General features: G+C 36.8%; 2 protein-coding genes across 2 annotated transcripts in view; both read left to right on the top strand.

Moving 5' to 3' along the window:
• The first annotated feature begins 25,309 nt into the window (after nt 1-25,309).
• On the top strand, nt 25,310-90,990 carry tgfbi (transforming growth factor, beta-induced). The gene is made up of 17 exons (XM_028812651.2): nt 25,310-25,501; nt 26,993-27,091; nt 50,952-51,016; nt 57,408-57,565; nt 58,736-58,900; nt 59,586-59,732; nt 59,997-60,138; nt 60,290-60,502; nt 60,840-60,977; nt 61,372-61,517; nt 64,557-64,693; nt 72,400-72,530; nt 83,789-83,913; nt 84,519-84,621; nt 87,131-87,186; nt 88,292-88,313; nt 90,193-90,990. The coding sequence occupies exons 1-17, from the start codon at nt 25,386-25,388 to the stop codon at nt 90,252-90,254; spliced, it is 2,025 nt and encodes a 674-aa protein (XP_028668484.1). The 5' UTR covers nt 25,310-25,385; the 3' UTR covers nt 90,255-90,990.
• Nucleotides 90,991-140,603: 49,613 nt separating this feature from the next.
• Nucleotides 140,604-144,179, top strand: part of smad5 (SMAD family member 5) — a 14,911-nt gene continuing 11,335 nt past the window's right edge. Inside the window, exon 1 of the mRNA XM_028812653.2 lies at nt 140,604-141,536. Within this exon, the coding sequence (XP_028668486.1) occupies nt 141,134-141,536 (403 nt within the window). The 5' untranslated portion in view covers nt 140,604-141,133. The remainder of the gene's footprint in view (nt 141,537-144,179) is intronic.

Consider the following 144,179-nt stretch of genomic DNA (forward strand, 5'->3'; position numbering starts at 1 on the left):
AGAGAGCGCAATACACACACGAGAGAGACACACACAGGCACGCGAGAGAGAGAGAGAGACACACACACACACACACACAGGCAGCGTGAGAGTGATACACGCACACACACACAGGCAGCGCGAGTGAGAGAGACGCACACACAGGCAGCGCGAGAGAGAGAGCTGGACACATAAGGTAGGAAGGCAGTTAAAGAATGCACTGGGCTTAATTTTGTTTTCACTTCTGTTTACAGCGATGCATTGTTGTAATGTTACTTTTCTTGGTGGTTTATTAAATTACGGATTTTTTCAAGTGTTCATTTTTTTCCCTGTGCTTAAAACTAATTTAAAAAGTGTTTTTAGCAAGTGGTTGGTAGCGATATAGCGTGAACTATTGCAGTGTTAGTTTTCTCTGTTGTTCAAGGTTTTCTCAGTGTTATTCAATGTTTTTACATTTAGTTTACTATTACGCTGTGCATTCTATGGTTTAGTTAACTATATTTGTGCTTAAAAACTTAAAAAAAATTATATTTACATACAGTTCGTATGGTCTGGAACGGATTAATTGTATTTACATGCAATCCTATGGGGAAAATTGCTTCGGTTCACAACCAAATCGGTTTACGACCAGAGTTTTGGAACGAATTATGGTCGTGAACCGAGGTTCCACTGTATATATAAAATTCTTTTCGTGTTTGAAACGGAAATTACATATGATCACGCGATATGGAAATTACGTATGAAACGAAAATTACGTATGACCACGCAATATGGAAATTACGTATGACCACAGAACATATTATAATACAGGAACTAATCACTTCATTTGTGGACTCCATTTTTATATCATCTTTACGAATTGTTATTATTTGTGTAAGAGTTATTTTACTAATATTGAAAAGAAGTAAACACAAACACGCCAATCTATCTCATAGAAGTGCACCCCGCGGCTCCCTCTCCCAGGCCTCCTGTCTGGACTACAGCGCTGAGCCATCCGCCACCAGGCGCGTTCTGACAGAGAAGTTTTATTTATTTGTCCACATGACTGTCGCGGAAACTGCCACATTGTAACTTTTTTTAAGTTGGCAGTACTTGATAGTAGAAGAGATAAGGAAAACAGCTTTGCATCTAACTTTTTAACTGCGCCGAGCTGTAAACAATGTGAAGATGAGACCGCCTTCAGTGGCGTGGGGCCGTGAGAACAAAGTGGGCGCTGGGAGGCGCGGAATGTCGGCCTGCTCCGCCGGGTCGAGAGCTTCACAGTTTCGGGCAGCGTTCTCTCTTCTCGCGCTGTTTGTGACACTTCAAGTGCCCCATTGGCTCCTGGGAGAGTGGAAATCTTTGCGAATGAGTGTAATCGGTGCCATCGAAGCAGAACTCTGTTTGTAAACTGCCCTGCACGACTACTTACTGTCCCTTAAGGTGAGTTCGGGTCACAAAAAACCCAGCAACATTCAAGGTTGCTTTTGTAATGAATTATTTTAAGAAGTAAATCACAGGCACATAGTGCAAGGTTGTCAGGCAGAAATTTGGACAATCACATACAAAATGTAATTTCTATACCACAGCGGTCATGTAGCGCCTTTCACAAGGGATCTACTACCGAGAAATGATCCAAATACATGTTAGCTGCTGTTAGTACTACTTACCTGTTGTGTTATAGCGCCTTTAAAATGTAGTTTACCCAAAACCACTCCAGTAGTGCTCAATGTATCTTTACTTCTTAAATGTTAATGTTTTACTGTTTAATAACTTACAGACTACATTTTATTTTTTCCCTTGCACTCAGTGAGCGAAGCCACTGGGTAATCAGCTAGTGAAATATAAAATTATTTATCTCGTAAGTATTCTGCCCCTATAGTATGAAACAACTAAATCGTCACTGGTGTAGACAGTGCATTTTAAAATTCACATAATTAGTTAAGTGGAGATCACGTGTCTGTAGTCAAGTGGTTTCGGTTGATTGTAGCATAAATGCACTTTATCTGGAAGGTCCAATTTGTGGTGAGTCAGTATTGTAGCCTAACTTACACAGTGAAGTCAAAAAGAACACAAGCATCTCTGTGAAGAGACAAGCGCAAGTCAGTGGATGGAGATAAGAAAACATGTCTAATTTCATGGATTCCACTCAATATCCCTTGGAATCCAGTTAAATCAATCATTCAGATGTGGAAAGAGGACGCCCCAGTTGTAAATCTGCCTAGAGCAAGCCAACCACAAAAAAACAAGTGGTAGTGCAAAAAGAAGATGAGTAAGGTAGGCCTCCAAGAGATCTATGATGACTCTGACGGATTTACAAAGCTAAAATCACTATGATAGGAGAGATTCTGCAGAACACAACTATTGCCTGGGTTCTTCACCACTCATTGCTTTATGGGACAGCAGCAAAGAGAAAGACACTGCTAAAAATACACTTAACATCATGGCTACAGTTAGCCAGAAGGCACATGAGGGCCTCGAAAGTCAGCTGAAATAAAATTAATATTGTCTGATGAGGCCAAAATTGAGTATTTTGAGCATCAGGCTAAAGTCGACGTTTGGTGTAAGCTAAACACTGCCCATTATCAAAAGTCCAAAATCCCTACTGTGAAGCACGGTGATGGCAGCATCATGCACTGGGGATGCTTCTCTGCAGCAGGCCCTAGAAAGTCTGTGATAGAAAAGGGTAAAATGAATGCAGCAAAATACATGGGACTCCTGGAGGAAAACCTGATTCAGTCTGAAAAAATCTACATCTTGGGAGAAAATTTGTTTTTTAGCAAGACAATGATCCCAAACATAAAGCCAAAACTACATGAAAGGCTTAAAAACAACAATGTTAATGTTCTGGAATGACCTAGTCAAAGTCCAGACCTCAATCCAATTGAGAAATTTTGGCCGGAATTGAAAAAGGCTGTTTATTCACAATTCCTAGGCAACCTGACAGAGCTTGAGTAGTTTTGTAAAGACGAATGGGGAAAACTTGCAGTGTTTAGACATGCAAGGCTGATAGAGACCTGGCCGCCGAGACTCAAGGCTCCCATGGTTGTCAAAGGTACATATCCTAAATGCTGACTTAAAGGAGCCGAATACTGACACAATCAATTTTTTTGTGTTTTATATTGGTAATTAATTTAAACTACTTTGCAGATATCTGTTTTCACTTTCACATTAAAGAGGCTTTTTCTTTTAATCGGTGTCAAAAAAAGCCAAATTAAATCCACTGTGATTCAATGTTGAATAATAATAAAATTTGAAAAGATTCAGGCCATGATGTCATGTTGGGAATACTTTTTTAAGCATTATAGATGAGCATTTGCTGCCAGCCACTGTTGGAAACAAAATTTAAGAAGCTGTGAGTTTCTATATTCACACTTTAGTCATTGTCAACACTAACTAAAACACAGGTTAAGTCTTTACATTGTTGTGAGGCTTGACCTTTGACATGTTCAGAAAGGCCTGAATGTCTTTTCTCAGCATGGGGTTGTCAGAACATTGGCTATTACTTTTGGAATGTTACAGGACCTGCTGCAGCAACCACTGGCATGCCCAGAGCAGCTGTTGATTTGATGGTTTCATTTCACAAACAAAAATTGCTACTGCTTTAGTTTAATTCATTTATTTGTGGCTATACATTTTGTATTTATGTATTTCATAACTTTGAGAAGTGACAACAAACTGTGGATATTGTTTCTCTGAAGGTCTTTTTAGTATATGGTTTAGGCTGCAAAGCACAGATTTGAGATTTACTACAGAACTTGTAGTCTCACAAGCATAGCTCATACACATAAGCATTTCTAACAAACAAAAAAGGAGACAAAACAAAATGTGATTAAAAATATCTTAATTCAAATCAAATCAATTTTCATAGGTTTCATCCTGGAGTTTCAATTAAACTCACAGATGTTTAGTGAGTTTCAAGTGCTTACTTACTTGCAGTTTTCAATATGGATCTGAATATGGGCACACTTTTCCCTTCTGCTCTTATTGTAGGACAAATCCATATACTAATAATGAATATGTGCAGCACTCCCATGCGCAGGTAATCTTCCTGTCATGGATTTGTAGGAGAATGCCGTCATGACCAGTGTTTTTTCTAACCCTAATGAAAAATTCGTCAGTGGATGCAGCCTGTAGGTAGGCTGATGCAGTTGAGTTTCATAGTTTTCAATGCATCCACAAAATATGTGTTTTTTATGTTTTACAACCACTACTCCATGTGCAGTCTGAAGGAATGAGACAGTTGTGTGCTCTTTGTCAAGGAAGATATCACAGTATAATAAAAATATGCCATGTCATTGTGGTTTGTCTTATTTTAAATATCCATTCAGCTTCCTCAAGAGATGCGATACCTTCATTGCTAAACATTTTGAGGTGTTTGTATATAATGAAAAAGAAACCAACTGTGATCCCCATGTCTCTCTGTAGTGGACCAATTTTCTTTTTTAATTTGGCACACTTATTCCTCAAGGAAATTTGTTAAGAAAGTTACATTTTTGTTGAGATATCTTAAATAGAATACTAGCATTGGTGAAGTTTCAAACTCATCTATTTTAAAATGCACCTACCCGTATGGGCCGCCTCAAATTGGGACCAGAGTGCTGCCGTGCAGCGGGCGACGCCTCAGTACCACACCAGTTCCGATCCCCAACAGACTGTGGCCCCTTTGGCTCTCCAACGGTTTCGACTCTTCCGAGGATGGGAATCCCGAGGGCTTTCCCCCATCCCCTTCATGATGTGAGCAGCCTTCCTATGGGCGGCTGCAGCAGAGTTACTCCTGCGGAAAGCAAAAAGGAGTCTTTTCTGTCGTCTCGGAGCTGTGTGAGGTTTTTTTACGGTGGCTGGAGTGCCAATCCTGCCACCAACCCCCATGATTTCCCTGCAAGTTGGGGGACTGCTTGCAGGGCTGGATGCAGTTTAATGTCATCATCAGGACCAATGGAGGCTCTGATCAGGGTGCTTGAGAGACTGATCGAGGAGTCTGAGTGTCTGGGCTTATGAGTGTCCTGGATAAAAACCAAGATCTAGGCCTTTAATGACCTCTTGGGCACAGCCATCAGCAGTATGTCTGTATGCAGAGTGTAAGAGCCATTTTCCTTGTTCTATAAGATTCATGAATGTTTATTAGATGACAATGCATAAACTATGGAAGGTTCCTATAACCCCCGTGAATAGAATCGTTTTGGTATGTTCTTGCCATTTCTAATAGCTTGGAGTAAACATTATTCTTCAGTTAATTAGTGTCAGCCTTGCCTTGTATAAGGTGTAGAGGCATACGGTTTTTAATCGTGACCACACGTTATTGTGCCTGGGCACTTGCCTATGTGCCAACCGGCTTACGAGCCTTTAAGTAGAAAAGAACAAATTAAGAACCTTTAAGTAGGAAAGAAGAAATTAAGAACCTTTAAGTACAGAAGAAGAAATTAAGAACCTTTAAGTAGGAAAGAAGAAATTAAGAACCTTTAAGTATAAAAATACTAAAGTCTTTCAAGAAAAGCTAAGTTTATAGAAGATTCATTTTTCCCTTTTTTTTGCCTTTTATTCTACATGTGTAACTATTTTTTCTTTTATTCTTGTTTGTATTATTCGCCTTTAACTTTCACTAAAAACCTTTAAAACAAACTCTTGGACTCTGTGAATTCTTTTGACACGCGTCTTACCCGTGCCTGATGACACCTTATATTTTTGCAGCTACACAGAGGGAGTGTTGACCTTGTCGAGAGGTTTACTTACCTTGGCAGTGACATTCATGTCTCTGGTGACTCTTCCTATGAAGTCAGTAGATGGATTGGGAGAGCATAGGGGGTCATGAGGTCGCTGGAAAGGGGTGTGTGGCGCTCCTGGTATCTATGCAAAAGGACGAAGGTCCAAGTCTTTAGGGTCCTGATGCTTCCTGTCTTGTTATATGGTTGTGAGACATGGACGCTATCCAGTGACCTGAGATGAAGACTGGACTCCTTTGGCACTGTGTCTCTCCGGAAAATCCTTGGATACTGTTGGTTTGACTTTGTGTCGAATGAGTGGTTGCTCATGGAGTCCCAAATGAGGCACATTACCTGCATTGTGAGTGAGTGTCATTTACGGCACTACAGCCATGTGGCACGTTTCCCAGAGGGTGATCCGGCTCATAAGATCTTCATTATTGGGGACCCAAGTGGCTAGACCAGGCCAAGGGGTCGCCCACATAATACCTGGCTGCGGCAGATAGAGGGTCATTTCCAAAGGGTGGAACTGGACTGCATGTCTGCTTGGGGGGTTGCCAATCGGGATCCTGAGCTGTTTGGTCATGTAGTGGGTGCAGCAACGCACTGTACCAGTGCATAACCCCCAACTTGACTTGACTTAAAATACAGAAATACTCTGTGCAATTCAACTTTGGATTAGTTCTCTGTTTCAGATTTACATTGAGAGAGGACCCTTAAGCTTGTACAGTATACAGTATATTGAATATTTTCACTCATTTACTAATCCATCAGTAAATGGATCCTCAATACAAGTTAGTCAAATATGATCACTAGTCACCTACCTAGAAATTATTGCAAGTGGACAGGAATTTAGTAAGCGTCAGTCAACAAATATGTACTCAGTATACTATTTACTTTACACTAAAACAACCTCACAGCTGCATTTTCTGAATATCACAATTGCTCAATATTTCTCTAACACTATAATTTATAAACAAACCCCCAGACCTATCATAGTCTGAAACAACCAACAATTTTATCTTGAGAAATTTAGCTCTTTATTCCAGTACTTCATTCGAAAATGTTATGTTTATAAAATGTGAGTTACAGTTAGTGACAGACCCTCCACTACCAACAGCCAACAATAGGACATCAGTTGATATCATTTTTATAGCACTTAAATTGGAATCTACTGTCTATGGAAGCTTTTGATCCACAACAAACCTATTTTTAACTACATGGCATTGTACATTTCTGATAAAAAGAATGCATTTAATGTAATTTACTAATGCATGTAATTACATTATTTTACCATTGTTATTCTTGTATAAGCCTCTCATTTTAGTATATTTAATAACAAAATGATGTAACTTCTTTGATAAAGTAACTAAAAAAATTAAAACACTGCAACTTTCAAATCAGTTAACTAAATCCTAGAATGTATCTGAATGTTATGCCACGCATACATTTTGTAACTTGTTAGTTTTATTTCAGAGACGATTTCATTGAGGCTTGTGCTGTCGGCATTACACATACTGCTCCCAAGAGATGATGTAGTGTCTTGGTTCTCATCCAGTCAATCTTGATAAATTCTAGTCTTGTTGTAAATTAAGGAAACCACAGCCTCAAACAGGATAAAGCTGAAAGAGTTACATTTGTCCACAGTAATGCTTGTTTTGGTCAGAAGCAAATCACTAGAGTAGCAGTAGAGACTTATTTGGAGTTAAACTGTGTCAGTAGGATAGAGTAGTTTTTGACTGATTTTTGCAATGCATGTGGAGGTGATGCATTGTTTTCTGGAGACTGGTCTTGATCTTTCTAATAGTTGGTGAATCTCAGAGATTATTGGATGTCTTTGTTTGTAAAGAATTTTTTATTCATTATAAAAAAAAAGAAATGTAAACCAAACGAGAAAGCTGTAACATCAAAAAGATAATAAAATCCCTAACCCACTGGTTCCCACCCTAACTAATTTGGCGATGGCTAAGAAAAAAAGAAAAAATGCTGTGCTAGCGGCAGGCCCTATGCTACTTGATTAGAGTGAAATAAGTATTTTTTAATAACTGCAATTATATTTTTGAAAGATGATATAGTGGATGGCGAAGCTGAAAATTCTAAAAGAATTGAGTTATAAAATACATTCCTCTAGGCATTTATTAAACATTGATTTTGTTTTTTTCAACGAGCTGTCAGGAACATTTAGCATCTAAAGAACTGAAATCAATTTATTATTCATAACTGAAAAAGAGTGCAATGAAAAAATCAAGAACTAAACAAACTATGGAGAACAACATAGATGTTAAACAGCAGATGTTAAAGACATATGGAATTGGAGGACCACAAAGATGTCGCTGGAGGGAAGGACCAAAACATGTGAAAAAATGTAATAGGCACTCCCAACTCAACGTTTACAGGATGGAGCTGGCTTAAAACCACCTCCATACGGTACTCCTTGTGTAAAGTCTTGAGACAACCCACCTATAGTGCCCACCAGTGGTGTTTGAAACCTCTACATTCCCAAGGCTTTCTTAGCCAGGACTAGTTGGTGCCATCTAACAGGATAGAGGAGAACAAACAGCTTCCTGACATTTCAAGTTTTTTGAAAGGGCACAACAGTTCCACTTTTCATGTGGGACAAATATTTTTTTCTCCTGTCAACACTCCATTGGTTCAACAATAACAATGGGATCATTATTACACCATTGTGTTCATATTTTATGTCTGCATGCAAATTGTTTATAATGACAACACTCATTGCTATCTACATGTGTTGTGACACGTGATACCTTTGCATGATTGCTATAAAAGATGGCGGCATAACATCATGGAGATCCAAACTTTGGATAAGCTTAGGATATATATAAAATTTCTCTTGATTCCTTCCTTCAATCAATGTATTTAAGACTAAGAATTAAAGTTATGGCTATAACCGTTTTGCCATGTTTTTCTTTCAGGTTTCTGGCTCTTGACACAATTTTGATGATCGTTACTTTGCCTGTTCTAGTTTACTAAATTCCTGCCTGTTCCCTGACCTTAAGTTTGTCAGATTCATCTTATTACTGTTTTCATCTATCTATCAAATTCTCTTATCTATTCCCTTGAATGCCTTTCATTCTTTGACAGTGTTCTATAATATCAACACACTTTCCTACTTGGCCCCCCCTTTTCCATTAGGAAACTTGTCACACTATTAGTAAACTGTTTCTTCAAATTATTTTTCACAGTAGTACTGTAACAATGTTTTAGCATACATTTTTTTAGCTGTTAAATACTGCAAATGTATGATGCCTCAGGTAACTCCTATTCAAAAAAATGTTATACTGTTTATTTATTACCACTAACCGCACACTGCACAGTAACATGCAGTGAGTACACTTGACTTGAGCATTCATAGTTTTCATACTCTTTCTCTGTATGTGCTTGCTGCTTCCTGAGCAGCTCTTCTTTTCTCCACCCTAGCAGCCCGCTTCTTCTCTTCTTTCATCAGCGTCTTTTCACATTAAAACTGATTCAGGCAGTGTTTGTTTTGCAATTACCTAGTACATTTCCTTAATTTTTCACTTAAGCTGGCACTTAAGTCTTCAATCTGCCTCAAGAATGATTTAAGATATGAAGAAGTAGGGGAAGTGACAGCAAAGGTGGTAGGGATGAGAATGGCGCCCGTATGCATGTGCCGCATGACCGCCCTACTTCCCGCTGCTGAGAGTTGATTCTACAATAAAGTAAAATAAAAATAAAAAGAGGAATAACCTTGGAGGTCAATTATCACCCTGAAACCAGGTAGTAGGTGTCACGTAGTATATGTGTACCAAATTTCAGGTCAATAGATCAAACGGTTTGCAAGCTACAGGTGATTTCAAAATCCTGGACAGACAAACGAACAGCTACAGTAGCATATTATATAAGAAGATACACTATGTTTTTCTTCATTTTTCCACAAAACACACTCCACAACTTAGTAATGCATTCTGTAAAATATACATGTTTGCCAGAATGGGAAAACATTAAGTTACAATTCACCTTATATGGACATTCAGCTTTCACTTATAAACAAACGGTACATAGCTAAATACACTGGGATTATCTCTGAAAAATATCCGTTGCTCATAGTTATATTTCAAATCAAACTAAGATTTATTGAACTTGGTCATGTATTTCTCTGTATATAAGGTGGAGAATTTATATAGACCGCAACTACACCTTTATCTCAGTAAATAAATGATAGTGTTCAAGTATTGATTCACTCTTGACTTGATTTCTTTCATCCACACACTATGACTCACATATTAGATGGGTTTAGAGATTATAATCTAATTAGAAAACATACATGTTGTTGAGAGGTCAGAGGAAAACCAGCATACCCCATTAGAAGCCCAAGCAGAAATGGAGAGAAGATGGAAATGCCACAGAGACTGTAACTGTCTTCTCGCACTTAATCATTCAATGACCAGTTGATGTTAAATAACTAGCTTAATGAGAATGCTAACAGAAGTTTTTAATTTGTCATAATGGTACCTACTAACTAGTGATGAGTGAAAATAATGGAGTTCACTTTGCTTTGAATTTGATGGATTTTAATAGTGCAATGGTCTTTAAAGTGTCCCAGAAGGTCAGGGAAGCATCTGCTAGCTATGATGGATTGATCCTTATAGCCAAAAATGTGATCTGAGCTGTGAGGCAGCAGTCCTAACCACTGTGCCACTGTGCCTCAAACAACAAAAAAGCAGACAAAATGAAAATCACAAACAAAATACAACAAATGGCCACAAACTAGCAATAAATTATTAAAATATAGATCATTGTTCTAACAGAGTTCCAATCCTGGGGTATACATTGGCCATGCCACGAACCCATAGCAGGGGACTGGCAAGTTCCATTGTTTGAAGTCGTGGCTCCCGGAGCAGCTGGAATGTCCTTTTTGTTTCCCATGTATCTGTGCAGATGCTCTGCAATTTTTTCTACCATCAAGAAGACAGAAACACCTTGTAAAAAGTAATAAATCTTTTGTTATTATTATTTCACAGGGTCTCATTCTGATTTAAGGAGGAGGAGGTGAGGGCTCATTTAAGGTTTTTTTGAGATTGTAGCTGGGCACATGGCTAATTATGCATGCAAATTTGCAATGCAGTGCTGCCAGTGCACATTTATTAGCGCTTTATATCTAATGTACCCCTTATTGCAATTTGTCTTTTTTTTTATATCCGCATGGAAAGTACTGATTACTTTCCAGTGCATGAAGGTAAAAAAATAGGGAAGGGGAAAAAAATAATATTGCTTCATATGTTGAATTTCCAGATAAATATTCGGTGAACAAGGTCGTGGCAAATAGGGCATATATAAGTACACATAAAGTTTACTTTTGCAAAGTGTTCATTTAATAAATGAGTGTTTTATGTTATTTTTATGTTATTACATGTGATGGGGACTTCAACACTTCCATGTGCAATTCTAAACTTGAATACAGTTTTTTAATAAAAAACACATGTAAATGAAGGGTGATTAAGAGAGACAAGAATAAAACGAGTGAAAAGCAAAGTGTAGGTGGCCAACTATGCACAATGTGGTCTCTGAATTTCAGGTGGGATGATCAACCATTTTCCTACTATTTTTCAACTGTGCTCTGTCACCCACCTCCCAATCCCTCTCAGTATCTTGGTCCATACTACATCACTACAAGTTGAACCTTTGCCCCAACTTTCCTTCTGACTCTGAGGTTAAAGAAATATTTTTATATGCTAGTTACCCAATGTACTTTGTATTATTGGCCAACAAAATAATACAAATAATACAACAAAACAATTTTAATCTCATGTTTTCATGCAGAATGGAGAGAAAGAAGTATATAACATAACACAGCTCAATGGTGGTCAGTGCTGTACAATAGTAAACCATAAAAAAGAAATCTCACATTACTAACCCTAAGCCTAACCCTAACCCTGCCTAGTATCCAGTCGCTTGCTGAAAAAGTGAGAAAATAATGTTTTTCATTTTTTTTTTGCTAGAATATTGTTAAATAGAATTATTATCATATACATAAACTGGGAACCTAAAGACTCCCAGGAATCACTTTTTGAATTGAAGACCAGGCTCTTGACCAACAAATGATGGGGAGAGGTGCATCTTCAAGTCAAATGTCACTCCTGTAAATCCTTAGGTTTATCTCCCCCTATCTATGTAAGTCACATTGGGAGAAGCTCAAGTTTGTGGTATGTTGTAATTCATAGGAGTACTTGTGAGGTGTTGTGTTTTTTTTGGTGTTGAGATTCTCTCTGTTGTTGGAATATTCTTCTGGATTGCATTTTGGGACTGGTTTATTAGAGATTGTCCTTCAGTCAATCCCTATTTGCTTTCTTTCAAATCTTTTCTTTATTTTCCCAAATAAATACTGTATTATTAATTATAAAGATTTTCTTGATGAACTATTTCTTTGACAAAAGTTTTTTTTTTTGTTTGCTTTTCCTTGAAAGACATTTTCATAATTTTGGACATTTAAGTTTATCTTTTGAGGCGTAAAATCTGTGAGGGCTGAGGCAGGCCAGAGGAACTGGGACTGAGTTCGTTGGGGTGAGGCCTTTTTCCGGGCAGGCAAAGAAGGCCTACTCTGTATAGTGAAGCCTTTTGGAAACCTAACGGCACTTTTTTTTTATGGTCCTGACTTCAATGCAGAACAACCTGAGCTCAAGTGCCAAGATATTACACAGGAATCCAGGAATCTAAGTTAGAAAAGCACACTTAGAAATCCAAGAACCAGAAAAGCTAGAGAAACACACTAGAGTTTGTTTTTCTTTTTAGATCACATCTGAGAACTCAAATTACCAGGAAGTGCCTGACACTGACCTTTAAAATGTTGCTTATGTGACATCATGTATCACACACCCCTGACCGTTCTACTCTAGTAACGCAGTAGTAAATGCTAACAAAAACATCTGCAAAATGGCAGTGCCCATCAAAAGATAGCATCACAAGAAAATTTTCTCTAATAAACAATCTATCCATCCATCCATCCATCCATCCATTGTCTCCCGCTTATCCGAGGTCGGGTCGCGGGGGCAGCAGCTTGAGCAGAGATGCCCAGACTTCCCTCTCCCCGGCCACTTCTTCTAGCTCTTCCGGGAGAATCCCAAGGCGTTCCCAGGCCAGTCGAGAGACATAGTCCCTCCAGCGTGTCCTGGGTCTTCCCTGGGGCCTCCTCCCGGTTGGACGTGCCCGGAACACCTCACCAGGGAGGCGTCCAGGAGGCATCCTGATCAGATGCCCAAGCCACCTCATCTGACTCCTCTCGATGCGGAGGAGCAACGGCTCTACTCTGAGCCCCTCTCGGATGACTGAGCTTCTCACCCTATCTTTAAGGGAAAGCCCAGACACCCTGCGGAGGAAACTCATTTCAGCCGCTTGTATTCGCGATCTCGTTCTTTCGGTCACTACCCATAGCTCATGACCATAGGTGAGGGTAGGAACATAGATCAACTGGTAAATTGAGAGCTTTGCCTTGTTGCTCAGCTCCTTTTTCACCACGACAGACCGATGCAGCGCCCGCAGTACTGCGGATGCCGCACCGATCCGCCTGTCGATCTCACGCTCCATTCTTCCCTCACTCGTGAACAAGACCCCGAGATACTTGAACTCCTCTACTTGGGGCAGGATCTCGCTACCAACCCTGAGAGGGCACTCCACCCTTTTCCGGCTGAGGACCATGGTCTCGGATTTGGAGGTGCTGATTCTCATCCCAGCCGCTTCACACTCGGCTGCGAACCGATCCAGAGAGAGCTGAAGATCACAGCCTGATGAAGCAAACAGGACAACATCATCTGCAAAAAGCAGTGACCCAATCCTGAGCCCACCAAACCAGACCCCCTCAACGCCCTGGCTGAGCCTAGAAATTCTGTCCATAAAAGTTATGAACAGAATCGGTGACAAAGGGCAGCCCTGGCGGAGTCCAACTCTCACTGGAAACGGGTTCGACTTACTGCCGGCAATGCGGACCAAGCTCTGGCACTGATCATACAGGGACTGAACAGCCCTTATCGGGGGGCCGGTACCCCATACTCTCGGAGTACCCCCCACAGGATTCCCCGAGGGACACGGTCGAATGGCTTTTCCAAGTCCACAAAACAAATGTAGACTGGTTGGGCAAACTCCCATGCCACCCTGTTTATTTACTCCCATGTTTATTCATTATTATTTTTATCTAATTTTAATTTGTTTTTCTTTGTAACAATTTTTTTGACATCTTGTAAAGCACTTTGAGTCACATCCTGTGTATGAAAATGTGCTGTTGAAATAAAAATGTTGCTGCTACTCATCTGACTATTTATAAAGCACCATTTGAACACTGTTCACCATTTTTCATATATCTGGAAGGACTCTCAAATCTCAAACCAAACACAAGGCACCTGAGAAAAACAGGGGTTCCAAAAAACTAAAAGAAGAAGTAAATAGTTCAGTACTTTAAACACAGTATTAACTTAGATAGAACTTTATTTGTCCCCAGTGGGAATTTGGCTTTATACATAAGCTCTTTTAAAAAAATAAACACATAAATAGGTAGATAAATAAGTACATTAATAAATAAATAGTACACATACACTTTGATCTAAACACATACTACAATGACTATAAAGCTAGAAAATTAAAAAAGAAATACAGTTCTGCCTTGGCTGTCCCAGTCAGAGTGAGATGAGACATTATGCAGACGTATTGCTGTTACTATAAAGTTTCATGACACACTTCTGCGGAATCATTCATTGGCTGAATGTACTCAGTGTTAGTATGTCAGAGATAGGATATCCAACATTATTTTAATGGCACTAAGTTTTGTTTCAATTCTCTCCTTCACTACTACTTCCAGGGGTTCAGGGTGCATCCTGTAAGTGAACTTGCCCTTTTAATTACCTTGTTGATTTGGTGGGCCTCTCTTAAAGTTGTGTTACCAACCCAACAAACTACAGTGTAGAAAATTGCACTGGCCATCTCAGAGTTATACATGATGCAAAGAATGACACTTCCCAAATTAAAGGAAACAGTCTCCTAAGGAAAAAGAGCCTACTCTGCCCTTTCTTACATTGTTCCTCTGTGTTTCAAGACCAGTCCAACCTGTTATTAAAGCGGACCCCCCCAAGTACTTATTTGAGTGGGTCACCTCTACATTTACTCCTTTAACAGTGACTGGACATATAGGCTCTTTGGTGCAGTGAAAACCAATAACCATTTCCTTGGTTTTGCTGATGTTAAGATGCAGACAATTGTCTTTGCACCAAGAAACAATCTTTTCCACCTGACTCATAAACTCTGTTTCATCCTCCTTATCAATATACCCCATAAGTGCAGAATCATCTGAAAATTTCAGCAATTGACATGACCTGGTGTTACGTTTGTAGTCATAGGTATACAGAGTGAAGGGAAAAGGAGACAGGACTGTTCCTTGTGGTGCTCCAGTGTTGCACACGTCCATATAAGGAACACAGTCCTTGAGTGTCACAAACTGTGGTCTGCCCGACAGATAGTCCATCATCCAGGACATCATAGGCTCTTTCACCAGCATATTTCTGAGTTTACCCCTTTACAAGGATGGCTGGATGGTACTGAAGGCACTGGAGAAATTAAAAAACATAATCCTCACAGTAATACCAGCTTTGTCCAGGTGGAAATATGTCTTGGGCAGCAGATAGATAATTGCTTACTCCACTCTACTCATCACTATCCGATAGGCAAACTGCAGCAGGTCCAGGTGGTCTACCACAAGAGAACAAATATAGTCCAGGACCAGTCTCCCAAAGGTCAGCATGATATGCGACGTGCCATTGGTCTACTGTATAATCATTAGGTGAAGAAGAGCCTGTCTTCTTTGGAACACAAACAATGCAGGATGCTTTCCACAGCAGTAGCACTTTCTGAAGCCTTAGGGACAGACTGAACAGGTGACAGAAGACACCATAATGTTGGTCAGCACAGGCCTTAAGAACTCAAGGATTGACTCCATCTGGTCCTGCAGCTTTTCATATGTGTAACTTTCTCAGTTGTCTCCTTACTTGGTTTTCAGTTATTATTAAACTTAATACATTATATTTGACAAATAATCTTTTGAGTTTATTTAGCGATTTACAATTTTAGACTTACTGACTCAAATCAGTGAACGAGGCTGATAATAAGTTTTATGCAATTTCCTTAACTTTTAATTCCCTTTGCTTGTTTAATGTGGTATTGTTAGACTACATTGCTTCAGACCTCAAAGACAGGATCAAATCTACTGTCAGGGCATTCTGGATGTGCACCCAGGGGCCCATGACCAGAAGGGGCCTTTTCCACCATAACCTCCCCTTCATAAAATGATCGAGAGTGATTGAGTTGAAATAATCAAGGGAGACTAAAACGATCAAATATCCGCAAGTAGAAATGAAATGAAGCAATCAAAACACCAAAATCAAGAGTGACAAATACCATGCCACATTAAAGAACCTGGTATCCACGCAATGCATTGTTAAAAATATGATCAACTCTCTATTAAGGAGCTAAGCTACCCAGGGGCCTGTTGGGGTCTTAATCTGGCACATCAACACATAAGCAGTTTACAAAAATGAATACTCGATTCTGTCCATCGAGCTTGTTTTGTTAGCTCACGGTCAAGTCATTCCAATAACTTTACTAGATTCATCTTAAAACCTAGCTGTTACATTTCAGCCAGGGTTCCTTCCTTGGCTGGAGCTCAAATTCTTGTTTTTGTCTTTTTATTAATTTTTGACTCTTTTATTTATGTTAATGTTACTTTTGTGAATTATTTAAATTATACTTAATTTTTCTCTCTAAGCCTTTACTATGTGCCTTGTGTGTTGTGAGTGGTTTCCCAACAGGCGGGACCACTTGTCTGTCACCACCAGGGACTGTTCTAAGACCTATAAATGCGGAGGGGTTCCCACAGTTAGGGAGCTAGGGAGTTGGTGAGTGTGCTATATAAATGTAATGAATTATTATTATTATTATTATTATTATTATTATTATTACATTGTGTCTTTGGCTTGTGATTATTGTGATTTCTGGATTTTTGACATTCTGCTCTGTTTTATTATGCTTCATCATTGGATTACTGTATTGGGACTCTGTTTACTGTCAAATTGCCTTTGCTATAGGCAAATACTTTGCATTTTGTGATCTACAGAGCTTTCTTTTGCTACAGAGCATTTTTATCTTAATAACTATTTTTCTTTATAAAGATTCTATGTGTCAGATTCTCTGTGTTATTGTCCAGGGTTTGTTTCCCTCTCTAGTGGACAGACCTACAGTATTTGGGATGTACATGCTCTGGGACACACAACACTAGCTAGGTATCTTGATTTGAATTCTGTAGCCTCATACCAGATTTCTTTTGGCATGTCCCCATGCGGCTTTATCAGAAGAGAACTGTCTCCACCATGTTGTAGCCACTCACAGATATTTTGTATAATTTACATTGGTGATAGGGTTTTTTGGGTTCCCCACTGGAAAATTGCTTGTCAAGAAGAAAAGAATAGCATGGGACAAAGATGGGTGCCGAGAAGGTCCAGAGAAAGAGACACAGAGAGAGAAAGAGATGAACTCTTAGAATCAATTCATTACCAGTGTGTCATTGCAAACGGAAAAATTGTGACAATTGTGAAAATTGGATAAGCTTGTTGGTCTGAAACACATCCTATGAACCTAGACTGTCCTAAATAACATTTGATAGTCCCTAAAGTCCTAATTATTCCATTACTCTGAAGTTCTCTGTGTGAAGTAAAATGCTCTAACCTTTGTAACAGCTGGGTCCACTGTACTGATTCCCTTTATAATTTTAAAAACTTCAATCATGTCACCTCTTAATCTCTGTTTGCTTCAACCGAAAAGATTCAGCACCTTTAATATCTCTTTATAGCTCTTACTCCCAGAATCAGCCTAGTTGCTCTTCTCTGGACATTTTTTTAGCACTGCTATATTCGTGTTTTGCACTCCAATTAAGCATAACCCCCATTGACTTTTACTCCACACATTGTGATATAAAATCTCATCTGTACACTTTCTGGATATAGAAAAGTGATGAGTCCACTATGTCTCCTAGGTCCTTTTCACAAGGGGTTCTTCAAGTTGCAGACTTCCCATTGTCTATTCAACTCTAACATTTTGACTTCCTGCATGTCATACTTTACATTTGCTTGCATTAAATTTCGTCTGCCACAAGTCTGTATGCTGTTTATATCCCTCTGTAGCAATTCAGCTGATTCTGGGTATCATCTGAAAACTTAACCAGCTTATTGATTATATTCTTGTTCAGGGTATCACATAGACTGACAAACTGCATGCATTTGTGATGATTTACCAGCTCAGTTTCACATTTCTAAAGTATTGCAAGCTAACCCTGTTTCCTAATAGCTAATAATGTGTTGCGCTGGTGCTTTCCAGGTCTTGTTTTTGTTTTTCCATTCTGTTATGGCATGTAAAGCACAAGACAGCATACAGATGATTCCCTATTATGTTTTGTGAGGTTGTGAGTTTGCTTCTCCTTTTTCTTTGAGGCTACATTGCATGCGTTTTACTTCTAGGTGGACACTTATTGGTTGTCAGATCTCGTGCACACAGAGCCCACTCCTATGACTTAAAGACAAGGTCAAGCCTATTTCATTCTGTTGGGGCAAGTGGCAGACTAGTTGGACTGAGTTGCCTGGTATGTCAGACTACAAAAGTGGTGTTCACAAGGCCTGCTGCGTACTAAGATTATGTAAATGAAGTTTACGACAGAAAATCACTGAAGAAATTGTGAAAGGGCATTAATTATATGCATTTGCTCATTTATGAACATGTGTGGTTAAAGTATTGTTGGTGTCCATTGCCTCTGCTACAAAAGGTGTACTGTTATGGAAACAAGAATGATGCTTCATGCTTTAGCTTAATTATATACATTATCGGTTCATAGGATCATTATTGTCACATGTACAGAGTACAATGAAATTCTGACTTGCATGTGCAAATCAACATGCAACACATCACCACTCTCTGGAGTTATGATTAATGAGTGTAACAGCCTTGCTCCCTGAAACTTTTATTTTCCTTTCATGGAAAATCTCAGAACACAGTTTATAACACTATATTCCATTATAACAACAAAAAAAGTCTGAACTTAAAAATGATTTTATACTTAACTACATTAACTTGTTTTGTCTGAGGCATATTCAATCAGTTTATTAAGTTGTTTTATGAGGTTAATATTTCAATAGCCGTTCTGTTTTTCATATGTATTTTATTAAAAGTGCAAAAAATTTTGATTAAATTATAGAAATGCATTCATCAGCAAATTTCACAAATCAATTTTAAATTAATATGAATTAGCAAATACACAATTAATCAAGTCCCTTTATATAAATGGAGTCAGTCCTACAAAGTCTGATAAAAATTAGTGTGACCAGCTGTTGAAATAAAAAAAAGGTATAGACTTTGTATTTAAAATTATTTTGGGCCCAAACAATTTTAGGATTTTGTAACAATTGTAAACTAGAACAGTTTAACATGTGTGTCTGCTTATTCTAAGATCTTACTGTAATTTTAAGATCTTACTGTAAAAAATGATCTAAATGAACCAAAAAAAATTTTTTTTTTTAGTATTTAAGACATGTTAGAAGTTGAAAAAGATAATAATTACAAATGAATAAAGGCAATAGCTTCCAAAAACAAGTTCACAGCAACATGTTTTAACAGGATTATTGGACCGTGGTATGTATTCTTTCACAAAATATTTTATCTCCGGAAAATACTTAACTGGATTGTTCTTTTAAAATAAAGTAGGATTACTTTAAATCCTTACCCCTGCTATAAAGAGTTCAACTTTGAAAGAAAAAAAACTGTCATTGATTAGAGTGAGTTACAGCTTTGTGCAAAATCCTTTGGAATCGGTATTTATACACACAAGTACAAATAATAAGTCAAAAGCTGCCACAATACAATTTTACATTTATTTTATTTAAATTCACTTTATAGGATGGAATGTAAATAATTCAAAATAATATACAAAGAAAATTCAACAAAAATTGGGTACGCCATATGACTTCTGATTATTAGCCGGACATTCCTTATTTTTACAAATTTACATACTCTTCTTGTATTATGTAAAGATCAGTACATATATAAAATGGAATTGAAATTTGCTTAACTTTTCAATCTCTTCTTTAATTTAAAAAAAATAGAAACCTATCAGAGTAAGGTTTTTGCTCAGTTACAAACATAGATAATTATAGGATATATTTTTGCTTTTCCATTGAGAGCCAAAGCTTTGTATCTTTGCATCTTTATAACTTGACTCCTATTAGTCTGCCTTTTGGAACGTCTCTAACAAAGTCATTTTCTAACATACTATTTCTGAGAAAAATCAAAGGATTTTGAATGTTTTAATAGTGACATGAGCACAACTGTATGTAACGAGGGAGAGACAGCAAGATGCAAATTTATCGACACAGCAGCTATAAATTGAACCAAAAAAAGAACATTCTCCTTAGCTAAATCAATTTATTTCAACACAGAGCATCCCCTCCCATTGACTCTCGTATCTATTTACGAGTTCATTTGGGTGGCATTTTTCTGCGTTGGAAACCCTTCTGAAGATGGACCAAAGGTGTGGTCTAAAAGTTAGGATCCTTTTCTTTTTGAAGGGAGAAATGAAGAAGCATGTCAGGATTCTTTGTTCTGTTCTTTCAACATCTTGCCTGAAGAAGGGGCCTTAGTTGCCTCGAAAGCTTGCATATTGTAATCGTTTTAGTTAGCCAATAAAAGGTGTAATTTTTCTTGACTTCTAACTGCATCCATATATGGATGCCATTATAGCCATTATAATGGCTAACACAGTACAACACCCTATATATAATTCTGTTCTTTCAGAAACACAGAAAAAGAGTTGATCACTAAATTTTTAACTCTCTTTCTCTCTCTTTCAGTCAGTCAGTCATCATCCAACCCGCTATATCCTAACACAGGGTCACGGGCGTCTGCTGGAGCCAATCCCAGCTAACACAGGGCACAAGGCAGGAACAAATCCCGGGCAGGGCGCAAACCCACCGCAGGACACACACACACACACACACACCCCAAGCACACACTAGGGACAATTTAAGATCGCCAATGCACCTAACCTGCATGTCTTTGGACTGTGGGAGGAAACCGGAGCGCCCGGAGGAATCCCACGCAGACACAGAGAGAACATGCAAACTCCACACATGGAGGACCCAGGAAGCGAACCCGGGTCTCCTTACTGCGAGGCAGCAGCGCTACCACCGTGCCGACCCCTCTCTTTCATATATAGAAAAATAACATAACATTCTGTAACCCACCTAATTCTGTATACTATATACTCTTGGCTGTTTTTACATGTTATAGTTATACAACATTAAACCACAATGGATTTAATGTGACTTTTTTACACTGATCAACATGAAAAGATTCTTTAATGTTAAAGTGAAAACAGATCTCAGCAAATTGGTCTAAATTAATCGCAACTATACAACACAATATATAATAACTTGTTGTGCTGATCAACATTGAAAAAGCCAAATTAAATCCATTGTCATTTATTTGTGTATAATAATAAAAACTTTCAAAGGGTGAATACTTAAGTAGGCACAGTGTATATGGCTTAAAAAATTATGCTCCCAAATAACAAATTGTAACTAGTGAGGAGGTGGATCAGGAAGAAGAAGATGTTCAAAAGTGCATTAACTGCACCAGAACCTTCCACTAAACACTTTCCTGTGGAATCTTGATGTTGATTCTGGTCGATAAGACACTGGTTCCGGGAGATTCTTCATATGATCCACCTTCCAAATCAAGGCAAAGATCATTAACATCTAAATAATAATTCCCCAGTAAATGTGCCATTACATGATGTCTAACTCCCATCTATCTTAAGCAAGTCCTCTTATCTTACTTGACTCAAGCCCACAATACCCATGGTGGCCAGGTAATTTTGCTCAAGACTCTGTTGTGGGTTATTTATCAATTTGCTAGACTGACCGAGTCTCAGAAAAAGGACAACAATGGTAGAAGTGAAAGGAGAACTCACTAGTCACTTCCAAATTGGACTAACCTGCCCTGGTGTTCTTATGACCTGAGAATCAAGGACTGGAATATCCTGGCCTGCAACACCCAAGTAAACTTGACCTATATAATGACTCATTAGCTGTTGCTGCTGATTTTCTCATTAATGAAAAAATAATTGGCACAATTTGAAATGAATTTCAAAATTAAATGAGACACCTTAGATATCTTGGTAGGCGCACTACTTGTAACTCAACAAGCAGTAGTACAAACAGAAACACGTGCCTCATCTGTTTTGGGAATCTGTGGTGGGAAGGGACCTTTAAAGAATGCATCACAGTTTACTCTTCCTTGTCTGCTTATTTGTGTAAGAAGGAGATAATTCAGCTGTGGGACAACCTTGCGGAGGTCACATAGAAATCATTTGTCATCGGCATGTCCAGGAGGTCAGCAGAAGAAGCCTGATTAAATAAAGGGGACTGGAAGAGGCCACAGACGCACCCTGAGGGGGTCATTCATAAAGCAGGAGGGTAATAAAAGATGGCATTTTCATCCTGGGAGAGAAAGAAGTGGAGCTGAAGACGAGAAAGAATGAACTTTTGGGAATAGCTTGGAAATCTGCATTTAAAATACTGTAGTGAAGCAGGAAAGATTGCAAACATTCTGTGAATTGAGAGAGACGGAGTTAGTATTTCTCATAGGTTGATGTATTTTTATTATTGGTAGGTTAAATGGTGACTATAAATTAGTTCAGTGAGTGAGTGAGTGTGAGTGACATGCCATTAATGGCTTCTGCAATGAGCCAAATACTTTGCAGGATAGGCTTTGGTCCCTTCAGTCTTGAATGTAATGAAGACAGGTGTTGATATATATTGTTGGAGAGCTCACAGTAAAAGATACTAAGGGAAGACTGGGAGATTTTGTGCACACCACTGGCAAGTTTGAATTGTGTTTAATGAGTGCTATAAATTACTCAGGACAGATGGATCTTAGATCAAAAACAGTTCAGTTGTTCATTATGGGCACTAGTGAGCACAATGAAACTGTCTCACTTTAGACACTTCAGGAGCTGGATTCCCTGCAGAAGAATTATGATGCTTAAGAAGACTGAAGAATCGAGAAGAGAACCAGTAGTTAGATGGGTGCTTGCACAATATTAGCTGAAATACCACTGGCATTTTTAAATACATGCTCAAGTGAGCATGTTTGAATTTGAATGCAGTCAATGAGAATTGATGTAGACCCGATGGCATTTTTTCAACAGCAATAAAGTATTCATCTTTCTATCCATTTTCTGAACTTGCTTAATTGAACGGTGATGCATACTGTTGATTGCTGAACTTCACTAAAGAGCTTCTTGCATTGAATTTGCTTGGTTCGCCAGTGACCTTGACCACTGAATTTTTCCCATAAAATCTGGCTTGCAACCAGCTTAGGTGAACATTTTTTCTTAGCACCTCATGATGCTTTGGAGAGTCAAAGTTACATCACAGAGCTGTAGCCACTAGTGTTGGATGGAGATGTCACTACCTGATCTGTGCTACTTGTTCAATTTATGTCACGCAAGCACAGAACTTTCACCCATATGTACTGTACTCATACTCCACCTCACACTTTATGGCCCTGCCTGACCTGCTTCACGAATTCATGAATAATTTACTCCGTAAAAACGCTAATGTAATGTCACTACCAGATCAGTACACCTGCTGGATTTGCACCCTGCCTGCATTAAAAAAAAAAAACTTCACTTAACATTACATTTTATGGTACAGTCTGATCTAAATTGCACATGTGGATACACAACTTGCAGTATTTTCTTTTGAGAGCTACAATAGCTGACCATAATTAGAAAATTATGAAAATACTTGATTGTTTTGTATATATTCATTTATGCTGTGTCCTTCCTGCTGGATTAAGTGTGTTATGCTTTTCACTATGCAGCACACAACAGGTGGTGACAGGGACATCCAACCTAAGTATATAACACTGATTCCTTGCATCACTGGCTGTGTAGGTATAGATAGATAGATAGATAGATAGATAGATAGATAGATAGATAGATAGATAGATAGATAGATAGATAGATAGATAGATAGATAGATAGATAGATAGATAGATAGATAGATAGATAGATACTTTATTAATCCCCAAGGGGAAATTTAATAATAGTTATTGAAGCTCTGGAGAGGGAGAGAGAGTGAGAATCACTCATCACTAGTGGATCAGAATAGACATCAGTATGTGCAAGAAGAGATCTAAACCAGAACAGGACCACGGGACACTGCATTACACACTCACAACCTATGGGGCACCAAATGAGTTGCCTCTTTTAATATTTAGCCAGGTCCAAAACACCTTAAACAAGCATTTAGGATAATAACAAAATGTAAAATAATAAAGCAAAGTAATTAGCCAGGTTCATGCTGGCTCTCTCCAAAATGAGACGACCCATGCCAGGAGCATCTTGGCTTTTTTGTAAAGTTTAGTAGTCAGTAGGGGTGGATTCAGTTGTCCTCAGTGGGTGGTTTCTCAGGGCTGTTGATACCATCATTGTTGTATCATGTTCCGGAGTGGTAGTGCTTATCTCCAATGAGCCCAGAAGTCAGACCTCAGATGTGCATGCATGACTATATATAATGACACACAGATCTGCTCCTCTACCAGTCACTATGTACTTTACACATATATGTGATACAGTATCTGCCAAATAATACAAAGAGTACACAATTTGTGTTTTGCACTTATTGGGGCTTATCAGGTGTGCACACTTTGGCATCCCCTAATGGGGATTGAAACTCAGACATCAGCCCCTGGGTCAAAGCCTATGATGCTGCGCCGTGGAGGCTGGTTCGCTTATTTGACAGGGTGAAGATCGAAGGATTACATTCATAGGTCTGAATCGCAATCTGATTATTTGAGAAAATGTGTTTTGTGACTGGCCGATCAACCACGGGAGTTACCTGGTAGGTAACCACCTAAATAATCAGATTTCAATTTAGAAGTAAGAATGAATGAATATTCGTATATACAGTATATAATTATAGTGACTGGTAAGAGAGTAAATCTAAGTGTCAACATGACTTTGAATAAAACCGTGCCAAAAAATACTAGATATTAATATAATGGATTATTAATCTGAACATACAAGGCAAGAAGGTGACCAGGGAGAATGCAAAGTATGAAACTGCATGAGTGTATACACTAAAAACAACAGTGCGTTAAGTAGCAAACACAAAACACTCCCACTCACCCCCCACTCCCTTCTCTCTTCAAACTTTAGGCACACAACTTCTTTGTCAGTTAACCTTTTTGCCAACTCATTTGAGAATTCTGTACTTTATGAAAAGGGAAGTTGAAAATTATTTGAAGTTTTTGACGCTATCTTATTAGCGCTGATAGATAGATAGATAGATAGATAGATAGATAGATAGATAGATAGATAGATAGATAGATAGATAGATAGATAGATAGATAGATAGATCCACATAACCACTGCTTTCCCCACATGTCGGCTTTTTCAACCTACCGGACAGCTGCGACAGCGCTGCCCACAGTCTGACACGGACTGACTCTTCTCGGATTGCTCACCCCAAGCCCCACCCCGCGCTATATGCCTTCTTGTCGCCCTATATTAGAGCCCCCCCCACAAATCAATCCTCTTCATTCCAGCGAGTGCCGAGTGCGAACGGTTCTGCGCACAGACACCACGAGGCAGGGAATATGAAGCTTTTAGCACTTGCGACGTTCGCCTTGGCGCTGTACACCACCGTGCTGAGCGCTCGTTCTCCCTACCAGCAAGTCCTGCAGCACAGCCGGATCCGAGGACGTCAACACGGGTACGGCTTCTAGGGGAACCTCTTCAACCTACTGATTGTTGTACATGCGTGATTGGATATTTCATTTAGTGAAAACTCTGAAAGATAGCATATAGCAAAAGAAGATGGTCTTTCTAATACACCTTCCAGGGGAAACGTAGTGCGTGATTTGGGTTAAAAGTTTCCCGGAAAGTTCAGAAGTGTGTACTATCACCTTTTCTGTTCGGGATATTTTCTTCTTTTTAATTAAGACACAAATTCTAAAGTTATTTTCAGCAGGAAATTATTTTATGTTATTATTCTCTTGTGCTTATCCTTACTATAGCGTAATGGAGTGCACCTTAATAATAAAAAATGAATTCTGCATCTTGTATGAAATTAAGTTGCGGCGAAAGTTAACTGGCAGCAAGTGGAAGGTCATTTACGGTCTTGCACCAAAACGGGACGGGATAGGCTGCCTAGTACAAGAAAAGCAACATTGTAACTTTAATGGAAAAACTATAGATTGTCAGTCTTTGTTAAATTAAAAGCTTGTTTGTTGTATTAATACAGAAATCGTTCAGGAATGCTGGGATCATTTCCTATATTCCCAGCGGGGACCTGGTAAAACAGTTGTTATTTCAGGGATAATGGATTGACACACTAAACAGAAATACGGGAAACCAAGCACAGTCCTTATTCACTATATATTTAAGTACAAATGCATGCATCCATGGAGTTGACTGGTTACCCGTGCAGTCACACCGTTGCAGGGACTTTGGGTACATTCACGGCCGATCGCTGTTAACGTTTTCTCCTTTTCTATATGGATTTTCTCCTGCAACTTTTGTTTCTTCCAAGACGACTCATTTTAAGTTTAACTGGCGAGTATAATGTCCAGCTGGATGAATGCATCAGTAGCCTCTGTAGTGTACTAGTGTCCCGTACAGCACATGAAGCTGTCCCCACTACAAAGTTCTGAAAAAAGCCGGCTCAAGAAATGGATGAATATTTATGTATTTGTTTGTTTATTTAAAGAGAGGCAGTGATACAATGGTTAGAGCCTCTACCTCACTTCTAGAGAGCATAGTGAGAAACTCGTTCCTGTGCAGATCTCGCCCGCTTTTTAACGGAGAGATTTTTCCTGATACTTTGGTGAGAAAGGCTTGCAGGTTATTTTGACTGATGAGTCTGAAATTCGGTGAGCGAGTCCGGATACACGTGTCGGTATTGCTTTGAGATGGACTGGCCCTGCGCGCAGGGTGTATTCTTAACTTGGGTAACACGTTACCCTGTAATTAATTAATCTGACCCAGGGGGCATTTGAGTAGTAATATACCCATATAGGCGAATACGGCAGAATTAATAAATATAAACTAATCTCAAGTAATTTTTGTACTCTTAAAATGCCCAAAAATTGTACTATTAATATATTCCTAATAAATTAACTTTTTAAAAAAGTACGTCTTGGAGTATTGTTTGCTGCTGTTTATTGAAAATGTGAGTAAAATACGTGTATGTCTTTAATCTCAGGCCCAATGTTTGCGCTGTTCAACAAATTGATGGCACCGACAAGAAGTACTTCACTAACTGCAAGCAATGGTATCACAGGAAAATCTGCGGGAAGCCCACGTAAGTAGCTGATTGTAAGAGCAGGACGGGCCGGAGGGTTTGATTCTTTATTGTTAACTCTGCTGCTTGCTTAGTGTTAAGGTACACCTATCATTAAAACATTTTTGAACAAGATCTGGTTATTTTTTTCTGTCTTGATCATTTATTTTTCATGGAAATGTCATATTGGGGAGGTCTCGGCAATCCCTTAAATACGTTAAATGGGTGCAGTAAATGTGTGCTTGTTTAGGCATTAAATGTTTAGGTATAAAATGTATTAATATGTTTTTGGAGTTGTAACTTAGACAGATAGATAGATAGATAGATAGATAGATAGATAGATAGATAGATAGATAGATAGATAGATAGATAGATAGATAGATAGATAGATAGATTTATTATCTTAAAATCTATCTATCTATCTATCTATCTATCTATCTATCTATCTATCTATCTATCTATCTATCTATCTATCTATCTATCTATCTATCTAAAAGGGAATCCTTAAAGTACATTTTTTGAATAATGCTATATCCTGTACTATTTTATAATAAACATCACAATTAACATTCACAAACCCATATGATATTTATGTCTATAATTTATCTGTTGTGCATTCATCACAAAAGTGATGACATCTTAATCTTGAGCATCATACTGTGGAGCATAAGACAATAAAGAATTTTCTATTTACAGAGGGATTGATTTAATCAGCCAAGAGTGTTCCTTTAAACAAGTAATTGGAAGTCATTGTGTTCGTTTTTTACTCATTTAACACAATGATTTGCATATGCAAGCAAGACATTTACTGTACTCTGTGTACATGACAATGAAGACCCATTGATGACCATGTATTATTTGTTTGCTGTTACTTTCAGATGAAGTTCAAATCACATTTGTTGCCTGTTGTTTAACAAAAATGGTCAGATGTATTTATTTTGTGTGATCTAATTATTAATGACATTAGTTTTGAATGTTATAGGGTCACACTGTGATTTTATGAAAGGTTTCGGAAAATATTTTAACTACATTTCTTGAAAAAATATAAATCAAAATGTACTCATCTTAACTGCAATTATTTCGATCTACAAAAGTGTGTGACTCTGAAATTAAAACATATACACTAGAATTAATAATCTATAAAGAAGATTTCTTTTGACTCATTGAATTATGAAATGAATGATCCATTGTATCAGTTATGGTAATATTGATTTTTTTTCATTAGCTTTTATTGGTTTTCTAAGTATTGTGATTTGCTTGAGCTTAAAAGATTCCAAGAGTATTTTTCCATAACTGCTTGTAATAATGTGGCCATTGTTCCCTGATGAGATCAACAAGAACCGCCTTCCTCATTATCATTCACTTGTACATTATAGTTTCAGCACCCTGCCAGTGTTTTACATTACTGCTTCACTAGATGTTTCCCCACAAAGGAGTTTCAGTGTATATCAACGATCATCCATGCTTAAGGTGATATACAGCCCTTTCTTAATGGAGAATGGTCATAAATCCATTGTGTTGAACTCTGTTTAGCAATGGGTGACCTTCTGTTAGTTCTTTTGCCAATGCTTTCTTCTCATTTTTGGATACTGAACTCATAAACATTTGTTCTCCTCCTCCTGAAAGTATTACTTGTCGCTTCTTTTTTGGATGGCTAAATCAGAAATTATTTAACTGAAATATCAAATGCTGTGAAAACCTGCTGTTATTTACCCGTAAATGAAGAAATAACATTTGGAACAAAAAATCATACCCTTTCAGTTGAAGATGCTCAGTCTGGTCAGCACAAGGGGTTTTATTTTATTAAATTAGAAGCAATGTCCTTATGAAATGTATATGGGACCAAACAGTAACTAGCAATAAATGTTGGAATATTAGTTTATTTGTTTTTAAAAAAATACATATTGAGTGTTTTCAGTGCTAGTTATGACACATTGTTAGCTGAACTTGTTAAAGTAATGTGAATATGTTCTGTTAGAGCCTACCACAGCATAATTGAAGTAGTTATATTAACCTAAAGTAAAACAGTATGTGTAATTGAAAACAGTGATCCAGAATCCCACATTATACACACTAAAGGGTGGTCGTGGTTGCACAGATCAAATCATTTTCATTCTTTCCTAAATCCGTCATTCTGTTTAATTTAAAGACTAATCTTAATGCATCTCCATAAAGTATATGACATTTTCATTTTTTAATTATCAAGCATTTAAAGTTTATGTAGATTCAAAATGAGAAGCAATAAATTAAATTAAAGTTTGAAGTCAAAATTCATGTCAGCAGAAATCTGGTAGCCTAAACAGAGCTGCAATATCAAAATATTTACCAAGCAACATGTCTGGTGGTTTTGGCAAATATCTGATGAAAGCTGAAATAAGTGTAGCATTTAATTGCAGGATATATAAACTTTGTTCTTTTATATTCTACTGAGCCCTAAATATGAATTACATTTGAAGGTTTAACTATTGTGAGTGAATGATATTGCACCCGACATACCATCTGTGGTTGATTCCAGCCTTCATTAAAGTGTGTCTGAGATATACAGTATATCTGCTCTGTTATGGAAGAACAGCGAAAATAATGAATTAAGTATATAATGCGTTACACTTAGGACAGGCATCAGCCTTGTACCTGTTGATGTTGACTTTGCACACCAAATTTTCATCAGGATTTGAAAGGTTTGATTTAGCACTTAGCACGAAAGACAATCATTATGCTTTGAACATTTCTCCAATCCATCCATTATATAAATTCAGTTTTTCCATTACATGTTTGCAGGGAGCAGAAGAATACATTGGTAGCACTGGGTATGAGAAAGGAACCAAGTGAGAAAAGGATTCTATATCTTTGCACACATCCACACTCGCTCAAACTGATTCAGTTTAAAGTTCGCCATTAATTACATCTGCATGTCTTTTAGATGTGGGATAAAAACCATACTAATATAGGCAGCTGGGCTGGGAATTAATCCCAGGTTTTCTTAAAAAAAGCTCATATGCAGCAAAATTGTCAGTGTGAATGATCTCTTACAGTGTTCAATCTTGCCTGAAGAAGGGGCCTGAGTTGCCTCAAAAAGCTTGCATATTGTAATCTCTTTAGTTAGCCAATAAAAGGTGTCATTTTGCTTGGCTTTTCTCTACATTCATAATGGCTAACACGGTACAACACCTTAGTACTACAAGTGTGTATATGGAAAGAGTGTTTCCACATATACACTTCAAGTGAATATACTATATACACACCCTGCTGATTTTGTTGTATGTACTAAGAAGCCATTGTACCTTCAGAATGCTTCATTTAAATATATGAAGTTCTTCATCAAACTTCGTACCATGAAGTTATTTTTCTTATTCACATCTAATTTGGTTAATTAGCATTTCTTAGAATAGTATACAAAACAACTAACCATACAGATGGAAAAAAATTATTACAAACATATAGTTGGCAAGTAGATTCCACAGTATTTTGTGTCTTATGTTTTTAGCTCCCTGCGGTGGGCTGGTGCCCTGCCCGGGGTTTGTTTCCTGCCTTGCGCCCTGTGTTGGCTGGGATTGGCTCCAGCAGACCCCCATGACCCTGTAGTTAGTATATAGCGGGTTGGTTGGACAATGGATGGATGGATGGATGTTTTTAGCTCCATAAATTAACACTCCTGTACACATTCAGTTTATATGTTGTCATAATATAAGTGGTAAGAAAAGGGCTGCTATCACTGTGCATTTATGTAAGGAAGGAGAGGTACAGGTTATATTTACTCCCTGGAGAAAAACTCAGTGGTTACAATTGTATGTCTCTTACCTTCGTTTTTGAGCTTGGAAATCACTTTATTATTTCCAAAAGCTGCCTAACAGCTCCAAGATGTTAGGTTCAGGATCAGGTCCTGATCTTAGTCACTGCCCATGTGAAGATTATATAGTCTCCTGAGGTCTGCTGGGATATTCCTCAGGTACAACAGTTTTCCGCCCATATCCCAAAGACCTGAATGTGTGGTTAATTTGTGGGTCTAACATTAGCTCCATATTAAAGTGTGTGTGTGTGTGTGTGTGTGTGCACTGTGATGGACTGCCACTCCAGTGAGGTTGGTGTCTATCCTATCCCTAAAGCTGCTGAGATTCAACTGCCCCTCCTCACCATCACTCTGTATTGGATCGAATAAAGTTTAGAAATGGTTAATGGATATACACATTTTCTAACAGTACAGTTTTACTGATTATGTCATTATAAATATATTGGTCTGTGTTTTGTTTTGTCCCTAGTGATGATGGAGCTGTGTGGATTACATAAACAAGTAAACCATTTACATAAAATGGCAGTGTAAAGCGCAACAGGTAAACATTTCTTCCAGAAGCTACCAAGTAGTAGTCCATTTAGAGGTCAAAATTTGGTCTGGTACTCTTCCACCTAATACTCTCTGGAGCCAGGAGACCTAAAACCACCCTACAACCCAACAGATCTCCCACACAAAGAGGATGATTGTTAGCAGTTTCACACATGAGGTTTTCTTGTGTCGTGCAGGGGTGAAATTTTGGAATGTTCCTGAAGAGTCTTAAAACTCAAGTTTAACAGATGAAAACTGGCTCTGAGTCCAAGACAAACAAACAGAAGCTTGCTGCGATCTGAAATATGTATCTTTTAAAAGTTTTCTTAGTAACCAGACATATAGAACATTGCAATTAAAATATAATAAACGATAGCCTCTACAATTCAGTTTTCAATGTTTTGAAAAGGACGTAAAGGAAAAAAGAAATCTATGAAGCAGTGCACATTTTTTTCATTACTTTTACTTTTATTGTTCAGGTCAAAATTGCTGATACCTTTTCCTTTATTTCATTAAGAGGGTGAGCTTTTAGATGGCACCATTTATGTGAATGAAAGAAAAACCTGATTTAACTGCATTTCACATAGAGAACTTAAAAATAATTTGAAAAGTATATATTTAAAATATAGGTTGTTACAGTGCACTGCTGCCCTTTCCAGGGGTGGTTCCATTTATGTGGTTGATGTTGCTACTGTATTATAATTATTGCTGGCCTTTTTCGAGCCTAAACTAAATTAAGATGACATGTAAATTGGTGGATAGATTGTTAAATTCCCCTTACTTTTGTGGTATACTATTAATTTAATATACTTATTGATTGTACTTACTTATAACCTCCTTTATATAAGTGCTTACACTAATTCCTCCTTTCAACTAATTGCTTAATGTTAGCCATGTTAGAAGTTCTCTTCTTTTTTGTAATTTTTTTGTTGTTGTTTATAATATTTCTTGAACTTGCATAAAAGGCTAAATTTCCTCAGTGGATCTGTATGTCTGTCTATTTATTGTAAAAGGAAAGAAGGATACACATAAAGGGGCAGCGCACCCTTAGGCAACAAATTAACAAACACAATTAACGTTAACATGAAGAATGTCTTTACAGATGTGAGTATCTAGTGGTGAGGCAGAATGGGCAGGTCAAGGAGCCCCGGAACCAAAAATGATGTCATATGCCCTCATTTTGTTGGTTTCCATATCTGCAGGGGGAAGGAGAGGGGAAACATTATTACGCAGCACCACATCATGGTTCGGGGTGAAATTACAAATTGATAAGCTTTAAACTTGTCTCACAGGCACACGTGTGTGACACCATCTATTTTATTTCAGGCATCTTTTTCATTTTTGTTAGCGTTACTATTTCTCAGATGCCATGAAGAACCTTTTTGTCCTGACTTTTTTGTATATTCAGATGTGACATGTGGCACAGCAGAGAGAGTAACATGTCTGATGCATTCTGATGGTTACAAACTTGCACATAGTGTAGCTCATTATGATTAATGTGTATTGATGATCTGGGTCACAGGTCAGGAATTAGTATGAAAGACCTCAGGGTCAAGTGAGCTTACACTTATTCATTTGGATGTGATTAAAACTGAGGGGTTCAGCTCATGCTGTATATGATGTGTCATTTGACATTAGATTGATCACAGTATATTTAAGAAAGTACCTTTCTATTGATCTTTGTTTTTAAATAAGACCTCATGATTGCTCACACTTTTTTACTGGTTGATTAACGTTCTAATGTACTATAAAATATCCCAATTTACTCATTCTAAATATTAAAAAGGTTATACTAGAGTCCTAGCTGAAGTCCTGTCTGGACAACCTCTGGATACTATTGGTTTACTTCTATATCTAAATGACTTCTGTAGTAGGCTAACTGTGCAGCTCTACTTTGGTCCTTTATCAGTGAGTAAGCTCTGCAGTGGACTGGCACCTCATCCAGGGTTGGTTCTTGCTTTCCACACCGTACTATCAGGATTCAGCTATGGCTTCCAGGAACATGAACTGGATTAAGTAGCATCTGCAATACATGGATGGCTGAAATCAATCTGCACATATGTGATCCAAAAATTCCTCCATCTTTGATATCTTTACCCAGTATCAATACTTCATTTGCCTTATACTTGCATTAGTTTAAAGTTTTGATTTTAGCAAAACACATGGATAACAGCATTATTTGACAGCACTGACATCATTTTCAAAACAGTTGCATGCACTTTGCATGTGGTAATTCCAATGTTCTTTGCTCTTAGTATAATGGAAGGCTGTATGCATCAATTATGGATATTTTCGATTTCCTCTAGCTCATTTTTATATTTTTATTAACACAGTCTGATAGTGTAAGCTAGGTTTAGTGTTTTTATGTTTTAAAATGAAGTTTGAAATTATATACAACATTGAGAGGTTATCGGGGCAATGATACCATTAAAGGATGTGATTAAAAACCATAGAATATCTTAAGGCAAAAATTAGAGAGAGAGAGAAAGCAATGACACAAAAGGAAAGTTCCTGCATATTCCAGTGTGGGAAAATGGGGGCTTATTGGGTGACAATACACATCAAATGCAATCTGTGTGCCTCAGAATGGCAACCAACAGGGACATGAGGGTGTAATAAATGGAGTACTTTGGAGTTCTGGTGAGTAAGGGAGCAAGCTATTCTATTAGATACACAAGGATGAAAAGCTTACTTCAGCAGACTCAGAAAGCCAAGAAGGTTTTGTTCAAGTTATGCAATTTGCACTTGTTTTTCTATTTGGTATAGTTTTTTTTTTTTGTGTGTGTGTTTGCATGCGTGTGTGTGTGTGTATGTGTTGAACAATACAAAATATTTTTGTATCCTTTGTTCTCCTGGATATTGTTTTGGATAGAAAAAGCTGCCATGTATTCAGTGCAGATTTTGTTGCTGGTAAACCTTTGCCCAGAATGTTTACTCTTGGTCTTTATCTGAGTGATTTAAAACACATAACAGTTATTGTTTAAACAAATCTGGCCATTTATATTGTTAAACGTAGACAGTGGTATATGCTTCAAAACAACTTATTCAATCTAGTAGCGTCTTCCTGTTTTTGACAAATACTTAGATTACTAGTCAAACCTACTATTGTAGATCAGAATTTAAAAGGTCTGCTTCACACAAGATATGAAGTTTAAATTTCCTGGTAACTCTAAAGTGGACCTCTGTAAACCCAATTTAGGCTTAGTTCTTATCTTGCACCTGGTGCTGTCAGGATAGGCCATGTCCCCTACAAATCTAAAATAGATTAATCAGGTTCATAAAATGGATGAGCATTCTGTGAGCCACCATCTTAGTGAATGACTCAGTCCAAATAAAATTTGGCATTGTGCTAACAACTGTGAAGCAAGGGTGCATTACTCAGCCTTTAGCCTACTTTTGTGGGTCTTGAATCCTTGTCTAACAATTAGGTGGCTTGTCCACTTACCACCCCAGAACTGTCACCAAAGTCATTCCCCTTTCAATTTTCCAACTATTTACCAGTCATCAGCTCTTTCCTCCTACTGCTAGTTGTGTTCATTTTTCTCCTAACTCTCAACTCCACATTTCTCTCCCCTTTTTCAGAGAGGTGCCTATAAACTCCCTCCCATAATTTCATACATTCTTGTTTATGATGGCGCCAGAGAGTGGTGACGTGTTGCGTATTGGTCAGACAAGCAAGTAAGAGTTTCACTGTACTCTGTAGACATGACAACAGTACTTCATCTACTATTACGACTACTACTACTACTACTACTTACAAACCATGTTTGAGGCTTTAATGTATATCCACATTAATTCAGAGCACTATAAATAAACATAGCAAATCGGAAAATGAAGCTGGCCATGATGAAAAGAATTACTTCAGAGTAGACAGTTCCAGTGACTCAGACTTTTTAAATCAATTGGTGCAGTTTCTGACAGCTTTCGCCCTGACAAAAAACACTTTTAAGATTTTATTCTTTAATTTATTCATTAGTTAGAGAATTCATTACTGCATTTTAACTAATACGGTATTTACCTGAGTCCAGTGATAAGTCTTTCTGTCATATGCAGATATGTCCTACTGCTTCAGATACATTTTGAATAATTTGTTTAATTTGCGTGATGTTCAATTCCTCTAATATCAAACTAAATTTCTCTCGTACATATTTTTTCTATTAGGTATTTCAAATGTACCCATTTTTAAAAGGTGTATGTGTGTGGCTGGGTTGCCAGCTACCAAGAGTGCCAATTTTTCTTTTCAGACCTGTTTTATATTTATAGACAATTTTCATATCTTTTTCATTTAGTGAATTGGAGCTGTCACATAAAATTACAGCCAGTAAAAATGCTTAGCAAAGAGGAAAGCGGTGAAAATACTGCGGCATTGGCAAAGCCTCTAAACAGGATTGGCCATTTTGAAGTCTGCGTACAGTAGCTTCAAAGACTAACCTTACCGCAAATGCCAACAATGTAGCAGATATTGAAATGGAATTAATCCTGGATATGATGTCTTTGCAAGATAATCTAAAGAGTACAATTAGTGATAGAAAAAGAGGGAGAGGTAAGGCAGTTATTTCATACTTATAAAAATATATTAAGAAAGGCCAATTTAATAATGAGGTCTCAAGAATATTTTGTTTTTAAGTATTATTATTATTATTGGAAATTAATTTACGATGTTTTGCATAATTTTTCTAAATACATCAGTTTTTATTACACTTAAATGTCTAAAAATAATGCTGCCATTGGTTCAGGAGTAGAACTTACCACACCTTTTTAAATGGACAGGGCCAGATTTAGTTGCCTGATTTGTCACATAGTATAGAAATGAATGGAATATATAGCAGTTGCTCGAAAACTGAGTTGGATGTACCTGTTGGGCAAATCCAGGAATGAAGCACAGCTTTACATGTGCCAGTTGCAACATCTGTTCTCAATGTTCATTCAACCAGGGAGTCTGAAGCAGCAGACCATCAGATTGATATGCAATTCAAAGGGATCTGAGAGAAAACACACACCAGTTTTTAAGGCAGCTGCCAAGTGACATAGATGTTAAAGTAATGAAGGCAAAATCATGTGCTTAAATTGTAGTGGGGTAATTTTCATGGTGGGTGGCATGTTTCCAATGAAGCCTTCTTCTCAGGTTAGGAGAAGAATAATTGACAACTGAAAGGTCACAGCAAATCTGTTTGATCAAACCAGACGTATCCATCAATGCTGGGGTGTAACTCTGAGGAATCTGACGAAACAAATGTGTTTTCCAATTTTAGAACATAGTGCTTCTCTTTCACACTATGGTTCTCAGGAACAACACTGCGTTTCCATAATATTTAGGGCTAGGCAGGGTGAATAAAGATCATTCGTAGATAGTGTGCCCTTTACATCAAAGAACATCAAAGCGGACGTTCTTCATAAACATAAATGACATTAGGTAGTCATAGGCATTGCCTTAAAGACTGCAGTTATGTACGTACATACAGTATCTGTCATTAAGAATTAGATAATAGGAATAAAGGAAATAAGACTTAAGGTGCTGTCATCGTAAACTGACACCATTTTGAAATGAACAGCCATGAATTGATATTCTTGGTGAACAGCTTACAGAAGGAGAGTACTGGGACGTATACCACACAAAGGCAGAAAAAATAAAAAAATAAAAGTGAGTTTTCTGGCCTGATGTTACTTTTATAAGTAATGAGTTCCTTTTCTTTAGCAAATCTGCTTAATTTTCAAAAACACCTTTTCCTTTCACTTACAAATGGTTAACTCCTCCTCCAGTGAACAGACTCAATTAGCCATCTGACTCAAGACTCATTAGCCTGTTCTTTAATGGGTCCTCACACAATTATTTTTATTATTAATATTATTTATTTAGTTACTTCCCAAAACTAGGGTATGTAAAATACATTCTTGTGCTTACTTAACATTCAGTCCAAAGTTAACAATCAATTTATAATCTTTGTTCAAGTAAATCACATACTGCCCATTTGACTGCTTTTCACTTTCCTTTGTACATTGCCACCAGCTGCCCCCATATATTAAGAATTGTTCCAGTTTGTTAAAATCTGTCTAAATATTTCTTGAAAAACAAGAAATGTGGTAGTGTGTATACCTTTAATGGAAGGTATATAAATTAATTTTCCATTAAAATCTAAAGGCAGATTCTGAAATATTTTGATCTTCTGAGAAAGTAAATAAATATGCTACAGTTGCTTGGTTTGATAAATTGTGGCATAATGGACTGGTCAGCAGATAAAGCTTTAAAATCAGAAGTTATTTTGAATCCAAGTCTTGCTTGTAATTTTCAGCCTTGGGTGAAACAGCGTCCCCAAGCCACAGGAGGTGCTGCTGGGAAAAAGAGGGGAGTGGCCAAAAAGGTAAACAGATGCAATACATGGCATAACAACTATTACCTAACTTGAACTTTTTATATTACTGTTCTCTGATTCTGGGTTTGCTGAATTTCGATCTTTGATACAGACCTACTAGATTTTCTGCGGTGGGCTGGCGCCCTGCCCGGGAATTTGTTCCTGCCTTACGCCCTGTGTTGCCTGGGATTGGCTCCAACAGACCCCCGTGACCCTGTGTTAGGATATACTGTAGCGGTTAGATAATGACTGACTGGCTACTAGATTTTCCTGGAAACCAATACATCTCTGAAGTCTCTGCTTTAATGCTGATATCAGAACCTCAAACCATATGAATTAGGTAAATACTGCTTTCACATATAACAGTTACACAGAAGTAGAAGGAAGCTCCATGCAGCCTCTTAAATCACACAGAATACATTATTAGTGTGCTGTTGGCAGAGCATTGCACATAAAAACTAATCATGACAACAAAAAATGGAAGCCAACCACCTCATAGAACACAAACCATTATGTTCAAACTCTAAAATATATCAATACCAGTGAATAATGTTACTAACAGCTGCCTGTAATTTACAAAAGCAGAATATCCAAGAGTTATTTATTATCTGAAAGTATTCTGAAAGTGTTCTTTGTCTGATAGCTGAATCTTTCACAGACAACATACATGACTAGAGCAAGATATATTCATACTGAAAATGTAGACTTACAGTAATATGAAAAAGTTTGGGAACCCCTCTTAATTCTTTGGATTTTTGTTTATCATTGGCTGAGCTTTCAAAGTAGCAACTTCCTTTTAATATATGACATGCCTTATGGAAACAGTAGTATTTCAGCAGTGACATTAAGTATATTGGATTAACAGAAAATATGTAATATGCATCATAACAAAATTGGACAGGTGCATAAATTTGGGCACAGAGATATTACATCAATACTTAGTTGAGCCTCCTTTTGCTAATATAACAGCATCTAGACGCCTTCTATAGCCTTTGATGAGTGTCTGGGTTCTGGATGGAGGTATTTTTGACCATTCTTCCATACAAAATCTCTCCAGTTCAGTTAAATTTGATGACTACTGAGAATGGACAGCCTGCTTCAAATCATCCCATAGATTTTCGATGATATTCAACTCAGGGGACTGTGACGGCCATTCCAGAACATTGTACTTCTCCCTTTGCATGAATGCCTTTGTAGATTTCAAACTGTGTTTTGGGTCATTGTCTTGTTCGAATTTCCAACCCCTGCATAACTTCAACTTTGTGACTGATGCTTGAACATTATCCTGAAGAATTTGTTGATATTGGGTTGAATTCATCTGACCCTCGACTTTAACAAGGGCCCCAGTCCCTGAACTAGCGACACGGCTCCACAGCATGATGGAAACTCCAACTAAATTTGACAGTAGGTAGCAGGTGTTTTACTTGGAATGTGGTGTTCTTCTTCCGCCATGCAAAGTGCTTTTTGTTATGACCAAATAACTCAATTTTTGTCTCATCAGTCCAAAGCACTTTGTTCCAAAATTAACCTGGCTTGTCTAAATGAGCATTTGCATGCAACAAGCGACTCTGTTTGTGGTGTGAGTGCAGAAAGGGCTTCTTTCTCATCACCCTGCTATACAGATGTTCTTTGTGCAAATTGTGCTGAATTGTAGAACGATGTACAGATACACCACCTGCAGCAAGATGTTCTTGCAGGTCTTTGGAGCTGATCTGTGGGTTGTCTGTAACCATTCTCACAATCCTGCGCATATCCTGTATTTTTCTTGGCCAGTTTTCAGCCAGTTTTTCACATTTGATTTAATTTCATGCAACTAAATACTGCTTCACTAAAAATCTTTGTTCGGAAAACACCCCAGCACTCAGATGTTCCTAGGAAATGAAAGACATACCACTGTTATCTTTTTTGTTGAAAGTAGAGTAAATTATTATACAGGCTGAGAGGGGTACCCCGAACTTTTACATATGGCTGTATCCTGCTCAACTGGAAGAATCCTAACTCTCCTATTCTAAGTCAGTGGGTAACTGATGTTATATACTATTTGAAACTGGAAAAAATCAAATTTGCACTTAGAGGATCTGTACAAAACTTTTTCAAAACCTGTCAGGATCTAATCAATAACATTTTAGAATAAGCATTTAAATTAAGGAAGCAGGTTCTTTCCCCTCTTTTACTCCATTTATCTTTATTCATTTATTAATTTATCTATTTACTAGCTGTAAGTTTTACTCTGCTGGCCTAGTTCTCTTTCTCAGGGGTGGGGGTTGATTTGTTTCTAACCTTTTTTTGTTAAAGTTTTTGTTCTTTATTTTGTCTTATACGATTTCTCGTATTAGAAATTTGTTAGTTTTCGCATACCCCTTGGGGTCAGAGCACAGGGTCAGCCATTGTACAGCACCCCTGGAGCAATTACAGGTTAAGGGTCTTGCTCAAGGGCCCAGCAGAGTAGGATCTCTTTTGGCAGTGATGGTGATTCGAACCGGCAACCTTCAGGATACCAGTGCAGATCCTTAGCCTCAGAGCCACCACTCCACCCATAAAGTTGACTTATTTTATGGAATGCTATTTGTTTTTAATAAAATTTTTTAAAAAAAAGAAAAGAAAATGTTGACTTAGAGTAGGACAAGTGCTGTTTCCAACCAGCAAACATCACAATCACAAGGGATATGATTAGTGAGACCTTGTCTGTTTTGAACAGAATTGATGTGACTCATGATTAAAGATTGTGCAACGATGTACAAACAATATGTGCAGTGTACAGCTGAATAAGTTACTGCACGGAGAAATTTAAAATACGGGACAAAAATTGTTTAACCGAAATTGGGGCTGAAATATGGGAAAGGATTAGTCACCCTAACTTAGTAACACTGGAGTCTGTGTGCACTGACTATATGATGTTTAAAGATGATTTTCTTTTCTATAAAGAAAATTAAATTAATTTGATACAGCTCTAATTACCTGATCAGCAGACTGACTGATGCTAAGCTAATACTCTTAACTTAAGATTACATGACATAATATTGTCAAACCTGGTCAGTTCAGTTCAGGGCTAATGATTATCCTTCTGCATTATGTGCAAGGCAGGAGCCAACTCGGGATAAGGTGCTAGGTAGTCACAGGGTCACTGAACAAACAAGTGCACTCCAAACAAGTAGAACACAAACATGATGTACCGTAATTATAAGGAAACAGCACACTGGGCTCTAATGCAGTAGGCGACATTAAGTCAGGATGGCACTGGGACACATTGGTTTGTGTTCCCTTGACAGACTCATTGTCTTCCATTCAGACCCGGGCCTAATCATTATTTGTGTGGTATTTAAATGTGTCTGCTTGGGTTATTGACCAAGATTCACAATTTCCTTTTTATCTCCTAAAATGTGTCTATGGGCTGGTTAATTGGTAACTTGAAATTGACTGCTTAAAGGTGAATGTGGGTATATTCAAAGTTGCTAGGATAGATTACAGCCCCAGTGACTCCAAACTAAAATATGTGGGTTTGATAATGGATAGATTGACAGTTAAGCCATATACCTGTAGCTATCAATTGTGTAAGCATTTTCTATAATGAAGCAGAACTCAAATCTCTCATTTGTTAATGCTGATAGCTGAAAGAAATGTTTGAAAGGTCAAAAACGGAATGCAAAGTGGTGTTTAGTTTGAAAAATCCATTCTGTTACTGAAAAACCCAGACTGGGGCAATCTTCCTGTTTAAATTTTTGATATATTGTGAAATAGCCAGTTGAAAAGTAGTGAGTAGTATTATTGCAGTCGAGTAAAAGCAGCTGTTTTTTTGTTTTTTCTAACAAGTGCTCTTCTCTTTAGTTTATGTCACTTGTTCAGAAGCTTTAAATATATATGCACTGCAAGTAATTTTGAAATATCATATTTCTTTAAGATTCTTTAAGAGTCATAGGTTTACAGCAACTAATATACGACCTTGTACAGTGTACTTCCTCTTTAATAGTTTTTAAAAATAGAACAATCCCACTAGTGAATGAGCTGAAACAAGCATTTTATTGAATTAAATGTGTAATAAAAATTTAATCAAGTGTTTTTTAGATATCTTTTGACAGCTTTTCATATTTTTTTTCCTGGGAAGTATTCTGGTCTGAAAAATGCAGCACTCATCCATAGATTTACTTTATAACAGAAGCCGTGTTATGAATTTAGCTATGACACCAATATTCTGTTAACATCGGAAAGTTTCCACCACCCATATTAACTTGCATACTGAAACAAAAACCATATAGCAGCCGCAGAAACTTTAGAAATAAGTATTGCCTTTTAAAGTCATATTTATAAAATATTATACTACTTAGATGTTATAGTATGACTCTGTAATTTAGCCATATTACATTACATGGCATATATGCATCATACTACACAGTAAACCCTTTTATAATGCTGACATCCCTAACTTTTCCATTTGTTATTTGTTGCCCTTTCCCTTAGTGGCTTCATTTTAAAGTATTGTGTTTCAAACTTACATTTTTTTTTACCAATTTATGAAAATATTCAGCACAAAATCTTGCATTTAGGAGTGTTTTGCTCTGTAGGACATTTTAATTCAATCCATATTTCACTTTACTTTAGAAAAATATTTTCATAATCAAGTCTGGTATGTTGCAGGTAACCTATATAAATTAAAAGAGCAAGTCCATGGGAGAGTCTTTGTGTCTGGAAGATCATGAGCCTTCATGTCATAAAAGACCCACTTTCACCTGTGCCTGCTCAAAACTAAAATAAAATGCTTTGATGTTGATGTAATTGATGTAAACTTTGGATACTTTTGGATAATGTGTTAATTACAGAAAATGAATAATAAGTGTACATTTCTCAGCCATGTAGTAGAAAAAATTAATTTCATGCTTTTATATCATAGTAGTCTGGACTGACTATAAAACAAAATGTAAATTAAGAGTAAGAGAAGGCATTACAATTCAATTCAGATTTTCATGTATTAATATAATTATCTGGTGGTGAGTCTGTTTCTTAATATAATGAAGGATATGAAAGATACAACAAGACACTAAACAGCACAAAGTCATTGTAGGCCCCACCATGAATGCAAAGTTCTTTGTGTAAGGGAGATTTTCTCCTTCCTCTGTTGTGCCATATGCCCTTAACATCGTATGATGAACACCACACTGCACTGGATGGGCTAATAAATGGAGTGTAGAACATACATCCTAAACCTAAATCTGTTAATAGTGAGATAACTTTACCAAACCAAATTTAGAGTTATGAGGGCCTGGAAGTTTTGGGCACACATTAAGAACCACGCCTGGACAAGGAGTCATTCCAGTTCAAGGTCCACTCAACTAAACACCCACACAGTTAATTAGCCTAACATAGTATATCTTTTGATGTGCTTGGGTGGGACTAAATTAGCCAAAGAAAGGCATACTGTACAAAAACGGAAGGAGAACGTACAAACTCCACACAGATGTGACCAGGCATATGATTCAGGCTCTGGCATATGATTCAGGCCCATGTTAATATTAGTCAGTCAGTCATTCTCCAACCTGCTATATCCTAACACAGGGTCACGGGGGTCTGCTGGATCCAATCCCAGCCAACACAGGGCACAAGGCAGGAACAAATCCTGGGCAGGGTGCCAGCCCACTGCAGCACACACACCCACACACCAAGCACACACCAGGGACAATTTAAGATCACCAATCCACCTAACCTGCATGTCTTTGGACTGTGGGAGGAAACCGGAGCACACGGAGGAAACCCACGCAGACTCCACGCAGGGAGGACCCAGGAAGAGAACCCAGGCCTCCTTACTGTGAGGCAGCAGAGCTACCACTGCGCCATCATGCCACCCATGTTAATATTATTACTGACAATTTATGGAACCACACTGGTGTCTGAACTGCAGTTCATTTCTTAACAATAATGTACTCATTACAATTTTGCAATAATATGAGTTGCAATTTGATGAGCTAGCAATTACAGTGAGCAGGGTAGTTTCACTTCAGTTTAAGGCAAAAATGTTACCACACCTTAAAACTTGGCTAGTACTTTCCTTGTTTTTGTCAGATTATATTATGGTTAATGCCTGAAGCTGGTTGCTTAATCATGCAGATGTGTTCCTCATTTTTAATATCAGATTAAAACTGAAAACAATGACATTGATGAATTAACTCTGACTATAAAATGTTCTGTGTTTTGAGGCTATAGTTTAACACTTTGCTGGAGTGATGCATGTAATCTAGATGGTACAGTGGTTAGTGCTGCAGCCTCACTGTCCCAGCAGACTGGGTTTAAATCCCAGTCAGGTTACTTCTTGTGTGAAGTTCACATATTCCTCCCCCTGACAGTGTGGAGTTTTTCAGTAGAGACTCATGTGCTGGTCGCACTGCACAAAGACATGTGAGTTAGGGTGAGGACTCTAAACTCACTGGTATGAGTGTGTGCTGTTGTGTGTGTGCCTAGTAATGGACTGAACTGCATCCTATCTTGTGCTGAGTGTTGCTGACATAGGCTCTAGTTACCTAAACCATGACATTTATTTAGCAGAGAGAGGTAATCAATGGAAAGTTAAATGATTCAGGAGACAGCAAACAACTAAAAAGCTTCAAAGAACGTGGCACAAGCGTAATTGGTGACACGAGGTGGTAATTGGGTGCTGGGACTAAACTTGGGGGGCTAAGTGTACTGTAGTGCCAGAACTGAACATACTGAATTCTAGACAGATTAAATACATGGTTGTTATGCAGTGTTTTGTATATTTCCCTCATTACAGTAGTTGTGAACTTTTAAATAAGAAAGAAAGTTAATATACAACAGCAGCAGATAGGCTCTTCATTAGCACATATATTTTCATCTTATCTGTAGAGTTTTTCTGAATCTGCAAAAGAATGACAAAATTAATTTTGGTGCAGAGTGTGGAATGGGAATGAGAGAATACTTACAAAGAAGCACTTTAAAGGCACTTAATTCTCCTGTGTATTTGGCTGCCAGTAAGGATCTTAGCTTGGATCAGCTTATGGAACTGGAGAAAGTGAGTTCAGATGATGTTAACTTTGAACCAAAATGACTGATGTGAGGGAGAACCAGAAGCGTGAATGCACTGGCAGGCAGAGAACAAGGCAGAGTTGCAGAACAGAAGGATTGGAAGAAGGGGATGGCGATGGAGGGCAACCAAGAAAAGAGACCGAGGTTTTGGCTGTGGATTATGAATTAGGGAGCAGTATTTCTTTCCACCTGAAAAATCTTTAAGAGCACCTAAAAACACAGTTTTATCGATTTTCGCATTTTGCAAACTGAAAACTTTGAAATTGCATGCCAGATAGATTTTAGAGGTAATTTTACAAAGCTACAGGTGAAATGACTTTCACTATTTATAGATTTATAGGTTTGTTATTGTCAAGTGTAGGCAGTGCTAATCAGCAGGCAACACATCGCCATTCTGTTTAATCTAATTATAAAGAAGATATTGCTCAGTTGGCAGGCTTCACAATCATACACTGCTGAGTCAGGAAGTTGAACCCACTGCACATGTCTGGTTAGAGGCAAGGAGACATAAGGAGTCTTTCATAATAACCCGTTTATTTTGTATGCCATCTTGTCAACTGTAAATCAGAACTGGCAAAGGAATCCCTTTCTCTTTTATACGAATTTAAAGTTACATCAGGGATTTATGTGTGTGAGTGTTTCTGAAAGACAGGAAATGAACTTTTATAAATCATCATACATTTAAATGAAATACAGTAGTACACTTTAATAGCATTACATATGCAGTAAGTGGCAGCAATAATGTGTACATTACTGTAATTAGTTTGAGGAAATGGCACTTCGTATATTTAGAATGTTAACATGTAGATCTTGAACTTAACAACTGACTTTCCCCATTAATATGGATAAATGTAACAAGACTCGAGTTCAAATGAGATAATATTATTAAAAAATGTCATATGTTGCAAATAAATAATATTCACTAGTTGTTCTTAAACAGTAGCCAGAATGTCTCTTCTTAACATTAACACACAAGCCGTCTTCAGCATAATGGATCTTCATACAATAAAATGAAGCCTAAATATACATTGCAACACCGATACAATCACAGAACTGGTAACTTGAAGTGAAATCACTTTCTTGATATTTATGTGAACTTCAAAAGAAACAAACTATAAACGTTTCCTGCTCACTGTATTGTCGCCTCATAAGTGGGAGGAACTACACAGCGTCGACTTCCGAGAAAGGTAGAGGGATGCTGTGTACTCTTTTTTTATGACTTGGAAAACTAGCCAACATTTGTCATTCTAGTTTACAACATTTTATGAAAAGTAATCAATGCAGTGCTTAGCTTGGCCATAGATGATATTTTCTAATAATAAAACAAGCATATCTGAACAGAAACATACCATGACCTTTTATGAAAAATTACATTTGTATTCAAGGTTGTTGTTGCTTTGAAAAACATTAGTTTTACTACAGAATTCACTGTATGGTTTAGTCATCATCAGTAATTTTCTAACCTATGGGGGATTCTGGAGCCTAAGACAGAAACAAACCCTGGGCAGGGCACCAGTCGATCGTAGGGCAAACACACACACAAACACACCCCAACCCCAGACTAGGGCCAATTTAGTATCACCAGTTCACCTAACCTGCATGTCTTTGGACCGTGGGAGGAAACGGGAGTACCCAGAAGAAAACCATGTAGGCATGGGGAGATCATGCAAACTCCATTCGGGGATGACCTGGGACACAAACCCTGCTTTCCTTACTGCAAGGCAGCAGCACTACCACTGAGCCAGCATGCATGGTTTGTTTTTGCATACTGTAATTCCTCATAGTGATCTTTAGGTATTGTCAGTTCAACTATAAATGGATTTTTGCAAGCAACTTTTTGCAGGTCAAATAACATGGCAGTCATTTTAATCTGTAAAGTAGATGCAGTTGTTCTCTTTATCTTAAGAATTCAGATTTGCATTGTGCTATAATTATTGCCTGTACAGTATAGGAAATATAGCACTCCTCCAGCTTCAGAGTTAACCATTATGCAGTGTACAACAGAAAAATGATAAGCCAAGATAACAAATTATGTGTAGTTTTATTATTGTTTCTCATAGATTGTGGAACGAGCCCCGGACACAGGCAGACATGTTGTAATCACCACCACACGTTTATTTACACCTAATATTTACAAGTCTTTAAGTGCCACACAAACCCCCAATCTTCCCCAAAGTCCAGGCCAAACCACACTGCCTCTTCTTCGAACCGCCTCCTTCTCTCTCTCTTCTCTGACCTCGTCCTTCTTCCACCCGACTCCAGCTTCGAATGAAGGGAGGCGGCCCCTTTTATCTCCACCCGGATGTGCTCCAGGTGTGCACCGGCAATCTCCCACGGACACGCCCCAGTGTGGCGGAAGTGCCAGCTGTCTCCCCGGAAGCACTCTGGGTGTCCCCTGTCTTCTTCCCCTCAGCACTTCCTGGTGTGGCGGAAGTGCTGGGGACCAGGGTCCTCCAGGCATGGGGACGTCCCCTGGCGGTGACCACGGGCCCCTACAGGGTTTAGCTTCCAATCCCTGTACCCGTGGCCCCCAATACAACCAGGGCAGTCGCCCCCTCGTGGTCTGGAGGAGGCATGAGCCCTCCTCCTGTCTTCCTGGGTGTCCCGGCCGAGTATGAACCCCAGCTGGGTGCCACAAGATGTATAGCATACCTTAAATCTGATGCATTGTATTGGGTAGTTCCAGTTTAGGTGGCACCAAAGACCTGTGGAACATCTCTCATAAGTATGTACCAAAGTGTGTGAGGTTATGAGTAACACGACCACTCACTTAGATTAAAAAAAAAAAACTAATTTGGTTTCTGGCTTTCATATTCAAGAGTTCTTGCTGTTAGTTGAAGAACTTGGAGCAGGACTACCATACAGTATGTGTAAGTGTAACCACAGTGAATGGTTAGCCCCCATTTTTACATACCTATATCTTTCCCATAACATTGAAATTCTAGTTGCATCTTAGTCTATCCAATACATTAATTGTATATATACTTTATTAGATGAACATTGTCATCTTCGTTTTTGTGATTATTTGCATGTTGAGGCAATTTCAGTTTTTATTTAGTCTTCATACTGATCATATCATGTGTGAGGAGCTGCCAGAAAAGTTCTCTTTGGCCTTTCCAGGTCAGATGATAAACTAAGATGCCAGTCTACTTTTAAAAAAATACAGTGTATTTCAGCGATGCAAACAAAGAACTCTTAGTCACAAAGTTACCTGGGAAAGCTGCAAATGACCCATAGCCACAGATAACTATTGTGTTAGGATTTGCATATGTTGCAGAGTAAATACCAAAGGAAAGGGAAAAATCATTTTTAGAAATTAAAACTTCACTCTACAGCTCACATTTATGTTTGTTAAAAGAATACTCCACCAAAAATGGATTACTTACTCAAATTATTTCCTATAGTCCCTATGACTTTGAATTCACAATTGGTGCTTGCTCAACATAAAATCAGGCCCATCTTGAGTATTATTTTGAAAAGGCCTCTTCACCAACATTCATCATGTAATGAATGGCGTGTAATGCACTTGAAGAAATTTTAAATGTTTTGTTTGAGACCATTTGCTTACTAGATTGGTGACATCTGGAAAATGGCAGAATTTGGCTAGCATTTCCTTTCTAATAACTAAGATGTGCATTTCTTGATATCTCACTTGTTTTCTCAAATAATTATCATTTTTAGCTGAAGTGCCTTATGTCACTTGTAGAGCTGCACTGGCAAGGTAGACTCAAGTGCCTAATTTGGATTATCTGTGCATCCAGCAAAGTTCAGAAAAAACATTCAGACCTCTGCCACTCAAGATAAATGCACATTCAGAAGTCATTATTTACAGTATGTGTTAGCCTTCATTTTCATTAAGAATTCATTTAAAAGATTAGTGTGCACTTTAAACAAGTAATTAAATGTAATTTTGTTATAATGGTTTCTGTATGGAATCCTTAAAAAACTAGTGATGATTTTGATGGAATATGATAAAGGTCAGACATTTGGTCAGTCATTAGTGATGATACATCCTTTCTTCAGTCATTGTCCAAGGTCAGGAGGGATAATTTCATCAAGATGGTAGTAATGACCTGCAGAACACCAAAATGAGAAACACAATGGAAAATAATCAACCTTAGTCACAAATATTTAACTGCAATATTAATAGCCTAAACAACAGGCCTAAAATTACATAATATGATGTGCTAAAATACTGGGTTTTTTTGCCTTGATTTAATTGGTGTGACAAAAGGGATATCTCTAAAATTCACAAATATACCGTTTCAGGATTTGAGTACCCTACAGCTGTACTCTTAGTTTTTTACAGTACTATAATGAAATTTTAGAAGGTCTGTATCTTATAATTTCAATATATATGTCTTGCAGTATACACATTGATAAGTCCTCTAAAGTAAAGTAGGGGCAAAGTCAATTACAATTTGTAGATAACATAAGGTTTCGGTAGTCTTGTTCTTCAATTGGTTTAATGGTTGCTTATCTATAAGGTCCTGAGCACTTCCACTTGTTTTTTCTCAATTGTTATAACCTAGTCTTGTAACATTTGTTGCAAACAGACCACTAACTAATTTTTAATGGATTTAATAGATTGACATCACCAGTATCTTTGGATAAAAGTATCTGCTAAATAAATAAATGTAAACGTGCACTTATGAAAATCATCTCTAAAATGTAATTGGTTGCCACCGTAGGAATCTGAAAATTATATACAGTCACAATTAGTGTCTCTAGTTATATTCCCAACTACAATATAGTGCAGTGACTGAATGATTTCAAAACCCTGACATTTTAATAATACAGTATGAAAAAAATGCTGTACCTGGCATTTTTCATAAATTCGTGAAATATTTTGCAATGTTTCTTAACTTGAAAAAAGTCTTAGTGTGAATACTAAAGTTTGTCTCATTTTGTCAGAAAACTTTGTCATAGTTAACACATCTTAAATGGTGCTAGATCAAAGGGTGATAAGCTTGAATAAAAATGAGAAATATCATAAGTAAGGTATGTCAGTAGATGACACAGCTGTACTAGCTTTGATTTTATCATATAAAATAAAGATTTCAAGTAATATAACCTGTGAGATCCTTAAAGTTGACCATTTAAAAGCATGCTTCCAAGGCCTATAGAACATGTACAGATCCAATGTCCTCGGTTTGAATCATGCACTGATGAAGTTTTCATGTTCTCCTCTTGTCTGTGCTGGTTTTCCTCCATGTACTCAAGTCATCAAAGATACGCTGGTTAGGTTGATGAACATTTCCAAACTGGCCTCTTTGTGAATGCGGGGGTGTGTTTGTGAGTGGGCCCGCTGATGGACTGGTTCTGCCCTTCCTGGGCTGTTTCTTGCTTTGATCCGAGTGCTACTGAGCTAGGCTGTGGCCCCCTGTGATCCTGAATTGAATTATGTGGTTATGAGAATGTTATATAATATTATGGAAATATATTAGCCTGGGAAACCATCTTTCTTAAAAACTCCAGGCCACTGCCAAAAACCCTCACATTTGTTCACAAAGTATGTGCTTTTTTATTGCAGTCCATGCCTTTAACCAGCAGTTTAAAGAATGCAAGATATTGTAGTCTACTCCTCCTTATATACTATGATGTTGGTAGGAGACTAGACACATTTATATTCTATAGATTCATTTTTTCTACTGTTTGCAATAATATGATGCTAATTTTTAACACCTTTACTTACTGAAAATGAATGTCATTAGTACTGAGGTGCAAAATTGGTATTTAATAATATGAATTGATTAACTTTGGCTTGATCTTTAAATGCATTTACTTAAAATAATCTAATCAGTATTGATTTATTCAGTCAGTCATTATTCAACCCACTATATCCTAACACAGGGTCACGGGGGTCTGCTGGAGCCAATCCCAGCCAGCACAGGGCAGGAACAAACCCCGGGCAGGGCGCCAGCCCACCGCCAGGCACGCACACACACTAGGGACAATTTAGGATCGTCAATGCACCTAACCTGCATGTCTTTGGACTGTGGGAGGTAACCGGACACCTGGAGAAAACCCACATAGACACGGGGAGAACATGCAAACTCCATTCAGAGAGGACCTGGGAAGCAAACCCAGGTCTCCTAACTGCGAGGCAGCAGCACTACCACTGCGACACCGTGCCACCAGTATTGACTTAATTTTAAATTTGCATTTGGATCATTTTTTGCAGGATGATTACCTATGAATGTTGTCCTGGATATGAAAAGATTCCTGGGGAAAAGGGCTGCCCTGCAGGTAAGAAAAAAAAATTCCTTTTCTTGATTAATGATGCATGCAGTGCAGGTCTGGAGTAGAATTGTGTATTTCCCTTATTGCTACTGAGCTGGGTGCTTCCTTTTTGTAAAATCACAACGTGATAAAGTGTGTTTGATTAAAAATGGAAGGATGAAGCAATGTATATTATGTTTAATAATGAAGCTTGCTAGTGAGACCTTGTTTTGTCTACCTATTTAATATGATCATAAGTTAATATGACATGTGTTTTCCCATCACATCTTGTTCTCAAGGACTGCGGTACTTACAATAAATGCAAGCTTTCTTTTCCTCAACCACACTCTCTCAATTGGGTGCAGGCTAGATACAGTGTAATTCTTCCAGCATGTGTTTGGTCTGGACTTGGATTTGTCTCAGTTGGCCATTCATTGTCCGACCAGAACAGGTCCAGGTGGACAGACCTCTTGAGGGTAAATGAGTAAATAATTTTACTTTAAATTCCTTTGTTCTTGCCCTGATTATCACCTTTCAACAGTGTGAGAGTTGTAAAACTCTACAGAAGAAATGCTCTATTTTTGTATCTGACTCTTCAAGTCATTTTCTAGAACTCATGTGGAATGTGGCATGAATTGACTAGTTTATTTACAGATCTACCATCTAAGATTAAGCCAGGAAAGAGCTAAGACCCATATTTGATAGTGCTGATTTCTCATTCCACCCACATCAATACGGACTATGTACTATGTACAGGAAAGTAAAGTCATATAAGGCTAAGAGAATAATGTCATGGACAGGAAGAAAAGCAAAACACAACCTTGGTAGACTCCATGATAAAGAAAAAAATATACAAATAAAAGTCACAATAAAAATAAGGAACTATAGTATAATTGTATATATTTTCATAATTTCATAATAATTTCATATATTTTCATGTGCCCAATATCTTCCTCCGGGATAAACAGTAAGGCTGGTATAAGGACTGAACTGGCAATTTTATGGTTTAAAGTTAATGGTTTAGCTGCTAGGTGGTACTGCCTTAATCTAACTTAAAGAGATTTAACTTAACATACAGAACACAGACATAACTCTTACTCTAAACTCTCACAACTCCCTGCAAATACAATGATGGAGGGCATAAAACAGCAGATACATAACTCCATAACTTTGCAGAAAATCCCATAACATACTGGTCTGAATGTTGTTATCAGCCTTCTGCAGGTCCCTAAACCATATTTGGACAGAATTGATAAAATCTCACTAGCTATGAAATGTCTGAGAAAAGATGACCAGTTAAGTCCACTGTTCCATTGTCAGGATGGATTCCATATTATTCATCTTTAATCTTGCATTAAACTGATGATTGAAGTTTGAATTTTAGTATCATGATATACTTTATTATAGACTTTCATGTGGAGTAGTAGTAATATGATCCCACTTTTCTGTCTTATATTTTTAAAATAGGGTCAACCACTACATTGGATCAATCCACAGATAGTGTCACACTACAATACATAGTAATGCAGCTTAGTAGTTACACAGCCAGCATTATACAGTGCTTTTTGCATTTTTATCCAGTTGTCATTTATTGTTGACATTTACATTGTGACACTTCTCAACAATAGAAATGGACTCTTCAGAGGACAGTGAGTACAGTACACATATTTGTTGTTATACAGGGACTTGGACAGCATACAGACTTTGGCATTTTTGTAGCAGATGGAATTTAATGTAAGTAAATGTAAGGTATTACAAGTAGGGAGTAGAAATGTTAGGTTTCAATACACAATAGAAAGTCTGAAACTTAAAAGTGCACCTTATGAGAAGGACTTAGGAGTCATAGTGGACTCATCACTATTTACATCAAGACAGTGTACAAAAGTAATCAAGAAGGGTAATGGGATGGTATGTTATATTTCTCAATGTGCTGAGTATAAGACAAGGAAGATTATGCCTAAGAGAAACAAAACAACCTAGTGAGTCCCCAACTGGAGTCTTGTGTGCAGTTTTTGTCTCCATATTATAAAAAAATGTAGCAGTGTAAGACAAAGTCTGGAGAAGAGTTGACTAGGCTGATTCCAGGACTGGGAGGTATGAGTGTTAGGAGAGACTGAGGGAGCAGAACCATTTGAGCTTAAGCAAAGAGAAATTAAGAAGTGACATAATGGTTGTGTAAAAGTATAAATGGAATTAGTACAGTGGATCCCAGCTTTTACTTTTAAATGAGTTCACCAAGAACATGTGAACACAGTTGAGAACTTGGGCAGATTTTGTAGAAATGGTAGAATGTTTTTCTTCATGCAAACAACCATAGAGACTTGGAATAAATTGCCAAGAAGTGTGGAGGATATTATTAATTTAGAGACCTTCAAGTTACCCCAAAATGTTATTTTAGACTGTCCAGGTACATAGGATGGACAGGCTTGTTGGACGGAATGGCATATTGTCCTCACAGTTGTTCTAATGCTCTTAAAGTTTTTTTTATAGTGCTTCTCCCACCAATAATTTGCCAAAACTAGGTCAAAACCTCATTGCTTTTGCTGAAAACAGTTTGGATGTCGTACTGTCTGTATTTTCTAGGTCTTTTTAATTTTGGGAATGTGCATTTGCTGCTTCTACAGACGCTCTCCTGCATATGCTCTTTAAAAAAAAAACATATTCTTTAAATTGATGGGTTCCCTCACCATTTGTGTTACCTGTAGGAAAGTACAATATGTTTCATTTGACACACCAGACACATTTCCATCTATTTGTCGATCGCCACTAATGTAGAGATAATCATGATACACTCAGACACCGCCCTAACTGTTTGGATCTCTTGGTTTGTCCGGCCTAAGCTGTGTTCATCTCACCCAACCTACCCTTAAATGGTGATCAGCTGAAAGGACATTACTTTTGTTTGGTTGAGTATTCAGAACATATAGCCTCAGATTAAATGACTTGACTACATAGTAATTAACTTTTGTCCCGAGGTATTCTTATATCAAAAATGTACATCTATGAGTTGCCTCCTATTTAAGCATGGGGTTTATAATACACATCTATGATCAGCTCATTAACTCAAGAAAAATGTGAAACTCAGATTCATATCATACTTGCTGCTTTCTATCTGCTTGTTCCAGTTATTCCCTACACGAACACTGAAGCCTCTCTGAAGGGTGACAAAGTCAGTAGGCCATATCACTTTGGGCAATAAAGCTCTAAGATGGCTGAATTGCCAGACTAGCTGTGGGCACTTACACACAAATAATAGAAAATGTTTTCCTGTATGCAGCTCGAAGTTACTTTAAAGTGATTGTCTCTCATGATGATATAGGCACCAAATTTGTAACTCCCATCAAAAGGATGGTAAGCACTCCCTTTGCATCCAGTGGCTATTTTAAAGAGCAGCTGCAGAGCGGAAAATGGAACGTCCACAGTCAAGGTGCCTGGTTCTAGAGCCAGTCGTGTACGTGATGGTAAATCTAACCCTGGATCTGTTTGCACAGTTGCTGCCTTTAGCATCCAGCGCCCAGTCATTTTTTATTTGAAATTTACATCCCTGGGTGCTCATTGTTCTCCAGTGTCTCATATATATTCATGTCAACTTAATTGGTGACCCAACATTAGCCTGGTGTGGTTTTATGCATGAGTGGACCCTACATTTGCCCACATAGTTCCCCCCATTATACAGTGTTGGCAGAATAGATCTATAAATGGGATTAAACAAGTTTGAAAATGTTGCATTTTGAAACTTAATAATGCAGAACTCAACACTGTGATTTGATAAACTAGCCAGATAAGTAAGTGTTTCGCTGTCTTGAATTGAATTTCACACTATTATGTCAGTTTTTATTTTATGTGTAGCTTTGAAAACTAAATGACAGTTTTAAGACAGTGATCAAAATGGATTGCATATTTTAGTCAATCTATGACTGTTGTTTTTGGCTTTAGGGTAGAAGATAATCAATTCCAGTTGCTCAGTAGCAGTCCTATAACTGTTATTGAGTATCGCAGATGGACAGATAATATTGGATCTGTTTCCCACAAGAAACCTCTGAAATGTCTAAAGGATTTCTATCCTTCACTGATGTTGGCAACTTGAGAGAATGTATTTACAGAGTAATTCTTTAATTAGACTGTGGCCTTTCTCAATTATTTTCAGATTTCATATCCTTACAAAATACTGAACAAACTTAAACTGAAATGGTTTCCTCATTTGGGAAAAAAACAAACTTTCATGTGTGATATGAAACATTTCCAGTCTAACAGAGGCATTACACTTTTCAATATACTGGTCTGTTTTTGATATGCTCTGGCTACTTGCCTTACCTATATCTTGCCAGAGCCATTGTTCACTGTGTTCACAGACTCTTTCTGTGTTCTATCAGAACCAAAGAACATTTTAATTTATTTTATATGTGTAATACACATACCATAGTTTTCATAAGGGATCTGTATTAGTGTTAATACAATGTGTGTTTAGAAGCTATATAATTATGGCACTACTAAGCTCATAACATCCAAAATGTACCACAAACATCCAAAATATTATTAATAAAGTCAAAACTAATTATTTTGGATCTCACATTTTGTGAAAATAAAGTGTAAAAAATAAACTCACTATAGCATCAGATTAGCTAATTGGGTCTTTATACAATGTGAACCACTTTTGTAGTGGTATCTATGTTATATTTAAGTCAGAATTCTTATAACTGATTTGTTTTAATCATGTTTGCATTCATTTATTATAGACTATGAACTTACGAAACTCAGGTTGTATTATTAAATACAGTAGTTATGTTATATTTGTTAAAGGATCACTGCTTATGTTCTGGAGGAATATTTTGGACAAAATTAAATAAATAAGGGGTGTACAGTGGTAGTACTGTTGCCTCACAGCAAGGAGCCCAAGGTTCAAGTTCCAGGTGCTCCCTTCTTACAGGATGCATATTCTCCATATGCAAAGACATGCAGGTTATGTGGATGAGTGATGCTAAATTGGTGTAAATATGTGTGTTTGCTCTGTGATGGGCTGGTGCACCGTCAGGGGTCTTTCGCTGCCTACTCCGAATGCTTGCTGGGATAGTCTCCAGCATCACTGGGACCCTACTCTGGATAAGTGAGTTTAGAAACTGGATGGGATAGATAGATAGATAGATAGATAGATAGATAGATAGATAGATAGATAGATAGATAGATAGATAGATAGATAGATAGATAGATAGATAGATAGATAGATAGATAGATAGATAGATAGATAGATAGATAGATAAAAAATAAATAAACAGATTTCAAATTTTGACAATAAATAAATAATAACAAAATGAGACATGAACATAATTAAATGTATCACAAAATATGTTTCTGTTGCTTATTTCTTTATGTATTTATTTAAATATTCTTTAGTGTATTTTTTTTAGTGACACTGCACGTGACATGTAATACACCTTGAAATGAAAACTGTCATTTTTACCCATCAAAGCTGAGAGGACAGGTTGTGTACTGTGTTTTGATTGGTAAATTGTCCATTGAGTTGATGCAAATCGTCAGCCAAGTTCCATATTTACAGTAGACACTTCCGAAGAAGACACTTCATCAAGACTCCTTTGCTTCTTGATTTAAAGTGTCACTATGTGCAATAATTCCGGGCAGCTTATTCTTGCACACATATATGCCATAGACACGCACAGTCACAACTTTGAGTGTCTGCTTCACTGACAATTAAGCAATCAAAACACATGAACCTCTAGAGCTCCCAACTTTGATGGATGCAAATGGCAGTTTTCATTTCAAGATGTATTTCCTCTTGCATGTTGAGTCACTGAAATAAATAAAGAAATAATTAATTAAACACATTAAGAAATATGGCACAAAATTATTCTCATGAAACATTTAATAGTTATGTTCACATATCATAGTTTTTTAATTTATGCATTTTCACACTTCATTGTAACCTAATGAGAAGTGATTATTTGAAATAAATAACAAATTCTCTGTTTCCTGCAGACTATAAAACTGTACAGTCAAAATTACTGATTATATAATTTAATTGATATTGTATGTTTGGGGATTCTGAAAATCACAACAGGAAATACTAAACATCTGTCAACTACAAAATATGAATGGCTTTTAAGTTGAAGTATATAAATTAGTTTTGGAAAGCTGTTTTTGCGAATAAGTCTTTTAATAAGATTTTTAACATCTTTCACTGCAGAATCAGAGGAAATAATACTGGAAGTGGTTGAACTGAAAAATGTATTTTTTAATTATGAGCATTTATCAAGCATTAGAGTTTTAAATACTGTACATTGAACCTATTTCAGTCAATTTAAGAAGTTGCATATGCTGACAAACTAGAGTCTCTTCCATGTATTCATATGAGACATGATTGTCTTTTTCGCAATGAACCATGTTTTTTCTTTGTTTGTGACAGCTCTTCCTCTCACCAACATATTCAACACCCTGGGGACTGTAGGTTCCACCACCACCAAGATGTACTCTGAGAGGTCTGGTTTGCAGGTAGAAATTGAAGGACCAGGCAGTTACACCATTTTTTCTCCTAGCAACGATGCTTGGGCTGCACTACCTGCGGTAAGACATATTTGAACTTCTTGTACACAAGGAAAACTGGTGTTGATATATTAGGTATATTATGCCTTACTTTTTTTGAAAACTGTATTAGAGTGAAAAATTTACTAGGAGTAAAATTGTGTTAGTTGCTCACAAACGTAGAGTTGTTACTTGTTTCTTAGCAGCTTGTAGCAGACATTTTGTTTTCTCCATCTGCAGATATTTGGAAACCTGACTTGTTTAGATCACCAAATCTGAAACTGAAATATTTCAGTGCTGACATTTTTTCAGCCTCAAGTAGTTATGGAAAACCAGCCATGGGTGAGAAGCTGAACAATTCAGGAGAGCCTCAAAGCAAAGTTGCTGATACTCCGCATCAAGAGGAGTCAGTTGAGGTGGTTTGGGCATATTTTGAGAATGACCCCCTGGTTGGCTTCCACTATCATCATGACCATACGACTTTGTGTAAAGCCAAAACAAGATCCAAACATGGAGTGACCGCATGCATGTCAAAATGATTTTACTTATTTTGTGGCTGTTTTGGAGTCGTTTAGGGCAGGATAATGCCCTATCCTCTTACAGATTTATTGAGAATGTTTTGCTGTTAATTTTGCTGCCCGTACGAGAAGATTTTTACAGTAACAAATGATGTTAAGGGAGGAATTTGCAGTTTTTCTTGCCAACTACAATTCACATTCATGTGTATGGTGAGAATAAAAACCCATGTTTAACTCAAAAGATATTGAATGAAATGAGAATTGCTCTATCATTGACATAACGTCTGTTTTCCGTGCTCAGACACTTTTAGCAATCACACTGTTCCCAAATGCTACTGAACCGTGCTTGGGCCCACGTCTTCCAAGTGGGCCAGGGCAAGGTACAGTTGGCCTAGCACAGAGCAATCACACTAGTCAAAACGAACTAGACTTTGTGGGGTTACATGTGGACAAATATGCTTGGGTACGGAACAAATTGCCAGTGTGAGTACACCGTAAAGCTCGGGACAGGGAAGTCTGGGCTGACCTGCTTGGCCTTGTGTCACTGTGACCCTCACCAGAAGAATTGTTTTTCAAAAAATGAGATGGCATAAAACAAAATCAAGTAAACCAATTGTTAAATTATGTGCAAATATCTTTGTTAAATATTCACATTTCATCCTTTGTAATATAATGATTAACTTGGATCTTACAGGAAATTCTAGATGCTCTGGTTAGCAATGTTAACATTGAGCTGCTGAATGCTCTGCATTACCATATGGTCAACAGAAGACTCACAACTGATGATCTTAAACATGGAATTGCCATTCCCTCCATGTATCAAGACCTGAATGTTTATATCCATCACTACCCCAATGGAGTGAGTATCTTAAGGTTTTGTTTGTGCCATTTTTTGTTCACATTTTAGTTCGGTAATATAAACAGTTAAAGTAATTTGTAAAAGTTAATGTATTGTGTAGAAGTGGGATTACTTTATACTTTTTCGGGAAATGTTTTAGATACTACTGTAGAACAAAAAGTACTGGTAATGCATTAAACCTCTCAATTGATTGGTTTCCAACTTTCTTAATCATCCATATACTGTTTTCAAAAGTAGGAGAAGAATTTATGTTCCTGTTTAAAGTAATGTTAAAGAAAAGTTGTTGTTTTTTTCCAGTAATGCATGTCAGCATTTCATTAGTGATTATAAGTCTCCTCTTTGTGTTTAGCTGTAATCACTGCTGAAATTTGTAATTTATCTATTTTATTTTCTTCTGCTCAGTTCATACTTCCACTGTTACCTTTAGTTTACATTTTGGAAATATCACTTGATGGTAGTAGCAAAATATATTGTGTGAGCACCTTCTGTAATAGCATTTAGGGTTCAGCAACATGTGCACATGGATACAATCAATTTTCACTCAATGTGTAATTTCTTGTGAGTTTAACACCGGGTGTTCATATTCTGTTTTTTTTTTAAATAAAGTACTACGAATATTACACTTACTTGTCAACATTTGATGAACAATACCCACAGAAATAATAGGTTATTTGTTGTTTTTCAGATTGTGACAGTAAACTGTGCCCGTCTGATGAAAGCTGACCAGCATGCAACTAATGGAGTGGTGCACGTCATCGATCGTGTCATTACTTCTATTACTAGTACAATTCAGGATACAATTGAGCTGGAGGACAGCCTAGAAACACTGCGAGTGAGTACCCTTTGACTTACTCTGTAGGACTGCTTTTTGTTATTGTAGATATCTCAGAGGAAAAGCTGAAGTCAGTCAAATATCACTAGAACATTTGTTTTGATATATCATATACACAGCAAAATATTGAGTGTTAAAGGAACTTATATTATATTAAAGTAACCTTGGTTAATTTTAATTTATCACTATTGATTTTGCTGAGTAATTTGTGATTTAGTATTCAAGACATAATTTCTATTAAATTATTTGCTCTTTATTCTGTAGGCTGCTGTGGCTGCAGCAGGTCTAAGCACAGTACTGAGTGGTGAAGGTCAATATACTTTCTTTGCTCCAACTAATGATGCCTTTGAGAAAATACCTTCTGAGACACTCAACAGAATTCTTGGTGATCCAGTGGCTCTGAAGGGTGAGATAATAGTTTACAGGTCAACTGTTCTCGATAGTCCCAGAGATTTCACAATAGACACATTTCTAAATACTAAAAATAAAAATTGAAAGCCAGCTTGCTTTTTTTCACAAATGCACTGTACAATACCGTATTGTGAAAATTTTTTTAGATTTGTTGAACTACCACATTCTGAAGTCAATCCAATGCTCTGAAGCCATCGTGGCAGGAACCCCCATGGAGACCTTGCAGGGAACTGTGTTGGAAGTGGGATGTGATGGAAGTGGTCTGACCCTTAATGGAAAAGCAATTATTACCAAGAAAGATCAACTGGGAACCAATGGCATCATTCACTATATCAGTGAACTTCTCATACCAGATTCTGGTGAGCATATCACAGTAGTTTGTCAAATTATTTGGTCCACGAGCATATTAGATATACATCTGTCAGCATTTTAAACATGGAAAAAATTGTCTTGTTTTTGGATATCTTATTATGAGTTCCTCAACACAAGAATATAATGTTATTGTTATATATTAGTGGATATATATCAACATGCACTGTATATCATTCATTGTGAAGAAAAAATATTATTAGAGGCCAAAGGCATTTTAACAATAAGAAAATCATACACATTTTTATCAAAGTTACTCATTTTTTAAGCAAGCAATTCTTTATTATCTTTCATTTTTATTTATTAACATACCATTTTCAATTCAAGCTAAAACTCTTTTTGAGTTGGGACAAGGATCATCTGTGACAAAAGCTATGGACCTCTTTGGTCAAGCTGGACTGAATTCCTTCTTGACTGGTAGTGAGGCACTCACTCTCCTTGCGCCCATTGATGATGCTTTCCAAGGTAAACTTAATAACAGTTCATAATTGTTATCATTTATTAGGACAAATATTATAAATGTAAGGGTGTATTATTGTTTTAACCATTTCTATTTCTACTAAAGCAAGATGACTGACCTAGATATCGCTGTGTTTTCTGTTGTAATTCATATTACAATTAGCTAATCTAAAATATACAATGAGTTATTGTCTATTACATTTGTGTCATTAATAAAAATGTAGCATTACGCACATATGTATGAAAAGTGTATAAAGTAATAGTAACACAGGAACTCTAATTCTTCTTTTCAGACAAGTGAAATCTTTCTAATAGTGAATAGCTGAGATTAAATCAAATGCACACATATTTTTACTCCAGCAGTAGAATCTAACAACAGCACAACTCTTTTCTTTTTCAGGTGCAAGTCTAAGAATTACCCCAGAAGTTAAAACAATTTTAAGAAACCACATTGTTAAAGAACAGCTTTCCTCTAAGCATCTATATCATGCCCAAAATCTGGAGACCCTGGAGGGAGTGAAGCTTAGAGTTTTTGTCTACCGTAATGTGAGCGTCCTGTTTAAATCATGACATTTACTTAAGTGTGTAGAGTGCTGGGTTATTTCAGCAGCAGTTTATTTTCTGCAAACTCTTGGCACAAGTCCACAGCATTTTCAGAATTAAAATTTATAAACATATAAGAGTTCTCATTTTACAGTACAGGGCAATGGAGTGACACAGTGGTTAATAATCCAGTCTGACAACTCTATGGATCTGGTTTTTATTCAGGCACATTTCTTGTCTGTGCAGTGTTCATATGTTCTCTCCACATCTGTGGTGGGATAAAGTGACTTCCTCTGAACATTTAATGGAAGATTCATTCTGAAAGTAGAAGAATAGATAAGCAATTTAAGTAACACAGACAAAAACCTTCAGTTACTTAGTGAGGTTTCTAATATTCAATAATAAACGTACATCATTCCTTTTAAACCCTAGGCCACACAAATGCATATTTTTCAATTGCATAGGTACAACACCAATAACATTAACATTTCTTTATGAAAAACTTATATCGATGTTTCCACCTGCAGTATATTAAAATAATGTTAGATAAATTGGCATTTTTCCCAAGAAGAAGCAAATCCTGCCAAACTGAAAATCAGCTTCTCTAGAAGGAGAATGTTTTGTTGATGAGGCAGACACTTTTAAGAAATGACCTGAAGAAATGCCAAAAAAGAAGGAAGTATTGTTTACTAAAGAATGAGCTCAGAAGAGTGACAGAGAAGAGTTATGATACCTAGTGCAAAAGAGAGTAATTTCATTTAAGGGGGAAATGCACAGTCAATGTTCCTATAAAGGAACCCTAAGCAACATTATTGCATGAAAATATAAATATATTGCGTCCCCAAAGGACAAAGAAAAGGATATCAATAGATGATGGAAGCAGTGAGTATCTATGCAACAAAAGTCATAAACCTAGAATGACTAGTTTTAGTTTAAAGATAGGAAAATGTTGAACAAGAAAGGGTTGCAGCTTCGGGATAGCATTAACTGTCATTTCCCAACAGCACACAAACAATAAATTTTGCAGATATCTGGACATGTGCATGAGATTAGGGTGGACGACTGCTAAAGTCAAGCTGTTAAAGAAGCACAATAGTGGAGGTGTAAAAGGCACTTTAACATGGGCATAAAGCAATATGTATGTAAACATGCTGCAAGACATGAAGGTGAGCAAATACTTCTTAAAAAGCATATTATGATGAAGTTCTGATACAGAATTATCCGATCTCTGACAATCAGGACAGTCTCTGGTACCTTTCGAGGTAAACTGCCTTTACAAGATTTTATGTATAACAAATGTGATAATTGTCATAGCATTTTTTTGTTTATTTGACATCCAGACTATAAGGGCCTATTCACATATAAGCATTTTTCAGCCGTTTTAGCGCTATACCAGAATGCTCCTAAACCACTTGAAAAAATATTTGCCAATATTTTCAAAGACACTACACACACCAAAGTGTTTTAGCAGTGAGTGATTTCGAAAACTCCAGCATGCAGCATTTTTGAAGCGTTATCAACTAAATACTTGTTTCATCAAAAGCAAAGGTAACACTAAATAAATGCTGATTAATAGAAAACAAAAGAGGATTTGGGGAGCATTTTTCAGGAAGCCAATGCCTCTTCCTGGATGAAGCAGAACATTGAAACTATTAAAAAAATACCGTCATCGTCCCGTGCATGCATTGGACTTCAATTGCCAACTATTGAGGGACAGATAAAGGTACGTAGCTTGCAACCAAGTGACAAGAGTTCATCAAAAGTTACAGATTATACATTTAGTTTGAATCAGGTTAAAGTTTAGTACGGGTGTCTGGACAAATAGGTAGAGTGGTAGCATAGAGCTTTTCCTCACAATGCATTATGGGATTTCCATGTACCCCTCAATATCTGGATTGATCTTGATTATTGAGTGTGTTGAACTGAGTATTATTACCTGTTTTAACACTGAATAATTAAAATGTGCCAGTGATACTTCTCAGTTAAGAAAATACGTTTAGTCCTTCATGATGTAAATAACATCCAATCCTAATCCAAGCCCCCGGCTGAAAGCTGGCCAATATGTTACCAGATCACACTGTTTCAAAATCAGTTTAGCAAATAACTGGATTAAAACTAAACAAACACTTTATTAATACATTCCATATACTGGATTATTTAAAGCACACTTTTTGCCTGACAGTGTGACTGAGCCCTGAAAATGATCAATGCACTGTCCGCTGCGTGGGCTTCTAGCATTACATCCAGTGCTGCTATGATGGTCACTGCCTAAACTGGGCAGATTAAATGCACTCTAAATCCACGCAAGATTAAATGTGTATCAATACAATGTCTATTCAGTTTTTCTGAACTGATTACCGCTGTACACGATAACCTGTTCCTCACTAGCTGTTACTACATGACTGAAGTTAACGCATTTGCATGATGTTGCACCAACAGCAGCAGACAATTTTTGAGTGAAATAACACAATGATTGTATGTGCTTATCAACAACCATTTGTAATCCTGGAATTTTTTAGGATGCTGTCTACTCCAGATTTGTCCTCTTGGCTCCCATTGCTACAGAAGAGGGCGCACCCAATATTTGCGCTAACAACCCTGATGAACCCTGCCCTTCAGTACTGTAATCACCAGGAATACAAGCGTTAAAATCATAGAAGGCATTCTGGAAACATAACAATCACTTCATAACATGACAACACCTCAAAACCTACAAAATGGAAGTGATGTTAATCATATTTTCCCTACAAAACTCTAGAAAATTCTGGAAAAGTGTTTGAAAAGCACCTGAAAAAAACGCAACAAAAAAGTCCAAAAGTACTTGAAAAAAATGACATTAAAACGTTTGAAACATGGCAGACAAATGCTGGAAATTTGTAGTGCTCAAGAGGCTGACTGTTTTGTAATTACGTATGTACAGTATAATAGTAGTTTCATGTAACAAAAAATATACCACGCTACAATCTTCAGAAATATCAAACTGTTCTGCAATGGTGTGTCAAAATGTTAAACACTACATTCATATTTGTTTTGTTTTCTCAGTCTATATGCATTGAAAATGCATGCATTGCAGCCCATGACAAGAAGGGCAGATTTGGCACACTCTTCACTGTTGACAAGGTCATTACTCCACCAGTAGGAACAGTCATGGACATCTTGAAAGGGGATAATCGCTTCAGGTAAAGCATGCTAAAATGGAGATTCATTTGGAAATATTTAAGAACTTCAGATAGTCATTATTTTGTGTGTGATTCTGTGGAACAGTTCTTGTCAGAGTCAATACAGAATCTTTTTTTTTCAAATGAACAGCTGTAATAAACAGAATGACAGGCAGCCGGAGCAAAAAAATGTAATTATATGTGCATCAGGAAAGATAAAGTTTACTTTCTTATCAAAGAGAAAAGGCTTTGTCTATGTTAAAATTCAGGAAAAGACTCAGTAATTATTAATCTAACAGAATTGTGAATAAAAAAGAAAATGAAAGCATGCAAAGTTTTTGTTGAAAACCAAAAGCTGGGATACTACAACTCATGATGTCAGCCGTGAAGTCTTGCAAGAACTGAAAATTTTACATTATCCGAAAGAATTGCAATGAAAATGGTCCTGTAATGGCATTTTAACCATTATGATACAAATAAAGAAATAAAAACAAGTTATAATTCAAATGTGATCTGTGGAAATTGAAATGAATGCCCAGAAATGAAGATTTATAACAACAGCCTGATGTGGCACCTTGGTCTAATGCATTCTTTTCTATATTTTTATAAGAAGCTACCAGTTAGGTTTCACACCTGGTGGTGTTTGCTGAATGCTTTTTTTTACTTTTATTAATTTAATGATGAATTTATTGCTTGCATCTCTGAAGTGGTTGTCAGAATTGGCTTATAGTGTAGGTGCTCTGTGGTGTTTGCCATCAATGATGTGCGAGACATGACAGCGGCAGATACTTTAAAGAGGTGATTTGCAGCAGATTACTTGGCAGCCTTTTCTTCATTGTATCTTCCAGTTCTATAACACAATGTTCATAAAGTTTGTGGTTGTTCTTTCTGGAGGTTATATTTGTTCCTGCTTTCTCCTCCCTGTTTGTGTTAAGTAAATCATTTAATTTTCCATTGATTTTTTTGTATATGGTGTTTATGTGCTCTTTAGGGGAAGATAGTATTAGGATTTTAGTTTTGCAGGGCTTAAGGGCAGACAAAGACCCTTGCAGGTTATTTTGTAGTGTTCATGTTTTGTAGCATTCATTTTGTTAATCAAATATACTGTTTGGTGCTCTCTGTCACTAAAAATAGGGTGCAGCAGCACTTTTTTATAGGAAGCAATGTAGGATTATTGTCACTGAAAAAATAGTTTTATTATACTAAATAAATGTTATCTTTCTGAAACATTTCAAGGTAACAGAGCTAAAATTAAAAGATGGAGTCTAATTATATCATACATAATCAGGCACTTGATGTTTCTTAGTTAACAAAATTACTGTCAACTAGAATTACAGTAGCCACAAGTACCTCGACAAATTAACGGTACCACAGTCTTCAGAGCAGCACGACTAGGTACAGTAACAGTTTTTTCCTCAAGCTTTTAGAACTGCTTAACAGTTATTGATTGCTGCTATACCTGTCATTATCCATAAAGAGTGTAAATTGTTAATTCTTAAGATTGTTAAAGTGCCTGTTTATCCTTTAGTTTATTTGTGTAACTATTTACTGTCTTGTTTCTAATGTGACAGGTGTATGCTGTGTCTTCTGTGTCATAGTATAGCATTAGGTTGATTTATGTTGCACTTGACCCAATGAGAAAGCATGTTTTCCTTCTCCTGTACGCTAGCACATTGCAAAATTCAAATAAACCTAACTTGACTTTACTTGAAAAGAAACTGGGAATAAACACAAAACACATTATTTTCTACTAAATTAGAAAATAGATCCCTAAAATTAACAAAAATGAATTGTAAATAAATGAAGTTACTAATTAAAAATTAACAAAGTAGGTAAGTAAAAAGAGAAACAGAAAAATGCTTAAGAAGGAGAAGAACAGCACAGCATTTATCCATGTGTACTGCTGCTCCCATTAGGGGTTGCCGCAGTGGATCATCTTCTTCCATAACACCTCCAAAAATATACCAAATCTGTCAATTCTGATTGGTTTATTTAGTTGGCTTTTAGGCTTATTTTGGTTAAAGGTCAGAAATTAGATAGAGAGAGAGAGAGAGAGAGAGAGAGAGGTTGGGAGCATGCACTGATAGCGTGTTGCCACAGCCACCACATGACAAACCGCCTGGATTGAGACCCGAGTGCAGTGGGTGACACCTCAGCACCACACTGAAACAGTTTGATTTTTTCACGGTGGCTGCAGTGCCAATCCTGCCACCAACCCCCAGTTGGAGAACCTGATAATTTACCAAATATTGGACATCATTGGATATTTTGTTTCCTAGCCCTGTATTGTTAATTTGAATTTGTTCTAATTTCTGCACACACCATTTCATATACATTAACTGAAAAATTGCTACCAACAGCTTTGAAAATGGAAGTTTTATGTGTTTACTGAAAGGGCTGTCCAGGCTGAGAAAAATCCATAACACTTCATTTTATGGGTGGCCTTGTACTTTTAGTCAACTTAAAAACAAATTGCCTCAAATCAGTGAAAATGAGTATAGGAGTGTTGGTCTTGAAAAAGAAAAACAATATAGTTTACTTATATAGTATATTTGGAATCCACTCAGATTTTGTTAAACTGTCAACAGCAACAAAGATCTGTTTCTGGCTGCAGATATTTTAAATTATTGGAGCTTTTTTACGGTACCATATCTGGACATGTGGAGCAACAAAGCTACTAAAAAATTGTATCAAATGTTTTCAAACTACTCAGGATGGAATTTTTTTTATAGTCAAATAATACCCTTAAAATATTTATTGTGCCCTAAAAACTGTTTGAAAAACTAAAAAGATAAATCTAAACAATGAAATAGATGCTTTTTACTAGCAAAATGAATATATAAAGCTTCCCATCAGGAGAACTGTGTTGAAATAATGATGACAATGTATAATAGTGGACAGAGCGATCCACCCATTATGTGAATACTACAGACAGAAGCATCCTCTTCTTAATCTGCTCTGATATTCTGCACTGTACAACATGCTTCTTTAAAACCTCTGAAAAAATGACATAACTATTTCTGCTTTTGTCTTTAAAATCATATTAATAAATTTGTTGACAAATACATACTATTCCTCCTCTTCTTCTTCTTCTTCTTCTTTATCTTCTTCTTCTTATTATTAGTATACTGTATTAACATAGGGTCTAGCCCAAATAACCCTTCATTATAAATAGATGGGGGAACTATTAATATTGCTATTAAATGTCTGAAGTAAGATCTTAAACTTTTTAACCTGGGGCTAAAGTAACATTGAAAACCTTGTTTTCAGATTTGACATGTAGCAGATCTTCTTAAAGTAATAATCTGTTTAGTCCAGAGTGACTTAAAATCATGTATTTTTAACAAATCTGATGATCACCAAACACACTCTATCTATTCAATTTAGAGTGTTGGATGTCGGATCGTATCCAGCCACACTGCACTCTCTCTCTGTATATATATTTCAACATGGCCACCCATACTAAATACTTTTGTATGTTTATCAGAAGTACATACCACTCTGTCATTAAGCCATTAGATCTTTAACAAAGGAGTGATGTTTTTCTAATGTATGACATGAAATATGTTAACAGGTTTGCACAACGAAGCCATAATTTGAGGTAACTCTCTCTGTTTTTTCTTTTTTTAACTGGCTACTGTCATGATTCTTATCAGAATTATTGCCACTACAGCCCACATTGACAGCAGTTTCAAAATATAGAGTATCAAGTTCAAATGCTTTCTGTGATAAATTACTGCACAGTCTATGAATGTGTCTGATGGTTTCCTGATTAAATCACTAGGCTGACGTGTCCTTCTGGCCTCTATTATATTCTCTGAGTCATTTTACACTACAATTTTATGCATTATTTGCTTAATACCATAAAACAAGAAAACACATTACACGTAACAGTTTTGTTTTACGGAAAATTTCGGAAAAAGTAGACCTATTTAGCTTTCACCTGTAGAAGGGCACACATGTTTCAATATATTTTATGTGGTATATAATATATGAATCTATATATTTTACTTAATTTTGAAGTTTTTTTCTAGTGGGTATCCAATTTAAGTATTACTCACTTTAAATTGTTAAAATGTACTATAAATTGCTGTTTCTCAGGTTACTTCAGGGTTACCACAGCAGCTGCTGATTTTTCACTATTTTAGATTTTATGGTAAATGCGAATACCAGAAGAGCAGAGGAACAAATGTGATTGTACCCATTTATAAGGAGAAGGGCAATATTCAGGATCGAGGAAACTACCTGAATAGCTGATGTCACATACAATAAAAATTTGGGAAAGGGTTATAGAGAGAAGGCTTAGGGATCAGACCACCATAGGGGAGAAGCAGTTTGGTTTTATGCCAGGGAGAGGAAGAACTGATGCAGTCTTTGTATTAAGACCGCTCATACAGAAGCATTGTGAAAAACAGAAAGGATTGCATATGGTGTTTATTGATTTGGAGAAGGCTTGTGATAGAGTGCCATGTCAAGAAGTCTGCAGGTGCATGAGAGAAAAAGAAGTACCAGAGAAGTTTGTGAGAATTGTCCAGGATATGTATGAGGGAATTAAAAGTAGTGTTACAGTAACAGACAGGATCCCAATTAGAGTAGGTCTTGCATTAGGAATCTTCTTTATGTCCTTAACTCTTTGATCTGGTTATGAATGTGCTGAGTCATGGGATAAAAGACCAATCTCCCTGGTGCATTTTTTGCTGATGTCGTTGTGTTGTGTAACACCAGAAAAGAGAAAGTGGAGAGGAAGTTGGGAGAATGAAGAAATGGTTTGAAAGATTAAGAACTGAAGATAAATAGGAAGAAGAAAGAATATATGAGGTATAATGATGATCAGGACTCAGAAGTTAGCGAGAGCTACTGAAAAGAGTGAATACTTATTAATATCTACGATCAGTGGTAGCCCAAGATGGAAAATTAAATGCAGAGATAATCCATTGAGTGCAGTGTTATTGGAGCAATTGGAAGAAGATATCAAGAGAATTGTGTGATCAAAGAATTAATGTAAAGGTTAAAAATAAGGTTTTAAGACAGTGGTAAGACCATTAATGATGTATACAGCTGAGATATGAATAGCAATGGGAGGGCAGGAAAAGAAGTTATATGTGCCAGAAATGAGAATGTGGAGTTACAAAAAAGGACAGAATAAGAAATGAAACAATTGGAGCTACAACTGAAGTGGGAGAAATATTTAAGAAAGTACAGAAACGTAGGTTGAAGTGGTATGGACATGTGATGAGGAGAAACAATGAAAATATGATCGAAATAGTGATGGTAATGAAAGAACAGGCGAGGCTAAACAGTGGAAGATGGATAGAGTAAAAAGAAGATTTTGAAGGAAAAGGGTCTGACTGGAAAGAGGTGCAGGACTAAACTGTTTGAGAAGGTTGGTAAAGCACATTGACCCCACATAGAAATGGGAAATGATGAAAAGGAAGAAGGAAGACATTGGCAAGCCAAACTGTATGATTTCATTTCTAAAAAAAAGCCTAGCAGAGATGCTGCATATATAGCATTAGGTCTTATATGTACTGTGTGAATAGATTGGATTGAGCTGATCCACTTTCATTTGCATCAGTGTGCTCTTTATTTTTGGGAATATATAGCAGAAGAGATATTATAAACACATCGTAACAGAAATATAAAATTTTAACTTAAAGGAGTACATCACCCTAAAATGATATTTTTATATGTGATTTACCCCATGTAGTTTGTAGTTATGGCCAAGAAAAAAAAATTTAATACATAACAAAGATTCTAATAGAATGAGACCCAATAGTGACCAATGTTGGACAATGGTAACCAATGTGAAAAAGGTTCATCTAAAAAGAGAAAAAAAATTGTCACGTAACTCGAATAATCCACATGTCCTTTATCCATTAGTATGCTGAAATTGTGGCAATAAATGCATTTTTTTTACTAAAATATTATTAATACTTACTTCCAGAAAACGTCCAGAAAACTCAGCATACAATAAAAATGGGAAAAATGCATTACTATAATAGAGTGGTTTTGAAGAGAAGATCTGTCTCCCCCTTATTCATTGGTCAAGACCACTGTATTCAATAACATAAAAAATACATTTTTGTTGGAAGTTTTCCATTAAAGGTATATAAATGAATAAGTAAATACTGTATATAGGTCTCTGTTAAATGTCTTAAAAACAAATGACAGAGTGCACCACAACAGAGCGTTGCCAAGCATTGTCTGCTCAGATTTCATTGCATTTTTATTTCTGGTATGGGCTGCCCCCTTTTTTAGAGCCTGCTGTTCTTTCCCTGATACCTTTTGATTTCTGCCCATAGCCCAACACATGTTGTCAGAATGTATAAATAATCTAATTTAAATGTGTGTGTGTGTGTGAATCTGTTTCTTATTTAGATTGTTGTAGCATGAATTGAAGGGTTCCTGTTTAGCTCTTTGAGTTGTTCCAGCATTTCATTAAACTTTAGAAGATATATACTGTAGGTATAGAAAATGGATGAATAAAACCAAATCAACCACTGTAATCTATTTAAGATTCTATAGATGATCAGTAGAGATAAGACCTCTAATTAAACAAGGACCACAACTAATGGCAGGAATGGGTTAACATAAAAAACAGTAGCCACAGGATCTCTCATCAATGCTTTTCAGACACTTTTCTAAATTAATGCTGGATAGGTTCCACGGAGGCAAATTCCAATTGTTTTTCACTTTACCATTGTAATTAAATGCTGTCATTGTTCAGTGACACCAGTTCACACCGTCAACCACTAATGACAAAAGGCTAATTGTGTTAAGAAACACACTTTCACTAACTTAATAATTCTTTTGAAAGTATTTGTTTTATTAGAAGATTGTTGAAGATCACTTTAATATGTTATTTTATAATTAAAAAGAACGGTAAGTGCAAATGTGGCTTGGTATAAAGGAAGCAGGGCTAAGTGTTCAGTTTTTCCACTTTGCATCTCTGCATACTTTCTCAATACTAAAATAGCATGTTTCTATGCTGTGTACTCATTTATTTTATGATATTTCAAACTGAGCAGTTGTCTGCCTATTAAGCTTTTTTTATGACAGAAACCCAAGCATCCCGAAAGGCAGACAGTATAGTTACAGCTTTGTCGTTGGCAAACAAGTATCTACTATATAAAAAAACGCCAAGATCTGTGTGTCCAGTCCCTCAGAGCAATCTGATTGGTCAGTTTGACTTTGGTGATGTAATGAAAGTGGAAGCGCTAGTGTGAGACACACAAGGAGAAGCAAATGCACAAGCTGGGAGAGTCGTCCTCAAACAAGGAAAGTATAAAAAGAGGCTAAAAAGGTTTCACTGAAAATTATGATAGAGTCTGTGAAGCAGGCTTTTATGGGAACACACTTGAGAGTAGGAGTGCCGGTGAAGAGATGTTCAAACACACACAAATACAGAGGAAAGCAGCAGAAAGTACACATAGGGCAAGCAATAGCAAATATTTATTTTATTAGCTATCTTCGACAGGTACCAAGGCTAGTATCTTTATAATTTAAATTCAGTGCTTGTAAGTATAAAATCAGAATCACAGATAAACATTTTTAAACAACTCACTGATAAAAATTATTTTAACCTTTCATAGATGAAGAAATTACAATAAAACACTGGTGATGCTTATCTGACTCCACTAACACAAGTCCCAGACTTAGCCTGCTAATTATTTTAGTAATTTATGTATAAGTGCCTAATTTGTATTTATTTATTTTTTATATTTTAGCACTCTGGTTGGTGCCATCCAGAAGGCAGGCTTGACAGAAACACTAAATCGCCCTGGTACTTACACAGTGTTTGCACCAACTAATGAAGCCTTCCGTGCTATGCCTTCGGCAGATCTAAATAAACTCATGGGTAAGGAACTTGTTTTTGCTGTCTGATTTGATATCCTTTATATAATAAAATACATTAAAGATCTCTTGGTTGAGTGTTTGCCACTGCTGTCACATATTCCTTGTCAAGTTAAGCTTCTGCCATCTTCCTGAAGTCCAGCATTCATTTGAGATTTTTCTGGGCACTGCTCTTTTTTGCACCTGTTCACATAAATTCAGTGTTGACAGCTTATCATTTGTAATTGTTTCTACCAGCTAGTAGTTCAGTGTGTGTAGAGTAACAATACAGTGAAGGTTTTGTGGCATCATATGCCTAATATTTGCTAGAAAAGTATTTTTTTTCCTTTTACACCTTTACACCTTTTTACAAAATTTATGATTTTTTATTATCCTTTTTAATCCTTCTGCTAATTTGTTAAAATAATACATCAGTATTTCACTGTTTTCTACACAGGAACCACTGAAATTCAAAAGAATTTAGTTTACAATAACTATGAACAATGGTCTGTGTTGGCTACCCATTTAAGAGCAACAGCACTTGGAATCCTTCTGTACTCTATCTTGGCTTGTCATAGGAAATTTTTATAGGTATAATAGATAAACAATATGTAAAGAGGAAATACTTCAGCAATTATTTTTCAGAGTGAAGAATAACAGATGTCAGAAGTACCATAGCCATTTATTCAAATAGAAATATTTTAACGATGTGCCGACCAATATAATGTCACGGGGGAAACCATGAGTTCCCAGCCTTTTTAATGAAAAGGCTCCCCTAAGAGACTTTACCTTAGGCTGAGGACTTTCTACCTTTCGCCTTCCAAAAAATGACATATCCCACGTGTCAATAATAAACTGCTATACAGACCTACTACCTGTTAAGTGCATGTAACAAAACAATTTTTTTAAAAAAGAAGACTGCTCATAATAAATATATAAATTAAACTCAGCCTAGGCCTAGTGAGACTTTTGGACTTGGATTGTCCGGCACACTCAGTTTGTCCACTCTGGGTTGCAGCTGGGTTAGGGAGAATTTCAAATCATTTTCCACACTTAGACATACTCTGTTTTTGGTTTTCAGTACTTTCAATGCAGAAAAACCTGACTTACACATTGTTGTTGTTGCTAATGGTGAGAAGCATCAGATGGGTTTTTAGGTCAACACTGGGTATTCGTTTCTGCGGTTGCTTCAAAATTCTGACAGGGTTAATGGAGGAGAACTGCATTTTCAATCTTCCATCATGGGTTATTTCAATTCATTCCTCTTGTGATCTCAAAAGCAAGACAATCCTCTGGACTCAAATGGATTTCTGATCCAGTTTAAATGACGATTTTCCAGGTCTGGGAAATAGTTGTTTAAAGAATTCTTTTAGGTGCATCAGATGTGACAAAATTATAGGCAGAACTATGTCTGCAGGCTCATTGGAGATTCCAAGCTCCTGGTGAAGGAGCGGGAATATTATAGCATTTCCTTCATTAAGCTTTTTCTCCCAAAGTCCAATTTTTGTATAAATACACAAACATTATCTTGCAAATTAAATATGCTGAGATTGGAGCCCTGCATGCTGTGATTCAAGCTATTTAAAGGTTGAAATATGTTGGCCAAATACGCAAGTTTCAGGACCCACGACTAGTTCTCAAAACAGCCAGCAAACTGGGAGTTCTCAGAAGAGAGAAATTCATGCAGCTCTTCACAGAACTTATTGTCAAACTGCACCACGAGACAGCCAACGGACCTCAGAATGCAGCAAAAGACTTTCAAATCTGGCACCCATTTCGCTACACAGTTTGGCAAACAGCCTGTGTTTAAGGGGATGTGCTTTGGTACTATTTACAGCTTTAACAATGTCTTTAAGCACTTGTTGCAATTCATCCTTCAACCTTTCTGAGACAAGTGATTCTCTGTGAAGCATGCAGTGTGTATCCATGGCATCTGGAGCTCTGGCCTTTATTAATGTGACGACTCCACTACACTTGCCTGTCATTGCAGCAGAGTTGCCCATATATACGGCCATGCAATAAGACAAGTCAATTAAATTTGCCTACATGAATGCGTCCAAATATTTGAAAAATGTCCTGACCTGACGTCTTCCCCTGAATATTTTGCAGAATAAAAACTCCTCAACAAACTTTTCATCTCCCAATAATTCTGACATAAACAAAAAACTGTGCTGCATTAGCTACATCTGTGCTTTTATTGAACTACAGCACAAACCAAAGGCAGTTTTTCATCAGTTTCAGGAGCTGGTCTGTTACATCCTCACCCATGTCTGATATCCGTCTACACTCAGTGCTGTCTGACAAAGGATCAGTGTCAATTTTACGGGCAGCTACCTCACTAAGCAATTCCAGAGCTATGTCTTTGATGCTATCAGATGTTTTCCAAGTGTGTGAGCTTTCTTCACGCGGGCAATGCGATATGACACCAAAAAGGAGGCCTTCGGTGCCCTCTTTGGAACAATTGCTTGCTGTGTGAAAGTGCTCACTTATTTCACAAGCAGTGCTGCTTTCCTGTGGAAAAAGTCAGCATGTTTCCTAACATCAGCTGGATGCTTTGTTCTAGATGTCTTCAATTTAGATGGCTTTAGACATTCGTTTCACAGAATTTCCTTACAAAGAACATATTTGGGGTCTTGGAATACTTTTTCTTAGCCAGCCCTATTCCAAACTCTATGTATGAAGCGTCATACTTTCTAGATTTAGATTGCACTTCAGAATATGATTCATTTGATAAATTTAAAGCAGAACTACAAGATGGGTTTTCTCCGGAATGTTTCCTTTTTTAAAAAGATCCATCATTACATATGTTTTAGCATTCATCACACTATGTCTAGCTTTCTGTGAATTACTTTAACGCCACCATGCAACGGTTTTTACATCTGTGGTAACCTTTGAGTAGCTTTTCAAAAATGTGTTTATTAATAGGTGTAATTGGCAAGCCACACTAACAAAGTGACGATGATATTATTAAAATACAAGGTGAATTAGAAAAATGCTTTATTATTTACAACTTATTAAATATGATTTTATTTTCCCATTCTGCTGTGGAGCCCCGACATATTCCTTCGGAACCCAGGTTAGGAACCACTGCACTAGGTAATTCAACTAAAGTACCATTTATTGCTTAAACTATCCATGTTTTCTTCATTTTTTAAAATAATACAGAATTCACAAGGTGTTCAAGGTTTCAAATAGCTGTAATTATTTTAACAAAATAAGGAATACAAAGATACACAATTGCTGCCTCTCTGGATCTGCCTTTACATTATTTGACTTTGCCACATAGAAGGTGTAGATAGGTCACTTATCTATCTGAAATACACAGGAAACAACTGCCTCTCACTTCCCATCTCTCTCTCTCAACCACCTTTTCTCAGTTCCACTTTCATCCCTTTCCTCTCTTCCCCCCACCAGTAAGCCTACATCTCAACACTCCTTCCAGCTGTTGACTATTAGGCTAAAGTTAAGAAGAGAACTTTAAACTTCACACTTGTAGTACTTGTAGTAATTCTGAGCCATGTCTCAAAATCAGTTACAGAATCAGGGCCATCATAACATGGCTACAGGGGACAACTTGTTAGGATTCTTTTTATCAGTCTGTATTATCCCAGCAGCTCTAAGCTGTCTTACATTTATCTCATGGGCTGCTTGTCCTCTTGAAATTTCAATATTGTTACCACTGGAGACTATAAGCCTCAGTGTCCAGACACTTCCCTAGGACCTCTCCCCACCCTCGGCACCCTCACTTTTGGAGTACCTGAGAACATACAGTATTTAGCTTTAACCACTTCTTGGCAATTTCTGCTTTCACATTCATGTATGACAATATCTACTGTTACAAGCAATGTGAGTTCCAGTTTCTCACCCTAGACAATAATGGGCCTTTCATGTGACATTTACCACTTCTGTACATTGCTGTCATTTGCCCATAGGTTGGTCCCCCACAATGACTTATAATAAACATTTTCATTGTAGCTGAAATTGGCAAAAATGGTAACATTCCACAAAAACATAACAGATATGAATATGAGGAAGTTAATTGTCTCATACAGGCTCATTTGATGTTTACCCATTAAGTTCCAGTCTTCTGGATGTACTGTAAGTAACCTCCTCAAATATTTCAGCCATCATCTTGTTGAACACCTCAATCGTTTGCATTCTGCCTACTGCATAGCAATAGAACAGTACATTTTTAATGGAGTTTACTTTCTACATTAGTTATAATCATTGCCTTTTTGTTATTTTTATGATTAGTAGTAGTGTTAGTCAGGAAAGATAGATAAAGTAAACAAAGAAGGGACCATTTGTGAAGCACTATGGGTTAAGGTAGTAAGATGAAGTTTAGACATATATTTATGGAATTTAACTATGGGCCACAGCATTTTGATAATTTACATCATCCCAGATTGTTTAATGAAATTAGACATATATGCCACAAAGAAGTTACTTTACTTACGTTATACTTTATTTGTCCCTTAAGGGGAATTTATAGTTTTACAGAAGCGCCCAAAAAATACAATAAATAAATAAAATAAATATGATAAAAACAAACAACAACCTCTCCCAAACATGCATAAAAATCTTCTGGCTTGGATAAGAAAGAGCTGCTGCTGTCAATACAGGCTTGTAGGTGGCATTAATGAGGTCAGACCTGCTTGGATTTTTTGTCCAGGTTTCTATTTAAAGGCATTACCATTTGGATAGATCAGTGTCCATAAAAGGAACAGGCCTAATAGGCCTTGATTCCTTCTTTGAAGTCACCAGAGGTAAGAATGATTCATCAAAAAGATATTGGTACAGAGAGAATCTATTCTGCTGCTGAGTCAGCCAGGATGGAGTAAATTACTTTCTCAGGCAGTGACACAAATGAAGTCAGTCCGCAATTTAATACCTGGATCACACTTATTGTTTTAATTATACTGTGATCCCTTTTTCATTACAGCAAATTCGTAAAATTCTCCAGTCCTCCTCCTGCTTTTTCCATTCAGTCTGATGAAACCCATCCAGTATTAAAATAGCAACTGATACAAGAGAAATAAGAAAAAATTGCAATAAGAGAAATAAGAAACAAGATGTGCTGATCATAGGTGATTAAAACTTTCCAAAACTCCTTTGAAATTACAAAGAGGAAAATAAAATGTTCATGGCAAAAGATTGCTTCCATATGGTGCTAATCTCAAGCCAACCGTGCGGTAACTTTTATCTAGCAACAGAGACGGAGTAAGACACACCTTTAGACAGCAACCATGGCATTATAATGAAGTATGAAATAGTCTTCAAAATACAGAAATGCACAACAAAACAAAGATGTTGCTACTGTAAACAGTACAGAGTGTCACTTCAGAAGCAGACTGATTTATGAAAAAATTAGTGCATGTCAAAATCATTTTAAATTAAAGCCCAAAAGAGAGGACATAAATGGATGAATAAACACATTGTACCAAACTATCGACAACAGGAAAACTGACAAAGACAAAAACAAAATGATCTAGAGAAATAATAAAAGTACTGCTAAGGATAAAAAACATCCAAATGATTAAGAAAGAGACTGTCAGAGAAAATGCAATGGTAACCAAGACAGCAGAAAAAAATCAAATACTGATCCAGTAAAAGACAACATAAAATCTCAGGGTTGCCCAAAGAAAAATCAGCAGGAAATATTAAATAAACTAAATATTTAATCTAACTGGTTATGGAAGATGAGATAAATGGAATGCCTCAGGAAAAAGAAAACACATATTTGGTATATAAATATTTGTAATAGAGGGGTCAGATGTGGTACAGCCATTAGGAATTGAAGACAAACCTGCACCTCATGAGACTGTAGCAGACAGACAGACAGACAGACAGACAGACAGACAGACAGACAGACAGACAGACAGACAGACAGACAGACAGACAGACAGACAGACAGACAGACAGATAGATAGATAGATAGATAGATAGATAGATAGATAGATAGATAGATAGATAGATAGATAGATAGATAGTATACTTAATTGTCCCTAAGGGAAGAAATACCTCATGACTGCAGGGTTGCAAATGTGATTCTATTTCACACAAAGAGAGACAAAATAGATCCCAGTTAATAAAATGTACCTCTGTCCCATGTAAGATTTTGGAAGTTACAATCAAAGTTAATAAACAGACTTAATGATAGAATGCATTAATAAGAAGAAGATTCTACCCAACCAATCTGTTGTTTGGTCAAAAACTGGGAAATTAGACAAATGAAAAACTTTTATTTTGGTTTTAAAAAATATTTTGTTCAGTTCCCTACAAAATATGAATTTAAAAGTTTGTAGTCAAGAACATCAAAGTTAAATTAGGAAATTGGATCACAATCAAGTAATATGTCAGAGACACCAATGGAGACCATTGAAGATTCTTTACGTAAAAAGCAAACTTGTGAAAGTAATGAATGGCATGAAAATTTAACTAACAGAAAATGCCAGCAAGGCAGTAAAAGAAAAAGACTTGGCAAGAGAGACCTTAAAATTAGGTAAACAAACCAAAAGTATGTTTAGGGAGAAAGATCATTAATTGTACTGTACTTGCAAGAAGGGCAACATTGACTCAAAAGTTTAGTGCTCAAGAAATGAACTATTCTTAGCTTTCAAGCAATCCGTACATGCAGTACAATGTTAAATAAAAAGTAATGAACTTAAATAAAAATAGATTATGCTCAGAGTCTCTAGTGAGACTGCAGTTCAACGTACAGTTTTAGTCCCTAAACCACAAAAAAGTAATAGCACACTTGGTTAAGAAGCCATCCAATGTAAATAAGCAAATGTAATGCTCAGTTTAAGTTCACATCTTATTCTAATTGGCAAAAGATGTTAAATTTCTCTTGTCCTAAAAGGATACCTAATGTAGGTCTTCAAAATTCTCAGACATCAGTAAAACAGAACAAGCAGAATTTCTTTCAAGGAATCATACAAGTAGTGGAAATTAACAGGACACACACTCAACATAGAAACCAGTAAGCACTTCTCTATAATCACTTCTTCTTGGAGGTCAAGAACAAACTACTGCATTATGTGCTTGAAACTGAAACCTTGACAACTTTTAAAAAGTATCCGGAGACATCTGGACAAATTAATGACTGGTTAACCCAATGCACTTGATAGACTGAACGGTTGCCTTATAGTTTATAGAAATCCTTATGCTTCTGTTTGTTTTTCTTACACGGGCAGCATATGCATGCATGCTATGCAGCAAAATGGACAATGGCTTTTACAGCATAACTAAGGATTTCTTAGTATTTGTGGCTTTTACACCCTTAAACTGCTATGGTGATGGTGCCATTCTGAGTTTGTGCAAAATGAGTTACTGTTAACTGTCTTACCAGACACATTTTAGTATTTTTGGTTTTAAAACTGCTTAGGGTAAAATCCAGTTGCTGAAACAGCAGTCATGATTATATTCTTTTTACAAGCAACAATAATTTTTTATATGGTCCTGTCCACGTGTGAGTTTTACGAGTGGGATGGAATGATGGCTATCAGGCAGACAGCACCAGGTGCAGTCCTAGTTTATAGCTTTATCATTCCTCACACTTTAAAGAGAAAAGAGATAAATAGAAAAATAAATGAATACCAAGCATTTCTACTGTCCATGTCACATAGTGTATATTTATAGTAGTCATTCCTGAGTTAGCGCAAGCTTTTAGGTCAGTTCTTTCCCTAAAGATATAAGGTGGATCTCTACGGACAAAAAAAATAAACAGGACATTAAATAATTTTGTTTTATGATATAGAATAAACTAGCATAATATCTGGCAACAAAGTTTTTTTGTAACAGGATAGAGAATTTAAAATGTCTTATGTTTAGCCTGATCCTTTAACTAAGACAGGTTATAATGAAAAATAAATGAACAAGGTGAGGAAGGTGTGAGTAAGAAAGTCCCCTAAGTCCTAAATTCACAAATGTTATATTCACTTTAGATTAAAATCCAGACCAGAACAAACCTTGAATACATGTTTATTGTTCATTTCTAATTCCATTATTAAACAGAAAATACACACTTTCAAATAAAGTGCTTTGTTCACAAACTTTAAATTAAATCAGTTGCAAGGTGAATTATTTGGAGTTATCAGTAAAGTTACAGAAAAATGTATCTGGGTGCCACAAACAAAGAAAAGTCAAAAGGCCACTGAAGTAAAAAGTAAATAAAGCTTTTGTGCTTAACTTCCTATCAAACTATTATGTACAATACGATTTAAAAATCTACATTGGACTGATGCTACATCCACAGTAGGTTCCTGTCTTGCATCTGATGTCACGTGGAAGGGCTATTGCCTGCTGTGACCCTTAAGTAGGTTTCTTAATGTTGTAAGACATAAATAGTACCTGAAAACTAAAGAAAAAAAGGATATTTATTTAAAAGTTAACTCATTGATGTATTACCTAACATATATAATACACTTGTGTTCTGTTCTGTATATTATCTTGTATTTACCCCCTTCTTTTTGACACCCACTGCACACCCAACCTACCTGGAAAGTTGTCTCTCTTTGTACTGCCTTTCCCAAGGTTTCTTCCATTGTTTTACCCTACAAGGGTTTATTTTTGGGAGTTTTTCCTTGTCTTCTTAGAGAGTCAAGGTTGGTGGGCTGTCAAGAGGCAGTGCCTGTTAAAGCGCTACTTCTTGTGTGATTTTGGGCTATACAAAGATAAATTGTATTGTATTATATTCTAAGGCAGGGGTAGGCAACGTCAGTCCTGGAGTGCCACAGTATGTGCAGGTTTTTGTTCCAACCCAGTTCCTTAACAAGAACTCAATTATTGCTGATGAAGCACATATTGCTTAAGTGACATTTTAATGCTTCATTTTAGTGGTCTCGCTTGTTAAGGTTCTCCAACCTTAATTGCTTATTTCAATCTTAAACTGCTGCATTCAGTGTTTTAATTGCTCCTTATTAGCAATAAGATGTAAAACAGGGGTAGGCAATGTCGGTCCTGGTGAGCCGCAGTGGCTACAGGTTTTCATTCCAAACCAATTGCTTAATTAGAAACCAATCATTGCCAATCTCAGACCTTATTTAATTTTATGGCTTGTTAGTCTGTGCAATGTAAGGCTCTTATATCGTAGATTTTTTTCCTTTCCAAGGATATCATCCAAATGATTTGAAGCCTAAAACAGATAATTTTCAGTCTGTCACATTTTTCTATCAAGTGTTTTATTAAATCAAACCGTGCATGATGAACACACACAGATGTAATTGGAAAAAAGCTAGCTGGAGAACTGCTGGCTGCTTTGTCTTTTACATCTTATTGCTAATAAGGAGCAATTAAAACACTGAATGCAGCAGTTTAAGATTGAAATAAGCAATTAAGGTTGGAGAACCTTAACAAGCGAGACCACTAAAATGAAGCATTAAAATGTCACTTAAGCAATATGTGCTTCATCAGCAGTAATTGAGTTCTCGTTAAGGAACTGGGTTGGAACAAAAACCTGCACATACTGTGGCACTCCAGGACCGACGTTGCCTACCCCTGTTCTAAGGTTTAGTAAAATGCACTTTTTAACAATGATTTGTTCAATATATGCCCTTTTGTATATGTTAATGCTTTATGTTTGATCCCTCATGAATTCAATGTTGTACATGTGCTTGTTGTCTGTGTGGAGTTTGCAAATTCCTTCTGTATCCGTGTGGGTTTTCCTCTCACATCCTTAGCAGTTAGAAACTGTCTCTTTGTATGTATATCAGAGTGTTATGATAGTGGGCCCCGTAATGACTTGGTGCCCATTCCAGGGAAGGCTTCTGTCTTGTGCTCAGTGATCTTCATTAGGTGCACTGTAACCAAAATCAGAATAAGTGGACTTTAAAAATATTTTGTTATGTTACCTACCATAGTCTCTTTGGATTCATTACATTTAATCATTTAGTTGTCTGCTATAAACTTCACCTAATCCATAAATTATTGTACATTTGTCCATTCACTGAAGTTCCATTATCCAGTTGGACATGGGGCCAGAACTAGCTTTGGACAGGGCACCAATCCACTACAGAACACACCTATATGTTTATACATATTCAACCAATTAACAGAAGACAGATAATCTAGCATGTGCAAACTACAGATATGGGAAGAAAACAAGAATACCTTCGCAGGCACAGAAATCACATAACAATCTCCATAAAGTACAGTGACTGAACCATGGTTAGGACCTAGTTTCCAAGAGCTGTGAGTCAGTAGTGCTAACCACTGCAATAACATGCCACCCATAAACTAAGCAGAATTCATGACATTATTTAAATATGAAGTCACTTCTCTGCCATTTGCGACCGTAGGTTGTTTATTTTGGCTACTATGTCTAATTAACAACATTTTACAGTAATTCTGTCTGATATTTTTACTTTCTCGCATAAGAAGTATAGGGAAAGAATTGACCTCGAGATTTTGATGAATTTCAATCTCCCTGATTCTGATTTACTTTCTCGTAGGGAAAGTATTGTAATCGTCCAAAAATTCGATTTTGAGATTTTGATGAATCTCGACATATTAGACCTCCCTAAGTCTGAAAATACAATTTTGAATTATATCTGAGTGTCTGTCTGTGTGTGCGTGTATGTAAACATGATAACTTGAGTATGCTTTCAGTTAGGTCAACCAAATTTATTTCTTCAATATATCCATCCATCCATCCATTTTCCAACCCTCTGAATCCGAACACAGGGTCACGGGGGTCTGCTGGAGCCAATCCCAGCCAACACAGGGCACAAGGCAGGAACCAATCCCGTGCAGGGTGCCAACCCACCACAGGACACACACAAACACACCCACACACACACCAAGCACACACTAGGGCCAATTTAGAATCGCCAATCCACCTAACCTGCATGTCTTTGGACTGTGGGAGGAAACCGGAGCGCCCGGAGGAAACCCACACAGACACGGGGAGAACATGCAAACTCCACGCAGGGAGGACCCGGGAACCGAACCCAGATCCCCAGGTCTCCCAACTGCAAGGCAGCAGCGCTACCCACTGCGCCACCATGCTGCCCTTATTCAATATATAGTATTATTAATTTGATTTGATTTCTTGTTGATGGTTCTTTAATGTACATAATATAAAAATAAAATCATTGTCTTGCGGTTTACTTCTCAAATATCCATCCCCATATCTGAGTATATGAGAAAATCTAGGGGAGACCACTCACGATTTTTAAATTTGTCTTTGAACTTTAACCAACTTTATCAACAATGCTGTAGTGCTACTGTTATTTTGATACCTACTGTTACGTGTCAGCTTTTAAAGACTGTGTTCTCTTGCAGGCAATCCTCGTCAGCTGGCCAATATCTTGAAATATCACATTGGGGAGGAGCTAGTGGTCAGTGGAGGAGTGGGATCTCATTTCAGGCTCAAATCACTTCAAGGAGAAAGACTTGATCTAAACATGGTAGGATTCCACTTAAAATTCCTCCTTATAGCTTTCATTTTGTTTAAGATATTATTTTGAGTTTGACCTAACTTTCCATATTAGCAGATAAAATCCTTTTGAATCATCAGTTTTACCTAATTATTTATATTAATTATCATTTTAAACAATGTTTACTTGTTAGAAACATCAGCAGAAATTAAAAACATTGAAATTATTATTATTCTTTCACCTGGCCTGTGAGTAACTGTAATTTCTCTATAATTAGAAGATGTTTTGATAAAAAAATGGCTTGATGGTTTGCTTCTATGTTGTTCTGCCAGAGGTATCGGCTGCTCTAATAGAAAGATAAACCTGTGCAATACATGATTTGGTTTGTACTCTTAAATCTTTTATGTACAAAATTTTGTGTGCATATTTTTTGGAAAATTATTACATGAACACAGCATGTAGGTACATACCACTTAAAATTAATATTTCTTCAATTCCTCTTAAATGTTTTTTCTTTCTCTGCTTAGTGTTGTGTGATACAACTGGAGTTTAAAAAAATGGCTAAATTCACCGTCTTCTGTCAAAAATTCTCATAAGTCAGTCATTTCTTGTAATTTTTAAAAATGTATTCTTAGAAAAACTACACTGTCAACGTGAACAAGATGCCAGTGTCTGAATCAGATATGATGGCCACCAATGGAGTTGTCTATGCCATTGATTCAGTTTTACAGATTCCAGGTAAGCTCCACTTCTTACACAGTACTTTATATTAATTAGTAAAAAACATTTGCATTCGGAGTTATTTTTTAAGTATTTTGCTAAATGTAGATAAAAGTAAAAATAAAATCAGTACAGCACTAAACATTCCAGTGAAGGTCATGGTCACCTCAGAATACTTAGGTTCAGACAATGCATACATATTTCAATGATTAAATTATTAATAATATTGATTTTTGTGTTATACACTCTTTTAATATGAAATGGACAGGCACAACATATCCAAAGTACAACCATACCCATGAGCTAAATCATTTTTGACACTTTGACACATACTACACTGCAAAATTCTGAAATGCACATTTTTATTGACTGAATAAAAAAATGCAACAATTTTTGTAATACCGTATTTGGTAGTAATTTTTTATGTATTCCAAGTGTCATCTACAAAATTGCTTGTATATCTGAAAATTGTTATAGAGACCCAATTTCCACAATTACAACTCAAAATTACCTGTTTATCACCTTTCTATTTCTTTTTATGGGTGTTTGGCTAGAGTATCTGTATGCAAACAAACTTGCTTATTAGGTACTGTATAATGTTTATAATATTTGATTATAAGTTATGACTCTAGGCATGGGAAATTCATCACTGCAACTGCTTTAAAAAACCTGGCATGGATGCCATTTGGGGTATACCATTTTTCCCTTTTTCCAGTGACCTTCTTGATATGTGTTAAATTCCTTGAATCTATAAAAAAAAACTGATCACAAAAAAAATCATCTGGCACCAACTCCTGCTATCATCAATCTCAACATAATTAATACATTCAACGGATCAAGAAAATTCCATGTGTTGCTTATCATAACCACACAGAATGAGCTGGTCCACCATGTTAGCTAAGTGAGAAACAAAAAATCCAAGCCGTTCTACTTACTGTTGCACATTCTGACCCAATTACGCTGCCATCTGACAGTACATCTGCATATAGTAGGTTCCCATACTTCGAAACCTACTACGGTTATTCATGGCTTTTGCTATCTTTCCCTATGTTCAGGAACCCCATGACACCACTTCAAGAGCTCAGCAATCGCTAATAGTCCAAAGAGTGTCTATAGCACCCTTCTGTTCTGGAAATGATCAATTCAGCTAAAATAATAAAAAAGCAATTGTAAGCATGTCAACATGTTAGTGTTTTGGGTTAAGGTCATCAGGAAAATGACTAGTTTTCCATTACACTGAGTAAAAAAAAAACAGTTGCTGCCTTTTATTCTTTTACTTAATTACCTAGCCCATCCACCTTAATAAAAGGATAAGTGTTTGTGTGCCAGTCGTGTTGCTATGTCTCTGACATTACAAAAGATGTCACATCACAACCATTTTTAGTAATCAAATGCATTGTATTTGTCATTCCAAAAGATGGCACATCACAAACATTAACACTGCTTTTGCGAATCCCATACCAAATGGCTAATATGTGTAGCACAGCTAGTCTTCTAGAAATGTACCTGTTTAACTTTCTCATTTTTAATTTTTTCTCTTATACAATTTCTGCACCCACTTATTCCAAGCATTGGATTGGAAAGAGCTGTAGCATGCAGCACATTGGTAGGATTGGCAAAAGTAGGAACTAACCATGGAAGGGACACTGCTCCATCGTGGCCTCACTATAATATTTCATATTATTTATTTAGTTGAATTAGATTTTTTTTCATTAATACATCATAGTATGGCATTTAGAACTGCAACCACATCCTTTTTAAGGTTTTCAATTAATTCTATGGTATTCTCTACAGTATTTTCTTTGCTTTACAAGTAAAACTGCTATACTTCTATAATCCGAAACTGCTCAGAACCAGAATGAGGCCAACAATTTATTACAGTAAACATAGAGACTAATACTGTGTTCTTTTTTTGCATTCTATCTGCGTTCTCAGAACACCAGATTCATTGATCTCTTTTGACATTTTGTATGTGGTGCTTTGTTCAGTTGTGTTGAACGTTGTAAGAAATTCCTTGCACTTTATCTGCTGCCCAGTTCACCTGTGATTCCAGTCTGCAGAAAAATCAAATACTAAACAATTCAAGCAGATTTATCAAACATTTGTCAAAGCAATAATAATTCTACTACAGAATTCTCATATGGCTTCTATGAATAAAAAGTTATGGAGACATCCAGCCCTGCTAAGGTTTTTTCAGGATGGCATATATTGAGCCACATGCTGAGTGGGAACCAAATATGCTAAAAATTTCATAGCTGAATTCAGAAACCATAGTTATCCTGGTTTAGCTAATTCCCGGGTTCTTAGTGTAAAACCAGAATTAATGTATATCCTGTTTAGGGTGAAATTTTGATTTAAACTCAGCTTATTCTTGACTTAAGTTTATTTTCATTATGGCATTCTCTGCAAGAATGGATAATTTGATAGTGCAGAGTACATGAGAAGACACCATGTTTTTTTATATATTTACTGGTTATTACTATGATCTGTCACCTATTTATTTATTTATTTATTTTTTGTAATATAGTTTTCCGGCCTATGGCAGATGAAGTTTCATTTTCTCGTAAAGCTTCTGCAATGAAAGTAAGTAAATGATGATACCCTTCTTTCAATAAATGAGAACACCTTTGTCTGTAGAAACTAAGAAACTATACTAGGGACAATGGAACAAAAAAAAAAGATTGAAAGTATAAAAAGTGGTGACTGTCTGAGCTGGTATTTTCTACCTTGGTAGATAATGTCCAAAAATAGCCAGCATTGCTTTTCTGGACATTAAGCTTCCATTGACAGTCATCTTTTCCAGGTAGGTTGGCGTATCCACAAACAGAGTTCGATCCAGTAACCAGCTGTGAAAAGGATAGGCAGTCTATCATAGAGCACACACACGCATATCTTTCAGTCACAACTGAACACTTAAGAGGTGTGTAGTCATTGTCTAAGCACATTTTTGGGATGTGCAACAAAACTGGAGTGGCCGAAGAAAGCTGAAACTGAAAAAGAGAGAAAATGTAACAATGGAAGATTAATAAATGAAATAAAAACTGAAGCTGCTTTTTAACTTTGGGTTGAAGTGTACTTCTTTCTGCTTAAAGGAAGAAAGAAATAAAAATTGCATGAGGAAAAACGCTTAAAAATGTATACATTTTCAGTGTTTTATAACAGTCATCATCAGTCAGTCAGTCAGTCATTGTCCAACCTGCTATATCCTAACACAGGGTCACAGGGGTCTGCTGGAGCCAATCCCAGCCAAAACAGGGCGCAAGGCAGGAAGCAAACCCCAGGGCAGGGCGCCAGCCCACCGCAGGGCACACACACACACACCAAGCACTAGTGACAATTTAGGATCACCAATGCACCTAACCTGCATGTCTTTGGACTGTGGGAGGAAACCAGAGCGCCTGAAAGAAACCCACGCAGACATGGGGAGAACATGCAAACTCCACGCAGGGAGGACCCAGGATGTGAACCCAGGTGTTTTATAACATCAATTATCAATTCTTCATAATTCTTCCTAAAAGTAAATGCAGTTAACGATTTATTTTACCCTATAAAAGTACAAATACTGTATCTTAGAAAGACATTGATGGTTTGAAAGTCAATAAAAGAAAATATTTCAGGAAAAATTGTTCTTTGGACAAAATTATCTCTCACAAGCTTCACGTTGTTTTCTTTCCTTTCTGACTTTTAGGTTGGAACCATCTTGAAAGAAGGTATTTATACTATGGTTTTATAATCATTTTGTTTATTTGCTACATAGAACAAAGTGAGGCATATGAAAATTCTTTTTTAGCTTACTATTTTGTAAAAAAGCTTAGAAACTTTAAAATAAATCAACATGATTCCAAAAAATCAACCTGTGCTGCGAAAAGGATATTAATGCTTCATTCTGCACCTTTACTTAGGAACTGATACCTGTGTAGCTGTTTTCAAACTACAAACGAGCCAATTTGTAATTAACGTTAATATAACATGTTTGGTAATTTTAATAGATTAATACTCAAAGTCAAAATTAAATGAGAACAAAAGTTTATTTTATTGTTTATTGTATTGATTTTTCTATTTTGCATTTTTTGTGAATTATTATTATTTTAATCATGTAAGACACCATGAAAGCTCCACGAGGGTTTAGTGGCTTTCTGTTATTGTTAGAGAAAAAGACATTCTAACATATGCCAGTGGTTGCTGACCTTCTAACAGACCATAAAATGATAGTGGGAAACCTCCAGTGAAACCCTTGTAAGCTGCCAGATCACAACAAATTAGACCCACATGAGACAGATGGGACCCTGCCACCATTAAAAACAACAGACTGCCTAAAAGCTACCTGGAGTATCTCAAAGTTTAAAAGCTTAGCCAGTTGGTTCAGATACTCCGACTCTAGGGTATATAGAGGGAAGGGGGCAGAGAGATCCAGTTTTCAGGAGTATAGACTTCCTTAATATTTAAACTTGTGTTGTGACCAATTAAATCTTTCCATAAAATGTAACAAACAACACTAGTATTAAAATGAAGCAGGACATCTTTTGTAGGTAAAACATAGGTCACAAAAAGCAGGGGTCTAGAAAACAGCAATTAGGACCACATATAGATTCTGTGGTGATGGCTGCTTAAAGCTCACTCTCCTTCACCCTGCTTCTACTGGCGGAGTGGTGGCTCTGAGGCTAGAGATCTGCACTGACAATCGGAAGGTTGCCGGTTTGAATCCCATAAATGCCAAAAAGGGACTCTGCTCTGTTGGGCCCTTCAGCAAGGCCCTTAACCTACAATTGCTGAGCGCTTTGAGTAGTGAGAAAAGCGCTATATAAATGCAAATAATTATTACTAGAACATTTCTTTTGGCGGCACGGTGGTGCAGTGGGTAGCGCTGCTGCCTCGCAGTTGGGAGATCTGGGGACCTGGGTTCGATTCCCGGGTCCGCCCTGCGTGGAGTTTGCATGTTCTCCCTGTGTCTGCGTGGGTTTCCTCCGGGCGCTCCGGTTTCCTCCCACAGTCCAAAGACATGCAGGTTAGGTGGATTGGCGATTCTAAATTGGCCCTAGTGTGTGCTTGGTGTGTGGGTGTGTTTGTGTGTGTCCTGCGGTGGGTTGGCACCCTGCCCAGGATTGTTTCCTGCCTTGTGCCCTGTGTTGGCTGGGATTGGCTCCAGCAGACCCCCGTGACCCTGTTCGGATTCAGCGGGTTGGAAAATGGATGGATGGACATTTCTTTTGACTATTAATTCCCACATCTGCTTCCAATGTACTGTAGCTGCCAGAACATTCTTCCTTTCTTGGAGACTAAGGCAATGTCATCTTCAGAACCAATTCAGACAACTTTAATTCTTCAATTCTTATATGGTGGTTGCTGATGGTGATGACCCCTACTGAGACATCAAACCATTAGACAGATCATGTTAAGTGCAACCATACAAACACATTTCACCTTAGAACTGAAACTGGTTCTTACTTTGTTCCCAGTACTGCTGGTATAGGCTCAGCTACTATGACCATGAACTGAATTAAGTGAATTTGAGAATGTAATGTAATGCTATATCATGATGCACTTTTTATTATTGTTTTTAAACACAATTTACTACATGTTCTTTTTTAGGTGACTATGCTGAGAAGCTGATCAAAGCACACTCTCGCAGGCATGCTACTCGTACTCAGTAAAATGCATACTTAGAAGTTTCATGGACAACAAAACAGTCAGCTGTTCTTCTGGAAGCTGTTTCTGATTATTATGGAACATGCTCTTACACTTGAATTTATTGTTTTTTTTTAAAGTTACACCCATCAACATCTTTTTTATGAAAAATACACACACATATATATATATATATATATATATATATATATATATATATATATATATATATATATGTATGTGTGAGACATTGTAACTTTTTCTCACATGTCAGGGTCACGAATATATTGGAGATCTTGGGTCTGCCTTATTGAAAATTTCTCAGTGAAATAAAGCATTTTTTTTACAAAAGTGAGAATTAGTGCTCAGCACTTTTACTTGCAAAGTTAGGTAATACACATTTTTTTTTTGGTCTTTGTACCATTTCCACCTAGCAGCATTTTGGAGTGTGCATGTGTGTGTGTGTGCTTTTATTTTATTTGATTTTTTTCAATATGTACTGTATTTATAACTCTAGCATGTTTTGCATGGAATAAGCTGAAACTAAAGCTAAGACAAAACCTGTTGTGTTTCTTTTAAGTGAGATCTAAACAAGCCTAGCATATGAGGTTTTCAAAAGCGTTTTGTTTTTTTTATTTCTTTTCTTTTTTTAATTTTAAAAGCATACACATGCACACCTATTTTGTAATATATTGCTGTCATTTAAGTCACCACAAAAAGAACTGTGCCTCTGAAAATAAAAGTAATTCATTTTCTAAGTAATATTTATTGTGTTTTGTTTTCTGTCATCACAGTACATTTTTTTTCCATTCATCTGTTTTCAAAACCTGTTTTTTCTGTTATAGTATCACAAAGAGCCCAAACTTTCTGCCAACATCATATGCGAGCCAGGAGCCAACCTTGGATAGACAGTGGTTAGCATTATTACTCCAGCACCCTGAGTTTGAGTATTGCTCAGACAAACTTTTGTGATCATTTTTTATTTTCAAAATTAAAACAGATGAGATCCCATGTAGAATTATTTTACTAAACAGCCTAATTAGGGAGTGAGAATATCTAATATATAAAGGTCAATGTGTTTGTTTGTTCAACAAAATTTTGCACAAATATCCCACTTTGTCATTTATATTAGGTAGAATGCCCAGTTGGGGCTGGGCGGTCTTGTGGCCTTGGAACCCCTGCAGATTTTGTTTTTTTTTTCTCCAGTCCATCTGGAGTTTTTTTTTTTTTTTTTTTCTGTTGTCCCAGCCATTGGACCATACTTTATTCTTTGTTACTTAGTATTGCCTAATCATATTTTTGTTTCTTATAATCTTTTATTTCTTCATCTTGTAAAGCACTTTGAGCTACGCCATTTGTATAAAAATATGTTATATAAATAAATGTTGTTATTGTTGTTGTCAGGAAGAGAGAATAGACTAGATTGGAACCCAGAGTTTTGACCCTGGGTGTACCCTGGTGGGAGGTTCCATTTTATTATGGAGAGTTTTAAGGACATTGACTTTTTAAATTTAAAAAAAAATTGTAAATGTAATTTTATTGGTGTGGTGGGGAAGGGGTCCTTTTTACTATAGTAATTTTTAAGGACAGTGCCATTTCCCAAATTTTAGGTTGATTTACACACTCATTCCCATACCCACCCACAAACAAAAACATGTTTCCCCATTTAGTTAAAAAGCTGAAATTGGGCGGGATTGTACACCTAGGTTAGTAGATACCCACTAAGAAAGAACAGTAAAAAAACTAAATGCCCAAAAATCTCGAAAATTCTCTGACTGATTTGGTTAAAATATGGTGATATTATAGAAAAAAGAAAATATTTCCACACATATTTTTTGAATTTGTTGATACTTGTCAATAACAGTGCTGGAACAAGTGGGCTCTTCTATGGCACCAGGTCCTTTTTTTCACTCTGTGCCATGAGCACACACAGAAATGTGGCCTCCTGTTGTATGCAAATGAAGGCAGCCACAGATGAGATGGGGGCGCACATGAAGACTGGCACACAGAAGGAGAGAGAAATACAGCAGGAAGTAGTTTCCTCATGTCAGTTTAAACACTACCTTAGTGAAGCATGCGTAATGCATTCAAAAGATTTGCTTATAATTATCTATTGTGATGTTATATTTGACATAATCTTTGAAGTGAGATTCAGCAACTGGACAGTGGTGGCAGGATGTACTTGGCCAAGCATGCACTTCATTTTACTGTGTACACCATATGTGGCAATGAATTTGAACTAAACTGATGAAACAATTTTTTTTTAATCAAAGGTTGCATTTTTTAAAAAGCCAACTTTGTTGTCCACTTGCATATCATCATTACATTTGCAATGCAAGTCAAAAATTTAAAAAAGCACATTGGAAATAATAAAAGAAAACAAAAAATTAACCAATAGATCCAAACTTTTTTCTATACTCGCTATACAGTAGATGCTGTTATACAGAGTGTGATGCAGAACTGAACGTTACATTTTGAGTAAAAGCAAATAGTAACTTTTCTTGTTAGTTTTTTATTCATGCCCAAAGTATATTAAGGCTGTACTAATTTTAGGCTTTGAGTCAAAATTTTTAGCAGTTTTTAACTTTGAATGAATCAACTTTAAATCACCTTTATCAATACCTCTGTTGTTGATGTCCTGTAATATAGGAATTCTGCTGCATTCTCTTCCACTCCAACAATTTCACTGTAAATTATTTCAGTGGGTAATGTTGTACATAGTTCACAATAATATTTCTTTTCATCTGTTCTTTTCAATTCCTAAAATGTTCAAGTGCAGCCCGGAAGTATCTTTTATTAAGCCAAAACACAATTTAGTGTTATAACTTCATTGCTTCAATATGGCTTTCAAGGTAAAGCCAAAAATAATTACATGAAAAATAATAATAATACTATAGTACTGTCTTCCCCTTCCCCCGTGAACATATAACTGGTGGTAAACTTGAAAATAAGTTCTTGAGTGAACAAAGTAAAAACCCACATCTGAACCTGAGTTTAGTTCATTTTGCTTGCTATCATTATGTGCTACGTAAGTAGTGTGCATTGCAAGATTAGGATATTTGGCTTGCTCTACTTTTTATCTCACTTTCTATTGTTTTCAATTTTGTACATTTATTTGTGGTTTATTTCTGTTCTTATTGGGTTCCGTACTTTCTCTGAGATAAATTATATTTCCTGTACACTAGGCCTATTTCAATTTGTGTCTTGCTTTTGATCAAATCCCTCCAAAACATTCTAATTGTACTAAATTACAGATCAAAGCAATATATTCAAATCTGATAGAAGCTACAATTTTTACAGGATGTGTTACAGGGTGAAATTATATTTATACCCAAAATTTCCATTATTCAGCTTACTACTTGTTTGAATTCAAAAGAGTACAGCTTCCTGTAAAATTGTTTTTACTAATGACCATCAACAAAAACCAAGGTCAGTCAGTAAGAAAACCAGTAACTGATCTATGGAAGGAATGTTTTACCCAGAGGCAATTTTATGTAGCATGTTCAAGAGTAAGTAGCTCCATTGAACTAAAGATTATAAGCCTCTGGTTAAAATAATAAAAAGGAAAAAAAAAACTACAAATCTTGTATTCAGAAAAGTAGTTATTTACATAGTGCCTCTGATATATCCATTTACTGTAACTGATGGCACTATATCTGAGGCCCATTGTTTTAGAACAAGACGCTAGGTAACACAGCTAGTCATCAAATGAGACTGTTACCCAAATGGGTACACACCTACCCAACTCAGAGAATCGAAGGGAAAGAAAGAAGAAGCATTGTTAAAAGTTAAATAGAATCTATCTTTGCTTAGAGAGAAGGTTTTCCCCTGATTGCCATCTCTCTAGACAACTCATGGAAGCATTATCATTCCTGGCTGCAGTTAATTCTTAATGAGTTAGATCATAAATCCATAGATACCATTGTCTAATGACTGATTACCTGGGGACTTCTTTCCAGAAGCAATACAAACTATGGTGGCAACATTATGCAGTAAAAATATTTGCGTTTGGAGGGTGCCATGAGACAGTGCTGAAGTATTTAGAAAGATAAAGACATGAGGAGTGCAAGGAAGAAGTGCAGTTATGAAAACTACATTAGGGGAAGTCTGAGAAATACATTTCCAAAAGCTGAGTACTGAAAGACAAAGCCAGAACGTATGTAAAATATTCCCAATTTGCCTTTGGGAACAAAGATGGTAAATAGTATCAAGGAGAGCTTCATATAAAATCTTTTCTAGGGAGTAAAATATAACCTATATGCAGTAATCACTGAAGTTGTGTATATTTTTGAAAGGATTTCATGAGCATATAGTAGTTCAAAAGTAATGGTGATGAGCATTTTCAATAGCATGGTTATAGGACCAAATCTGAAAATACATACACCTTTCTGGAAAGAATTGCAAAGCATTCAGTATAGAAAGGAGACTAGCCCTTTGTCAGCGAGGAATGAAATACAAAACACATAAAATATCACTCTTTAATATTGTCTTTTATCAGTATGCTGCTGCTGGAGTATGTGAATTTCCCCTTGGGATTAATAAAGTATCTATCTATCTATCTATCTATCTATCTATCTATCTATCTATCTATCTATCTATCTATCTATCTATCTATCTATCTATCTATCTATCTATCTATCTATCTATCTATCTATCTATCTATCTAACTTTTTTGTGATTTTACCACAGATTGTAATTGCAGGACTGTGGCTGAGCATGTCTCTGGCCTTAAGCCACTGGACATTCACATTTCCAAGGATCTTTCATGGTCCCTCAACACCTCTGCTCTGGTCAGGAAGGCAGAGAAGAGTCTTTACTTTCCAAAGATGCTAAGGAAAGTCCAACTGTCATGTTAGATTCTGGTGAACTTCAACCAGTGCATCATTGAGAGCATTCTGACCAACTGTATTCCAATATGGTATGGTAACTGCATGCTCTCAGACTGGAAGTCTCCACAGTAGGTGGCAAAAACTGTTCAGCACATCATTGGTATCCAATTACCTGTCATTGAGGACCTTCAGTGCAAACAGTGCCTGCAGGGGACACATTGCATTTTCGGGGATCCCTCTTACCTGAGCCATGGTCTGTTAAGCCTTTTATCTTCTGTGAGGCTGTACAGAAGCCTAAGTGCAATCATCAGGAGGGTCAGGAATGGCTTCTACACTATAGCTGACACCCTGATGAACTCAAAATCCAAGCAGTGGGCCACCTAAACCCTTCCTACCTCTCCTTAAATCCATAAATGTACACCCTAGAACTCTGTAACTGCCTCAGGTCTATCGTGTTTGCACTATAGTCTTGGACTATTACTAACTCAGGGCTATCAGAGTCCTACTGTACTTGTACCGATACAATGGTTTCTGTTATTAAAATTGTTCTTATACTTTACTGTACTCATTCTATTCTATTCATAATGTATTTACAATATACACTGTCTATAATGTATTTTTCTCTCATTAATCAATCTGTGTATAGTCTTGATTTATTCTTGTCTGTACAATCTATTACTGTAATATATATTTGTATTTATCTGATGATTTTCAATTAACTACTTCTGGCTAAATGCAAAGCTATATTTTGTTGTCATGGTACTTGTACTGTCTTAAATGACAAAAAATGTTCAATCTAATCTAACTGCAAAAAAGAAAAGGAGATAGCATGAATATTATACAAATTCTTTATCTTCTGGAATTTGTGCAGTCCACCACCCTCCTCGAACACATCTTCTACAATTTCCACACAGGCAAAGCTCTATGAGTCCTTACCATGAAGCACTGTATCTCTTCTGTACGTGCTGTTTTGCAAACATTATTGCATACATTATGACACGCATCAAGATACAGCAATGATTGAAGAGAGCCCATGTATCGCTTTAACTCTAACACTCTTTAACTATATTATCATGTAAGATAAATAGGTTGAAGCATATAGAACTTACACAATGCATTTGATTATTGCAGTCATTATTGGCATTTAATAGCACAAGACTTTATCTTTACTACAAAGTGGCCACTCTACAAATTTATCATACAACTTTATCCAGTGGTGAATTTAGACATGGGTGACATGGATAGCCACCCAGGGTAGCATCTTGCCGGAAGGGTGGCATAGGGAGGCCTAACCAAAAAAAAAATAGGAAAGTTAAAGGGCATTATGCCCTTAATCTGTGCCCTCTGTGGACACATTGGGGCACTGTCTAACCCCCCTCCCAAAAGAGACTTTGACCGGCACTGACTTTACCAATAGATATTGTATCAGCAAATCAACAGCATATGCTGCAAAGCATGTACAGTAAATGTTTGACTGTACTTCCCAAAATGATATGCAGTACAGTAATAAATAACACTCCTGCAAGAACTAAACCTTAAAAAAACTAGTCTGAAATCCAAAAATGAAAAAACAGTAACAACAGCAAAAGTTCAAAAGCCAGAAAGTCAAAAACAAAATCAATTACCAAGTTAAAGGCCCAAAATGTGCCAAATGAAACAGGTGAAAAGTAGCTAATACCTCAGCAGCCAAACTGAGAGCAACAGGAAAATTACAAAATTTTCAAAAATGAAAAATATAATAAAACAAACAAAAAATAAGTATCCTCATATAAAAAAAAACACACCATTAAAATCAGTACAAAGAAAACGAAAAAAAGGACATGCCCTACCCTTATAGGCTGAAAGAAACAAACATTTTTAATTCTGAACAGTGAAGGTTAGGTCTTCCAAATTCTAAGAGGTATCAGTAAAGCTGATGATATCAAATGGAATGGAAGATGGAAACCAGGAAGTGCATCATCAAACAAATGGTTTGTTGGAACTTCGAAACAAACTACTAAATCACAAAGTTTAAGCAGAGACCCTGATTTATGAGCTTTTGGGGCCTCTACAAAGGAACTTGATGGTCTGAATGTTCACCTTTCATTTATGACATTTCTTACGTTTCTATGCTTTTGGTGAGACAATAGCATTATTTGTAAGATTACTGGTGAGACTATAGCATACCATTTGTTAGATTATCATTAGGCTTGAAAAACAATGAGCAGAAACAGGTGCAGATGACACAGTCCAATCTTAAATTGCACAAATACTAGAAGAATTGTGATGGAACTTTATGTACAACAATTATAGTTATTCAAATTGCTTTTCTTTCAATTATGAAATAAAGTTGAATTTATAGATATTTTGGCTGATTTAGGAAGTGTGGCACGCAGCTGGGTGTGGTACCCAGCCGGGATGCCCAAGAGGACCAGAGGAGGGCTTACGCCTCCTCCAGACTATGAGGGGGCAGCCGCCCAGGTGGCTTTCAGGACCACTGGTGCAGGGCTTTGAAGCTCAACCCTGTAGTGGCCTGTGGTCACCGTGGCGCCCTGATGCCTGTAGAGCCCTGGCCCTCAGCACTTCCGTGTGTGCAGCCGGTACTTCCGTCACACTGGGGAGTGCTGCTGGAAGATAATCCAAATGATCAAAACAATAAGTCTTTGGTAAGTGACATGTTAAGTGATAAGTAAATTGTATATAGTTAGAAAAAGAGGGGGGACCATTCAGTTCATCAGTCTCACATAATAAGCACTTGCATTAAACATGTTAGGTGATATATTTTGTTTATTGGACACACCTTATAAAGTATGTGACTTAATAAATTTCTGTCTTCTGTAAAATGGCATAATTTCAGCAAATTGTAACCAGGAGAAAATTTTAACGCTTTGCCTTTAGTGAAGAAATATGGAAGGAATGAAAAGTGACAACTTGATCAATCCAAAATGTTACATTTCAGGCTGGATGGTATAGAGGGCACTGGAGAAATCAAAAAACATAATCCTCACAGTGCTGCTAGTTTTTTGCTGATGGGAGCAGATAGATAGCTGCCTCTTCCAAAGGTCCAAGTAGTCTTACACAACTCCTATAGTATAGAACGTGCCTCTTGAAGGTTTTCATGATTTAGATGTAGATGCTACTGGTCAGTAGTCATTAGATGAAGAGGCACCTGCCTTCTTTGGAACTGGGACAGTGTAGGATGTTTCCCAGAGCAGTGGCATGTTTTGCAGCCTTAGTGACAGACTAAACAGGTGAGATAAGACACCAGGTTTTTCAGTGCAGGCCTTAAGATCTCAGGGACTAACAGTCAATTCAGTCATGTGGTTTTTATGTATATATTCTTCTTGGTTCTCTTTACTTGTTCGTCAGTTGTGGACTGCCCATACCGATGATCAGACATGGTCTCATCACCTGTTATGAGTACTGGCCATAAGTAGATGACAATGGTGAGAGAGACAAACCTATTGAAATATGTCCAGGGTGTGAAGAACTATGAAGTACAGCATACATTTTTTTGGAATATAGCATGTATGTTAATTTTCAGTACCAGGGTTTTGTTTTCAATTCTTTGACTAATTTGTTAGACTCACTTTAGGTATTACCATTATGATATTTGTCTTTGGAAAGCATACTGAGCATAGTATACCATATCGCTTTAGCCCTGGGTTATTAAAATTGAAAAAGCAATTTTTATGAATACATTCATAAACAGGATACCTCTGAAAGGCCTTACTCTATTTGATGCTAATTATAAACTTGAATATTTGTCATTCATTCATTCATTTACTAAACCTAATTATTCTAATTAAAGGATGCATATAGCAGACACACTGGGTTCCAGTCCATTGCAGGGCTTCAACCTTCCCTGCTTCTACTGAATGAAAACATTCTTTCCAAGCAGATATGTCTCTAAGAAGGTTTAGTCACTAATTATTTCATTACAATCAACAACAATTTCCCATTAAATCTTTATTAGTTCAGACTTCTACAGCTGCAGGCTGTATAACATTTGTTCTAAGTTAACCATTGCAGACATTTAATTCCTACAGTCATGGTTTTCTACTGATCTTATATTTTCATCCTCTAAACAATTGTTCCTTTTTCCATCCATGTTGTGAAGTACCTATCTTGTGTCCTTGTCACAGGGTCCCCAGATATTACAAGGCCAGCTGTATGGTACAATTTTTCCAGTTTGTCCTGAATCTGCATCAAAAACCACCTTAGGAGGATTTACTGTAAAGAGGTTCTGACACAGAACTGACTTTTTCTGTGGCGTGAGTGCTTAGAAGTCAGCAGGCCTTGGTGTGACATTGGTCTCAGATGTGTGGGATCACTTTCAATACCTCAAAAACTAAAGATACAGGGATTAAGGTCTCATGAATATGATGAGATGAGGGCTCAGTGTGAGTAGTCCGGCAAATCTGAAAATGAATAAATGTCCATTTTAACATTTTCCTTTAGTAACAAACAATATTTATGGTGTCCTTTAATCCATCCATCTATTAATGGAACCTTCTTAATCAAACTTCAGGGTTACAGGATTTTCAACATACCAACAGAATATCTTAAATCAGTTCTATAGTAGTAGTAACTATCTAACTCTCAACATAAATTTTATTCTAAACTCCTAATCTTTAGTTTATTGCATTATTATTTAAAATGAATGTGTCTATCATGTTCTGTATTGTGAAGTAAGTCACTCCACTAATGTCTAACTAAAGTCCAACTTACTCATTTTGAAATATGTCATTTATACCTTTACTTATGTAGCTGAGATAACCTGTAGTTATATCTTATGTTTTACATGTGGTGGATTGGAACCCAGCGTAGAGTTGGTCACCACAAACCTAAGTCGATTTAAGTGATGATGGACTGATGGATGAACAAATGTAAGCCAATTAATTATGAAAGAAAATTGCACCTGAGAGATTCATACAAGAATATCCGCATCTACCACAGGCATTAAAACTATTTTTTTTTCAAAGAACTTAAATTATGTTTAAATGCTTAGTTTCCTTTTACATGCACTGTATATATAATGATGTTTTTATTTTTTTGAGTCAAGCTTCATTTATATCTATACATTTAATAATGACCAAAGCTACCATAACATGTAAAGAATTTTGGAAATCAATAATAATTATGACCTGGGTTCGCTTCCCAGGTCCTCCCTGCATGGAGTTTGCATGTTCTCCCTGTTGTCTGCATGGGTTTCCTCCGGGTGCTCTGGTTTCCTCCCACCGTCCAAAGACATGCAGGTTAGGTGTACTGGCGATCCTAAATTGTCCCTAGTGTGTGCTTGGTGTGTGGGTGTGTGTGCCCTGCAGTGGGCTGGTGCCCTGCCTGGGGTTTGTTCCTGCCTTGCGCCCTGTGTTGGCTGGGATTGGCTCTAGCAGACAACCGTGACCCTGTGTTAGGATATAGCGGGTTGGACAATGGATGGATGGATGGATGGATGGATAATAATTGTGTATTTGTTCGAAATATGCTGTTTGTTAATTTAGCAAATCATATTTCTTATATGGCAATCAAGACTGTGTATGCATATGCCACATCTTGCACTAAAGCAAAATTAAGCAATCAGCTTAAAAGGATGTCAAAGAAGAACATATTGTGGATGCTTACCTTCTCTAATGTTGGCTAAGCAAGTTCAGTTAAACCACATCATGTTGTCTCCATTTTCATAATCATAGTGAGTTATGGACAGTGGTGGGGCACATCTATAAACTGACCATCCCAACTAATGCAGTCATAGCACTCTGTGACTAGCCATGACAAAATCAAACATGTAACAATTTACAGACTTGCTCTCACATGTGCAAGAGCTGACAACCAGAGATCATACAGCATACAATGCATACAGTGCCCAAAAACAGAGAAAAGCTCAATGAATCTACAACACAAGAGATCAAGAAACTGAAGAAATGGGCTTTCATGACCACAAAAACAGAGGAGAGGCACACAGAACTGTTGATCTGATCTGTTCAACATCTCCTCTTTGTTATATCAGGACAGGGTGAAGGAAGAAAAAGGATGTTTCATGTTGATTTGCTTCAACAAAACTTTTTTTCAAAACACAATAAAGTTGAAATTGTGCTGATAAATTGTGAGGGAGTAATTCGTTTAATCCACTCTACCCTGCAAGTCCTGTTTTGTTGCAAAATATGACATCTTCAAAGCAGTGAGTTCCAACAAATGCAGTTAATATGTGATATGCTCTCTGGCTCTGCGAGGCCTGCCAAAGTTGTGAATTTTACATGCCTCTCCATTTATGAATACAGATATCTTATGGATCTATGGATATCTTTTCAGTTTTTTTTCTCTTAAAAACTAATGGACTAGTCACTTGATGACTCTTAATTTCTTCAATGTATACCTAGCATCTTACTAGCAGTGGTGTAGCTAGGGGCGGGTGGAGGGGGCGGTCCGCCCCGGGCGGCAGATTTTTGGGGGTGGCATTATTGGCCAAAAGGCTCAGAACACTTCACGTGTAAGCAGCAGGGTTCGGAAAAATATCACTCATGAATGAATTCTCTGATTTTCATCCACAAATGCTTCAAAAATCATTTTCAGACGGTCCTTCTGTGACGGCATTAGACACGGCAATAACAAAAATAAACAGAAACATTAGATAGATAGATAGATAGATAGATAGATAGATAGATAGATAGATAGATAGATAGATAGATAGATAGATAGATAGATAGATAGATAGATAGATAGATAGATAGATAGATAGATAGATAGATAGATAGATAGATAGATAGATACTTTATTAATCCCAAGGGGAAATTCACAAATTCATTACACCGATAATAATTTCTTGGAAGATAAACAATTCATTCACAATTTATAATTTTATTTCGTTAACAATCCGAATGCGTTCTTGCTCATCCCCACCTATCACTTGTACACCACACCGGTTCTGGTTTTCGCAGCGTAATTATACTAAACTAATAATCAGAACACTGCTTATCAGTGCATTTGTACTATATTCTTATCCAGTTGATGCTTATAAATAATATGTGAAAAAAATATTGCTGTTTCTCTATATAGTAATCCCTCGCTACTTCGCGGTTCACTTTTCGCGGATTCACGACTTCGCGGATTTTATATGTAAGCATATCTAAATTCATAACGCGGATTTTTCGCTGCATCGCAGGTTTCTGCGGACAATGGGTCTTTTTACTTGCTTCCTCAGTTGGTTTGCCCAGTTGATTTCATACAAGAGATGCTATTGGCGGATGGCTGAGAAGCTACCCAATCAGAGCACGCAGTTAAGTTCCTGTGTGCTGCTGATTGGCTCAGCGATGGAGTGTTGCATTAACCAGGAAGTCTCATCTCACTCATTCATCATTAACGTGCTAATGCTTCAGGGGCCGTGTCCAAGCACCGGCAACAGAAGATGCAAATGATTGCAGAAAAGGTAAAAGTTTTGGATATGTTGAAGGAAGGGAACAGCTACACCGCTGCAGGACATCGATTCTTTTTATTTAAAAAGGAGGAAAAGCATATAAGATCTACGGCCGCAGTGTCCTTTAACCAGGGTGCAAAACGAGTTGCAAGTGGACGTGATAAGGCAATACAAGTCTGGATGGAATCTGCTTTAGGAATCTTTGCAACAAGGTCGACGACGTCATGACCGCCTACAAGCTGCTACGTGTACTTCGCTATACAGTAAGTGTAAACTTATCTACCGATTTCATATTGCTTAGCAGTTGTCCCTGATTTTAATAGAGTAAATGGTGGGTTGTAAACAATACAGGGAGGGTTTAAAAATGTCCAAATACACGTTAAATAATTAAATAAATATAGTGTCCCTACTTCGCGGAAATTCAGTTATCGCGGTCGGCCTTGGAACCTATCTCCCGCAATAAGTGAGGGATTACTGTATATAAATAAATCTATGTAAAATGTATCTTAATTTAAATAGGTTAACATATTTAGATACGTTGGAGGGCGGCAAATTGAAGCCCCACCCCGCCCCAAGTGGTATGAACTCGAGCTACCCCACTGCTTACTAGTAGCCATATGTAATTACCACAGTCACCCTCTATTCCTTTTTATATTACATCTATCTATCCATTTATTTATTCATTTTCCAACCCATTGGATGTAGGGCTGTTTACATTCTACATTTATATTAGAGTTCCCTCTAACACTTTCCTATTTTTGGCTGAAGAGATGGAGTTTTCATTTTATAAATTAGGTGCTGGACACCCTGTCCTTATTTTCAGTGCTTCTATGTGCTTCTTTTCATGTGGTGACTACATCTACCCACATCACTTTATAATAAGTAAAGTAATTTTATTTCTTTATAACACCTCCTTTAATTTATATTACACTGTTTCTGGAGATTTGGAACTTGGTCACACTTCATAGAAGAAACAAAAACCTTAACACCAATATTTTATTGCAAAGGAAACTGAAAAAAGAAAATAAAAACATAAAAAGCAAGGCATCTGGCCTAACCTTCTAACCAGTTTTATAAGACATCTGTTGTTCTCGCCTAGCTGATTGCTCCATGATATGAAATAGGCATTGTTTCACTTTTATTAGAAATCATAATACTTTTATTAAAATCCTTGCATCCTGGGAAGGAAAAATATTTTCCAAAATTATTGTATGGATGTTTTAACATCTTAAACATCATCTTAATACATATAATTGGAAACTGCATCGATAAATAGATATTTAGATGTCTATCTATAGTTGTAATCTGTTGGATCTAAATGCACGCATCTTCCCCTTTTCTAAACTTGCTATTTCCATTACATGGTCATAGGAAGCAGGAACTGGTCCTAGATGTGACACCAGTCCATGACTAAGAATTCAATTTCAGTTTAGAGGCACCAGTTAACCAATTTGACATTTCTGAAACATAAGAGGAAACTGAAGTTCCCAGAGAAAAATATACATAAACTGCTGTATGTACAAAAGGCAACTGGGCTGGCAAATGAACCGAGGTTCCTGGAACTAAGATGCAGCAGAACTAACCACATATCCACTGAGCCACCAAAATAATGGTCTCATAAATATTTAGCTTTATTTCACTGCACAATACATTTAATAAAATAAGAGAAGAACATTCAGACAATCCATCTTGCATATGTAAGTAAAAGATAATTTGATCCAATATCTCATGCATCCACCAGTTTTTTCCAGCTTCAGAGTGTGATGTTATACAGAGACCATCCAGGCAGCATCAGATGCAAGGCAAACAACATCCTGCAAAAGAACTAAATTTTATTGCATTCATATGTCCACGATGGTTTTTACATTTCAAGAAAACTTTTTTTAGATGTCCTAAAGCAGGTAAAATTCTGTTTTGTTCACATATTTTCACTTTGAATATTTCAAGAAAACATTAAAAATATTTTAAATGCACCACATACTGTTAGATTTCATACATTTTTGTTTGATCCTCGTTATTTAAATCTGCTTCCCTCACTGTCTTTCAGCTTATGAGTCTTTGATTTTTTTTGTGAGCTGTATGAGACTAGGCAGCCAGTAATGTAAAACATATGCATAATTCTTAGTTTGTTCTTTAGTGTGGTGAAGAGCCACTGCCTGGCAAATTCCTGTGCATGTTGTGCTGGCTGAAGCACTTTTAAAGGATCATTGCGTGTGCTGGCTAATCAGTGACAGTAGCTGGCAAGTTCTGCAGCACGCTTAGCCTTACATTCCTTCATTAGTAAAAAGGTGCTAGTGTAAGGAATGGCCCATCTGTCTCCCCGTCAACAGTACATCCATTCTAAAGGTCCATTTCTTTAACACAGCACACCCTTATTAGATCTGTTCAAACTGCTAAAAAAAGTTTGTTAAGTATTTCACTTACTAGGAGTGTGTCAGCTGTCATTACCAGCCGTTACTAGCCCTCTAAAATTCTGTTTCTCTCCTCTGTGTCCTGTTGGCACTGCTACCTTGAAGGAGCTTTTTCACTAGGTTATGGAACAAGGCTTTAGAGTGAGTAGAAATTGCTTTTGAGAACAATGTTCTTCTACCATTATATCACTCTATGATATTTCAAGAAGGGAGAAAGCAGCCAGTGAATCGAGCCAACTGCAGCTTTCTTTATTCTAAATGACTGAAGGCCTCCACGTGGTTTATTTTCTCAAGGAACAATGTTAATTGCACTTTTTCTTTTCTGTTCTTCTGATGCCTCCAGGCCAGATCATCCATTAACAAGATCTTAAATTATTATTATTTCTTTTGCATTTAAGCAAAGTGTAATGAACTCTCTACTCCAGTATGTGTTTCCTTTTAAATTAAATTAAGTTATTTATTTTAAAACATTCTTGCATACCTGGTGCCGGTTGGTTGTACATGCAATAGGAATTTCACTTTACATGTGGCAATACTTCTGCTAATAGCACTATTAATACTACTGTTATTACTATCATTATTCATTTAGCCATATTTGTGAATATACGGGGTGTGATCAGAAAGTACAGTGAATGTTGATGCAGAGCACCATCCAAGAGCAACGCAAAACAATTCAATGAAATTTCTCACATGTCAATCCTAGAGCCTAGTTTTTGACAAGTTTCAACTTGTTTGATACTGTCAGTCGTTTGTGAGCCACTGTTGAGTTCAAGTGTGTTTTTTTAGTTTGTTGTTAATAATGGATATCGAGCAACGCATTAACATGAAATTTTGTTTCAAATTGCAAAAAGCTTAGGAAACCTATGAGATGTTAAAATTGGTTTATGGTGACACCGCACTGACAATTAAGACTGTTGATCGATTTCATAATGGATCTGACTTGGTTGAAGATGAGAAAAGATCAGGATGTCCTTCAACATCAATAACCAAGGAAGATGTTAAAACGGTTTCATTCTTCATCATGACAATGCTCCTTGTCACACATCCCTTCTAGTACGACAATTTTTGTCAAATTAAAACATTACGCTGTGTCCGCATCCACCTTATTTGCCAGATCTGGCACCATGCAACTTCTGGCTGTCCCCTAAATTGAAAATGACTGTGAAAGGCAAATGATTTCAGTCCATTGAGGACATCCAGTCAGCCTCGACAGCCCAACTAAAGACACTCTCGAAAGAACACTTCCAGAACTGCTTCGCAAAGTGGCAGGAGCGTTGGGATAAGTGCTTTCGAAGTGGAGGAGATTATTTTGAGGGTGACTAGTAGTTGTATATCTTTTACTGCAATAAACCTTTCTTTTTTAAACCATTCACCATATTTTTTGATCACACCACGTAGGCATAGCTACTATAAATCAATATAAATACTCTGATCATGCCATGGTGCTATTTAAGAATAAAAGACTTGAACTGTGGGTGACAAAGTGCCTAATGGCACTGCCTTACAGTTCCTGAGAGCTGGGTTCAAACTGTGGCCCGGGGACTGCCTGTGTTGATCCTCATGTTGGGTTCACTGGCAGGCAAAAACTGGTATAACGGGTCTATAAATACTGTAAGTGTGGTTGGTAATACACTGGCACATTGTCCTGAATTGGTGTCCAGTTATGACATATACCAGCTTTCCACAACTCTGAACTGGTTTGAGAAGATAAAAAACAATATCACATCCTCTCCATGCATGGTGAAACACATGGAATGGATGCGATATAACAGAAACCTTCTTCACATCTATATTTTTTTTCTCATTTTTACTCCTAAGGACTGGAAGAGAAAGAAAAAGAGAAAAATCCTGATACCACAATTAAGTTCTATTATCAATTAAAGTGGAGAAGGAAATTCCTTTACTAGATTTGCACTCAACAAAATGATCCGTTAGAAGAACTAAACAAATTCAACCCTTCAGTGACGTCTTGTTATTAGGAGCTTAGCCGACCCTGTCACATTCTCTGTGGACAAACCAGTTGGTCTTAAAGCTATTGTGTTATCAATATCTATCTATCTATCTATCTATCTATCTATCTATCTATCTATCTATCTATCTATCTATCTATCTATCTATCTATCTATCTATCTATCTATCTATCTATCTATCTATCTATCTATCTAATGGTTTGTGTTGCTTTATGATGCATTTACACCAAACTTTCTTTCTGGACCAGGCATATTAAATACAGAAGCTGCAACAAATATTTAGTTTATTAGCATTTTTCCCAAGGGAAATGACAACTACAATATAATAAATAACCATGCTTTAGCCAAGAGGTTTTGCATAGTGAGAAAAATGTGAAGTCAAAGGCCTCAGTACACAGCTTTCAATCTGTGTGGCAGATGCGGATATGGCAGAAGTACTGAAAAGGGAAACGTTTGTCAGTTAATGCATAAGGTTTCAATTGGCTGCCATGCAAGCAAATAGTATGGAAGATTTCTAATTTTCACTGCATACAAAAGAACATTCTTTGCAATATAATTTTTTTGTAAAATTTGAATTAATTCCTCTTTCTCCAAAGTGTTATTGTTACATTAAAAAAATGTCAAAAGAACTGGCATAAAAGATTCAGATTTTGGTGGTAAGAAAAAAGCCCATAAATGATTTTATGGCTTTTTGCAATTTCAAAGGGCAGAACAATGAATTACAGTGCGGATTAACTAATTAAGTACTTTAAATCATTAAGCGCTTTAGTTCCAGTCCATGTTATATGAAACAATAAAATAAAACTGGAAAGGATTTTAAAAAGCTAATAAGTAAGCATTGACAATCAGGAATTAATAAAGCAGCTAGACGGTTTTTTAAGGTGAATTTCAAAAACTGAATCTTTAGATTATAGCTATAATGGAGAGCACTTAATTTCTTTCTGCTTTGCTCATTGATATCTGAACCACAATTATTATTATTATTATTATTATTATTATTATGTAATAATCTATGTATAACATAACCTATGATGACTAATGGAAAATCAGTTTACATGAAATAATTTTGAGTTTATACCAGAAAGTATAAAGTTAACAAGCAAAAGAGAACAACATTTTAAAGATGACCACAAGAAGATTAATACTGCAATTCCATCTCAATTTCTTCTAGATAATTAGCTCTACTCTCCCCGTTAATACAGTATAAAAATGTAATACGCACAATATTTTCAAACATGCTTAACACAATCCAGAGTTGCATCAAGTTGGAGGTTTTCTGGGCAGCACTGAGTGTGTTAATTGTGGGAGATGACCTGCGGCCTCATTGTGCAACTCCAGTGGAAAAGGACTTCTCAATTAATGAATACTCTACCCAAAAATGATATTTTTTAATACGTTACTTATCCTAAGTAGCTGTTAATGAATGGCAGACAAAAATGATTAATCTCAGGTTTTAATGCAGATGAGAGAGAAAAATATGTTTATGATATAATACAAGCCAATGGTAGCCAATGTTGTACAATGGCAAAAAGTGTGAAAAACATCCATGGAAAAAAGTAAAAAAAAAATCTCATGTTACTCATGTTGCATAAACCACGTATCAGTTATCCAGTCGCATGCTCAAAACCTGTAAAACAGATGTTTTTTGCTAAAATATTGTTAAATAATCATTGTACAACATAAACAGTAAAGTAAAACTGCATGCGATTGACTTTTTGAGTTGAAGACCTTCCTCTTCCTCTTATTCACTGGTCAAAAGTCCTGTCTTCAGTTCAAATTGCTTTAGTTTACTGTTTATGTTGTGCACTGATTATTCTGAAATTATTTACCAATAGCAAAAAAGCATGCGTGTTGCATGTTTTGAGAATATGACTGGATAACATGAGATTTTTTTTTTTTCATTTACATTTTTCACATTGTTTGCCATTGTAAATCATTGGTCTTTATTGGCTACTATTATTGTATGTCATAATCTTTTTTTCTCTTCATTATGAATGGAAACAGAAAATTAATTGTTTTTTTTGGCCATAACTGCCAAGTACATGGGTTAAGTAAATATAAAAAAAAATATTTTTATGGTGGATTATTTCTCAAAGGCCACAACAGCACCCACTTCAGATTATTAAATATGCTTATGAAAGGAAAATTATAAAGTTCTGAAGACTTTACACACATAAGACCTAGCTGAACCAGCAATTCAAGTCATGCTTTACTGTTTTTAAAGCTCACATTACAGGGTTCATGGCAAGAATCAGGCCTGGACAGAATGCCACCTCATCACAAGGTACAGTCGCACACATTAGGCCAACTGTTATTCAGCTTTTTATGTTTGTTTTTGGGATTTGTCAAGTAAAGTGTAGTACCCACAGGAAAACATGTAGACATGGAAAGACAATGCAACTGCTAAAAGACCAAGTGCAGACTTCAACCTAGGATGCTGAATCTGTAAGCCAGAAGTGGTAACCACTGCACCTTCGTACCACCTGATTAGCATTAGTAAGCATTTGTTTTCTTGCTATTCTTACCTGTTCTGTTTACTGGTTGAAGGTCCTAGATATACAATTTAATATAACATTATCAAACCCTTTCAATGAAATTCAGTGCAATAGGAAGCCACAGCTTATTCAAGCAACATTGGGCACAAATTAGGTAACAGCACTGGATACAGGACACCAATTCATCACAGAGCCCATTAACACAGATGTTCATTTGTCAGCAACACAGGCAAAATGAGAGTTGCCAATTAGCCTAACATATGTCTTTGGAGATGTAGGACCTAAAATACAGGACTTGGAGAAATATAAACTAAATAAAGTAATAAAGAAAAATAGAAAAAAGAACTGCGAAGCTAGTGCTAACAGGGGTGTAGCAGGGAACTGATTTCAGTGAGAGATACAAAAGCATATGAATCAAAAATCCAGCTAAGATCAATTAGTTGGAACTGTCATAAAATATTTTTCAAGGGGTTTCAAATGTGGAATCAAGGCTATACCTATGAGTGGTAATGTGATTTTATTTCCTTCAAATATAAATTGTTGTCTTGTTATTTGAATCTAAGAATTCATTTCCTTTTTGCGTGTGTTTGATCCACTACGTTACTCAGAGTTGCTGCAGTCCACTAGCATTTGTCTCTGCCTTCATATGGAAGAAAGTTTAATGTTTTGAGTTCTGTGTTGCAGTTCTTGATGACAGGATGATTTATATTTTCAGTAGCTGTGATAAATGGAAGGCAGGTTTCATGCTGAGCTGAGCGCTAACAAGAAGTATTTATGAGTCCGTGGATCCCCAAATGTGCATTTCACGTGACCCTGCACTGCTTTACTATCTTTCAGAATGACAGCTTGACACTGCCCAGTGATGACAGGACTTTTTTATTTCATGTGCTAGTAAAAGTATAGTGTCAAAAAATCTCTTTAGGGCTTCTGCTACAGCCACTAAATTTTATACATTTGGTTTCTAAACCAAAAATATTCACTAAAGTATTTTTAATTGATTCCACCAGGAAAAGGCATTGACTTCCTGCAGCTCTATTGTGGACAAAGTGGATTTGGAAAATGGACAGAGGGGTAGGTAAACTGAACTGGTTTGTGATACCTTATAATGCTGAACTAGCCCACGTGGGTTCATGAAATGAATGGGTGGATAGAATAGCCTCTGTCTTTCTGTGATACTGAATGTATGGATGATAGGCTACATGATTACTCCAAGGGCACTGCAGAAGAAACTGTATTAGTTATTATCAATAATGACATTAATTATCTTCATGCTACACCATGTGAACATCGACTACCAGAGATGCCTGTAATGTCTGGGCTGCTCGCAGCTAGCATATCATCCTTGAACCCGGACATCCATACTCATGATCAGGAGGGCTAGTACAATGAGGACACATAAAACAACCTAGTTTGGTGCATCAAGTACATAGTGCTTTGTTATTTAACACCAAACAAGGCAGTGTCCAAAAAAAAATGTTGAGTGCAAAAAATTGAGTAATACACATAAATACATAATCCTGATAAAAATAAATACTCAATGTTGTAGTAAAATCATGTTATTGATAAATAATCCAAAAGAAAATAAAAAGAGGAATAAAAATCATGGGACTAAAAACAGGATCTGTTCTCTGAGCCTCGATGCCACTTTACTCTTCTCAACCCCCACTCACCCATCAGATCTACTCAGCAGGAGCTGAGACACTGGCAAGTGCTGTCAGCTTTTTAAACTGGCTTGCATCCCAGCCACCTCAGCCAGTCATCACTGTGACACCCAAGCCCGGCTCCAACATCCCACCACCTTCACTCTGGCCTCAGTAGGATGATCTCCTGAAGCCCTTTGATCGCTCCTGCTTCCTGGATGCTCAACAGAAGCAGCCCTACCCCAAGAATGACATTTGTTTCTCTCTCCATGGGCCCAACTCCCAAATGCCAAGCCTCCTTTCTGATGCACTGGTTAGCTTGGCCAATCATACTGGCTTTTTCAACCATTCAAAACACTCATCCTTGATTATTTTCCTTTCTCCTTTCTTTTTCAGTTCACGATTCTTTCCTGATCTTTTTTCCTAATCCTACCCCATGACCCTACACTGGATAAGATAGTTAAGGAAATGGATGGATGGATAAATAAAAAAAAATGTTTTAAACAATGTTTATTTAATCCAGTTCAGGTTCACAAAGGCCTAAATCATAAATATAAAACCAGAAAAAGAGCATTCAATAAGACAAGTTGTTCAGAAGTAAGGCTTTAATGTATCTGAGTCACATACCACAAAATCAATGCAAAGACTTTAAAGAGTTATGCTGCCACTGACATCACCAGGTGTCCAATGTTTTGATCCATTACAACATTTGCCAGGTGGTCAAAGGTCATACAGCTAGACATGCCACCAGCTGCTTAGTGTCCTGCAGCCAGGATAAATTTACTAGTTCAGTTTATCTTTTCAGTCCAAATCACATATGTTCTGTGTATTGTTAGCTATAACAGAAACCTTATACAAAAGAACTATTCAGTAGACCATTTTAGACCTAACATTCCTGTCTCACACAGTTAAAATAGCTTGTAACTTCTTGTATTTAATTCTCTGCCAAACTTCAGTCACATATCTGGTATGTATCTTTGGGTTGAACTACATGCACTGGGAGAGGCAGAAAGGCATCCAGTAGTAGTTGATTCATGTCAGTCTAGCAGAGTTCTTGAGAGGGTGTTGCGGTTAATGGTGTCAAAAGCAGCAGTGAGGTCAAGGAGATGCACCTGTCATCAGTATCAGCCAGTTGCTCAATATCTGTAAAAGTACATTTTCAGTGCTGTGATTTGTTAAGAAATCAAAATGCGTTTAAACAGACATGGAATGCTAAATAAGCTGGAAAAATGAGTTCTAGAGTTCTAGACAAAAATGGTATATTTAATAAATCAATTGGACAGAATGATCAAAGTTTGGTTTAGTCTTTACAGGAACAGCTCCTAAATGCTTTAAAGAATTAGGAACAGAAATTGACTGAAAGGATAAATAGATAGTGTATATGATAAAGTGTGATAAGATCAGCCAAAAAGGTTTTAGAAAAAGTACTATTGTAGTTATAGGATGCTGAAGGAGGGTAGTTGACCTAGAATAAGGAGTAGCTCAGTGATATAAGAGGGAAAATAGCAAATGAACATGTGGAGAACGTACAGTAAAGTAGAGCATCAAAATGGGACCGACTGAGACCAAGTATGCATTAGAATGGGCAAAACAGAGCATCAATTTTACTGTCAAAAAAAATGCTAAACTATGCCTAGTTGGAGAGGCATAAAGATTTGCCTTTTTTTCAAAGTGAAAGTTCTTGGTTGTAGTTTTTGAAAGAAACACACCCTTCAATTACTTCTCCAGTAGTGAGTGTCTTCCCAGTACTTCCACCTGAAAACAGCGCTCATCATACACAGACAGACCTGTAAGAATGGAGCTCTTAGCAATATGCCTTCAAATTTGTCATATAGCGCAACCTATATAAAGAATGCAAACCCTTAATGAGCCATAGGAAACTGAAGAGAAATCAAAATTTTGTAAATTAATTTGTATTCATTTTATGATCTGAAAGAACTACTCAAAAATTTGCAAGAAGTCAAAGGCATGCACTAACACAGCAGTAATAGTAGTAGTGGTAGTAGCATTGTCTTATGTATAAAGTACAAGGAAATTCCAACCAATACATTACCTTACCCTAACTTAATCTAGCCCTAATTGTCATGTTAAACAGTAATGTACTAAAGTAAAATTCGTCAAAAAAAGTAAGCCCAAAGGGTATATACACTATCATTCACCAAAAATTAAACATATGATAACAATCAAACTGAGATATCCAAGAAAACAAAAAACAAAGAAAAATCAAAAAACAGACTACAACAGAATACAACTGTCCTGCCTCGGTATACTGGGAGGCAATTTGGTTTTGATTTTTGACCAGAAGATGAAACAGAGCCAAGGAAAAACAAGAAACATAAACCAGAAACACTAAACCTGGAACTCTTAAGCTAAAGAATCATACATTAAAAGTCTTTAGTGGAATCTGAAATATCAGATAATCAGGAAGTGTGTGGTAATAACCTTTATACTGTTGACCTGATTACATACAAGGTCACAACCTCTGGTCATCCCTTAGTGGCAGCCACCCCAGATAATGTACAGTACATAAAGGATCTATTAAATGATGGCACCCTTAGAAAAAAATGGCATTGGAAAAAATGTGAATACAAAACATGAATGTGAGAAATGGAATAAGTACCTCAAAAATGTATAAAGGAATTCATTCTATCTAGGAGTATAAATGAATTTCTGCAACAGTCCGTCTAGAACTGCTGTTTCTTCAGTTTCACTCCATTAATTCTTTTCTGGCTCTCTAGTGTATATATTTTAACTTTGCCTTTGATCACTGTAAGGCTCCTTTTTATATACTTGAAGGATCATTTATTTTTGCATTTTTATATAACCTTGCTTTTATTTAGCATACAAAGCAATCTTTTTTGGTGTTTTCTCATTAGTGACACCAATTGATGTTTTTGTGAGCCTTTGGATCACTTTTTTCAGCATTAACAAATTTGGTTTACCTTAGTACATATTTTGCCTTTCCCATGAAGTATGTCACGAATTTTTCAAAGATTGTCATGTCAAATGCTGCATACTATAGTGTCACACTGCTGGGTGTATTATTGGGATTACTACTTTTCACAAACTCCACAAAGAGCCATAGCAAGGTTTGGGGCAGCCACCCGTGTATTTGGTTTCCTGGCTACAAATTGAGGTTTAAATGATAGCACTGCTGTGCACAACACAGAGTCCAAAACAGAACTGAGGGAATAGGGAAAAGGTGGAGGCTTTTAAAGGGGAAGACAGGAAGTGAGGTCAAAGGGGCCGGGCTCATGAGGGTCCAACCATAGGCTCGAGCCCGGACGTGACATCACAGGGGCCGGAGCCAGCAAGGTCTTCTTCCATAGGCTCGGAACCGGAAGTGACGTCAAGAGGGCCAGCTGGAATCTCCCTTGAATGGTCTGCAGGAAAGGGAGAAAAAGAGTCAGTGCACTCTGCCACATCCCGGTCTGATTCGGAATTGCCCTTACTCAAGCCCTTTAGCTGCCTCCCATGCACATGTGTGTGACATACTAAACAACAACAACATTTTTATTTCTATAGCACATTTTCATAGCAAGACATGTACCTCAAAGTGCTTTACACAGTATAAAAGAAGAGTTACAAGAGAAGAACAGATATAATGGATAGTTATATATAAATAAATAAAAAATGCTTAAAAAAAATCAAAATCTGCAGGGGTTCCAGGCCAAAAGTCTGCCCAGCCCCTACTGGTGCTACCAGAGATACTGTAAATGTGTTAAAGTCACTCTTATTATTTTTAAATCTTCATACTAGTCAATTTGTACCTGGCATATCTTTATCGGTAAAGTATTCCAAATTCCAAGGCCGCTTTACCACTTCTTTTATGCTAAGCTTTCGGTATAATAAGCAGACAAGTGCTAGGCGATCTTAGGCAATGACCGGGAATGTAAGGGGACAGGCACTCCAAAATACATGAGGGAGCAAAATTATTCAGAGCTTTACACAGTATACCATTAATAGTATTTTAAAATCTATTCTAAAGGACATAGGTAATCAATGTAACAAAGCAAAAACCAGTGAGATGTGCTCAGATTTTCTTTTGCTGGTTAAGGTTCTGGCTGCTGCATTTTGACCTAACTGCCGCTGGTTGATGTCTTCCTTAGGTAGTCCTGTTAGGACAGCATTACAGTAATCTAAAAACAAAAGTATGAATTAATTTTTCAGAGTCTTGCAATGTTATACTGTAGGAGAGCTAACTTTTGTAATATTTCTTAAGGGAAAAAATGCAGTCCTACTAATATAGTTTAGATCACAGTCCCTGATCACGCCTAAGTTTTAACCTCTGTCTCGACTGTTAGTGCCAAGTGGTCAAGTTTATTTCTAAGATCTTCACTATTTCCATTTTTCCCAAAGACTAAATGCTGATTAAGAAATGCATTAAAACAGTTCAACACAGTACAGATAATTTGAAATATGTCTGTGTGATCTCATGTACAAGGAGTTCCCCTCTGTGATTTTGGGTAATTCATTTAACATATAAAATTACATAAAAAATATACTATATGTGTAAAGTGCTATACGTGTTAAGAAAGAGGCTATATACAAAAAAATCTAATTCAACAATGACCTGGAAAAATTAACTTGCTACAAATTTGAAAGGAGTATCTAAATTCTCCTAATCTGTCTTGCCTGATGCCAAAAAGGTAATGTCGACCTCTGTTGGAGAAGAATGAAAACAACAGCTGGTATACGTATACATTTGCCAAGATACAGTATAGAAGAATAATACATTCCTCAAAATACTAAGAATCAAAATGTTTTAGAAGGTTTAAATCATGTGCCTCAATATTAAATACATAGAACAGTCCATTCCCAAGAAACTAATAAAGTGTAATGCAGTGGCAGAAAGCTTGCATCATTCATTTTTTATTCAACTAAATGTTTACAGGAATCTTCTCTGATGAAATCTTCTTGTCTATCAGATGTTTCTCAGACTCCATTTAATGTGCAGAAAACCTGCTGTTGTTTGGGTTCTGTTTTTGCATTCATGTCAAGGTGATAAATGATGGCAAGATAGTTAGAAGTTGTTTTTTTTTTAATCTGTCTTTTCCCTTGTTATTCTTTGCTTGGAACAACTGTATATGTAACAGTCAAGGTCAAGCAGTGATAAATGGTTATAAATCAAAATCCTTCACATCAAACTAAAATCTGTGCTGCTACAGTAGAAAGCAGAAGCCAAGGCCAAAATATGCCTTTTAATTTTTCCATTAGTTGCTTCCAAGGATCTTAACAGCCACTCACTGAGATTTGTTGAAAGAACTTTTACAAGTGAATATACGTATCATAGCTGAAATTTCATCTGTTTCTTCACTGAGGCAATTTAGCATTAATTATTTGCATAAATCTATATCATTATACAAATATTACTGCACTGATTTCAAAGGAAGATGCTGTTTACTGAAGTAATCTTTAGCTTGATGATCATTTGTAAAATTCGGCATAGAAGGAGTCTGTTGCATTTGCCCAGGTTGGTAGTGCAGTTTCTACTTATTAAGTTTAACCAAAACACTTTGTCACCCTTTGAAGCCAATATAAACAATAATGTATAAAAACAGTGTGGTGTAACTGGGACTTACAAGCCACCTCTGGAGAATTTAGCGCTGAGTTGTTAAAAGCTTCAGTGATGGACTAAAGAAAGTCCAGAGATGTGATAAAAGGAAGGTGGCAGATGAGAACACAAGGAGACCAGAGAGAAAGTTGTTACAGATAGAAATGCTTATCAGCCATACTACATAGATAGACAGACCATGGAATCCCTTTGTAGAGAAATCCTGGGAGGCTGTTCTTTTATTCTGTGCACCTACTTTCTTCTAATATCATGTTACCCTTCTATTAATTTAGTAAATGTACTATTGTTGTCTATTTTGACCTCCTTGTTATTTTCTGTTGAGGAGCAACTCAGTAGCACCAGTAATAGTAACTAAAATGTCTTAGGTGAAATTGCTTTGACTTTTTCTTTCTTCTTCCTAGCTTTTATCCCATGTTTGTGCAGGGTCAGCTATTGAGCAGGACTTACGCCACTTGTTTCAATTGAGGGCATCTTCGGGGGCAACGTTGATCTGTCACATATCTTCCTTGATTCGGTTGAGTCAGCTATTTTTTGTCTGCTTGCTGCACGGGCTCAATCATGAACTGTCTTGGCCACTGAGCTGTCATCGCTGCGGATGACATGGCCGTACCACTGGAGACATGCACTGCGCATCTTCTTGTCAATTGGTGCCGTGGTCATGATCTTCCGAATGTCAGATATGGTTAGGCTGAGAACCCACTGCAGCATTTGCATCTCCACGGCATGTAGCATTTGCTTATGCTTGGTAGAGACTACTTTGAAATTGCTTTCACTGTGAGATTTATAATGGAAAGCTACTAAGCCAAGACCAGAAAGGATTTTGTGTTAATATAAAATTATCCATCCATCCATTATCCAACCCGCTATATCCTAACTACAGGGTCATTCCCAGCCAACACACGGCGCAAGGCAGGAAACAAACCCCGGGCAGGGCGCCAGCCCACCGCAGGGTGCACACACACACACACCAAGCACAAACTAGGGACAATTTAGAATCGCCAATGCACCTAACCTGCATGTCTTTGGACCGTGGGAGGAAACCAGAGTACCTGGAGGAAACCCACACAGACACGGGGAGAACATGCAAACTCCACGCAGGGAGGACCCGGGAAGCGAACCCGGGTCTCCTAGCTGCGAGACAGCAGCACTACGCACTGCGCCACCATGCCGCCTAATATAAAGTTATTTTGTATAAAATTATCTCGAAATAAGAATAGTTACCATTGCAAGATACATGTCAGGTATTCTACAGTACTGTCCTCAAATTGGAAATTTCATAAAGTTGTGAAAATGAGTATTGCAAATTGAGAATTACCTCAGAAAGATGTAATCCACGAAGACCCACCAGGTTGGATTCTGCAATGTTTCCAATGACAGGAAAGATTCTAGACAACCATAACTTCTAATTGGATACGTAGGTTCAGAAAATCAATAGTTGGATAAAGTTGGATTATTTTAGCTTCTCTATGTCTACTTCTCCAGACTTTTAAATCACTGAAGAATGCAGTAGGAACTGTAAAGGAGGTGTAACTTGAAAAGAGATGGGTTCAGGGCAGGGAAAAGGTGTTGTGATCACTGGAGGAAATGGAGCAGAGGTGGATCTGCAATAAAGGGAAAGGACAAGATTAAGTATATTCGTGAAAGGGAGGAGGCGCTATGAAAGCTGAAAGAGAAGAAATTCTGACCAAGAAGTAAACACAACTGTGGTAAGCAGAGCAGCAAAACATAATGTCAGATGATTACAACTGATTATAGTTCATTATGCATATGACATCCAGCCTAATTTAAACTTAGAGTGGAAACTAATTACAACAAATTAATTTCTTTAAAAATAAAACTTTAAAACATCACAATGAATAACTTTGTTTGTTACCATACATGTCCATAGTTCTGCATTTAAAACCAAGTCATTGACTGTGTGGAGTCTGCTTGTGCTCTATAGTCTCTATAGGTTTTGCTCAAGGAATTCTGGGTTCACTCCCAAAGATGTACATGTTTGTGTTAATTGGCTCAGTGTGTACATTAGTGAACCTCATGATGGACTAATGCCCTGTGCAGGACAGATTTGAGCCTTAAGCTCAGTGTTTCCTGGTTAGGCTCTGATTCTACATAACTCAGAATTGTATTAAGTGGATTAGGTTATGTTAGGTTATGCTATGTTTTCATATTCTGAATTTGGTTTTTTTTACAGATAGCATGGAGGGTAGTGTAACTGACTCATAGTACCCCAGTTGAATCCCAAGCTGGTCTTGTTTCCAGAGTGTACTGATTGCTGCTGAGTGGTGATGTTGATATACCTTGATGAAGGGTTATTTTCTGTACTCTGAAATTCATCAGTGACTTCTGCAAAGTGAGATCTTGATTTGAAAATGTGGCTGACAAAATAACTTCTCATTGTGCTATCTTGGATTACGTAAGCATAGAAAAATGGCTGAAATGTTTTATTGGACTATTTCATTCAGTTTTATCATTTAAATACTATGCTGGAAAAATAATTATAAGAAATAATTGTATTATGGTTATCTAATAGCAACATCAAAATTGATAATGGAAGAGTACAGTTAGTTCCAAGAGTGAGTCCAAATCTGCTAAGACAAATTTCACTTGCTGCCTTTTTTTGGCTGCCAAACTAACTTTAGTGAAACGCTAAAAATAAAATAAACAATGATGGGGGTGAAATAAAATAAGTGATATTTGTCAATTCCCACATCCCACATGCATACCAGACATTATCTAAACATCAAAAAGAGAAAACTGATAAGGATTTTACTTTCAAGAGTACAATTCCACTGTCTAAAAATAGACAGTAAATGCAGTCATTCGGTTCAAGAATTTAGTGAACCAGAATTTTTAAGGAGAAGAGAGAAAATATCATCCAAGTGTGCAATTTAAAATGAAACTTGACAAAGCAAAGGGTAAAATTAACTTCAAGGAGACAGCATATACTATAGCTGTACCTGCAGACATTATTATTGAAACAAAGGTTAAAGATTACTTCCATGCTGAAAAGGAAACAGGGTTAAAGATACATAATTTTAGCCGTATAGCCTGCATCAGTTGTGCCCTGATGACGGCTGTACTGCCAAAAGGTTGTGTCTTTAATCTTCCTTCTTTTTCAGTGTAGGAATAACCTCTAACCTTTTTTCCTTTGCAGATGCTCACTGATACAGCCTTACACTAACTCCATCAATATTAAAACTGTAATGTTAATGCCTGAAAGTTAAATTTTTTCATATTATATTCTAGTGTAATAGTTGATTACTAAAATAAATGTATTATACTAGTAGAGGGTGATTTAAAAACAACTGATCATTTTCATAAATGTATAACTCACAAACTAAGAATAATATGGACATGCAGACTAAACCATTTTGCAACGAAACTCTCTTAACCTTACAAATGTTTAATCCCACGTGTTACATGGCACATGTAAATTCTGCAATCTAATTCATTCCAGACTCTTTGTAGGATATTATTGTTGATGGTTGACATGGAAGCCATGAAGCGTTCCTTTATTTCCTGAAACACCACAATCTGGAAAACAAATAAGAGTAACTCTACAATTTTAAGAGCATGCTGTATGTTCATATGATGATGAGTAATACATTTTTGAATGTGCTCATTTCTTTTGAATCACCACTTATTCAGGATATTTTCATATTAAGATGTGAAAATGCTCACCCTCTTACAAAACATAAATGCGTTTATGAAACATACTGAAGAAAAATGAATAGTATTTTGAGATTAAATTTCAAGATTGTACCTGGCTGAAATGTGACACTGTTGCCCTACTCCCAAGACAGACATAAAAATGATTCATTCAGAAATAGACCAGGCTGAAGGAATATAACTCCCAGAACTGAAACACAAAACATCCACTGAATAAATAAGAAATGGCATACATTCAGCAAAAAGTGTTTTCTGAATTATACTGCTCAAGCAGAAATGTTATATGAAGCACATACTTGCTAAGCTGTAAACTTAAACGTGAATAAGTGCCCTACTTGAGTGTTAAGTATTTAAGTGAGGGAGGCATTAACAAATCTGTCCTTTATTGTTTTTCAACTAGAAATCTGTTTATTACTTCTAACGCAGATGAAGGTCTGCTCAGAGGTGAACTATCCAACAATACTGAAAACAAGTCATTTTCCATAAAAAAGCTGAGAATATGTAAGGAAATCTTAGAAAATGCAAGAAATTTGTAAAAATGTAAAAAGTCATAAAGATGTAACATACATTACATTAAAGCTACTAATCGAATACAGAATTTTAGTGCAGTATATTGCACACTGCATCTATTATAATTGTTTATGTGACCCAAATGGTCAGTTACTTTATTATTTAAAGTTAGAACAAATGATATTATCCTGTACATATAATATCTTGCTGGACAGAGTGAATGATTTTATCTGCATTTAATTATCTGAAACTTTTACCTAATGTGATTTACAACTCAGACCATGCAGTACAACTGGAGCATTGATTTTTGAAGTTAATACAGTGGTGAGACGTAATTGGAAAATTCTAGACCTGCTGTTTAAACCTTAGCCAGTGTTCTTAAAAAGAAGATGCCCTTCTTTGTAAATCCATTAACCAGAAGCAGAGACAGAACAAGAGTGAGAAAAATGTATGGGACGCTTTAAACTCAGATGATAAATGGGTTAGGTTTGTTTAAAAATTCTAAGCTAGATGACTAGAAGGGCAAGCTAATTTAACAAAAGACATGAATGTATACTAACTTTATCATCCACCATTCAGAAAAATGGTTTTAAGCCAGAGTGGAAATGTAACATAGTTCTTAAATAGGATTTTGTTGAGGGAAAGGGCACTTCCAATCAAGGACACCAGACTGAACCCAAAAGAAAAGCATTGCAGGCCTTCTCTGAGATAAAACATAGTAAAAAGTGTATGCCAACAGTTTAATGATCCATGAAACAGTTGTGCTTAATGCTTTTGCAAACTTAACGACACTAACAGATAGCCTAGTGGTACTCTAGTTTGTGTTCCAGAGTCCTGCTGTATCTTCAGATCTTTGCATGGCTACTGTGAGAGTTGAGCTTACCCATTATCCCTGTGTTTTCTTTGGTTAACCCTGTTCTATTTAGGTGGAGTGCCTCAGGTACTAAACTTTAAATTCCAAGACTGCCTGTTCAAACTCTACCTGAGTCATATAGTTTGGTCCTCTGCAGGTCAGTAAACAATTGCTCCAATTGTAAAAATACACAATTGTAGTCTGTTTATCTGTTTGAATAAACATGTCAACCAGATTTACAATAAAGTTAATAGAAAAATTACTAATGAGGCTGAAGTCTGAAAAAAGGAAATAGTCCTCATGCCTACAAAAACCTAAACATTAAGAAAATCTGTCACTTTCAGAACCATCAACAATAAACTTATTTCTCCAAATTTTCATTATCCCACTGTCTTCATGATTAAGACCAGGCACTCAGCACAACATTTAAAGACAATATTTAGTTTGCATGAGGTTTTTTTTTTATTATTTGATTCTCTCCACTGAACAATGTACACTATAAATAATGAAAATGAAAAATAAGGTTATGTCACCATATTTTTTTCTGCTCAAGTTATTCCTAGGAAATTTAAATATTATGCTTTGAAAAACAAAACTTTACTTAAGACGTATCTATGCAAAATGCAATGGTGACCTCTTGTGGCTAGTTGAAGTATGAAAGAATGCAGTTTTGATAGGAGATTTTGAACTTTTTCATAATTCATTTTTTACAATGCTGGATGAGAAGACAACCCCTATTCCTAGAATATGTAATAAACTCCAATTTCAAGGTCATTTTCCCAGGAAATAACTGCAGGTTGAAGTCATCTAAAATAATCTGTTTCAGCCATGCATTTTCTTTAAGTAGTTTCTCAGGGTTAATGGGAAACTTGAATCTATCCGGTCTTTGGAAAACTAAGCAGGGTAATTAAAACTGATAATATGCCAAGAAAGTTGGGAAATGACCTATAATGTTATAAGGATAATGAAATAAATATTAGGAGTTACTGTATGCTTACTTACCACCTCTTGTTGCCTAGAAGTAGGCAATGTAGACAAGCATACGTGTAGCCTGAAAACACCTTAGTACACTGGCTTGATTCCATTGTCACGCATGTTTCTTTTTCTAAAAAAGTATACAATGTTTTAATTAATGTTATTAAAGTCAATTCACAAAGAAAATAAAATGCAGCATATTTGACAAACAGCAAAGAAAAACCATGCACGCTGTAAACTCTATTTAATAAACAAAAACATACTCTGTAAATGAGGATCCAGTACTTGAAAATACAATGTTGAAATGATAATAATAAAAATATATTTTGCCACTGAGATAGGGATATTTTAAAAATAAATGAAATACTTATATCCATTTGCATACAAATTCTATGTCTGGTTTTGTGTAGCAAATTTTTAAAAGTTGTGCAGATCATCCATACAGACATATGCATTTCATTAGTACTCTCTCCTCATGCTGTGCTTGCTTGTGAAGGAGGTCTCTGCCAGCTAATGAGGAAAAGGTGTGAATCGGCTTTTGACTGGATGCCAGTCTTTTGTATGGTGCAATCACATCAGATGCATTTATGTATTTTACTGTTAATACTGATGATGTTTTAAACTTGGAGAACCATTAGTTTTAGGAATGACTTACTGTGGTTAAATGAAAGAATGTATATTCATCAGTACCTTGTGCATTTTGGGATGTTAAATTTATATTATTATCAGTCTTGCCAGGTCACTGTATTTCATCCATGTACAAAACATTCTCCTTACCAGATAGCATGTCACTTGCTTCAACAACATCTGTTGCTTCTGACCTTGGGTCTCTATATATGTATAAATGATAAGAGAGTTTCAAAACGTAACAAAAACAAAATAGTTTAGGCAGTTATAAAACATATTTTAATTACAGCAAACTGCCTGGTTGGATTTTAAAGTTAAAAACAGCTTTCTAACACATTTCTAGTTTGAACATTTGTATTCCTATTTTGATACTTATGTACTGTATATTTATTGCTGTACAAAAGCAGCTTCTGAACAGGATGCCGTTCTGTTACAGCAATCAGAAGAAAAGCAATAACAACAAAAAAAATGATAATAAATTTTTGCCTTTTATGAAGTTGTGGTCTCTTTGTATTATATTTGGAATGTTAAGAATACAAAACATAAAATGAATTCATGCTTCATTGATGAGCATTTTTAGGTGCATTCACATATAATATGAGAAGCACCTTCTGTGATGGCCATGCCTGTCTGTCTGTCCACATGAAATAACCCCAACCTCATGGGTGAACTTTGTTCAAATGTGGCACACTTTTTCTTTGAGGAAATTTCAATTCAATTCAGTTCTATTTTTAATGTGAATCTTGAAAAGATTGTGCTGTACACTGTTTTACAATTTCAAAATCTCCCATAGAAAAGCATTGAGAAATTTTTGAACTTGTCTATTTTAAAATGGAAAAATGAAAAAGCATTCTGTGTTACTTCAACTACAAATTAGTTTGCTGTCTCATGTTTATTTTGATAGCGGCTACATCAGCTTGTATATTTTGTATATTTTCCTCTTTTTCACCTCTAATAACTCCTACTGATGGCAAACAGATCCCCAGCACAAGTTAATGAAACGCCATCAGACTGTGTGCACAGGTAGGAAGCAGCAAGATGGCAATTCTCCATCGGGAAGTCCAGGGATTTGAGCATTTAAACCTCGGAATCAGCAAGGTTTTTTTTCTGCTTTATGAAGTCTACCCACCACCTTGATTGCCACCAGAAGGGAACAAGTGCATCAGCACCTCATTTTTTCCAATGCTTTAAGTTGTAACAGGTAAGTTAAATGACCTCCTAATCGTAAAAATATAAAATGCCATCAAAGAAAACAAAGGGTTATCTAGATATGAATGAAGTATCTGGCACAAGAGTAAATAAACTCAGTATTAACTTTACACTGAACCAAACTCACAGCACTATTATCTGCAGATTACAATTATTCATTATTTTACTGACAGTATAATTTTCTAGGGTGACCAGACCTCCAGGTGACAGGAACAGTCCTGATTTCAAGCTATGTGTCCTGATAAATAAATGTAGAATCTGTCCATCATATAAAACATTGCTCTACCAAAACAAACATAGTTATTATATTTTTAGGACATCATGCATGAAACTCCAAAAGGAACTACCCCATCCTCAACCCCATCATTGTAATATACACATAGTAGTGTAGTCAAAACTGCTAAGGGGAAAGATTGATGAAGAACTTGTGTCAAATTTAACAAAGCCTCATGGGGACTACCAAGAAGCAGACAAAAATGGAGAGTACTGGCATTTGCTTGGTTCCACATAAAGCACAGTTTTTTTTCCATGACATAATCCCTCTCTAATGATGATGAGATAAAGAAGACATTAAACAAATAAGGTCAGGCTTTATGCCCAGTTTTGGAATTTTAAAAATCTGATCACCCTAAAATTTACCATCAGTGTTCCACATTCATCTGCTATTCATAATTGTCAGTTGCTGTAATAAAGTTTGCCTTTCACTTCTTTTACTCTCTAACATTTTTCATAACTGAATAACTCTGCAAATCCCATTTCATGAAAATTACAACGGCCAGACATACTCAAGCAAACAAGGAATTAATTACACTTTTTAGACTTTTTAATCATTATAATTGTTTATTTATTTATTATTTTAATTGACAGTCGCAAATTGTCACTGTGCGGGAATATGGGATGTGCATTTGTGTGAGTGAGAGTGGTCTCTGTGATGGACTGGATTCCTGTCCAATCCTGTTTTCAGTTTTTTACCCAAACCTAGTGAGATAGCTTTTGCCTTCTGAAATTCTGAAATGGATTGAAAATGTTCTAGAACTACCTAGTGATCACCGTCTATTGAGGGTTACAGTGCCTACATACCATGTATATATTTTATAACTTGTTTCTTATGGTCTTTTCATGCTAAGTGTTTAATTAATTTCTTATTTAATTTTGCTTTGTTGTTATTTATCTATACTTTTTTAAAATGCATTTAGATAACATAGTTTCTTTCTGTTTCATAACTTTTTACAGCATCATTCAATTGATTCTTGTCAATCAGTTCATTGTCTAACCTCTTTGTTGAGCCAGTGTCTGTAACAGTGACAGTAGGCGCAAGCTGAAAACTAATTTTGGCTATGCACTTGCGTTCATACCCCTAGGTACTCATATTGGGTCTCTATGGCATGAACAATTAACACAGCACATACATCTTTGAAATGTTGGACAAAAATAGGAGTACCTGACGGATAAAGAATGACCATGCATACTTCACATAAGGTGCCCCCATGCTAGGATTCCAACCCAGGGTTCTGGAGCTGTGATGCACCACTGTGCTACCTGCCCATTCTGTTTTTCATCAACTGGAAATAGATTAAACAATCAGGTTTTATAAAAAAAAAAAAAGCTCACTACCATTGATACACTAACACATACAGCAGTTTCATAATAGATAGGAAAACGTAACAGGTTCAAATGAAAGTGGCTGAAAACAGCTCTGTGCTTTTAAACAGTAGAAAACAATAGAAATTAAGCCTAGTGAGCATCAACAGAAAAAATACTCAAACTGCTTCAAAGGACAGCTTACTTTAATTAAAAGGTACAGATTATGAGTTTTGGTAGAAAGTGTCAAGGCAGTTAACGCTATGGTCCTACACCCCCCAAGACATAAATTTCATTCCCTGTGTAGTTGTGAGTTGTATGGACTGCATCAAACATCAGTGATTGTGCAAGTAGGAGTGGATTCTGAAATTAACTAGCTTTCAGACAAGGTTGGGTTTCTGCCTTAAACATGATGCTGCTGGACCTGGCTTCAGCTCTACAAAGCCCAGTATTGGAATAAAACTAATAATAATTATTAGATGTTTGTTTCTAAGTCACTGCAGCATATCATGTTAGAACTTAACCTTTCCTTCCCTATATGTTTTATCAGGAGGTACTGCAGTTTGTGGAGGGATGACTCCTACTGTAAAAAGCCTTCAGGCATTTCCATGAAGCTGTGGTATCCAGGTAAAATTAATTTAATCTCTAACTAACTAAGACAGAAGACAGAAAAGTTAGGTACAATGAATGATATATTTTTTTACTTTTAACAGAAACACCACAAAGATACAGTAAGATGCTTTCTCACCTTACAGCACTGGTTTCCTGGTTCCATTTCTTATCAAGACATGCCTTCAGTGTGATGTCTTTATATTTTTCTGGTTTTCATTTTGAAAGGATTCATGCTACCACCCATAGACCAAAGAAATCCATCCATCCATTATCCAACTCGCTATATCCTAACTACAGGGTCACGGGGGTCTGCTGGAGCCAATCCCAGCCAACACAGGGCGCAAGGCAGGAAACAAACCCCGGGCAGGGTGCCAGCCCACCACAGGACCAAAGACATTTTGTTTGTAATTCCACAGTTGCAATAGATCAACCACTACTGGATTTCTCTAACTTTCATCTTTATTTCTATAGTCACACCATTCAAACAGTTTAATGCAGGTAGTATGTGGGAGCAAATGACTTTTCCACACATGGGGATGGCAGCATCCATTACAATGTGATTTTCTCAGGATCCTAAAACTGATGAAAAATAACTGAAAAACAAGCAAAATAAAAACAATGTTAAAATAAGTAACAGTGAGCCTCCAAAAGCATACAGGGACAAGGCAATTAACAGTAATCAAATGACACCAAAGACAGCAGTACAAGGAGTATAAATACATAACAGAATGTTAAAATTATAAATACTGTAATAAATAACACTGCGATCAAGCAGATCTGGTGTAATCATTTTCACTCTTATTGGTTTTAGGTGTGTGTAATGGAAAAACATTAGGCTAACAGGGATGCAGCTATGGGCCACAAACTTGTGTTGAAAATGACATTGCTAGATTGATAGATAAGTAAGAATCTGGGTAGGTGTGTGAGTGTACCTTGTAATGGATTGCATATTATCCAGCTTTCTGATTAACACCTGACTAACCAATGTACACGGTGTTATATAATAGGTAAAGATAGGAAAGAAAATATTTATGTGCTTTCCGAATGTTGACCCTTTTGTAAATGCTGGCTGAAGTACAAGTGTCCTGTCTGTCATCTACACTATTACCCTTTCAGCTCCCTACAACTTTAGTATTGCTCCCTGCCTTTTTCTTTTAAAAGACAGCAGTGGAATGATGACTCACTGAAGTTTGCAAGGAATGTTGTTTTCTCTGTCAATGGGCAACCTGCCTTGGACTCTGTGCCACCCAGCCTGAATTTTGTGCTTGAGAATGATTTATTGTATTGGAATATGGAACATCAAGGAAAAATAAGCAGTCAACTTCTGATAACACAAACCTACTTCCATGAGATTTGTGACTTGGCTAATGCCCAAATTCTATTCTATTGGGCTAGCATGCATGATGAGATGTACCAATTTTGCTGGCCTTGCCCAGAGTGACAGTTAATTTAAATACTCTGACTGGACCATGCACCTCTTGTTTCCCTCTTTATATCTGATGTCCCCGAAGTACATTTGACCCATCAGCACAGGGACACAAATACATTCCAGTCCTCATTGATTATGCTACCAACTATCCCAAAGCCATCCCATTGCAAACAGCTATTTTTAAAGTTATTGCCAGGGAACATAGTAAGGGTGGCTGGTTTCCCAAAAAAAGTCCTTATAGATCAATGGATGCCATTCACAGTTGGGATGTTCAGGGAGGTCTCCAAACTGCTCTGAACCATGTGAAAACATCTGTTTGCCACCCCCAGAGGTATGGCCCAATTGAGCATTTTAACCAGACGCTTAAGCAGATGCTGAGGAAAGTGGTGCAGGCTGGTGGTTGAGAATGGGATTATCTTCTCCCTTTTGCTTTATTTGCCTTCAGGGAGGCACCGCAAGGTCCCCATGTGAGCTCTTGCATACATGACGGCCACGAAGCTTGCTTGATCTAGTGTGAGAGAAATCAGAAGAAGAAAAGCCTCCTCCCTCATTCAATACTTCATGCCTGTGAAAACATTTCGCTAAATTGTGGCCCTAAGTCAAGGAACACGTAAATGCAATGTGCACCCAAGTTCCAGCTATGTGAATTCCATAAATTCTAACCAGGGAACAGGGACATGGTACTTGTATCCACCTCCCATTCCAAAATTCTGGCTCACTGGCAGGGGTGCTGACATGGAAGGGGTAGTACTACATCCTCCCTTTTGGGCTATATGGGGTCCCAGACATCTTCCAGCATTTGGAAGACAGACTGCTCTGGCCCCATAACGCCCATAGTGCTGCCTATCTAGAGAATAGAGTCATGTGTTCCAACACCAGGGAGGAACATCTATAACACGTCTTTGCCATCCTCCACACCATCAGCGATACTGGCCTATGGATCAAACACAAGAAATTTTATTTGAGACCGACCAAGGGCAAATATTTGGTATGTATTTCTAGTCACAGGGTACTAACGTTGCCACCATTTGAGAACACCTCATTATGTACCTAAACCAGAAAGTGCTTTCTGGCAATTGAATGGCAGGCACTGGCCAAGTGGGCGATTACACAACTCAGGTACTACCAGTAAAGATGGAGTTCTTATTGGCAACTGATTACAGTCCCCTCCAGTGGTTTTGCTCAGGTAAGGAATCCAATCCTTGAGTAACCCACTGGTTCCCAAGTCTTCAGCAGTACAGGTTTGTTGTTCATCATAAGTGTGGGTCACTCCTCACCAACACTGATGTCCAGTACCATGCTTACAACCTTGCAGCTAGGTCTGCTCGTCTTACAGAGGTCGAGCTAAGGGAGTGGAGCCATGTTACGCATGGGCATCTGGGGATCCCCTGAAAGGCTCAGCTGAGGTCAGCTCACCACCCAGGGCCATGAGAGGGAGCTGTCCCTACAATGTTGTTTTACTATGTTTTATACAAAAATATTAGCTAATATATCATGTATTGGTTCCGTATTTTAAGTATGTGGTGGATGATTGGATTGCTAGTAAATTGTTGTTCCTATACATGATAACCACCCTTTTCACGTTTTCTGACCTACTCAGTGTTTAATTTAGAGATTAGATGTTAGAGATCTTTACTGTTGCATACACTGCAAGAGCACAATGAATTTCTTGTGTATGGATAATGCTAGGGATTAGGACACTTAGAAACACTTTGTATAGACAATGTAGTTGTATTTTATGAACAGTTATACTCCAAAGGTCACACTGGTTAGTAGTGTTGATGAAGGCTCAAAGCACATTTTAACAATATATAAAACCAATTAATAATTTAACCTTAAAAGATCCTACAGAATGTTGAAAAAGGGACCTTTCAAATAAGATTGACAAAACTGAGTGAGGCGGCACGGTGGCGCAGTGGTAGTGCTGCTGCCTCGCAGTAAGGAGACCCGGGTTTGCTTCCCGGGTCCTCCCTGCGTGGAGTTTGCATGTTCTCCCCGTGTCTGCGTGGGTTAATTGGCCCTAGTGTGTACTTCGTGTGTGGGTGTTTGTGTGTGTGTCCTGCGGTGGGTTGGCGCCCTGCCCGGGATTGGTTCGCTGCCTTGCGCCCTGTGTTGGCTGGGATTGGCTCCAGCAGACCCCCGTGACCCTGTGTTCGGATTCGGCGGGTTGGAAAATGGATGGATGGATGGAAAACTGAGCGAAACGCAGCCATAAATAGAATATACTCTAGTTCCATAAGCGCCAAGCATTCCATAATTCTACTAAAGATGCTAAAAATTGTCCAATATGCACCCAGACTGTGAGCATTGCCATCTATCTCCAGCATCACTAGGCCATAAGATTTGGGAATACTCTAAATAAACATAATTTTGGTCAAAAATCTTTACGTATTTCTCATACAGCCTTGGTATCATAATCACTCCTAACAAACTAATAGTGATATTTGGTGTACTCCCATATGGTGTTAAAGTACTACAAAGTTTAAAATACGGGCTCTGTAATGGCAATTAATTGGATTGTGTTGATTGTAATACTCTATATATCACTTTTAGCCCACAGACTCTTCTTGCTCAACTGGAAGAATTCCAAACCCACCTTCTATAACTCACTGGGTAAGTGGTATTGTATATTATCTTAAATCTCTAAAAAATCTAATTCTCTTTTCATTAATATTATTTTAGAATCAGCATGCTGGGCCTTATGTTATTGTTTTTTTATATTTTAAAAAGTTAGATTTTTTATTTTTTAATTATTTTTTTTTGCTTGTGTCTCTCGTCTTTTTCACTTTTTCTTGGGTGAGAGTCAAATCTTGCTTTGCAAATATATCTGATGCAACTATTCTTGTTTATTAAGTATTTCTACCTCATGAAGTACTGTAAATCATTACGTTTCTTATGAACACCCAGAGTTAGGATGGCTTATGCTAATTCAAACTTGATTTTGTTTTTGCTCATGACTCCCACCTCTTTCTTTCTCTTTCTCTTGATTGGAGGTTAATCTTGTATTGCTTTTTTCCTCCTTTGTATTTTCTTTAAAGTAAATGGTTGTATCTGTTATATTTGTATTACGTGTTTGATTGAGAAGCATGTCATTGTGAAGTTCTGTTTTTCGAAAATAAAATAAATTTAAAAAGGAAACAATATACGCTAATAAACATTGATATTGCTCAGTTTTTAATTTAACATAATATCAAATAGTCCTGATGCTGAATTTGAAATAATCTTAAAACAACACGGCTCCACTAAAATAGTCCAAATTGGCTCCTGCAGCCGCTATATTCTGTCCTGATTAACGGATTTTGGTAATGGATGGATGGACGGACAGCTCCAGTAGTTCTTGTTTTTTAGGCTGCATATTCCCCGTGAAATTAATAAACTCGTTGTTCTAAGGAGAGCAGTTTGCTGTCTACCGTTTGAAGTTTTCAAGGATGAACTACATGGACATGCACGGCTTCTTTAAAGGAGATCCCTCTTTCACGCTTGCTATTGTGTTGACCGTGCGCGCGACACAGAAGGAGGGTTGGGCTCAGGCTGTTGGGAAGTGTCAGCAAGAGGCTAGCGGAGGGATACACGCCGCGGTGCTTCGCCTCCAGCCTTCCCGACGCCGGAGAGCGATTGCTCGACGCGAGTGGGACCGAAATTAAGGAAGTTGTTACCGCATCTTCAGAGGTACGACGCCAAGACCAACGTGTGCGCTTTTGTCCAAGGCAAACACAGTTCCGGTGTAGTTTGGGCTATTGGTTTACACTAAAGAGAGAATAATCCATGCTTAGGGTGTGGTGAGACAAAACTTTTTTTTTTTAAACAGACACTAGCGGAGGCGGGGGGGTTGGTGGTGATGTAAAGATATGGCGGCGGTTTTGGGAATTACGTCTGGCAAATCTTAACTAAGTTTAAAGTGGAACGGGGGTCAGCCCAACCGTTTCTTGAAGTTTTTGGCACATGTAGACTCTGTTTCCCAGTAAGCCGGCCTGTCTGGAAGTGTTCGGTAGTGGATGTTTACGAGTTTTCGCCGCCGCTGCGCTCTGGTGATGATGATGGAGGGGAAGGAGGAGGAGGAGGGGGTCGGGGGAGGCTCCAGAACAGCGTCCCTTCCAAAACAAGACAGTTTGCATGGGGTTTTTGTTGAGTTTGGTTTAAAAAATGGTCCTTCAAAGTTGATTTCTCCAGTTCGGGATTTAATTTGTTTTCTTCTGAGAATTAGCATAGACACATTGACATCATCCGGCTTGAATGCATCTGGAGGTGACCTGTAGCGTGCGCTTTTCTTTCTTTCTTTTTTCGCTCCACATCGTGTTTTTAGCAATGTTATACTTTTCGATTTACGATCGTACTCTGTAGCTCACTTACTAGTAATACTTTGCCAACTTTTTTGTCTGCTTGTTCTGCACTCAAAGTGGGAACAATATAGTGCTTGCTGAGTGCTGAATCTAGGCGTGGGTAATCATTGTAATGTCTGTCGCGCTGCCGTTCAAGGGCATTACAGTATCAGTCATAAGCGGGTTTTCAACTGTGCATCTTCTATTATGGCAGTGGCTTTTATGTAAGTTCATTCAAAAGCTGTTACACTGTATTTGTAGCGAAGGTGTCCCGACACCGCATTCCATAAAACATAAGGAAACAAGTCCTTGACAGGTATTCATTGCATTTGAAAGTGAAACACATACACGTGACAAGTAAATGCATACATAACAGTACTTTTTTTTTAAAATCAAAGTAATTTGATTATTGTTATCATTTGAAGTCCATCCATCCATTTTCCAACCCGCTGAATCCAAACACAGGGTCACGGGGGTCTGCCGGAGCCAATCCCAGCCAACACAGGGCACAAGGCAGGAAACAATCCTGGGCAGGGTGCCAACCCACCGCAGTACACACACAAACACACCCACACACCAAGCACACACTAGGGACAATTTAGTAACGCCAATTCACCTAACCTGCATGTCTTTGGACTGTGGGAGGAAACCGGAGCGCCCGGAGGAAACCCACGCAGACACGGGGAGAACATGCAAACTCCACGCAGGGAGGACCCGGGAATCGAACCCAGGTCCCCAGATCTCCCAACTGCGAGGCAGCAGCGCTACCCACTGTGCCGCCCTTCATTTGAAGTCTCATTCCATAACTGTATGCATTTTGTCTGTTGATGTTGGTTTTCCCATGCCTATTTTCCATTATATTACCCTGGGCACGGTGGCACAGAGGTCATGCTCCTGCCTTGCAACAAGGATTCCCAAGTGGCCCTGCATGAGTGATGCCCACATCAGGGTTGTTTGCCACCTTGCTTCCACGAGCCAGAACTGCATAAGAAAATGGATAAATGGATGGACTTGACATGCTAACATGGCTCAGTGCTGAACAAATAACCAAAAACATAAACCTCAAGCAACTACAACCAGACATACACAGAAACATTTAAAATAATAAAATGTTAACTTATAAAACTTTTAGTAACAAAAACATCCATTTAATTTTTATACCCTTGAAGAAATTCATGGTCATGGGGCTGCGTACATGCCAACACTTGCTGAAATGGGGCCACTTTAACTTCAACAGTAAACCAAAAACACACATTTTACACAAGAGGAAAATTGGAGTACCTGAAAAAAAAAAAACAATGTGGAACTTTTAAAATTTATGTTGGTCTTGACTGAGTCGGGAGTTTAACCAGTCTTCTGGGCAGCATGATAGCACAATAAATAGCCATGATAAATCAATACATTTGCACAGATTGAGACAATATAAAAGAGGGTTAACCTTGACATGGGTGAGACACTGAACCCTATCTCTGATGATATTAGACTTTAGCCATCCCTAAACTAAATTCTCTGATTGAGTAGATCAGTAAGTGCGTTTTGTGGATTTCAGAATTCCTTAGCGGTGAAAAACATCCTTTTAAGTTAGATTTACACATTCCAGCCTGGTCATTTTTAATTTGAATGGTTGATGGTGTGTTTGTGAAAATATGTTTGCTTATAAGTAGGAAGATTTTACATTTGATCCTGCCTTTTACAAATTGCTGGAATGCTATGGGAAAGCATGTACTGGGCTTGTGTATTTGGAGTTTTTATACAGAAATAATCAGAACTTCTATTTTCCACTTCCAAAAAAATGATCATATGCTGTAGTTGATTTGGCATGATGTATCTAGTATTTCAAATTGTATTTATTATAAGCTTTTTCTTGAAAGAATACTTCACCCAGACAAAAATGTCATCTGTTATTTACACTGTGTTGTTTGTAGTGAAGGCCAAGAAAAAAATGTAATCTTGTTTTTTCATGGAGAAGAGGGATCACGGAGTCTATGGTACAATGGATATTGAACACCTGCTCCCATGATTTGTTGGTCAAGAGTCCCATATTTAGTTCATAATCTTAATCCCATTTGAATACAGTGATCCCTCGCTATATCGCGCTTCGCCTTTCGCGGCTTCACTCCATCGCGGATTTTATATGTAAGCATATTTAAATATATATCGCGGATTTTTCGCTGCTTCGCGGGTTTCTGCGGACAATGGGTCTTTTAATTTCTGGTACATGCTTCCTCAGTTGGTTTGCCCAGTTTATTTCATACAAGGGACGCTCTTGGCAGATGGCTGAGAAGCTACCCAACTTACTTTCTCTCTCTCTCTCTTGCGCTGACGTAGGGGGGTGTGAGCAGGGGGGCTGTGTGCAGCTGCTTCCTGAAGGACATGCTGCACGGTGCTTCGCATACTTAAAAGCTCAAAGGGCACGTATTGATTTTTGACTTTGTTTTTCTGTGGCTCTCTCTCTCTCTCTTCCTGCTCCTGACAGAGGGGGTGTGAGCTGCCGCCTTCAACAGCTTTGTACCGGCGGTGCTTCGCATACTTAAAAGCCAAACAGCCCTATTGATTTTTTTTTTGACTGCTTGCTTTGCACTCCTTTGAAGAGGAAGATATGTTTGCATTCTTTTAATTGTGAGACAGAACTGTCATCTCTGTCTTGTCATGGAGCACAGTTTAAACTTTTGAAAAAGAGACAAATGTTTGTTTGCAGTGTTTGAATAACGTTCCTGTCTCTCTACAACCTCCTGTGTTTCTGCGCAAATCTGTGACCCAAGCATGACAATATAAAAATAACCATGTAAACATATGGGTTCTACTTCGCGGATTTTCCTATTTCGCGGGTGGCTCTGGAACGCAACCCCCGCGATGGAGGAGGGATTACTGTACACTTAATGTTTTTGCACTACGTTGATTTTCCATAAGACTTATTTAACAATATTTTAGTAAAAAATAATGCGTTTTAGAGATTCTGGATAATGACTGGATAACTGATGTGGATTATATGAAAGAAGAAACTTATTAATATTGTTTGGTTTTGGTCAGTATTAGTAGCCCATTGAAGCCTGTTATATTGCAAACATTGTGATCTCATGAGATAAAACATTTTTCTCGGCCATCACTACAAGCAACACAAGGTAAGTATCAAATAAAAATATTTTTTTAGGTAAAACATTTCTTTAACTTGTTTGTTAGTTCATGTTATCCACTAAAGTTTTATTGCTGCTTCATTTTTAGTGACACAGGCTGAATCCAAACTATATCTGAATGATTTGTGAGTTACGCTTTTCTTGTTAAGATTTATGGATCTTTTGATATTTGCCTAGCATTTACTTGGGATTGGGATTATTTGAGTGTAGTTGCTCACGTGTGAGTATTATGCGCACATTACTTAAATATGGAAGAGATACAAAAGTGGCCTCTGCAAGCAAACGTGACTGTGTACCAGAAAGAAATACAAACCTGATAAACATAAAAGTTAAAAATTCTTTGGTAATCTGCATTCATTGAAAATTAGTAGGAACTGAACAGTGTGTTTAAAAAAACCTTTTAACATAAAAGGAAAATTTATCACATTTCCGTACTAAAAATATTAATTATTTGTAATAATTACTATTTTAACATGACTTTTATATGCAAAAAAAAACTTATCATAAGTCTTCTTACAGTACAATTTAAGTACTGAATGTTACGTAACAGAGAGGTTTTCCTATAATTATTTATGTAGTGTTAAGCATTTCTCACTAATTATTTGGTTATAGGGTTGTCATGATACAAATTTTTAAACTTTGATATGATACTAAGTATTGAAATTTGATAGTGTCTTTGAGACTCAATACAGTATGTAATATTCCTCGATAAAAACACGTATTTAAATAACTTGCCGCTCAGTATGCATTAAAATCTTAACATTGATGAAAACTAAAATTTTAGTCATTATATGCAAATACTTCAATTGCTGCATTCTTTTGTAAAAGGTAAGAGTAAAGTTCTGTAAACAATAAAAAGTAAAGTTTAAATCCAGTCAACAGTTTTTGTACTTTGATGAAAACAAATACTGTTACTAAGATGGTACAGTAAAATATTACGAATGTCATTAAATGTTAATTCATTTTGTCAACAATATACTGCACTTAAAAATATTAAACATTCAAACAATTGTTTAGAAGAGCAACACACAAACAGACCCTTAACACACTTAATACAGGTTTTTCAAAAATGTGAACAGTGTCTTGTAACTTCTAGATTTTTTGCAAGGATGACTAGTATGTCAACATGCTCTTCCATGAGGCCACTGCGTATCTTTTGTTGGGCTGAAAATGAGCCCTGACAAACCAATTCTGCTTTCCATTTGAACTGGAAAATTGGAATTTACAAGTTCCCAGGGGGAAGTTTCAATTGGAATAATACCACAATTTGGATTTCCTACTCAGAAATGCGGGAGAGCCTCGCCAACCCCGACCTCAGAATCCATCAAGGCTGCACTGCACATCAACAGCAAGTGACAGCTGTAGCATTATACGATTTATTACCATAATCTATTTGTGCTTTATTAAATCAGTTGTAAATACAGTACTGTTCAACTTCTATCTGAAGACATGTTGCAGTCATGTTTGGATTTACAAAATACCACGCAATGTGTTGTTCAGTAGTTGTCTGTAGTCCGTAAGAGTAAACACAACAAAGGTTTTCCTGGAGGCGTCCAAATTGGTTTTCTGATTACTGGAATGTGATCAACTTCGATGTGGCGTCATTCCCAGCTTTGACATCTAACTTCCGAAGTTAATGGGACACGGCATAAGTGCACGCTGTGAAGCACAGCTGTAAATATTTGAACATATGGAGGAGTAGCTACCCTGTTTATGCAGATAACTACTGAAAAGTTATAGTGCCTTATATAGTAAATGTGATAAAATATCATTTTAAAATTGTACGCAATAAAAGAAAGTAACGCACTGTGGCAGCAGACTTCACGGCGAGGGTATAAAAATTGAGGAACCAACAAAGCCCTATAGTATTAAAGAGTGCTGCCTCTGAATGAACAGCACAGAATAAAAGTGACATATAGATGAAAATAGTTAAAGACCTGTCTTGATGCTTTAATTGTTTTGAGTGACTACAAAAAAGTTCTAACCTATATAAAATACATGACACATCCATATTTCAGACAAAACAGTTTATGAGTTTATAATTATTAGTGTTTCTATAATTTAGAAACTTGTCTCCCTTTGTGCTACATGATTCCTTAGCCCAAGAACATGATTGTCAGTAGCTATGTAATTTCTTTAAAGCTAATGTTTAAAATATTTGGACTTGGCTACATCCTCGGGTGGAAGTGGCATTTTGTGATATTATTTATTGTAGTTTTAGACAACAGAGCAGCTTTCTAGGGTAAGTGATAGCACATCACTATTGTAAAACTGTGATTTTTGACTTTAAAAAGACCAAAACTTGGTTTTATATTTGTGTGATTGAAACCTATACAGATATTTGTCAAACTTGCTTGAAGGTATCAGTTGTGTCCTAATTTTTTTTTGGGGGTATTTTTACTACTACTTTACATCAGAAGTAGTCTTTCATGAATATTTGGCTCTTTGATAATATGCTTACATGTTTTTATAGCTATTATGAGTTTGTGTGTTTTTTAATGGGGTTTTCCCAATTTTATTGTTATTTTAGAGCTGTGATTTTTCTTTTCCATGACATGAGTGGTGAATCTTGAACCTAATTTCCCTTCCTACAATGTCTGATTAGTGTAAGTCATCATTAATGAAAGATGAAGATAGTCCCATACTTGAATGGTTATTTCATTGTATAACCTGGAGAACTTTACTGACGGTAAAGTTTCATTTGGAAGTGAGAAATACAGTTAAAGTGTTTCATTTTGCATTTACAGTTATTTAAATTTCAGCATTGCATTTTCATATCCCCATAATTATGTACAAACTGATTTATTCTTTGAAAATAAGCTATATGCATGGTGTTTGTTGCGGTCATTTTATAAATTGTGAAGTAGTAATACAACAATCTTCCTGAGCAAATAGAAATCCATATCACTTAAAATTTATTTCATTATTTACTGTAACTGCGTAATTGTCATAAAGTAAGATTTATGATTTTCCGTTGCTGTGCCTGGCATTTTGTCTGTAATTAAATATTGTCACTATGGTGACCACATTACTCCATTAATTGTATAGTGTGATCTATTGTGCCCTTTCAGAAGTCTTAATTTAATGTGTTTTTTTTTTTGTTTTGTTTAGTTTAAATACATCTAAATTTTGCTTATTCCATAGAGTTGTGAAGTCTTCATCCATTGTTGTAGTTGAATTTCAACAAAGTATACCATAAATCTCTGTAGGCCATAGAAAGTTTATGATCTGACAAATTTCGAATTTTTACACGTAGATTCCAGGTTGGCTTGTTGACATACTGCTTGGTGTTATTTGCAGATATAGTGCTGGAAAACGAAAGGTCTGTGGAGTTTCTTTGAGTCATGTGTGAAATGCAAGAGAGGTCCATTTTTTATTGTGTAAATTTATGTGAAGTAATGAATTCTTGATCTTTTTAAAATTATTCCATAATCAAAATGACCAAGAAGAATACAGTTTTTGTTAATTATTATGTTAACAAAATTTGAGTTTCCTGAAATGTTAAATTACTTTACAGTATTTTATTTTTAATAGAGGATGTTAAATTGCTAGTAAGATAAATAGTTGTCAGTTTTGATTAGTTCTGGCACAGTGATCAGTATTTCTGTCTCAGAACTCTGTGACCTAGCTTTATATCCCATCCTGGTCTTTGTCTTTCTAAAGCTTGTACATACTTCTCCTGTCTCTGTGGGTTTTCTTCAAGTACTCTGGAGTCATCCCACATCCTAAAGATGTGTGGATTATTCTTGTTTTTAGATTTAAATTGGCCCAGTATAAGTGAATGTGGACCTATTTGCAATCCTTTGTTATCTTCTGTGATAGTGCAGGTTCAGAAATTGGAGGAATGGACACATTTTATATAAGGACTGTTTCGGTCCTTCTCAGTCCAATTCAAAGTTATAATAAAACACATGAAGCTCTTAGTAGTTAGGCTAATGTGGGAGGAAGAAGTTACGAGAGGAACCCCAAGAAAACAAAGGCAAAATGTGCAAATTCCAGGCAGGCAGTTTACTGAAGATCTAAGGTAGTAGTGCTAAACATTTCAACACCCTGCCACCTGTATTAAAAAAAGCATTACCATGTTAATTTAACAGTATCTTGGAGCAAAAGTATATATCAGTGGATTTTGCCTTATAATTTAGCCTTTTCAGTTTTATTTTTCATTGCCTATTAAAGATAATGAAGGTTCTACAATAGTGTCACAGTGTACCATTTCCAAAGTAAAAATGCGGGATCTGTGAAAAAGCAATGTTCTTTTAGCATACATATTATTTGCTAAGATAGCGTAAGTTAATACATTTTTAAATATATTCCTAGTGATACTCGTTCTTCATAGTATTTTTGCATAACATTGGGCATAAGTGGGTAGTGTCATTTGTAGCAGCATCACCATACATGGATATCCCCTTCCCATCACTCATTTCTTTCTGCAGATAACGACTTTTGCAGCAACTCTGTCTTCAGTGCTATATGGTTGCATTGAGATAACCTGTGTTTTACCTCATTCAAGAAGACCACCCAGTGTCTCATTTTCTGAGAAATGCTGTTCCTCTTACATAAACTCTTTAGAAGAACCCTCACTATGAAAGAACTGATTTTGGACAGTTGCCACCTCCAACTCCAGTTTTTGTTTGACATCTGACAATACATCAGTAAGAGAAACTTTGTTCAGGCTAGCTTCAAGAAATTTTCACATCATGAATTGATTGTTGTATTTTTCTTCCACTTTGTTCAGGATTCTGATGTTCAGATCTTGTGTTAGCTACAGTATGTACCATTTGAAAAGTTTAATGATATTATTTTTGAGTTAATAAAGCAATGGGGGCAGCAAGGACCCTCTCAGATAATTCTTCCCACATAAAATATCAGTTAAGTAAGCTAGCATTGGGCATGTTCTGGGTACAATCAACTGTCTCCAGTCAGCAAATGACTTGCCTTTTGTTTGGCAGAACCTATCTGATGACTAATTTGAACATGAAGCATTTTATGTGTTAGACTAAGATTACATAGTTTCTTTAGTTGTTGTTAACGTAAATAAGTACAATTAAAAATTAATAAAACTTAATAGAGAGAACCTTTTGGTAAAAAGTAGGCCATGTAATAAAATAACTTATAAAAGTATATTTTTCTTTATTTCTTTACAGATTTGTTTATTAATGCACATTTGTAAACTGTGCAGAAAAAGAAGAAGAAGAAGAAGCCATGTCTCCACTGAAAACAAATACACCAGTAGTGGATATTTAAGTGGCATATATTAGGAATTTAATCATTTTTTAGAACTTTTAGGTCTGGTGTGTGTCCTGAAAGACTTACTGCAATAGGATATGCTTTGGAAACTTTTCTTTCCTATGTTGCAAAGCATGCTTATTTTGCGTAGTCAGTTCTTGATGGCATAATTACATACATACGTACATACATACAATGCAAACTTTGTGACATCAGATGTTCGTTTAATTTATACTTTTGGACACTGCAATATTGACTACTCTCAGACTGTTTTTCTGAAACACCTAATAGCACTTAACTTTATTTTTATATAATTAACATTTTTGAATAGTTAATCTTGCTTGACTGGATTATGGACCTTTCCAAATATAATATTTTATAAATCAATTTTATTATATAAAGCCAGTTTATTATAGCATATTTGGCTATTGTCTGTACAAATTACACAATGACTTCAATGTCCAGCCTTTTTTCATTCACAAGTCCAGCTGTTAAACGACTTTTGGGGTGGAAACAAGGGGATGAGGAAGAGATGTGGGCTGAGAGGGCCGTGGAGGCCCTAGTGAAGAAACTGAAAAAGAAGCAAGGTGCAATGGAAGATTTGGAGAGAGCACTGAGTAGTCCTGGACAGCCTTCAAAATGTGTTACAATACCTCGCTCTTTAGATGGACGTCTTCAGGTCTCTCACCGTAAGGGTCTCCCACATGTTATCTATTGCCGTGTTTGGAGATGGCCTGACCTCCAAAGCCAACATGAGCTAAAACCATTGGAGATATGCAAATATCCTTTTGGTTCCAGGCAAACAGAAGTGTGCATCAATCCTTACCACTACAAAAGAGTGGAGAGTCCAGGTATTGTATATTTTTGTGGTATGAGTATAGTAATTCACTTTTTTTTTGTATAAACAAAACATTGTGAAAACATGTCTAGTGTTGTTAAGAAAGTAATGGAACAATTGCTAGTGATTATATTGATATATAATTAGTATGAAGTTTGTTGAGTAGGGCTATGTAAACAAAATTAATCCCTGCTGTTTCAGCCAAATTTGCAACATACAAAAATGTCCTTACTGCAAAGATTTTACATGTACATAATATACATTTCTGCCCATTTGCTTCTTTCTTTTCTAACCCACTTATCCAGTAAAGGGACATGGGGAACCACAGCATGTTCTAGCAGCATATAGATGAAAACAGGAAACAGCTGTGGACAGGGCACTTGTCTTATCACAAGCATGTTTAAATTTGCATTTTAGAAACTGAATAATTTAATACACTTTGTCATTTGCAAAGATTTTTGGCTACTCTTGTTAGTTAAGAAAATTTCATAATGTATAAATCTTTTCTTGAGTTACAAACAGCAATATATATACAAATGCTTTTATTTTCTATTTCATTTTAATCAACTTTTATGTGATTGATAGATTTTGTTTTTAATGATTTTATATTATGCATCAGTGAAAATTGTATTGATCAAAGAGTGGAGTTTTAAAATTGCTTTAAATTAACCATAGGTCTCTGTATTTGGAACAGATTAAGAATAATTCTTAAGACAGTTATTTGTTTACTCATAAGTGCAGATGATATTCTTAGGAAACAAACATTAGGACACTAAAGGTGCTCATGAAGTGGTCATTGATGTCACTAGAAGATAAATTTCCCAATTGCATGTGGTGAAAATATGACCCCAAAGTAATATGCATAGCATGCCCTGGTTAATAAAGATGTGCTCAGTTCCCAATATGAGATACCAAGCACTCATAGTACCCTAAGTTCTTGTCTATAAGCCGGACTCATGTATTAGCCGGAGACCAAAAATCATACGAATTTTTAAAATAAAATCGTATCATAGATAAGCCGGACTCATGGATAAGCCGAACGTACTATAACCTATAACTAATAGAAGGGAGGGAGGTCAGTGGTCTCACTCGCGCCCATTTAATTTCTTTAAGGGGGGAGAGAGTGTGAGATATTGCCGTCTCTCTCACTCCCCGCATGGCGCGGTTGGAGCGGCCGGAGCGCGTTCTTTCTGCTCTGGGCGTCGCCGAGTCAACACAAGCGCGTAGCGGTCATTTAAATTGTGATTTTATATGTAAGCATATTTAAATATATATCGCGGATTTCTGCGGACAATGGGTCTTTTAATTTCTGGTACATGCTTCCTCAGTTGGTTTGCCCAGTTGATTTCATACAAGGGACGCTATTGGCAGATGGCTGAGAAGCTATCCAGCTTACTTTCTCTCTCTCTCTCTCTCTCTCTCTCTTGCGCTGACGTAGGGGGGTGTGAGCAGGGGGGCTGTGTGCAGCTGCTTCCTGAAAGAAATGCTGCACGGAGCTTCGCATACTTAAAAGCTCAAAGGGCACGTATTGATTTTTTTTATCTGTCTCTCTCTCTCTCTCTCTCTCTCTCTCTCTCTCTCTCTCTCTCTCTCTCTCCCTGCTCCTGACAGAGGGGGTGTGAGCTGCCGCCTTCAACAGCTTTGTACCGGCGGTGCTTCGCATACTTAAAAGCCAAAAAACCCTATTGATTTTTTTTTTGACTGCTTGCTTTGCACTCCTTTGAAAAGGAAGATATGTTTGCATTCTTTTAATTGTGAGACAGAACTGTCATCTCTGTCTTGTCATGGAGCACAGTTTAAACTTTTGAAAAAGAGACAAATGTTTGTTTGCAGTGTTTGAATAACGTTCCTGTCTCTCTACAACCTCCTGTGTTTCTGCGCAAATCTGTGACCCAAGCATGACAATATAAAAATAACCATATAAACATATGGTTTCTACTTCGCGGATATTCTTATTTCGCGGGTGGCTCTGGAACGCAACCCCCGCGATGGATGTATAAGCCGGACTTATGTATAAGCCGATATTCTATTTTTTCATTTTCACAACTTTTTTCCTTAGATAAGCCGCGGCTTATTGACAAGAACTTAGGGTACACAAGACAAGATTGAAATGAATTGAAAGTGTTATGTGTGTATTTCTATAATATGAGCTGTATTCTCATCACAGGCCCTTCTCTAATAAGAAATGTGTTTATTAATAATTTACTGTTGGTTTTAAAACACTGAATATGAACAAATTTAAGACTGGTGTCCAAGATTTTAAAAAAATATAAAGGGAGCATACAGAATAGCTTTTTTTTATTCACTATGTAATATTCTCAGATTCTGTTAATCCAGTTCAATGACAGTGGGGGCCAGAAGCTGTCAAAGTAGTAACAGGTGCAAGGCATGGAACCAGCCAGGCTTAATTTTTGGCCTTCAGTTAAAGCAACAAACATGTCTTTAGGATGTGGAAGAGAAACCACAGTACCTAGAGAAAATCATGCATATAGGTGAAAAACTTGTAAACTCGACGCTGGTAGCTATTGGGATTGGGTTTTGAACCTGGTTTGCTAGGTCAGTAAGTGCAAACCATCCAATTTTTTGTCTTTAATAAAGCTTGCTTATTTGTATACAGTCATAACTGGTTTGGCAATAGTAAAGAAAATATCATGTT

The sequence above is a fragment of the Erpetoichthys calabaricus genome, chromosome 11, assembly GCF_900747795.2.
Source record: "Erpetoichthys calabaricus chromosome 11, fErpCal1.3, whole genome shotgun sequence".
In the NCBI taxonomy this organism is placed as follows: Eukaryota; Metazoa; Chordata; class Cladistia; order Polypteriformes; family Polypteridae; genus Erpetoichthys; species Erpetoichthys calabaricus.

Bases quoted from the DNA above. Each gene is read 5' to 3' on its own strand.
- tgfbi (XM_028812651.2), top strand. From the start codon at position 25,386: ATGAAGCTTTTAGCACTTGCGACGTTCGCCTTGGCGCTGTACACCACC. The intron at 60,139-60,289 runs GTGAGATAATAG...AAATTTTTTTAG, and splicing joins TGATCCAGTGGCTCTGAAGG to ATTTGTTGAACTACCACATT. The intron at 88,314-90,192 runs GTATTTATACTA...GTTCTTTTTTAG, and splicing joins TGGAACCATCTTGAAAGAAG to GTGACTATGCTGAGAAGCTG.